The sequence below is a fragment of the Bidens hawaiensis genome, unplaced genomic scaffold, assembly GCF_021521415.1.
Source record: "Bidens hawaiensis isolate Kalapana, Puna unplaced genomic scaffold, B.hawaiensis_p1.1 tig00029282_1, whole genome shotgun sequence".
NCBI classification, from domain to species: domain Eukaryota; kingdom Viridiplantae; phylum Streptophyta; class Magnoliopsida; order Asterales; family Asteraceae; genus Bidens; species Bidens hawaiensis.
The window spans coordinates 181,150-303,534 of NW_027494824.1; the positions used below are offsets into that span (position 1 = coordinate 181,150).

The 122,385-nt window shown below is 36.9% G+C and overlaps 8 protein-coding genes, 1 non-coding gene and 2 pseudogenes across 14 annotated transcripts; 5 read left to right on the forward strand and 6 right to left on the reverse strand.

The window, feature by feature from the left end:
- Positions 1–11,438: 11,438 nt before the first annotated feature.
- On the reverse strand, positions 11,439–12,275 carry LOC143578505 (uncharacterized). The gene is made up of 2 exons (XM_077062071.1): positions 11,991–12,275; positions 11,439–11,879 (listed from the first exon to the last, which is right to left on the reverse strand). The coding sequence occupies exons 1-2, from the start codon at positions 12,273–12,275 to the stop codon at positions 11,439–11,441; spliced, it is 726 nt and encodes a 241-aa protein (XP_076918186.1).
- A 36,833-nt stretch (positions 12,276–49,108) lies between these two features.
- Positions 49,109–51,336, reverse strand: LOC143578497 (protein-S-isoprenylcysteine O-methyltransferase B-like). 3 transcript variants are annotated; one of them, XM_077062064.1, is made up of 3 exons: positions 51,200–51,336; positions 50,092–50,172; positions 49,110–50,021 (listed from the first exon to the last, which is right to left on the reverse strand). In XM_077062064.1, exons 2-3 carry the CDS (start codon positions 50,168–50,170, stop codon positions 49,426–49,428), a joined length of 675 nt encoding a protein of 224 aa, XP_076918179.1. In that variant the 5' UTR covers positions 50,171–50,172; positions 51,200–51,336; the 3' UTR covers positions 49,110–49,425. The 3 variants fall into 3 exon arrangements, with proteins under 3 accessions (XP_076918181.1, XP_076918179.1, XP_076918180.1); XM_077062066.1 differs by lacking the exon at positions 50,092–50,172 and having other exon boundaries at positions 49,109–50,021; positions 51,200–51,307; XM_077062065.1 differs by lacking the exon at positions 50,092–50,172 and having other exon boundaries at positions 49,112–50,091; positions 51,200–51,316.
- A 4,804-nt stretch (positions 51,337–56,140) lies between these two features.
- Positions 56,141–58,138, forward strand: LOC143578498 (uncharacterized). The gene is made up of 3 exons (XM_077062067.1): positions 56,141–56,434; positions 56,989–57,129; positions 57,864–58,138. Exons 1-3 carry the CDS (start codon positions 56,237–56,239, stop codon positions 58,005–58,007), a joined length of 483 nt encoding a protein of 160 aa, XP_076918182.1. The 5' UTR covers positions 56,141–56,236; the 3' UTR covers positions 58,008–58,138.
- A 2,411-nt stretch (positions 58,139–60,549) lies between these two features.
- Positions 60,550–65,480, forward strand: LOC143578494 (putative anion transporter 4, chloroplastic). 2 transcript variants are annotated; one of them, XM_077062060.1, is made up of 8 exons: positions 60,550–61,103; positions 62,042–62,268; positions 63,200–63,551; positions 63,635–63,679; positions 63,766–63,912; positions 64,007–64,144; positions 64,964–64,997; positions 65,132–65,480. In XM_077062060.1, exons 1-8 carry the CDS (start codon positions 60,675–60,677, stop codon positions 65,314–65,316), a joined length of 1,557 nt encoding a protein of 518 aa, XP_076918175.1. In that variant the 5' UTR covers positions 60,550–60,674; the 3' UTR covers positions 65,317–65,480. The 2 variants fall into 2 exon arrangements, with proteins under 2 accessions (XP_076918175.1, XP_076918176.1); XM_077062061.1 differs by lacking the exon at positions 64,964–64,997.
- Positions 65,481–68,827: 3,347 nt separating this feature from the next.
- On the forward strand, positions 68,828–74,328 carry LOC143578495 (calmodulin-binding receptor-like cytoplasmic kinase 2). The gene is made up of 6 exons (XM_077062062.1): positions 68,828–69,092; positions 70,631–70,863; positions 71,744–71,912; positions 71,991–72,080; positions 72,705–73,003; positions 73,913–74,328. Exons 1-6 carry the CDS (start codon positions 68,828–68,830, stop codon positions 74,231–74,233), a joined length of 1,377 nt encoding a protein of 458 aa, XP_076918177.1. The 3' UTR covers positions 74,234–74,328.
- Positions 74,329–76,954: 2,626 nt separating this feature from the next.
- Positions 76,955–78,327, reverse strand: LOC143578506 (uncharacterized; the record flags this gene model as incomplete). Its single annotated transcript, XM_077062072.1, has 3 exons — positions 76,955–77,643; positions 77,742–77,805; positions 78,175–78,327. Coding segments are annotated over 3 exons (729 nt in total), but the record flags the coding sequence as incomplete, so codon positions are not given.
- A 4,619-nt stretch (positions 78,328–82,946) lies between these two features.
- Positions 82,947–83,031, reverse strand: LOC143578513 (small nucleolar RNA R44/J54/Z268 family). Its single transcript, XR_013143283.1, has one exon. It is a non-coding gene; the product is annotated as a small nucleolar RNA R44/J54/Z268 family (small nucleolar RNA).
- A 3,046-nt stretch (positions 83,032–86,077) lies between these two features.
- Positions 86,078–93,023, reverse strand: LOC143578502 (mitochondrial uncoupling protein 2-like; annotated as a pseudogene). The gene is made up of 9 exons (XR_013143279.1): positions 92,870–93,023; positions 91,622–91,840; positions 91,475–91,553; positions 90,657–90,790; positions 90,496–90,594; positions 90,292–90,396; positions 86,514–86,588; positions 86,350–86,436; positions 86,078–86,269 (listed from the first exon to the last, which is right to left on the reverse strand). The product of XR_013143279.1 is annotated as a mitochondrial uncoupling protein 2-like (transcript).
- A 1,541-nt stretch (positions 93,024–94,564) lies between these two features.
- Positions 94,565–96,249, reverse strand: LOC143578511 (cytochrome P450 77A2-like). The gene has a single exon (XM_077062078.1). The coding sequence runs from the start codon at positions 96,072–96,074 to the stop codon at positions 94,569–94,571; it is 1,506 nt and encodes a 501-aa protein (XP_076918193.1). The 5' UTR covers positions 96,075–96,249; the 3' UTR covers positions 94,565–94,568.
- Positions 96,250–100,356: 4,107 nt separating this feature from the next.
- LOC143578512 (cytochrome P450 77A2-like) lies at positions 100,357–102,041 on the forward strand. The gene has a single exon (XM_077062079.1). It carries the CDS (start codon positions 100,532–100,534, stop codon positions 102,035–102,037), a length of 1,506 nt encoding a protein of 501 aa, XP_076918194.1. The 5' UTR covers positions 100,357–100,531; the 3' UTR covers positions 102,038–102,041.
- A 1,547-nt stretch (positions 102,042–103,588) lies between these two features.
- On the forward strand, positions 103,589–110,274 carry LOC143578508 (mitochondrial uncoupling protein 2-like; annotated as a pseudogene). Its single transcript, XR_013143281.1, has 8 exons — positions 103,589–103,736; positions 104,766–104,984; positions 105,053–105,131; positions 105,816–105,949; positions 106,012–106,110; positions 106,210–106,314; positions 110,018–110,092; positions 110,170–110,274. The product of XR_013143281.1 is annotated as a mitochondrial uncoupling protein 2-like (transcript).
- The last annotated feature ends 12,111 nt before the right edge of the window (positions 110,275–122,385 follow it).

The window sequence follows — 122,385 nt, forward strand, 5'->3', positions numbered from 1 at the left end:
GCCTCCATTTAAAAATCAAGCAAATCTGGTGACTCCAAAAAAGGGGGAGCGACCACATCACGACACGTAGGATTTTTATGTCTTCGTTTATATATATTATAGATAATATCTCTCTAAATTAATAAAATATCTCGGGTCCGAACATTATTAATTTATAAAGGTTCTACTGTATTTAGGGTATGTTTGGTATGTGGTAACTAAATGGATAAAAGAACGGATCCGACAAAATAACGGAATAGATGAGTGAACAAAATAGATCATTATTATTCCATTGTCATGTTTGGTTAACTAATGAGAATGGAATAATTCGTTATCTTATCATGTTTGGTAAGCATGAATGCAATACAAAAAAAAAAAACATTGCCTCAAAACAAGAACATTTATCAAAATAAAAAATAATAATGGCAGTGGTGGTGATCAAGTGGCGGTGTTTGCAACAATGGTGGTGTTGGCGGCTACAATACGGTGGTGGTTTTGATTGCAATCGCGGTGGTGGCGGAAGCAGTGGCGACAAAAGTGGTGGTGGCAGCGGTGTGGGAGGTTAGGCTGATGGTCGTGGTGGTGCGTAGGTGGTTTCGTATACAACGGTTGTGACGTCAACGATAGTACTGGTGGCGGCAGCAATGGCGATGATGGCGACGACCTGGAAGAGGTGGTCAAGTGATGGTATCGAGAAAGTAGGGTAAAAGAGATAATGGAATGAAAAAAAAAGTAGATGATGCAGAGAGATGCGTTTGATGTGACTAGAGGGAACAAGGGGACACCTTATGCAATCGGTTATTTCATTCCATTGACCAATCAAACACCTTTTTTTATTCATTCACTAGCTAACTTTATCCTGCTATCAAATCTATGTGCACCAAACGCTACCTTAGGATTTAGAAAATTACTATACAAAGGTGCATGTAGGTTATCTTACAAAATTATACTATACATATTAAGGGTGTGTTTGGAATTCTTTATTAAAACTTCTTATAACTTTTTAATAAGTTAATAGCTTATAAAAGTGTAACTTATTAACTTTTCGTCCTTACATCAAAATCAATCTCAAATGTCAAGTTAATAAATTATAGAGTTAATGGCCATTTTCGTCCCTGTGGTTTGCTACTTTCGTCACTTCGGTCCAAAATTTGTATTTTTGTCAATTTAGTCCTCACAGTTTTAATATTAGCCAATTACGTCCTATCCGTTTAACGGCATCCAGCTATGCCGTTAGTTCAAGGGTATTTTTGTCTTTCTCCTTTTTATTTTGAGTTATTGGTCATTTTCGTCCATACTTTTGCCAATTCAGTCCAAAGTTTGAAATTTTGTCAATTTAAGTCAATTTTTTTTTCTATAACCCTAGAGAGCATTATCCAATCCCAAAACAAGTCTGCATTTACTCTGTCGACAACAGTAATCATACCCCCTCCTCTCGTATTTAGTTTCTAGACGGTTCCTAAACTCTCCCCCATGGTGGAATTCAATGGTAAAGTGGTCAAAACAATTCTGTGAAACCGAATTGTACGGAAAAAACTAAAAATCGTTTCTTTGATGAATGCATAATATTTAGGGTTTAAAGATTAACATATCATAACGAAAATCTGGGTCTTAATCAGCTATTATACATTAATCAACAAAACAATTTTTAGTTTTTTCTGTCTAATTCGGTTTCAGGGAATTACCTTGACCACTTTACCATTGAATTCCATCATGGAGAAGATTTTAGGAAATGTCTGAGAAGAAGGAGCCGAGAAGAGGGTATCAGCAACAACTGGTTTTATTACGGGACAGCTCATAATGTTCATATCGATCTATTATGCGCCTCTGCATCTAGCACTGGGTAGACCTCATACAATAAATGTCCTAGCTCTACCGTATCTTTTGTTTCATTTCTTCTGCAATAATCACAAAAACTTCTTTTATTATGGATCTACTACCAGAAATTCAATGCGTAATCTCAGCATTCAATGTGTATTCCTGAATAATCTCATTTTTCAATTATTGAATCATTTCATTTTACCAAGTTCAATGTTAGCGAGATTAGTCAACATTTTTATGTTTCGATGCAACAGCAAGATTTTATTTTTAACAAGTAGTTTTGTTGGTTGGATACCTTTCAATTGGCTAGAATCCCTTACTTGAACGAAACTAGATCTTGTGGAATCATATTGAATATTTGACGATACATTCCGTATCTTCGGATCATCCTATAATATACAAAGACAAACTCGGAAACTAAATATAAGGGGGGGGGGTATGATTACTGTTGTCAACAGAATAAATGCATACCATTATTTGAGGTTGCTCGATGGTTTTGGGCTTGAATTATGCTCTTCAGGGTTATAAATAAAAAACATAAAAAATAAAAAAAACTGAATTAAACTGAACATTAAATTGACAAATTTTCAAACTTTGGACTGAATTGGCAAATATATCAAACCACAGGGACTAAAATGACCATTAACTAAAATTAAAAGGAGAAAGACAAAAATACCCATAAACTAACGGCATAGCTGGATGCCGTTAGACGGATGGGACGTAATTGGCTAATATTTAAAACTATGAGGACTAAATTGACAAAATAAAAAATTTTGGACTGAAGTGACAAAAATAGCAAACCACAGGGACGAAAATGACCATTAACACTAAATTATAAGTCAGTAAAAATAAATAATCCCAACCAACCATAAATATAAGTGTTGGTAGAGTGGCGCACACCACCTTTTCATTTTCAATTCATTAACTTTGATTAAGTTACACAATCGACCCCTAACACAGCTTTAATATGCAACCCTCAACTTTCATCCAGGCACACAATCAACCCCCTCCCCTTTTTGGGTATGTTACCCTCAAGTTTGATCAAGGTACACAATCAACTACCTAACCCCTTTTTAATACTTCCATTATTCATATGCTAACCCTCAAGTTTCATTAAGCAACAAAATCAACCCCATTATTTTTTAAATTACATATGGTAACCCTTGATTTTCATTAAATTACACAAACAAACCCACAAGTTTTAACATGGTAACCCAAGTTTTTATTTTGTAAGTTGTGTTTGTTAATACTTTTGCACTACTACATAACGTTTCTTAAATGTATGTTGCATCTAGTTTCTACTTATAATTAGCTGGATAGATACAGTGAGTGATAGTCTTTCTACATGTCTATAATGTACAAAGAAATGATGAATTTGATTGTTGTTTGCAAATCTAAGTTGAATGATATCTATAATAATTTACAAAGAAATGATGAATTTGTTTGTTGTTTGCAAATCATGTCAAATCATATTGGTGTACAAGAAGTTTGTGTTCATTGTTATGTTAACACAAGTAAGCAAGAAAATGTGGCAATGTTTTTTCATCTGTGACAATCCACAATTATAAGGTTGTCACCTTTCTCTGTGTGTGATTTAAATTATATGTAATATTATCTTTTATTAAAAAAGAGTATGACATCTTAACTAAAAAGACTAACATGCCCTCATATGTAGTGCACATGATGTAAAAAATGAATTCATTAGAGCTTTTCAAACAAAGTAATGAAAGTCAATTTAAAGGATCCAATCTATAATTTGGTAAACTATAAAAGGAAAAAAGTTGTAATTTAGTATATTGATAAACAATGAAGATAAAATACACAACTTTTGGGAAAAGAATGACCAAAAATGAAAAGCATACATGCTACAAGACCATTCATGCAATTAATATGAAAAAGTTGTGTAAATTACATAATCGTCTCTTTTTCTGTCTTTAGGCATAAAAAATTAAAGCTTTAGTCCCTATAGTTGATGGTCGGGTAAAAGTAGTGTTTAATATTATATTAATTGTTTAATTTTAGTTTAAATATTATGTGAACTTTGGTACTTCAAGTGTATTTATATGTTTCAGGGTACAAGACGCTAAGGATGCTTATTGGGGTGATTTACGCGCTTAGAACGAAGATGTAGAAGAGTCATAATGGTCGGCACGTTTCTCTATGCAGTAGATAAAAAGAAAACAAAAAGCATGTGTTAGGTCTCCCTTCGTGCGACGCGAAGGGAGTCTGTATAAGATCTTCGCGCGACGCGAAGCAAAGAAAGCAAAGGGCCGACTATTTGTCTTTCGCGCGACGCGAAGGACTTAGGCCACCTGTTCGAGCGACGCGAACAGGCTTCAGACGTGAAAAACAAACCTAATTTTAATATAATCAGTTTTCAGCCCGCATTCGACCCATCTTTCATTCCAGCAGTTAAAGAGAAGCCCTAGGACGATTTTCCAACATCCCGAAGCTTCCGGTTCGTCTTATTATCACATGCTTTCATCCTTTCATCAGATAAATGAGTAAATTTAATATGCCGATGTTAGGCTAAAACCATTGTATTCACTTTAGGCTAGGGTTTCGTGTAAACTAACTTTGATTAGATTCTATGTTTTGAATGAGTATGAACTTGATTGAATGTTCTTTAATCTTGTTTTACATTATGAGTTGATTGTTTAAACAGTCCGTGTTTTTTTATTATCAAACTTTGCGTCACTTTTCTGGTTGTGTTAGTCACATGTATGGTTAGCTCTTATGTCATTGAACCGGTAGTCGTTAGTCATTGCTTATAATTGATTTTCATACATTAAACTGGTAATAGGGTAAAATGGGGTTTAGTTGTGTCAACAATTCTGTTAGGGTATCGTTTGTCATCACAACCCAACTATTAGGTTTAGTGATTACTGTGTAATTAATTTCTATGAATATGTGATTTGTCAGTCATCATATTACATGAACCTGAAAGGAATCGTTTTCTCATTATTGTTTATAGTTCACTTAAAGTAATTGTGTATAATTAAACCATCTTTTACAAATCGCTTGACATCGCTTGTCCGTCCAATATAATAACTAATAATTATGAATTTTACTTGCACTTTACATTGATTCCCTGTGAAGACGACCTTACTTACCCGTACTAGTTATAGGTATAATACTTAATAAAATACTTGTTTATGATTAGGGCACGACATCTACATCAATTGTTCATTCCACATGCATAATTTCGTCGATGCCCATTAAACTATATAGTTAAATACATATAAAATTACCCTGCTACTCGTAATCTTAACGACCAATATTATCAAAATAATAACCCTACCCCACCCCATTTTGTCTATGTCGTGTATTCTGCTTCTCTAACCAACATCAATCATAAAAAAAACACTGTCAATAGTCCTGACGATTCACAACCTTCTTGTAATCCGACATTTAAAAGACGTGCACCCTTAAATCAATCAATGACTGTGATTGAGAGACTGGAACGAAACAGAAGCAACCATAACCAGAAACCGATGTCCCTCTACCTCTAAAGAACCCTCTGAATCGCTCAGTTACTCTTAAGTGTCGCCGTCTACTCCGTTTCCCAACGAAGGCCGAAACCACATCAAGGCATCAAAATCTAATTACTAAAACCCAAAAAAACTAACACACATCCATTTCAAGGACACAAAGTGTCCACGTTAAACAAACAGTAAGGACTATAGCCGTAATTTCTTATACGTAAGAACAAAAGCTAAAATTTCATCATATCACATATACGAAAACCGAAATTCCAAAAAAATTAAATAGTGGAGAGACTTGAAATAATATTTGTTCCAATTTTAACCCTAATAATTGTCTTCTTCTTCCTCCCCAAATTTTCATATCAATGAAAAAATGTTAATTCTTTTTCCTCCATAGTAATTTGTAAAAAAAAAAAGTGAAAATGAAGATCAAATACCTAAATTTTTAATCGCAGATTGTAGAATCAATTTGCATTGCATCAGAGGAAAGTTGAGAGCTGATTTGGAGAATTTGCCGCAAATTTGGTTGTTATTATTGTAAGGTGATTTACTCATTTAGATCTTCTTATACTAATTAATAATAATAATAATAATAGTTTTGTTATCTTTAATGTATCATCGGCGAAATAATCGGCGCTAATTGCATTTTTATTATTAATTTTGACGGAAACTGAAAATGAAATATGTGAAGGTGATGTTTTTGTACTTGTCAATGTTAGGTTTAGGTGAGTAAAATTATTTTTATTAATAATAGTTTTGTTATCTTTTATATGTTTATACTTTTTTAATAATAATAATAATAATAATAATAATAATAATAATAATTGACCTTTCTTTGAATGTACATGTTCTCTCTCACACAATATACTTTTCTTTTTTTTAGTAAATTGCGGTTTTCGTGTCTGTGTGGTTTGTTAAAAAAAATGCTATTTCAGATGTTATGTTTTATTATTCACACATGGAATGAAACTATTTATGGTTTAGGTGAGTAAAAGTAGACAGAGATGCCATGGTGGTTTAACACACTCAGAAAAAATGGCTACTTTTGTGATTTTCTCATTATCTTTTAACTGTCACAAATACATTTCTACTTTGGTTAAATAGTGGCTTCTAATATATGATGGTTCAATTTTATTTGTTACTTTGATACTATCTATTTTTAGATTATTGTTGAAATTTATGACAAAAATTCCCTGTTTTTTTTTTCCCTGTCAATGTGTGTGTGAGAATTGTATATCTGGTATGCTGCAACTCTGCAAGTTAATTTTTTTTCACCAAAAAAAAAATCGATTAAATTGGCGATTATAAAACAGTTTGAGAAAACAGTATCAACCTTCTTTTTAGACTCAACGTAAATTGATAGTTGACGAGGAGCTGATCCAAGAGTTGACAGACTCTTATTTGGATCGGTTACACAAAACGGCGCAGAAAAGGCCCACACTTCAAAAGGGCATAGCTTGGGTTGTGCTTGGAGTCATATAATGTGGCAAACAACCGTAGCCCCCGTAGGTGGTTTGGACCAACTGAAATTCTTTGAGCCCGATTTCGTCAATCTTTAATACTTTCCCTTTTTACCCTAAAACGCATAAATCATTTGGTAGCATAATTTATGGTTTTAGTTTCAAGTTTTGATTGTCAATTCGTAATTTCGAAAATTTGTCAAGTTTAGAAAATCCTATAAAAGGGCACCTTATTGTTTTGTTAAACTATTATGCTTTATCTAAAATTTTATTAAGAAATTATCTCCATGTTATTCTTGTTTTCGCTCTTCGTCACACGATTTCACACTTTTGGGCCTCTGTCCCTCTTTTTGCAGGAGTTTGTAGTCTGCATGTGCAGAATCATCCAAAACCGCACCCGAATCTCCTACCTGTAAGCAACTCTTAATGTTTCTTATTCATATTTATGCTGACATGATAGATTCCTAGTTTCATCTTGTTGTGAGGTATCTACTAACATTAATGCTTGCTTTGCATAACTATAATTTCTTTGCTTGCATGTTTGACAAAACCTTTATGCCTACTTCCGTTTTTTTATACTTCGTGTCATGCCATGTGTCGCATGACGTCTCACTTTCAAGTTGGCACAATTCTTGACCATGAGCATTATTACCTTTTAGTTGGTATGTGTCATCATCAGATTACCTAACTAGTTAGTTTAGTGTATCGTGAGGTTATCTCTCATCTCTTTCACGATTGGATGTAAATTTGCCAACATTGTTGGTTGATAATTTGCGCGTTCGTATGAATATGTTCTTCCTGTTTCTTTGAGATGACCAAAAACCGAAGATGGATAGAGGAAGAATCCACAAGTATTTTTGTTCATTCAGATTGCCAAAAATGAAGATTAATATAGAGAGGCTCAACATTTATTTAGAACTAGCTTGTCTTATTTTGCAAATTATTACTGCCATCCTCTAATCATAATTCTTCTGCTGTAAATATTTATATCTACTCATCTAACTCAATGTTCATTGTTGTCTATGCACCCTTCTGTTTTTATATTCAAGCTCTATATTATTTTGTTTCTACATTTATTTCATCTATTCAATTTCTAAAACTGATAAATAGGTGAAATTATTAACACAATCATGAAGAAGCCGAAACAGGTTGAGAAGATAGACCACTTAAGTTATGAACAGAAATATGCAGTCCCTGTAGGACCGCGGTTTCAAGCTGACGTGGCAGAGTGGAAGGGCCCACCTCAAAGGAAATACCCTCACAAAACTCTCAACTCTTCAAAATGGTTAGGGACTGTAATCTGGTCAAACAATGACATAGCCACCCGAGAGACCGAAAGGGGTGCGATTGGGCGAGGGAGACCTGATCATTGTAATTGCCACATCGCTGGATCGGTCCTATGTGTAAAGCGCCACATCAGCGAGAAAACCTTTTTTCTCGAAAAAGATCTGGGACCCCGCTTTCCGGATTTGGAAGTTTGACGAGATGGGAGAAGTTGTTGCAAACGTATGGAAGCAGTCAGAGCAGCAGAAGTTAGCACGCGTTTTGAAAAATATTTCAAAACCGAAATACAAAGGTAATAGTTTTATAAAACTTGCACTGGAGTGTTTTCCATCAAAGTCGGTTAAAGCCATAGCCGGTTATTACTTTAACGTATACGTTCCTAGAAAAATAAGCGTGAAAACCAGGTCCGGACGTACGTCAGTAAACACGGACGATGAAGAGGAGGAAACGGGCCCTTGTTCCAAAGGGCCACGAAAGAGGGCTCGGGTTGATGGTGTGGGGCCCGCTTCTAAAAGTTTGAACATAGGATACCTAACGGGACGAAGATGACCTGGCATCAGAGTCTTTTTAAGTTCAGTTCTTACTGGTTATCTTTTCCTTCTCTTGTTTTCTTAATGTCAGTATCTATCCCCCAACTAAAGTCATATATAGGGGAATCCATATGGAAGCAGTTTTCCCTTAGAACCACAAATCCAGCTTCATATCATAGTCTTGAATCTTGCTTGTTATGCCCAATAATAATGGGACTAGATTTGTTTTATAACTTCATAGGTGAGGTTGCTCATGCCTGGTGTTTTGGCTAACTATGCAGTCTATGCCCCATAATGTGACTAGAGGTGCACATTTTTTTTATTCCCAAAACCGAGCTTGTTTCGGTTTTAGTCAATAATGGTCAAACCCGATTAGGGTGAAATTGATTCGGTTTAAAACCGGTCTGGTTTGAAACCAGATTGTGAAGTGGAAAACCCTGACATATTAGAACTGGTTTCGATCGGTTTGGAATTAATTTTTAATATAAAATTTTAATTAAAGAATTTAAACATGATGCAAAGTTTTAAAACATCATCAATGTCGTTTTTATAAATTTGGAAATTAAGAGCATGTTTGTGATTGAGTTTGAAAACAACTTGTTGACTTATTGGCTTTAAAAAATAAACATTTTAAAAAGAGGGCAATTGCATATTTCCCACTTTAAAACTTTTAAAATGCATATATACCCATTTTGCATATTTCCCCTCCTTAATTTCAAAATTGGCAATTTTACCCATTTTGATTTATTTTAATTAAAAATAGTTTATGTAATGACTATTTTCCTTTGTTTTAGTATGCTTTCAACAAAAACCTAATCCCCCACCCTCAGACTAAAAAAACTTAACCCCATCCACCGGCTAAAAAAACCAAACCCCTAAAAATCTAACCCTAAAAGCTAAACTAAACCCAAAAGCTAAACATGAATGTTACACCAAGATTTTATTTATCTTTTGCAACAAGGGATGCTAGGTAAACATTTTGTGTTTTATACTTTTTTAAGTTTACGTTTATTTTTGTTTTATGATTTTTTTAATTATTTTTTTTTGTGATTTTTTGGAGTGGTTCAAAATCAGAGAAGTTAGGAAAGGGTAGTTTTGTCAATATAATTTTTTTATTAAAGGATGGTGAAATATGCAAATTGAATGTTTTGGTTGGGTAAATATGTAATGAGGCGGGATCCGGTACAAATAAAATTAACATACTAAACTACAAATGGGTAATTACAGTTTTGAACTAGAGTAATTATGTTACATGTTATAAAAAATAATACAAAATAATAATAATTACTTTAGTACAAAAGTTATAGTGTAATAATAATTATTAATAGTGTTACATTAATTACTCTAGTTATTTGTACATTTATCACATAAGTTGGTTGTGGCTCAATGATAGAGCACTCACTTTACAAGTGAGAGGTAGGGGGATCAAACCTCACTACCACCAACTTATATGGGAGATATGAGGGATGACCCTGGCTTGCCAGGGTTCGAGTCCTGATCTCACCCGATTTTATCGGCTCCTCGCTGTCGTGCCGTTTGGCGAGCGTGGGGGTCGGGTTTTATCCGGTGAATCCCTCAACAGGTGGACCGCTAGGGGCTCCGTCCGTCCGGAGTAGTGGCTGGCTCGGGCTACCTTTAGCCAATGGGGGCTACGTACGGGGTACTCGGCGTTACTTAGTTGGCCGTTCAAAAAAAATTGTACACTTATCACGATAAAAGTCATTTGTATTTAATCCAAACTCATATGCAATTAAACATGGTTTAGAGGTGGAAATATGCAATTGATCCTTTTAAAAAAGTTAAGATTTATGGCTTTTAGAAAAACATCTTTTTAACCTTATCAAATAACGATAATAAAAGGTATTTTTGTAATTGCTAAACATTTTTTTAACTTATTGGTTTTTTTAAACACATTACATTAATAAGCTTGAGTTTTTTATTTGTCACTAGCTTTATAACCCGCGTGATTCACGCAAAGCTCAAAAGAAATACAATTAAAATATAGATATTAAATGGTTAAATTAAAAAAACCTATATTTTATCAAATTAAATGTTTAAAAAGTTCAAATTATGTTTTCTAATGGAACATTCATACGAATACGTGGTGTATTCCTGCACAATTTCTTCATTCGTTCATTAATTTTTACCAGATTCATCTCTTACACTGAAAAGTGTTTATAAATTGATTTAATAAAAAAAGGTAGATATGATTTCATTAAAGATATAAATATTTTTATTATACTGACAAATATACCTGCATATTTTTAATCTCTAAAATTTAGGTAGTTATTTGATTAAGTGATGAATTGATATGTTTTAATTATTGTGACATAAATAAGTTTTAATTAAAAACAGAGATATAGTTTGAGCGGGAAATTTTGGCAAATAATGAATCTCTAAGGTGATATGTGTCCACATTTGTTTTATTTTATTAGAGTAAGCATATGATTGCTATATGTTGACTCTTTGCCAGGGTTGTTTTGTAATTCTATTTCGATTCCAAACACATTCCTGGTTTCCATCCTTATCCCTAAAATTTAAGGAAATTATCCATAAAAACATTTCTAGCCCCTCTCTAATCCTCATCTTTATAATTACACTAAGGTGTTGTTTGTTTTTTTTAGAGGTAAAATGTTTGCAGTCTGCGGACTACATCTGTAGCAAAAGAGGTGGACCAAACCTCTGTAGCCTGCAACAAGAAGACTGTTTGTTTTTTAATGTATGCAGACTGCTAAAATCAACTAAAATTTAAATAAACTGAAACTTAAATAAAAAAAGGTCTTCAACATCAAAATTTTAATAATAGTCAACAACATTGATATAATATTCATAATACCACAAACATTTTTTTAAATCATTAGTTCCGTACTTTGCATTAACTACTCAGCAATTTCATCTCGTAACTGAGTCATATATTCCCGATCTGATGCAGTGTCAAGTGCTTTAAACTCGTCTTCATCAGCATCAATGTGTCCACGACTATTTCCAAGCGACACATCGGGTTGATCGTATTGTGTAAACAACTCATCGTCCAAACCCTGTTTCCTAATAAAATTATGTAGCGCGAAACATGCAACGGTAACGTTCCTTTGTGTTTCCAATGGAAATGGTGCCATCCTCTTCAATTTAGGGAATCTTGCTTTCAAAACACCAAAAGCACGCTCAATGACGTTTCGAAGTTTTGCATGTGCATGATTAAATTTTTCTTTATTGGTTAACGCACGTCTCCGACGAAAATCTCCAAGCCAATACCTCACATTATGATATGGAGCCATAAATCCTCGTATGTGCATACGCGGCATCACAAAGATAGTATTTCTCTATAAATATTTACAATTAATTACAATATTAAACTAACATAAAAATAATTAACAAACAATAAACATACATGATGGTGGAAATGGGAATTGTAAATGTGGATCTGATAATGCCTCTGATAATATTCTAGAATCATGTGCTACCATCTCCCACCCGGCCACATGGAACATGAAAATCATGTTAAAATCACAAATTGCTAATACGTTTTGGTAACAGTCACCCTTTACCCTTCCTCTACATAAATCTTGTTGCCTATTAGGAACAACATCATTTATCAAGGTCCCATCTAGTGCACCAACCCCACCTTTAAAAATCTTTCGTAGCCTCTTGTTATGTCCCGGAATGTTTGGATTCGGATTGTAAGAAGTTGGTACTATCATATCTTTGGCGAAAAGCATAATTTTATCCAACAATTCATAAAAAAATTTATGAATTGTTTAAATTTATGAATTGTTTGCTTTGAGTGTTGAAATCTACGCTTGATAACCACATAACATTGATTATGGTCAATTATCATAAAAAAACATAGCCATCTTCTCCTCAACCGAAACATGTTTACTATCCTTTAACGAATAATTTGTTCTAAAATGTGCACATAGTCGGACTAATGATTCACGGGACATACATAGCAATTCAATGCATTGTTTGGGATTTCCTTGCAATAGCTATAACGTGTATTTATGTCTCGTCATTTCCAAATAATTGTCTCGCTTTCGTTTCAAACCCATCTTCCAAAAAAAAGGGGACATACAAGTACATAACAACTGCTAGAAGTATTTTCTCGTCATTATTCATTATGAACATTTTAATAAAACATAAACAATCATTAAACATAGCCATAAAAAAACCATTATCATAGAAAAAAAACATACAATGTGTTCAATATAACCAAAAAGCATACACTGTTTTCAACATAACCAAAAAAGCACACAATGTTTTCAACATAACTAAAACAAATAATGTTTTCAACAAAAAAAAACATACACCAAAAGCAAATAATGTTTTCAACAAAACCCATGTTCTTCACTACTTCATAAGTCTTAAATTTTTAGTCGTCATCTCGATCCACTCTTTTAACACGTCGGGAATACTTGGCAATGCCATCCACGCCTCTCTCATGTTTGAGGACACTTCAAAAATATTAAAAGCAATTAAAAATAGAGGGTCTCTCGGCTCTAACCCAACCAAATTTAACTTCTCAGAATATTCAATAACTGTTGTAACTGTTGGGCGTTTTTTTGGAGGTTTTTCTCTAGCCAAATGTCGCAAAGCATTTTGCATTTCAAGTGCTAAATCCTCAAGAGTGACAGATGATAATGATTTTGAGGTTTTAGCCCTTTTGGGGGTAGGCTCGGGAGTATGCTCGGTAGTAGGCCCGATGGTAGGATTAGTGTCGGCATCATCTTCTGTGTCGCGAAAAATGTTGTCCATAATCATAAGTGGTTGGACCGGTTGGAGCCGATGACAAGAGGATGATCCAACAACTGATGTTTGGGTTAAGGTCCACTTGTGATTCCCAGTGGCAGTATTACCATCAAACAGTTGTGCACAAAGTTCGGGAAATGCTAATGGAGTTGTTTTTAATGATGCAGCTTTCGGGTGCCCCTAAAAAATAATGGTAGATCTTAAAAAATAAACTAGGGGTGGACCTTAAGGTAGAGGTAGATGTTAAAAAATAAAAATATATGAACATACATTCTTAAATTCTTCCCATTCTTCGTTCGTTAATGTAAAGGTATTTGTTTGAGGATTGTATATGTTGCCAATTTTGTTTTTCAAATACACCCATCCTACGTATTTGGCTTTAAGATTATCATAAGCGTTTTTCGCTTGTTTTTGAGTCAAATCCAACCCAAACTTTTCCTTAAGAACACTTCTTAACTTAACCCATGAGTCTTTGTGTAAACTCAACCCTTTTCTACACACTGTGTTTATCTCTTCAATGCAAGTTTCTAATAAACATTTTAGATGCTCAGTCGACCATTGTTGTTTCACTCCCATTTTTATAATCAACTAACAAGAAACAACAATTCTATTAAAACAACAATTCATCGAACCTAAACTTTCTACAAACTTTATTCAACAACAAACTAATAACAATATTCATCAAACCTAAACTTTTTACAAACTAACAAAATTAACAAAAAACTTTAACAATTAACAAAAAACTACAAACTTTATTCAACAATAAACTAATAATTATAATAATATTCATCGAACCTAAACTTTCTACAAACTTTATTCAACAACAAACTAATAACAATATTCATCAAACCTAAACTTTCTACAAACTAATAACAATCTAACAAAAATCTTTAACAATTAACAAAAAACTACAAACTTTATTCAACAACAAACTAATAACAATATTTATGAATAAGCCCAATAGTATCTATTGATGTGGTCTAAATTATACATTTAATTTATAAATATTTCCTACACTTTTGGGTTCATTTTGTTTAATATTACTCCTAAGTGATTTATATGTGGGTTATAATGATTTGAAGAGACAACGAGCTAATAGGGAGTACTTATTCTAAACTTTTGACCAAATGAATACTCGTATAGATTTAATATAATATTATACATTGGGTTTCAAAAATATCATGTGCTTAATATTAATTATACTGTTGATAGATTGATTCAAATATGTTACGGGTTTTAAAATGTATGATTAGTATCTCTTAAAGTGAAATTAAATGGCAAACTAAATGAGATATTAATTCAATTTTATATCATGTTACGTAGGTGCAAAGAAAGAAGATTATGCCATGCATCAGATTCTTTTTTCACATGGGCTCCAGTAAATAAATTTTAAATGAAAATAAAAACATGATGGCCCTGTGATGGAACCCTACAAAGTAGAGGTGCACAAATCGGTTTTTTTGAAAAAACCGGTTCGGTTTTTAACCGGACCGGTTTTTTTTATCCAGAAAAAAACCGGTTCGGTTAATAACCGGACCGGTTATTAACCGGTTATTATTGCTGAAAACTCAAACCGGCCAAACCGGTTTGGACCGGTTTAGAAACCGGTTAGAACCGGTTATTAAACCGGTTTTTTTATAACCGGTTTTTAAAAACCGGTCTAACCGGTTAACCGGTTTTTTTTTTTTTTTTTTTTTTTTTTTTGCTTTAGGGTTTAGGGTTTCGTTGTTAGCATTCTTTGCTTGGAAGATTAAAAACACATAACTTTCATTTATAGCTTTTACATTAAAAATACAAACATTAAATCGTTATCGCATATTCGTAACTCAAAAATACAAACATTAAAGAATGCTTAGACACGATTACATTAACAAGTTGATGTTTGTTACTCATTTTCTTCGCTACCCGATCCCGAGCTATTCCTTAGGTAATCGTCGTACGCGGCTTCTTCATCGGTCATTGGTTGAGTGTGTCCTTGATTGACCTCGTCTTCATACAAGGCCGCCTCATAGTCCATTTCCCCCTCGAGTGAGCGTTGATGTTGTGCCCTGTCTAAAGAGTCCAAGTAATCCTTGTAGCAAATCGACATCTCTACAGCTGGTGGAGTGAGTCGAGTCCTCCTAATCGATATAACCCTGCCAGAAACAGAAAAAGCAGACTCCGAAGCTACCGTGGAAGCTTGGACCGTTAGTAAATCTTTGGCCATGGCGGCGAGGATCGGAAACTCATCCTCCTTACCTCTCCACCAAGCCAGCAAATCAAGACTTCTAAATTCATCCGGAGTCATGTGTTTCACAAAGTTGGTACCACCATACCTTCCAAGTTCACTGCTTGGGGTGTTTACCCTTTGACGTTTACCGGCGTCTTCCCAAATCATGTAGTACATCCCCATTTCAAGGTCGGTTTGGGATTGGGATTGGGCAACAGCTCTTAACGAGTCATGAATTTGGGAAGACGACCCGTATCTTGTAAGGTAAACATCATACATGTTTGCCAAGGTGGTGTTGAAATCATTCTTTAAAGTTTGGCTATAATAGGGGTTTTGATCGTCGTTTAACCCTAGCTCATCACAAATTTTTTCTATTAAAGCTTCAACACCACCAACATTGATGCAAGGGTTTAACGCAGCAGCACAGGTCAAAACAGCGGGTAGTTCTTGAAAATATTTTTTAAATTTTTCTTTCATTTTTACACCCATATCAAAATAAGGTGCACCCCTACAATGAAGGTCACTCAACTTTGTGCACATGACAGCAATTTTTGGTAAAGCAATGGGGCTTGTTGGATAGTAAACCCCGGATAAACTACTTGTGCAAGATTTAAAAATTTGAAGAACCTCCGTAACGATCTCAATCAATAACCAGTTTCTAGGATCGTACGGTGCACATTTACCCCTATTTGACAAAATTTGATGAAACGCAATTAACGATTGTTTTTGTTGGATGGCTTTCTCAAACATTTCACAAGTCGAGTTCCATCTTGTTGGACAATCCCAATTAGGCCCCAACCATTGACAGTTAGCTTCTTCACAAAATTTTTTGTATCTTGAAAATGTTGAATTGTTGCTAAAAACATCTCGTAACATTCTTTTAAAATTGTTTCTTTGCGTTTCGATCACGTTTAACCCATCTTGCACGGCCAAGTTGATAATATGTGCAATGCATCGGCTATGAAAAAACGCTCCATCACAGATAGGTTTATACTTTAATTTTAAATGGCCAACCGCGGCCGTATTGTTGGACGCGTTATCAAACGATATTGAAAAGATTTTATCTTCAATCTTGTATTGTCGAATGACTTTATCCAAGAGTTTAAAAATATTTCTACCCGTGTGCGGGTAATCAAACAATTGAAACGCAACGGTTCGTTTCATCATTTGCCACGACCGGGGGTCAACCCAATGAGCCGTCACACAAATGTATGAGTCGGGCGAACCATTAGGTACCGACCACACATCCGTGGTTAAGTTCACACCAGTTTGTAAGTTTGAAAAGTATGAAATTAGTTCGGATTTAGCGTTTTTCCATGCTTTAAGCATATCTCTTCTAAGGGTCGAACGACTTACGTGTTGGTAGCGTGGTTGAACATACGTTTGCATCATCTGCGTGAATTGAGGGTTGTCGAAGTGGTTGAAAGGAAGTGATTGTTGAATCACAAAGTTGCCAAACTGTTGACGTACCGCTTCAAGGTCGTACGTAAACACCGTTCCTTGATTCGTCATCTCCGGCTGCGAACTACTTCCGGATTCGTCCTTCAAGACCTTGCAAGAGGGCTTTTCTACATGAGCTCTTAAACTGGAGTTTGCTTCTTTGTTATAAAACTTCAAACAATGTTTGCATCTAGCTTTTTGGGTTCCGTTAGACATTTCGCATAGGTCGAAATGTTGCCAAATATCTTGGTTTCGTTTCGTGGGGATGACCCGAACGACGGTTTCTCCCGTGTTCGAGGCACCCATGTTGACCGATGAAGCAGCACTTTGGGAGGCCATGATAATCGACTACGAATTAAGAGTGGTATACTCGAGTATGAAATAAACGACTACGAAAGAAGAGCGTTTGGAGTTGTATAATCGCGTATGAAATAAACGTTTAGAGCTTTTGGAGTTGTATAATCAAGTGTGATCTAACCAATACCCAACCTAAACTATATATAGATGTTTGTGGGGGTAAAATGGTAAAAAAACCAAAAAAAAACGGCTAAAAAACGGTCAAAAACACAAAAAAAACGGCTATAAGGCCGTTTGGTAACGTTCGAAAACCGGTTAAACCGGTTAACCGGTTATTAAAAAACCGGTTAACCGGTTTTTTTTATAACGGTAATAACCGGTTATTTTAAAAACCGGTTAACCGGTTTTTTAATAACCGGTTATTAAAAAAAACCGGTTTTTTTTATAACCGGTTATAAAACCGGTTTTTGGTCCAAAACTTATAACCGATACGTAAACCGGTTACGTAAACCGGTCAAACCGGTTTTTAAAAAAACCGGTTTTTAAAAAACCGGTTTTCGGTTAAACCGGCCAAACCGGTTCCGTAACCGGTTTTTTTGACCACCTCTACTACAAAGAAAAGAATATAAGAAAGATTATTATTATTATTGTTATATGTGTGGTTAGGCCCTACGCGAGAGTTGAGACAAAGTCAGAGAGAGAGCAGCCGCCACTTTGGTGATTGAATTGAAACAGGAGAGAGAGCCGTAAGTTGCAACAACACATTATTGGTGTTGTTATTACCACGTGAGCAGGAGGCAACCACAAGGCACAACATTATTATTATTCTTTTGGAGTTTTACGTGAGAAGTGCACAGAAGCAATAAGCAACAAGAATATTATTATTTTGAAGCTAGTGTTTATCTGAGCAAGAGGAAAAAAGAAGCGGTTTTGTGTTCGGGTTCACGTCTACTTCAAAATTGGTTTGATTTTATTATCTTTATTATGAACTCCATTATTGAATTTATTTATTTTATTGTTTTGAACATGGTTATTGGCTAAACACTTTTAGTTATCTAGGCTTGTGATGATGTTTTGTTGATTTTTTTGGACTTGTCGGTTTCGGGTTTTGTTTACGGGATTTTGATTAATAAAAAGTTTTGATTAGTTTTATTGGATGTGTCTCATGCGTATTTACTTTTGATTTGTGTCTAAATGAATGTTTCACATGTTACTTGATTGAATGTCTTTCGATTATATGTTGCATGTTAGGTTGTTGACTGTGTGTTTCCAACTTGTTTATGGTTTATTGAGCTCATTCGCCATAGAAACTGATTTTTGGCATTTAATTAGAAGTTTATATTTTTACCTACTTAAATATCCGACGGGTGATAAGTTGTCTGGTTTGTCCGCGTTGTTAGGGTTTTAGGTTAAATTATCTGACAGGAGGTTTGCCTATTTTTGCCTTAATTCCACTGTTTACACGTGTCTTTTAGACTGTTCATAAACCACCCCGTGTACTTAGGTGCATTGAGATAGCGAAACTGACGGGTTAGCTATTTTCTAGGGTAATTAATCATAGTTGGTGAACTGACAGGTGAACCAATAATCTAGTGTTTTTACATGATCTCTAGGATTTCCTTTTAAGTGACATCTTGAGAGTGGTTAGGGATTCATTAGGTTTCTTAGAGCTTCATATCTTTAGATTCCCGATTCCCATAGCATTTTCCCGTAACCGATAAAAGCCTGAGTCGTCACAATTCGGATTCCTTGCCTAGGTAACTCTTGCTCTCATTTGAATTTGTTAAAGTTTTATTCGGTTATTTAATTTTCTGGTTTACTTTAATCTAATTAAGTAATTAGTTTAATTAATTATTTTTTATAAAATAAAATAAATAAAAATCCAAAAATAATATTTTCTTAATTATTACTTTAAATTAGCTTTTAGAACTAGTCTCGTTAATTTAATAAGTGTCTCTAGGGTTCGATATTCCCGGTCTTCCCATAGCTATTCTACACCCGATAGGTTCACTTTCCTGTTGCTAGTGGTTTGGTTTAGGGTATTCTAGGTTTTTATTATTCGTTCTGCTTGGTCATTATTTGCTAAATTTTTATATACCACTTTACGCACATCATCTATCACCTCCAAACCCAGCTAGAATATAAGCAATCCAGTTAGCATTTTAGATATAACCAAACAACCAAACTGTTTCATGTATAACCAAACTTCCTTATACTCTGCCAACCAACTTTGATTAAAATCACATAACCACCCAACTCAGCCCTATTAAAATCACTTATGAAATTAAAACAAAAGGTAATTAGATTATAGCAATGGTGGGTTGATTTCAAACTGATTCAAATCACACAAGTAAAAAATAAAAAAGGAAACTATAACCATTAGAGGGAGAAGCAAACCTGTAGGGGCGATTCAAATTTTGAGACCGACGGAGGCTGTTTGTTGGAGAGAGAGAGAGGCCGACGACGGTTCAGGTGGAGGAGTAGAGGCCGTCAACGGCGGCGACGATTCTAGAGGAGGAGAGCTAGGGTTGGAGAGGAGAAGAAGAAAGCTAGGGTTGGAGAGGAGAGAACATTTTTTTTGTTATGTCTGATGAATGAAAAAATAAGAAAAGAGGATAATAGGTTAGAAGTCATAGGTGCAAGTCTTCTAGGAGAAGAGGACGCGTAGACTTTTTTAAATGAAATGTCTTCTAAAAAACAAACACACTGTAGAGCACAACGTCCGCTCGGCGCAGACAAAAGAGGTGGGGTAGCGCTTTTAATGAAAAACAAACCACCTAAGTGGGTGTTTGAGTGAGCTTCTTAAATTTGTTTAATTTGCTTTTTGAAAAGCAAAAACGCTTTTGAAAAACTTCAACTTGAAGCTTTTGAATGAGTTTTGTCAAATACCTTTTGCTTTTCAAAAAGCAAATAAGTAAATAAGCAAGATTTATAAGCTCACTCAAACATCCCCTAAAACAATGCATTTCTCTCATTTTCAATTAAATAATATTTTTTGTACATTTATTGTCACAGCCCCCGACCCCTATATCCTGGGAGGGAAGCCGTGAACATTGATTGGTGGTATTGGTGTTTATTAAATTATTTTGCAGCGGAATATTTCATCAGAATCGTAGTTAGAAAAAAAATGACCAGAGTTATAAAAACACCATGTTTATTTTTATTATAAACTGGGAATTTAACCCATTTTGATACAAACATAAACTTTATAGGGATAAACCCTAATTTACAAAACACGTTTCTTTATTCTGGTAACAAGCCACTTATTTAAGCTGGAAGCCCGTAGACATCATTCCTTTGTCTCTAACAAGTCACCTGAAACATGTTTAAAATATTTGATCAGCAAGAAATACTTGTGAGTACATTCATTTGTAACTGACACATTTTACATTTACAGCATTAAGATGTTTTTTCACCTGCCTGCTTACAAATTACCGAAAGGTACTTGTCACTCGTCTGTATCTATGACTGTGTTCATATTACTTATTGGCTAACATTTGTCCAATAAGTAACGTGTAATAGCCCAGTAGGCAAGCATTGCATACAAAACCCCACAATACCAGTAGTAACTATCCCGTAAGTCTACATAGACTTAATCACTGTAATGTATTTAAAATACTTTAAAAATATATTTGAAACAATTTAGACCATCTGTCATGAGTTTTATAGGTTTTGAAATCATCATGACAGTGTAGGAAAAACAGTTGTCTCACGCAAATGTGAGTTGTACTAAAACTCGAATGTCTCACCTTACAGGTTTACAATTAAAGAAAACGTCTCTTGGTATCAAGCACCTAGGATAAACAAAATTAGTATAAAACCAATAATCATAACGATAATCACGAGAGTAGAAACTTTACACGATGGCACAATGTATTACCTTAATAGGCAGAGCTTTCGGATTCGTGTATATTTCTTTCGATCGGATAGGATATCGTTACCATAACTCGGGTATTATACTCTTAATATATAATTATATGTGTGTGAATTCATAGAGAAAAGAAAATTTTGTGCGAGATTGAATGTCCCGTTCTCAATCTATTTATAGCTGATTTTGGACCCCATCGCGATACGCAATGGCCATACACAACGGGCGTCGCGTATCGCGAAGAATCTCGTAGCTTGGCGTAGTCCGCCCTAGGCATGCTACGTGGCACGCCACGTGGCATGCAACGTGTCACGTCTGCGTAACTTCCATGTCGCGATACGCGATGTGTTACTTTGGGAATCCATCGCGTATCGCTATGCCGCCAAGTTTCTGGATAATATTACACGTCATCGCGCTACGCGATGATGCTAACCCAAAACCATCGCGTATCGCGATGGAAGGATTATTAAAAAACTTAATTTTCCACAAAATTACTAAGGCGGCCCTTAAGCGGCTCGCGGCGATGCAAGCGTGAAGTGCAAAGTGCACCATTAAAGCGCCACATTGCGCCCATCGCACTTCGCCTGACCCGTGCCCGTGCCGTGCGCGTTTGGGTGCTTCGCACCCTCCGCTAGGACCACTGGGTGTGATATGTCTTATAAGAACATTAACATATGAGTTTTCCTTCTTATAAAGAGCTCACTAGTTTTGTAATTTAGCGATGTGGGACAAGGACTTACAATCCTATTTATACCATGGTGGATGCTTCTCATTTTCTTTTCTCCACCAATGTGGGATGGAATTTTCTCTCCTTTCATTTTTTCTTTAATTTATTTTTGTGGTTTGTTATATTTATCTATATCTATACTATATATAAAGCATAACTCATGGGCAAATTAAGACACTTAGATTTTAAGTAATTTACAACTTAATTAACAAATTGTACAACTTACATAGCATATGGAAGAAGGGCAAAATAGTAAAATTTAATTATTTAAACAGTGTTACAATATTGTCCCTTCAACTTTAATTAACTTTTGTAAAAATTTAAGTAATAGTTACAACTTTGGTCCTTTAGCTTTTAAATATATATTCTTTTTAATTTCACATTTAACCAACTTCCACCCACGACTTTTAAACGGTCATACTTTTTTCGTAGGCTAATATTTAAAAAAAAAACCGGCACCATAAAAACGAAAATTTTATTCTCTTTAATTTGAGTATGATATCTCCTTAGTTTTTTTAGTTAAAAAAATAACATTTACACAGCGGTGTTTGCGGCCTGGTTTTGATGATTTTTAAATAAACAATTAGTAGTAGTTTATGATCATGTAAACCGAAACATAACCGCTAAATATTGAAACCAAACATTATCAACTGTCTGTGTTCCCGCTGCATCGCGCGGGCACCCGTCTAGTCATTACAGTTTATATCTCCTCTACTCATAACCAATTTCAACAAGTATTAAAAATAAATTGGGGCAAACGAACTCTCTTTAAATTTACAAAAAAATCACTATATTTTCTCTCTCATCTATTCACAGTCACTCAGAGCATTCTCATCTCCTCTCTTCCCCTATCTTCAAATCCAAAATTATATTAAAAGTCATTACATTTTCTCTCTCATTCTCAATTAGATAATAATTTTTTAGATTTTTATCATTCAATTTTCTTTCTCATTCACTCACAACCACTTTTAAAATATATTAAAAAAATGACAAAATGGCAAATGTAACATCCTAAAATTTATAATGTTGAATAAAGAAAGTTACGTTTAGTGATTTCCGCGTTATTAATTAATTAATATCGAGTAAAGAACGGATCATGGATTTAGATTAATTGAGATGGGTTAAATGAGAATGGGCTTTAGGTCCATGGGCTTTAAGGGATATAAATATCCCCTAAACCAACCTAAAACCCTAAACCCTCATTTCATTTCCATCATAATCTCTACACACTCCAAAACACACACACACCACACACCGCCATATACGGCCGGCGGCCGAGGGAGAGAAACGAGCAAGATCCGAGAGAGAGTAAACGATTAGTTGTGATTAAACAAGTTAAACGAGATCCAAACGAGCACAAAAGGTATGTTCTTGACCTTTAAAGTTTATGTTTTATTGAATGTCCTTAAGCTTAAAGATCCAAGCTTTATAGTATATACGGGATATATATACGAACGAAATGGTTAGGGAACGTTAGTGGGTGATGTCGAACCATAACAAGGGTATTAAAATCGCCAAAATGCTTGATAAAAACCAAACCCGTAGCTGAACTGGGCAACTTCGCCTACGACCTGGGCAACTTTGCCTGCAAACTGGTAACTTCGCCTTCAAAGCTTAACTTCGCCTTCAAAGCTTAACTTCGCCTTCAAAGCTTAACTTCGCCTTCAAAGCTTAACTTCGCCTACGGCCAAGTTCGCCTAGCTGGTAACTTCGCCTAAAGCTAAGTTCGCCTAGCTGGTAACTTCGCCTAAAGCTAAGTTCGCCTAAGGTTGAACTTCGCCTAAAGCTAAGTTCGCCTAAGGTTTAACTTCGCCTAAAGCTAAGTTCGCCAAAGGTTTAACTTCGCCTAAAGCTAAGTTCGCCTAAGGTTTAACTTCGCCTAAAGCTAAGTTCGCCTAAGGTTTAACTTCGCCTAAAGCTAAGTTCGCCTAAGGTTTAACTTCGCCTAAAGCTAAGTTCTCCTAAGGTTTAACTTCGCCTAAAGTCAAGTTCGATTAGAAAATAAATTAAAAATCTAATGGAAAATGTGTTAAGACAGTTAATGTAAATAAAATTTTTCCAAGCTGACCTGGCAGCTCGACCCCAGCCAGGGGCTCTGCCCCTTGGACTCTGCTAGGGGCTGCCGCCCCTAGACCCCGCTGCCAGGGGCGCTGCCCCCGGACCCCCGTTCGTTGTGGGTTGTATAAAGATAGAAATACAACATGAGTAGTAGTTAATTGATACATGTAAATATTATACAGTTAGCCGTGCACAGCTCAAGAAGGGAATAACGATTAACGGAGAGCGTAACAGGATTCAGGTGAGTTTCTAGCCCCATTTATGTGTTATGTTTTCGGGGCTGTGTGCATACTCGATGTGTTGTTAATACATTTATCCTAAGTGATAAGTGTATGCCATATGTGATATATGTGATGGATATGAATGATTGTTTGTCGGTACGCGAACGATCTTCGGATATTGCGCGTACTGTCAGGTCAAAAATAAAGGTACGAATATTATATATCGAAGATGTATGAACATTACAAATGAATACTTGTCGGGGCGTGAACGATCTTCGGATATTGCACGTATCGACAAGAGGTATGGTTGTTAAAATGAATGATGTAAAGAACGCCTAGAGTGTTCTTATGCTATAATGAAATTATTGTATATGTGAAGTATGTGTATACAGGTACACGAATGGTATGTGAGTTCTACGTTCGACATAGTAAGTTAGGATGGCAAATCCCTCTAGCTTTTGTCGGACATAGACTAGGCTGGTGATGGCGTAGTTAAGGACTGCGGGCCTTATACGTAATGTAGATGATAGATGTAAATGTAGATAGGGACGGTGGGCCTTATACGTGTTACAGATAATAGACGACAACGTAGTTAAGGACTGCGGGCCTTATACGTAAAGTAGATGATATATGTAAACGTAGATAGGGACGGTGGGCCTTATACGTGTTACAGATAATAGACGACAACGTAGTTAAGGACTGCGGACCTTATACGTATTATAGATAGGCATCAGCATAGGAAAGGACTGTGGACCTTATACGTGCTGTATTTGTATTGTGGTAGCATAGGGGAGGACTGCGGACCTCGTACGTGCTATGGTTTAGGTTGCAACATAGGGAAGGACTGTGGACCTTGTACGTGTTGTGGATGTAGGATGGTATAGGGAAGGACTGCGGACCTTGCACGTACCATAAATGGTGAACATAGGTAAGGACTGCGGACATTTTACGTGTTCACGACCTTGAGTACAGGTATAGACGGCGGACTATGAACGTACTCTCGGTAGACTGAGGTTAGTGATTGTAGATATGTATGTATGTATGGTAGTAAGTATGTATGTAGAACAGAAGGGTAACTAGTTAGGTATGGATATGTATCTTCGGATATGTATGTATGTGTATGTATTGTATGGCGTCCGATTAACTAGAACTCACTCAGCGTAGCTAACTTTTAGTATGCACGCAGGTGAGTAGAATGAGACAACTAGCTTGAGCGGGCACATGGTGGGCGAATAGGAGACTGGCATTTGAAGACTCAAGATGTTTTAATGTAATTGACGTTTATTTTGAAAGACAAGAATGTTTTCCCCCCTGATCGCATCGTAGATAGCAGTCAGAGTCAGTACGCTTTCCATTTAGAAAATGCGTTCTCTGATATAGGCGGGGCCATCCCTTTTGAGCCCTTGCCTCACCAGAGCTAAAAACTCTAGTTCCAACTGGTCTCGCTGGTATACGTCCAACTGGAGTCGGTCCAGTTGGTCGCCATGCTCGTCCAAGAAGTCTTGAAAAACTTCTTGCGGGCTGTACGGGGCCTGTGTAACATCTGCCCGAATCCGACCCGACCCAGATACCCGTTTTCTGATCCGATTCTTTTTATGATTTAAAAATTAATTATAATCTTTATAAATCTAACCTTTAATAAATCTTTATGTATATATATATTTTTTAAAATGTTTCTTCCACCTCTCCTTCCTCTTCTTCTCTTTTCTTTCCGCCGTCCCGCCTTCTTTTCTCTTGTCGCCATCCCCCCCCCCCCCTTTTTGTTTAACCCTTGAGCCTTGAACCCCTTTTTCTCTTAACTCCTTGCTTGTCTTTTGGCTCTTCCCGCCTAAGGATGTCTGCGCAGCTCCACGCGCTAACTCCTTACAAGGAAGCCTGCGTGAAGATTGACTGTTCCTGCGCTACGCGCTAGGAACTATAGTTCTTCCCGCGGCGCGCTAAGAATGATACTTCTCCGCGCAACGCGCTAAGAATTGTAGATCCTCCCGCGACGCGCTAAGGATTTGTAGTTCTTCTCGCAGCGCGCTAAGAATTGTAATTCTTCCCGCGACGCGCTAAGGATTTATGTTCTTCCCGCGACGCGCTAAGGATTTCAGTTCGTTCCGCGACGCGCTAAGGATTTATGTTCTTCCCGCGACGCGCTAAGGAACAGTTCGTTCCGCGACGCGCTAAGGATTTCAGTTCGTCCCGCGACGCGCTAAGGATTTCAGTTCGTTCCGCGACGCGCTAAGGATTTGTGGTTCTTCCCGCAGCACGCTAAGGTTTGTCTGTGACAGCCTTCTGTGTGTGCCTTCGCGCTCACGCACTCAGCTTTCTCGCGCTAAGTCGTGTCTTTTATCTTGATTTATCCAGCCGTTTACCTTTGGTGATATCTTATCTTTTGTGCTGTTGACCTAACTTGCTTTGTCTGAAAAGTTACTTTCGGCGCAGCATGCGCGTCAATCCTATTGGTTGACAGAAAAAGGTGACTGACAATATCTTTTGAGATCTTCTTTTCCTTATCTTGAGCAGTGTTTGCCTGACATATCCCATGTGCTGTGAACAGTAACCTGACAGCTTTTTCCCCTTTTCCTGCTGCCATATCTTTTGCTTAGATTTGGTGAGATATTTTCCCCTTTTTCCAGGATTGTGTTCCCTAGGGTTTGCCTATTTATACCCAGCCATTTTCTTTAACATTTCACACACAGACACTTAATCTCTTCTCCTTCTCCCTGCTGAAGACCTTCGCAGCGTAGCCGTCAACATAACTCCAGCTCTCCTTGCCTCTGTTTTTCTTTCTCTTCTTTTCTGCCCAGATCTCGGTTAGTAAATGTTTATAATTTGTTTAAGTAAATCGATGCTTATTACCTATGGTTAGTTATAATCAAGACACTAAAACCAATCGTTAAACCGATAATCTTATTTATAGGTTAACTTTGCTTGTTTGGTTCTTGCTTTATTTATCTTCATCGCACCGTTTATCATGTGAGTTATCTCGTACCTAATCCCTTTTTATTTTTAATGTTTTGGGATGTTCATGTGTTCATACAAACTTAGAGTCTTAAACTGTTTATGAACTTTAGTCGCGCAGTGTCCCATGTGTTGAGGATGTTTACTTGGCTGTTATTTGTATGTGTGTATCATTAACCGCTTTGTTCGGCCTATTCCGAAGTTTTCATGGATCCATTGGATGAACACGGGAGACCAATCGTTTACGGTTTTCTTTATTTACACTTGCACAGTATGTTTTCTCGTTTTTGTGCTCAATTGGGAGCACGGATTGAACTATGAGCTATGATCTATCTTAGGCTTGATCACAATCTGATTACACCCTTGCTAAACTCTAGACATACACGTGTTGTGCGCAGATTTACTGTATTGCATTAAACTTGATTTCTCACCAACACGCAAGTGTTTGACGTTTATTTTAACACATGTTCAGGTTTGCAGTAGCTGCTTTGGAGCTTGTGGACACGTAGGAAGTTTTCTTTTATTTTGGACCTAGATTAAAATGTATCAAGACAAGTTTATGTTGATCGAATACTTTGCTTTATTATATAATGATTTTTGTTGATTTATGTTATCTTGTGTTGCGCTGCGCGCGCGCGATAAATGTGTATTAATAAATATTGACACCCAATAGTGTCACGGGTAATGAAACAAAATGTGGCGCCCCGATGTATAATCCGCCTTTGGTCGGGGTGTGACAGATTGGTATCAGAGCTCGTTGACTTTAGGATAGGTGGTTAGACAACGACCTAGAAAACTTAAGTCCCCTCTCGCGCATGAGAGAAATCTCGTGTTTGCGCGCTTATTGTTAATTACTCGTTATTTATAAATATGCTCGCGCAGTATATGATTTTATGTTTTATTCCGCGATCTTTCGATTTTTATTTATGTTCGTTTGTTGGAGTTGAAAATCCGAGAAGTCATGGTGATACATGAATAGTTGACTTTCAATTCCCATTTACTTTATATTTTTAAGTTGAAGATTGAAAAGTCATGGTGATACATGAATTGTCAATCTCCAATGCTTATTTACTTGTATATTTTATATTGAGGATTGAAAAGTCATGGTGATACATGAATCGTCAATCTCCAATACCCGTTTGCTCGTATATTTTTTTTTTTAAATTGAGAATTCGGAAGGTCATGGTGATACATGAATTGTCGATTCTCGATTCGAATTTGTTACCTTTATTAAGTCTGCATATAAAGTCATTTACTTTACCTTAACTTTTGTTAGCAACTAACTTCGCGAAACAAGCTTTAACAAGGTTATACTTTGCGCTAAAACGGTTTCTCATAACATGATATTAACTAAAACTAGAACTTTTATAGAATGCCTCCACTATCAGCTCGTCATCAGAGGAGAGAAGCCGCGCGCAGACGTAGGCAGCAACGTTCCCAGGAAATGGCCGCCGCGATAGCCCAAGCCTTAAACCAAAACAATATCAACCACTCTGGTTACAATATTAAATCCTTTAATGCGGGTAACCCTCCGAAATTCAAAGGACTTGAAGGAGCCACCGTAATGCTCCAGTGGCTCGAGAAAATTGAAAACACTTTTCTCCATACCCATTGCCCTCCAAACCAACGAACCTTATACGCCTCAAGTGTCCTGGAATCTAGAGCGCTTACTTGGTGGAACGGAGTAGCTCATGCGCGTGGCGCAGAGGTTGCTTCTAGCATGCTCTGGGAGGAATTCAAGGAACTTCTGACGCGAGAATTCTGCCCTCCCAACGAAGTCAAGCGCCTTGAAGAGGAATTCTGGAACTTGAAGCAGTACAGTGGCGAAGCGCGCGAGTACGCGACGCGCTTCCACGAACTAAGTTTGCTTGTCCCTCACCTTGTTACCCCTTCCCGCCGAGCCATCGAAAAATTTCTTGGGGGTCTTCCCATGGTGTCACACCCTCAAAATCCACTAACGGAGTTTTACCGTCAGAGGGTGTGAACTGGCAGGATCGGAATCATTAGTTATAACCAAACCAAAGAAAAACGTTTAAATGAAAGTAAGTGCGGAAGCGTAAAACCTTAATTCAAAAGTTGCGTCACGCAGAACGACTTAAAACCAAATGTAACTGTTAAAATTAAGTTTGCAGAATAAAAGTGTTTTCATTAATGCATGCTCCTAAACCGCGCGCCCGCCTCGGCTACCTGAGAATAACATACTAAAAGGGTCAACACAAGGTTGGTGAGTTCACAAGTAAAATAAGATAAATCGTTTAGCGTTTTGCGTAACCTCGTTACGACGTTTAAATGTTGCGTAACCCCGTTACGACATTTGAGTGTGTAACCACGTTACAGCGTTTGAGTGTGTAACCACGTTACAGCGTTTGAGTGTGTAACCACGTTACAGCGTTTGAGTGTGTAACCACGTTACAGCGTTTAAGTGTTTTGCATTACCAGATAGTGTTATGTCAAATTATATATCGATAGGTAGCTAATCTATACAACAAGTATCGCTAAGTGGTTCGCGACCGAAGCTGACTGTTTATCAAGTGCCCGTCACCAGGTCCTCCAGACCATGGTAAGTGTTAGCCAAAATTTACACCCACTCAACCTCCAGTTGAGCTTAGCGTCGGGTGGGGTTTGTCAAACCCAGTAGTACTACCCAAAAGTGACTCGCTATTCCAAATATTAACCGGTCCGATGTGTGGGACTTCAAATGTTATGTATGCCGCTTAGCCTTTACAAGTGATATATAATTTATAACAAAATCTTTCATATGCGTTTATCTCAGAAAATATGTTTATCGGAGTATGTTATCTCCCCCAAGTGAAAAACGTTTGAAAACAGTTTAAGAGTGGGGTAAGTGAACTCACTGTTTGCGAAGAATATCCGATCTAGATCACCAAGTGATGCGCGTCGTAGAAAACTCTCTAGCGTTCTAAAATAACAAAGAGATTTTCTAAGTAGCGGAACATTTAACGAGTCTCTAGACTCGGCACATAATACCTATGCACGTAACATGTTTCGTGTTTCGTTTGTGAATCGTGTGTGACTTGAACAAGTACAATTGTGATACGATACATGAGTGAGCAATTACTTTCGTGTCACGTATTAATAACATACTTATTAGCAATTATTCCCGTAAGGGCATTTTGGTCAACAAACAAAGACTAACTAACCATTATTCCCCATAAGGGCAATTTGGTCAATTCATGGCAATCAACTAGCAACTATTCCCCGCAAGGGTATTTTTGGTCAAAATACAACAATTATATAAAAACTATCATATTTCATGCATTCCTATACAACTCAGCAGCTAGTTTCGTTATGACAGAATTTCTACTTGAAAGATTGCACTAGTTTACCCATTATAACGTCTCAATTAATTCACCAAAAATTACCACAGGAGCATACATATCTTAGGTTTCCAGAACATCTTTTATCTTATTTTTATTCCATATAGATTGTTCATAATGATCAAAACATTACAGCTAACTTATATCAGTCAGATTCATGCACATCAGAATGTTATTTGCAATTCCCGTTAAACGAAAAATCCAATAAATGCAAGACCACTTGGGTTTGGTTCCTAACTCAGTGAGTCAACCTCCAGAAGTGGAACCAACCCAATTGGTCTCGTAGTTCATGAGATATAACATTTACAACATAACCTAACAGCAGGTCTAACAGCTCAGCTTTGCATCACGTTTTTGTAAAATCATAAAAGTATACTTCCACTTATCCAAAAATTACGAATTTATACTTCATAGAAACTAGACTCAACCTAGTTTACTGCAGTACCCACAATCTCAATCAATTTTCACGTTTACACTTCGTTACAGTCAGTTAAACATCGTATATACGTTCTGTCCAGAATCTGTTCACATCAAAACTCATCATAATAACAATCTATGAACTATCATGCATCCATATAACACTCTATACTCCATAAACAATATCCATGCACATCAATTACACCTTACATACATGATTAGGGTTTTTGTTTGAACTCAAATCAAAGACACAACAATAATCATGCAACAATATCAATCTAGTTATCAATCATCATCAAATCAATTCAAGAATCACATGAATACCATAACCCTAGAAATCGGCCATTAAGGCTTATAATTCACCCAATAAAACTAACAATTAAACATAGAGAATGCATAGAATAGTTGTTTATACCTTCCTAGCACCTTAATCTTCAATCAAACTTGAAAGATCTTGAGTGTGTGTGTATGTATATGGATCGATCTCAAGGAACAAGGGAAGTTAGGGTTTGGACCGATTTTTCTAGAGGAATGGGAATGGAAGTTAGGGTTTAGGTTTATCATGTATTTATAGACTAAGATGTTACACTTTGGCCCCTCAACTCCTAAGTATTACTTTTTCTAGAACATTCTATCATAACTTGCACATTAAGTTAACATTAAGTATTACTTTTTCTAGAACCTTCTATCATAACTTGCACATTAAATTAACATGACAATAATATTATCACATAAAACATAATCCTAACACATAATTATCACATAATTAGTGTTTTAGTGTTTTTCGTTTATTCCTCAATCGTTTGCGTTTCGGTGCAAATCCCGAAAGACTACTACACATGTAGTAAGTGTTAAGCGTCATTTAAACCCTAGTTTAAATGTAATGAAGTATGCGTTATAGATTCAACGATCTTAAAGTTTGAATTAACGGAGTTGAGTTAACGAGGTTAACCTAAAATTGACGATTGTCACATCATTCCCATGTTAAAGAATTTTCGTCCCGAAAATTTGAGTCTAGTCGTGATGAGTGTCTGAAAAAGTAAGAAAAATTCTCAGTTTGTCATATCATCCCCTAGTAGAAAGAAATTTCGTCCCGAAATTTAGTTCATACCTCCGGTGATGTTTGACGGTTTGCCGGGTTTCGCGGTTTTCGGTGTTTGGTTAGCCCTTCAAAAAGGTGAGGATACTTTTTCATCATGTGATCCTCGCGTTCCCATGTGAACTCCGGTCCACGTCTCGAGTTCCAACGAACCTTAACAATTGGAATTTTGCTGTGTTTGAGCGTTTTGGTTTCCCAATCCAAAACCTCGACTGGTTCCTCAATGAACCGTAACTGTTCATCAACTTGTAGTTCCTCCAAAGGGACTACTTGGGTTTCATCAGATAGGCATTTCTTCAAATTTGATACGTGGAATACATCGTGTACGCCACTGAGTTCTGTTGGTAGGTCCAGTCGGTACGCCACCGGACCAATGCGCTCAGTTATCCGGTACGGACCAACATATCGTGGGTTGAGTTTGTTTCGCTTACCAAAGCGAACCACACCTTTCCAGGGTGAGACTTTGAGTAACACTCGATCGTTTACTTGAAATTCGAGAGGTTTTCGGCGCTTGTCGGCGTAACTCTTTTGGCGATCTCGTGCTGCTGCCATGCGATTTCGGATTTGAACAATCTTTTCCGAGGTTTCGAGTACCAGTTCCGGACCAGTGATTTGGCTATCACCCACCTCTGCCCAGCAAAGTGGTGATCGACACTTCCGTCCGTACAGCGCTTCAAATGGCGCTGCCTTAATACTTGCGTGGTAGCTGTTATTATACGAAAACTCTACCAAGGGTAAGTGGGGTTCCCAACTTTTTCCGAAATCTAAGACGCATGCACGCAACATATCCTCCAGGGTCTGGATAGTCCGTTCACTTTGCCCATCCGTCTGAGGATGGTATGCGGTACTCATATCAAGACGTGTGCCCAGTGCGCTTTGCAGCGACTTCCAAAAGTGTGAGGTAAAACGAGAATCTCGATCGGAAATGATCGAGACAGGCACTCCGTGTCTCGACACTACTTCCTTCATGTAGACACGAGTCAGTCTTTCCATTTTGTCTGTTTCTTTAATTGCTAAGAAGTGTGCCGATTTAGTCAATCGGTCAACGATCACCCAGATGGTATCGCATCCCGTCGGTGTCTTAGGCAAACCCGTAATAAAGTCCATTGAGATTTGTTCCCATTTCCACATTGGGAGTTCCGGTTGTTGTAGTAGACCAGATGGTTTCTGGTATTCTATCTTGACTCTGGCACAAGTCAAGCATTTGCTCACGTAGGTGGCAATGTCGGCTTTCATGTTCGGCCACCAGTAAAGTTCCTTTAAATCATGATACATTTTATCTGAGCCAGGGTGGATAGAATATCGGGACTTGTGAGCTTCGTCCATCACTAGAGTTCTCAACTCTCCGTATCGTGGAACCCAAATCCGGTTCTCAAAATATCGGACCCCGTCCGATCTGGTTTCAAGTTGCTTGCTCATGCCCCGCATGAGTTCCGATGGAAGATTATCATCTTTCAACGCTTCCAGTTGCGCATCGCGAATCTGATCGGGTAAGCTGGCATGAATCGTAAGTTGCAATGCTCTCACCCGTCTGGGTTTATCTGTTTCTTTTCTGCTGAGGGCGTCGGCCACCACATTGGCCTTGCCAGGGTGGTACTTGATGGCACAATCGTAATCTTTAAGCAGCTCGACCCAACGACGCTGTCGCATGTTCAGCTCCTTCTGATCGTAGATATGTTGGAGACTCTTGTGGTCGGTGTAAATGGTAAACTTGGTACCGTACAAGTAATGCCTCCATATCTTTAGAGCAAACACTACAGCTCCGAGTTCCAAATCGTGGGTCGTGTAGTTCTTCTCGTGAACCCGTAGTTGTCTAGAGGCGTAGGCTATAACCTTCTCGAGTTGCATCAGCACACAACCGAGACCTTGTATAGATGCGTCACAGTGTACCTCAAAGTTTTCCGTTCCCTCGGGGAGAGCTAAAATAGGGGCGCTACAAAGCTTGGTTTTCAACAGTTGAAAAGCGGTTTCTTGCGCGTCACCCCAGTTGTACTTAGTGCCCTTGTGAGTCAAAGCGGTGAGGGGTTGAGCAATCTTTGAAAATCCCTCGATGAAACGCCGATAGTAGCCGGCCAGTCCTAGGAATTGTCGCACCTCAGTCGGAGTCTTAGGTGCTTCCCAGTTTTTGATGGCCTCTACCTTACCGGGATTGACATGGATACCATTTTCGCTGATCACATGCCCTAAAAAGTGAACCTCGCGAAGCCAAAATTCGCATTTCGAGAGTTTAGCATACAGTTGTTCCTTCTTCAATAAGTCCAGAATTACCCTTAAGTGTTCCTCATGGTCAACCTTGTTCTTGGAGTAAATCAGGATATCGTCAATAAATACAATCACAAACTTGTCGAGGTACGCCTTGCACACTCGATTCATAAGATCCATAAATACGGCTGGTGCGTTAGTTAGACCAAAAGGCATAACCGAAAACTCGTAGTGACCATACCGTGTTCGGAAAGCCGTCTTTGAGATATCTTCTTCGCGCACTCTCAGCTGGTGATAACCGGATCGTAGATCGATCTTCGAGTAGTAACTCGATCCCTGAAGCTGGTCAAACAAATCATCAATTCGGGGTAAAGGATAACGGGTCTTGACCGTCATCTTGTTCAACTCCCGGTAGTCGATGCACATTCGGAAAGTCCCGTCTTTCTTTCGGACAAACAAGACAGGGGCTCCCCATGGCGATGAGCTAGGTCGGATAAAACCTTTATCCAACAAATCTTGCAACTGGGTGGACAACTCCTGAAGTTCCGCCGGTGCGAGCCGATACGGGGCTCGTGCTATGGGTGCTGCACCGGGTGTCAACTCGATCTGAAATTCGACTTGACGAATAGGAGGGAGTCCAGGTAAATCCTCCGGGAAAACTTCCGGAAAGTCTCGCACAACCGGTATGTCTTCAATTCGTTTCTCCTCCGCGGGTTTCTCAACAATCTGCGCCAAAACTGCCGGATGACCCTTTCGTAAATACTTCTGTGCCTTCATAAGGGTAATGACGCTGGTGGTCATGCCGCTTCTCTCGCCTCGGACCGAAATGATCTCGCCGGAAGGGGTGGTAATATGGACTATCTTATCATGGCATATAATCTCCGCTCGGTTCTCGGATAACCAGTCCATGCCGACAACGACATCGAAACTACTAAGCGTAAAAGGAATAAGGTCGATGTCAAAGACATGACCTGACAGTTTCAACTTACATCCCGCAAGTATATGAGTTGTTATTACAGTTTTACCGTTAGCTAATTCAACAGGAAACTTAGCGTCTAACGGGGTTAGAGTTAGGTCTAAGAGTTGGCTAAAGGCTTTCGACACAAAACTCCTATCAGCTCCAGTATCAAACAACACAGAAGCAAAACAATCGTTCACAGGGAACTTACCAGTCACCACGTACGGATCATTGCGGGCTTGACCTGACCCAATCACAAAAGCTCTTCCTTTCCCATTGTTTCCACCACTACTGCCATTTCCATTACCTCCATTGTTGTTATTCTGTTTTAGCTTAGGGCAATCTTTCTTAAAATGTCCCTCTTGACCACATTCATAACATCCCTTAGTCGTCGCAGGTGGTTTAGGAGCATCCTTTGCCGCAAGGTCTCCTCTACATTCCTTTGCTTGGTGACCCATCTTTCCGCATTTTAGACACTTGACTCGGTCACACGGGCCAACATGATGATAGTTGCACTTGTTGCACTTCGGGTGCTTCCCAGCATAGCCGTTCGAACCCTGCCCGCTACCGTTATTATTGTTGTTGTGACCTTGATTGTTGAAGCTCCGGGTGAAATCGGGCTTTCGGTAGTGTTGCTGCTGTGGGGGGGTTCGAGAATGAGGGTCTGATGTTGTCGAACTTTCTCTTTCCGCTGCTCGGGTTGCTGTTGTTGTTGCTGTCAGTACTCGGGTTGTCACGGGCTTTAGTGGTTGAACCCCTAGGTGGTAACGCACCTTGGGCCACTGCTTGATCCGTCAGTTTGTGAGCTAACCGGATCGCTTGCTGTATCGTGGCTGGTCTGGAAGACGTCATCATGCCCTGAATCTGTGGTACTAACCCATCAATGTACATTTCAATCCTCTTACTCGGCGGATCTACCATCCGTGGACACATCACCGCTAACTCGTGAGAACGGGTAGTGTAAGCTTCGATTTCCGAACCCACCATCTTCAATGACCAAAATTCCGACTCCAACTTTGAAATCTCCTCCCTCGGACAATACTCTTCTCGCATCATGTTCTTGAACTCCTCCCAGCCCATCGCGTTAGCCAGTTCCATCCTCCGGTTCTTCTTCAGGTTCCTCCTCGGGATCTTCCTCGGGATCCTCCTCAGGTTCCTCTTCGGGATCTTCTTCAGGTTCCTCTTCAGGCTCTGCCTCAGGCTCGGCCTCAGGCTCTGCCTCGGGTTCGGCTGCGTTCTGAGCAATCTGCATTTGCAAGACATCGCAGCGCTCTAAAGCTATCTCGGTTCGGGTCCTTGCTACTTGGAGTTGCTCTTGCAAGTCTATCATCTCTGCTTGCATCTTCCTCATAATCTTCATCTGTTGGTCACTAGCCTCTTGCATCTCCTTCATGGTCGCTTGCCATGCGGGCAATTTCCTCCTTAGTTTCCGTTCCGTCCTTCAATAGTCTGGAAACGTAGCTCTCGTATAGCGCATGTAACCCACGTCACGCTCCAAGCATGTAACAACAGCTGCGAGAACTCGCTCTACAGGTTCGGTTATGGGTGGTAGGGTGTTGGGGTAAGCAGGATGGTTCGGGGGTGGTAATGGGGGAACTTGCTCACGATAGATCATACGTCGGATCATGTTGGGGTACCATTCCCAGCTAACGTCGTTGTCATACAAGCCTCCGGATAGGCGGTACCTCTTCGGTGCGGGAACTTCGAGTTCCGGGACTACTCGGGGTGGCGATGCGGTAGGTAACTGCGGTTCCTTCCCGTGAGTATGAGTCATCGGATCGGACGATGATGAGGATGGCGTCGACATCTCTACAGGTAAGCCGTGTATGCGCGCGTATGAGTGAAAGAGGTAAAGGGATAAGATTTCAAGACTACACAAACCTATGCAGTGCGTATCATTATAACTAATGGGTCGTCGCGGTTATAGTCTAGTATGCATGCAGTTTCTAGTTCGCTATAACCAATGGCTCTGATACCAATCTGTCACACCCTCAAAATCCACTAACGGAGTTTTACCGTCAGAGGGTGTGAACTGGCAGGATCGGAATCATTAGTTATAACCAAACCAAAGAAAAACGTTTAAATGAAAGTAAGTGCGGAAGCGTAAAACCTTAATTCAAAAGTTGCGTCACGCAGAACGACTTAAAACCAAATGTAACTGTTAAAATTAAGTTTGCAGAATAAAAGTGTTTTCATTAATGCATGCTCCTAAACCGCGCGCCCGCCTCGGCTACCTGAGAATAACATACTAAAAGGGTCAACACAAGGTTGGTGAGTTCACAAGTAAAATAAGATAAATCGTTTAGCGTTTTGCGTAACCTCGTTACGACGTTTAAATGTTGCGTAACCCCGTTACGACATTTGAGTGTGTAACCACGTTACAGCGTTTGAGTGTGTAACCACGTTACAGCGTTTGAGTGTGTAACCACGTTACAGCGTTTGAGTGTGTAACCACGTTACAGCGTTTAAGTGTTTTGCATTACCAGATAGTGTTATGTCAAATTATATATCGATAGGTAGCTAATCTATACAACAAGTATCGCTAAGTGGTTCGCGACCGAAGCTGACTGTTTATCAAGTGCCCGTCACCAGGTCCTCCAGACCATGGTAAGTGTTAGCCAAAATTTACACCCACTCAACCTCCAGTTGAGCTTAGCGTCGGGTGGGGTTTGTCAAACCCAGTAGTACTACCCAAAAGTGACTCGCTATTCCAAATATTAACCGGTCCGATGTGTGGGACTTCAAATGTTATGTATGCCGCTTAGCCTTTACAAGTGATATATAATTTATAACAAAATCTTTCATATGCGTTTATCTCAGAAAATATGTTTATCGGAGTATGTTATCTCCCCCAAGTGAAAAACGTTTGAAAACAGTTTAAGAGTGGGGTAAGTGAACTCACTGTTTGCGAAGAATATCCGATCTAGATCACCAAGTGATGCGCGTCGTAGAAAACTCTCTAGCGTTCTAAAATAACAAAGAGATTTTCTAAGTAGCGGAACATTTAACGAGTCTCTAGACTCGGCACATAATACCTATGCACGTAACATGTTTCGTGTTTCGTTTGTGAATCGTGTGTGACTTGAACAAGTACAATTGTGATACGATACATGAGTGAGCAATTACTTTCGTGTCACGTATTAATAACATACTTATTAGCAATTATTCCCGTAAGGGCATTTTGGTCAACAAACAAAGACTAACTAACCATTATTCCCCATAAGGGCAATTTGGTCAATTCATGGCAATCAACTAGCAACTATTCCCCGCAAGGGTATTTTTGGTCAAAATACAACAATTATATAAAAACTATCATATTTCATGCATTCCTATACAACTCAGCAGCTAGTTTCGTTATGACAGAATTTCTACTTGAAAGATTGCACTAGTTTACCCATTATAACGTCTCAATTAATTCACCAAAAATTACCACAGGAGCATACATATCTTAGGTTTCCAGAACATCTTTTATCTTATTTTTATTCCATATAGATTGTTCATAATGATCAAAACATTACAGCTAACTTATATCAGTCAGATTCATGCACATCAGAATGTTATTTGCAATTCCCGTTAAACGAAAAATCCAATAAATGCAAGACCACTTGGGTTTGGTTCCTAACTCAGTGAGTCAACCTCCAGAAGTGGAACCAACCCAATTGGTCTCGTAGTTCATGAGATATAACATTTACAACATAACCTAACAGCAGGTCTAACAGCTCAGCTTTGCATCACGTTTTTGTAAAATCATAAAAGTATACTTCCACTTATCCAAAAATTACGAATTTATACTTCATAGAAACTAGACTCAACCTAGTTTACTGCAGTACCCACAATCTCAATCAATTTTCACGTTTACACTTCGTTACAGTCAGTTAAACATCGTATATACGTTCTGTCCAGAATCTGTTCACATCAAAACTCATCATAATAACAATCTATGAACTATCATGCATCCATATAACACTCTATACTCCATAAACAATATCCATGCACATCAATTACACCTTACATACATGATTAGGGTTTTTGTTTGAACTCAAATCAAAGACACAACAATAATCATGCAACAATATCAATCTAGTTATCAATCATCATCAAATCAATTCAAGAATCACATGAATACCATAACCCTAGAAATCGGCCATTAAGGCTTATAATTCACCCAATAAAACTAACAATTAAACATAGAGAATGCATAGAATAGTTGTTTATACCTTCCTAGCACCTTAATCTTCAATCAAACTTGAAAGATCTTGAGTGTGTGTGTATGTATATGGATCGATCTCAAGGAACAAGGGAAGTTAGGGTTTGGACCGATTTTTCTAGAGGAATGGGAATGGAAGTTAGGGTTTAGGTTTATCATGTATTTATAGACTAAGATGTTACACTTTGGCCCCTCAACTCCTAAGTATTACTTTTTCTAGAACATTCTATCATAACTTGCACATTAAGTTAACATTAAGTATTACTTTTTCTAGAACCTTCTATCATAACTTGCACATTAAATTAACATGACAATAATATTATCACATAAAACATAATCCTAACACATAATTATCACATAATTAGTGTTTTAGTGTTTTTCGTTTATTCCTCAATCGTTTGCGTTTCGGTGCAAATCCCGAAAGACTACTACACATGTAGTAAGTGTTAAGCGTCATTTAAACCCTAGTTTAAATGTAATGAAGTATGCGTTATAGATTCAACGATCTTAAAGTTTGAATTAACGGAGTTGAGTTAACGAGGTTAACCTAAAATTGACGATTGTCACACATGGAAATTCAAGATTCTGTATGGGCGAGAAACCCAGTAACCCTCTCTGACGCCATCGAGTTGGCCGCTGTGCTCAGCGACAACCATGTCAGAGCAGGAACCCTGTTCCTGCGGGGAACTGAAAAGACCAAACCCACCAAGACTGACCCAGAACCAACAGAAACCAAGCCAGAACCCTCAAACCATAAACGAAGGCGCAAAACCAATCATCAAGCTTACGCGCTTACTAACCCACTCGTTGTCCAGCAACCCCTTTACCAACCTTTAGTTTACGCGCCTAACCCACTGTCTACCTACCCAACTCCCCCTGTAGTCCATAACTATGCCTTAACTAATCCTGCACTCCCTACCCCGCCAACTAAGAAACCCTACACAGGAAATCAGCCCTTCTGCCCAACCTGTAAATTTCATCACCCAACCCAAGCCTCGTGTAGGCAATGTAACCAATGTGGCCGCGCTGGTCACTCTGCTGAGTACTGTAGAGTCCCTCCCGCCAACCCAATTGTGCAAACACCACCAACCTACCCGCTGAACCCACAACCAACATACCAGAATCCCCAACCAAGATCGTGCTTTAACTGCGGTGATCCCAGTCATTTCCGGAACGCGTGCCCGAGGCTACAAGTACAGATTACGCAAGCGAATCCGGTGAACCAAATTTCGAACCAAGTGACGCGATGACAAACTTTTAATATAACCGCGCACCAAGCGCAAGCGATTAATGACGTAGTTAATGGTACATTTTTTTTAACGGGCATTATGCATCTATACTTTTTGTTACTGGTGCCAATAGTTTATTTCTCGCGCGTTTGAGCAGAAGCTCGCGCGACCGCGCATTAACTTAAGGAAAACTTGTTGAATTGGCTAATGGCGAAACTATTTTAATAAACTTTATAATCATGGATTGCACGCTTAACCTTAATGAAAACGATTTTTTTGATCGACCTTATCCCCGTACCTTTTCTTTGCGCATCCTACTTCGAGAGAAATTTCGGGACGAAATTTCTTAAAGTAGGGGAGACTGTAACATCTGCCCGAATCCGACCCGACCCAGATACCCGTTTTCTGATCCGATTCTTTTTATGATTTAAAAATTAATTATAATCTTTATAAATCTAACCTTTAATAAATCTTTATGTATATATATATTTTTTAAAATGTTTCTTCCACCTCTCCTTCCTCTTCTTCTCTTTTCTTTCCGCCGTCCCGCCTTCTTTTCTCTTGTCGCCATCCCCCCCCCCTTTTTGTTTAACCCTTGAGCCTTGAACCCCTTTTTCTCTTAACTCCTTGCTTGTCTTTTGGCTCTTCCCGCCTAAGGATGTCTGCGCAGCTCCACGCGCTAACTCCTTACAAGGAAGCCTGCGTGAAGATTGACTGTTCCTGCGCTACGCGCTAGGAACTATAGTTCTTCCCGCGGCGCGCTAAGAATGATACTTCTCCGCGCAACGCGCTAAGAATTGTAGATCCTCCCGCGACGCGCTAAGGATTTGTAGTTCTTCTCGCAGCGCGCTAAGAATTGTAATTCTTCCCGCGACGCGCTAAGGATTTATGTTCTTCCCGCGACGCGCTAAGGATTTCAGTTCGTTCCGCGACGCGCTAAGGATTTATGTTCTTCCCGCGACGCGCTAAGGAACAGTTCGTTCCGCGACGCGCTAAGGATTTCAGTTCGTCCCGCGACGCACTAAGGATTTCAGTTCGTTCCGCGACGCGCTAAGGATTTGTGGTTCTTCCCGCAGCACGCTAAGGTTTGTCTGTGACAGCCTTCTGTTTGTGCCTTCGCGCTCACGCACTCAGCTTTCTCGCGCTAAGTCTTGTGTCTTTTATCTTGATTTATCCAGCCGTTTACCTTTGGTGATATCTTATCTTTTGTGCTGTTGACCTAACTTGCTTTGTCTGAAAAGTTACTTTCGGCGCAGCATGCGCGTCAATCCTATTGGTTGACAGAAAAAGGTGACTGACAATATCTTTTGAGATCTTCTTTTCCTTATCTTGAGCAGTGTTTGCCTGACATATCCCATGTGCTGTGAACAGTAACCTGACAGCTTTTTCCCCTTTTCCTGCTGCCATATCTTTTGCTTAGATTTGGTGAGATATTTTCCCCTTTTTCCAGGATTGTGTTCCCTAGGGTTTGCCTATTTATACCCAGCCATTTTCTTTAACATTTCACACACAGACACTTAATCTCTTCTCCTTCTCCCTGCTGAAGACCTTCGCAGCGTAGCCGTCAACATAACTCCAGCTCTCCTTGCCTCTGTTTTTCTTTCTCTTCTTTTCTGCCCAGATCTCGGTTAGTAAATGTTTATAATTTGTTTAAGTAAATCGATGCTTATTACCTATGGTTAGTTATAATCAAGACACTAAAACCAATCGTTAAACCGATAATCTTATTTATAGGTTAACTTTGCTTGTTTGGTTCTTGCTTTATTTATCTTCATCGCACCGTTTATCATGTGAGTTATCTCGTACCTAATCCCTTTTTATTTTTAATGTTTTGGGATGTTCATGTGTTCATACAAACTTAGAGTCTTAAACTGTTTATGAACTTTAGTCGCGCAGTGTCCCATGTGTTGAGGATGTTTACTTGGCTGTTATTTGTATGTGTGTATCATTAACCGCTTTGTTCGGCCTATTCCGAAGTTTTCATGGATCCATTGGATGAACACGGGAGACCAATCGTTTACGGTTTTCTTTGTTTACACTTGCACAGTATGTTTTCTCGTTTTTGTGCTCAATTGGGAGCACGGATTGAACTATGAGCTATGATCTATCTTAGGCTTGATCACAATCTGATTACACCCTTGCTAAACTCTAGACATACACGTGTTGTGCGCAGATTTACTGTATTGCATTAAACTTGATTTCTCACCAACACGCAAGTGTTTGACGTTTATTTTAACACATGTTCAGGTTTGCAGTAGCTGCTTTGGAGCTTGTGGACACGTAGGAAGTTTTCTTTTATTTTGGACCTAGATTAAAATGTATCAAGACAAGTTTATGTTGATCGAATACTTTGCTTTATTATATAATGATTTTTGTTGATTTATGTTATCTTGTGTTGCGCTGCGCGCGCGCGATAAATGTGTATTAATAAATATTGACACCCAATAGTGTCACGGGTAATGAAACAAAATGTGGCGCCCCGATGTATAATCCGCCTTTGGTCGGGGTGTGACAGCCTGGTCGGCCAAGGGAGGATTCTGCTCCAAGACTCTTTGAAAAAGGCGTAAATCCTCATGCTTGAGTTCTCGGAGCAGGAGGTCCCTGTTCTCAAAAGAGACTAACCGGTTATACTCCCCCTGAGAGGGGGCATGATCCAGCTCCCTTTTTATGTCCGACCAGTAGGCCCCCTTGCCCTTATCTAGTAGATAAGGGCTATTGTCCTGCTCGAGTCGTACAATGCGATTTCGCATTGACGACCCCAAGCTCGCATTTCGGACAACGTGGGGCGGCCCTGCATCAGCAGAAGCGGTTGAGGCGCCCTCCGTTGATGTTTCGGGAAATGGCTCCATCAACACTCCTATCGAGAACGAATCTTCCGTCCAGGAGTTCGAGTGTGATGGTCCCCCGGAACCTGAATTGGAAGGGATTATTTCCCCACCCGACGGATTCATCATATTGGCTCCGACCCCCGCAGTGACGAGCGCTCGAAAAGCACAGCCTATCACTGAGGCCAGAGCCGAGGAGCACCCCCTTTTTTTCAAACAGCTAGATAGGCCCTTCGCCGCTATGAAGCCTGCCACTTTTGACATAATAGAAATGAAAAAGGAGATTCCCCCTAGTACATGACAAAGAAGAGAGAACAGCATCATCAGAGCGACGAATAAAAGAACCGGAAAGAATGCGTGAAAGCAAGTCATTCTCACCTTAGATTCAACCTTATGCAAGAGTTTTCCCATAGTAAACATTTTTTTTGCTTTATGATTTTTTATTTTATTTATGATTTTTCCCAGTAATTAAGGCAAGTTTTGGATTGTTGTAACGTTTCATGAAAGTTTTTATATTCCGCGAAAGTTTTAATGAACTCTGATTTGTAAGAACTGTGTTTATGAGTAAATCCGACGCTAAAGTAAGGCTACCGGGTTCGGGGCCTTACAGCAAAAGACGTCCTTTATGTTTGATCTGATTTTCAGTAGACGTCCTTTATCGAAACAAATAGTAGAAGACATAATTCATGTATCAAATCTCTTTCACGTTAAGTCCTTTGGGCCTAATCCAGTTAAATTTTTCCGTTAAGACTTATCATGTGCAATACACATGAGGTATTTTAGTCATTTTACTCCTACTAATAAATAAAATTTAATATTTAATAATTAAAACTAAGAAATATAAATATCTCTCTCTCTCTCTCTCTTTCATCTCTCTTCACTCTCTCTCTCTCTCTCTCTCTCTTTCTTTGCATATCATCATCTTCTAAAGAAATCCTAATCTTCATCCTACCATCAACCCACAACCTCACAAACTACATCCCTAATCCCGCCATTAACACCACCACCGCAGCCATTGCACCCCACCACCACTGTCGGTCACTATCGTCATCTCCATCATTGTCACCGAGCCGTACTCTCCTCAAAAACAACCCCCACCCACATCAGTTCACCTCATCATCTTCCCCAAATCCAGGAAGTTCGACTAGGGCCTTCTCGTCTTAACCTTTCTGATGAACCAACACATTTATTATTGAAGCCTTAGATCTACTGGAAAGGGTCGAAACCCTAGATCTTAGATGAACAAACTTTGGTCATCACTCCTTTAGCCCATCACCTTAAATCAATTTTTAGGTTCATAGGAGAGAGAAGAAACAATTGATGTTGCAGCTAGCCATGGTGCTGTTCGATTCCTTTTTTGAAAAGATTGCCGAAAAAATGTGTTTTTAGAGTTTCCCCTTTGAATAGATCTGCAAAAAACATGATTTTTTTTCATATTCGTTTTTTCATCTGTTGATGTTGATGACGATGGTGTGGTATGATGGTGGTAACTGGTGCGATTCTAGGTCGCAGGAACCAGAGCTGCTCGGAGAAGATGAAGTGGGTGAGAGAGAGAGGGGGGATTATGTTTTTATATATAATTTTTTAGTTATTAAATAAATGACGCGTAAAGTTACAAAACTAACTTCATGTACCTTGCACATGATCAAATTTAACAAAAAAATTTAGCTGGGTTAGTGTCAAAGGACTTAACGTGAAAGGGATTTCAAACATAAAATATGTTTTCTGTCTTTTCTTTTGCTAAAGGACGCTCATTGAAAATACATGCCCTAGTTGCCGTGGCGCATATAATGTATATATGAGTGGGCCCTCGGGTGGGCAAAAGTGAAATTGCACTAACTTTGACGTTTTTACTAATTTCGTGAAAATAACGTCAAAGGTGGCGGAAGGTTAATCAGACATCATGTGGTGGCGTTGATGGCCGAAAGACAAAGGTACATGCACCAATCAGTGGGTGTCCCAATGGTTGAATGTTATGTGTCTTATGTCCAAGGCTTGATGCAAAACTACTATCGAGCCGGGGGTCTCACTAAAAGCAGTCTCTCTATTCCTACGAGGTAGAGGTAAGACTGTCTACATCTTACCCTCCTCAAACCCTACCATAGCTTTGCTATTGGTGGGATTTACTGAGTACGATGATAATGATGATGATGATGATGATGATGATGATGACGCCCATTGAAAATACGTTCAAACATAAAGGACATCTTTGCCATTTTATCTAAAAAAAATTAGGGTGCTACAAAAACTTTTTAAATATACAGAAAAATCACTGCATTTCTTCTCTCATCCGCTCACAACACCCTAAAACTCTCTCTATATTATAAAAATCTCACTCACTAAATTTGATAGACAGATTGTGAATGCTCTCACAACCCCACCCTATAATTTACAAACTCCCGTTACATACATTTTGAGGATGAGCCAAGAATGCTCTAAAAGCAGCAAATTTAGGGAAAACATTCATAAAAGCACCACTTAGCATTCTCATATCTTCCTCTATATTCAAATCCAAAATTACAATAAAAATCATTACATTTCTCTCTCTCTCAATTAAATAATATTTTTTATGCATTTATCATTACATTTTCTTTCTTTAACTCACAATTGTCTTCGTCATCGACACCATCGCTGATTCCAATTCCCACGTAAGATTTGAATTAGAAATTGATAAATAAACTGATTAGGAATTCGAATGTAACTGAATTTGGAATTCATATCAATTGATGTCAGTTCATAACAATTCATATAAACTGATTAGGAATTCGAATGTAACCAAATTGACTAAAATTTCAATTGAATTTAATTTGGGTTTTGTTTAGAATCCAAGATTATGTATAAGATCCTTTGGATTATGGTCGATGAATTAGTTGATTTGTAAGATGAATTAGATCTCAAAGTTAGATTTAGGTTATTTACAAAAATGCCACCACGTGATTTTGAAATCGACGCTTAATCGATTAATGTACATTTTTTTACGATAAGGATTATTGTATGATAACTTAACTATGTGTGTGTGTGGGTGGGTGTGGGTGTGTGTGGGTGTGTGGGTGTAAATTGAGGTGGACAAATAGGGTGGCCACAATCAGTGAAACTTAGGCATTGGTAAACCCGAGTGTTGTCAGTCACAAGTGTTGAGTGGGTGACTATACACGACTTTGGGCGGTTTTCATTACATACCAGAACTTAAAAAAAACAAATTAGTGTAACCTAATAAAGAACCACGATTTGGCCAAATAGAAAGATCGCGACACAAACCTTCTCTTTTAGTATATGGGTCGCGGCATGACTTGTTGCTCGTTTGTCTGTCACTTTATTGTAATCATTTTTTATTTTAATGAGAAAGCAAAATTTTAACACTTGCAATGTTATGTAAAATTCATATATTTTATAAAAGAAATGTTGTAGAAAAATTAAGTCAAGATCATTATAGTTAATTTTCTTAATGAAGCTTTTGTAAATTGAAAGAGAGAGGAAACGAGTTTTGTAAGAGAACATGCTTAGCATATGTCACGATGATCCTTCCAAGTTGAACATGAAAGAGAAGTACATGTTACGCTTACCTTGAAAGAAAGAAGTGAATGGTGGTCATTACACATGTTAGTGAGACGTTTGTAACGTTGATCTCTCTTAATCGGAATCAATGGGTGGGCATACGGTATAGTAGATAATTTTCATCCAAACCACTATACATCATGATGTTTGTGGTTGATTTGCTAACTATTGCACTTTCTTTCCAAAAGATACCAATCTTTTAATCAGTTAGAACCTATACACCCCTTCTAGGTTTTAACAAGCACCATCAGTGCACATTGATGTCGATTGAGGTCTTATTACTTCGTGCATTCTTGATATATTCGGTATATTTTCTTGTTGACATATATTTTTGAGCAAAATTTTTGGATCCTAGGTATGTTTAAGGTTACAGTAAAGTAGAGAAGATGAAATTAAAGGAACCTAGGCGGCTTATATTGATAAAGGGTAGATTAAGGTACGCATACTAACCAAAGGGCCTATGGATTGAGGGCCTATGGACTGATTGTATTAAGATGTGATGGAAATGTATTCAGCTCGTGTGGTTGAGAGTTCTTATTTAAAGACAAAAAAGGAGGAAAAAGGCTTTACATAATGTTCACACTCACAAGATCAAAGAACAGGTGGACTGGTGGTCCATGGTCAATGCAGATCAGCCGCGGGGATCAATCATCGGGTTAGCAGATGACACACAACTTATCCTCACATGTTAGGCTATAAATAGAAGACTTGAGTAACTTTATTCCTCACCACTTTGCTCTACACAATATACATACACATTCATTGAAGATCTATCTTTATTACAAAATCAAATTGAAGAGGAGAGACCAAGATTAAACTAAGAGCAAAAGAAGAGCACAAGCTACATTCTTTATTCATTACTGTATTATATTGAGGGGCACTAGATGTTTTAATGATTGTATTGATGATATAGAAGTGTAACACTATCTTGATATAATGTTATCATTGTAATTGGGCTCAGAACTCTATCTTGATATAAAGTTATATTTATTTGAGAGAATGCATTGTCTTGACATAGTGTGTTGAAGAAGGTGATCATTTCCTTGGAATAGTGAAGCGTGTGTTTGGTGACACCTATTAGTTAGGGAGACGTCTATTGAAGAAAACTCTCAATCAGATTATCGGAGAGAGGACTAGAGTGGATTAGATGACATTCATTTAAACCTTTATAAATCAGTTGTGTCATTTCTGTCCCTTAAATTATCTACTTATCGCATTTACTATTATTGTGTTGTGAACAGAGTTTAACAAAGTCATTAGCATTTATTAAATAATCTAAAACATAAGAAAACCTACATTTTCTATTTTCTATTCAACTAAATAATATTTTTTTTTATATTTATATAATTTTTTTTCTTCTCTACTCATAACCACTTTCTAAAATATTAAAAACTTACAGAGAGTAAAAAATGTTTCTCCAAATTTACACATGAACAGTAACTTTTTCTTTTTTTCCACTCATAACCATATACCCACTCACATAAATATGGATGAGTTGTCAATGCTCTAAAATAAGTTAAAAGATTTTGTAAAAGTTTTTTAAATTTTTAATAATTTTGATATTTGTAAAACTTTTTGCATTTATTTGTAATAATTTGTATAGAAAAGTGAAATGTGAACTTCTATAAAGATTCATAAAGCTTGTTAAAAAAAAGAGAACTGAGTAGTTTACTTTATAAATCTTTTAACTTTTAATTATGTGTTAAATTAAACAAAATGAAATTAGAAAATAAATACTTTGTTACAAAAATATGCATCTAAGGTAAGAGATGGTTGAGATGGTTATGATGTGAAAATGTATGAATATTCGTAAAGTATTATAGATTCGAGAGGAAATAGTGGCTCCAAATGATAAGGCTGTGTGTAGTGGGCATCAACATCGGGCGATTTCCGGCGTGAATGGGCGACAACACCGCTCCTACGGTGATTTTGGGGGCGACGGGGGGGGGGGGGTGCGCCAACTATTTGTCGCTCTTCTCTTCTGCTTCTCTTTCTGATTTTTATTATTATTATTATAATAATAATAATAATAATTGATTTTGTATATGATATATATATATTAGGCTATAACACCATTACACCCTAAAAACAAAACCTACTCTTTACTGACTAGACGTCACATGCGTAAAACGCCCTATTTTGTAGTCCCTCCACTACATATAGCTTAAGAGAATTGTTTATATCAAAGTTGATTAGGATGCCTTAATTAATCTACTAGGCTCTTCTTAGCGAGTGAGTGAGTTGAGCCACCTTGACTCATCTCGTTTATTCTTAACGAGTTGAGCCAACTCGTTTAAACTAACAAGCATCACCAAAAAAAACTAATAATTAATCATTGCAAAACAAGCAATTTGATATACATATCGAATGATAATCTTAAAAGTGTCATACATTACCTAAACAACAAAAATAACTTACATGTCAAAAGCAACCATGAAACTAAATCCAAAGCTTCAAGCAAACTTTACGCTTTGCAACAAATTAATCAAAACACAGATGGCAATATTTCACTTTCAATCTTTCATCACTCCACAAACGGAATCCCAGAAGGAACCCGTTTAGCAAACTCCTCATACTCCCCGAAAAACTGTCTCAAAAAGTACTCTTCATACGGTATTCTTCTATGAAAAAAGTTCCAAACGACTAGAGTAAATGCAACGGTTGAAACAGGGTTACACAACATTATTTGGGTACCAACTGACCAAATCAAGAAACCTGTGTACCCTGGATGACGAACAATACTATAAACTCCATGAGTTATTAACTTATGATGCTCTTCATGATACCTTTGAATAAGATGAGTAAAAGCCCGTCCAGCGGTTATAATAGCAAGTTTTCTTATTATTTCCCCAATAATAACCATTAAAAGCCCAAAATTGCTAATCCACCATTTTTCCTTTAACCCGGGGAAAAAGTAAAGCTCGAGTAAATATTCAAGAATCGACAGGATCATGGCCAAGATGTATTGTTGGCTGATTAATAATGATTTAAGTGTCACGTTTGATTTCCTGTGAAATATGATTGCTAAAAGATATTCAGAACCGTGAAAGAAGATTACTGCAATAAACATTTGGGATAACTGTCTGGAAGCAGTATGGTTGAATAACTCTGTCATTTTCCCTGGTTAGTAGAATATTACGGATTTAGGGTTTACGTTTGATTAAGTGATAAGGTGTGTTTTACTTCAGACCTGAAAACGAAAAGCTGCTCAGAAGTTTGATTGCAACCTCCGTATTTATATCACCCAGAAATTGCTTCAAAAAAATCATTTCTGCAAACAAAACAAAACGTTACAGTGTTACACGTAGTTGTCAATAGTCAATAGCAGTCAATAGCGAGAAGCTACATATATGCTACGTAGCGATGGCGACGAAATAGTGCCCGATATTTCATGTTTTAGTGTAAAGTAGAAGAAAACTTAAGACATGTTTTGCATTGGAGTAGTCAACTATTGTAGCAATTATAATCAATAAATAAACATTCACACCACCTAAATAACTAAAATAAAGGTGAAAAAAAAGAAAATTTACAGAACCCTCGCTAAACGGCCTATGGCGACATATGAACTGTACGCTACGTAGCGCGTTATAGCTAGCGCTAGTGTCGCTGTTGACAACTATGTGCATGATTCGGTCAAAAAGAGCTTGGAAACACTTAATCATAAAAAACCGAAAATCAAAACGACAACCAAACCGTATGCATAACCAGGAAAAAAAAACAAACCAAATTGTGAATTCAGTTTTCGGTTCCATTATCGGCTCCAAAAATCTTGGTTATTGGGATAACCAAACGGAATTCAATCGACACAGAATAATAACCAGTTCAATTCGGTTCGGCGAGACACATTTCTAATTCGGATCGGTTCTGTGTGCAATGTGTTTAATCTTTCTTTACTCAATTCTAGGGCTTTGTTCCAGCAAATTAGTCAAATACTCGAACCTACAATTCGCGATAGAGCTAAAAAATAACAAATTGAGGCTTCAATTCATCACTCAGATTGGCTGAATGTCTTTATTACATAAACAGTGACTAAAAATAAATCAAACTAAAGTAAGTCTTAATCGTAAATTCCTAATTTTATAAACCCTAAACCAGTAAACAAGTAACAAAAACAAAATTGAAACATTTAGACAACAAATTCGGATATAAAATTGGAAACGAAAGCTTGAATTGCACAGAAAAAAGGAATAAATTGAAAATCATGAACAGTTTTACGAATTTTACTGTGAAATAAACGGTCAACAAAACCACGTTTGACTGTGTTATAGTAGTAATTGAAAAGAAAGAAGGAAGCTTACACAATATTAGGTCAAAGTTAGTAGAGCTGATCGGAGAACACGGTGAACAGTTTGATGGCGCCGCCGATGCCGAACGGAGTACGTTGGATCTGAGCTTACGTACACTCTTAAGATGCTTCTGTTAGAGCTTCAACAACACCACTGGTTTAAGGTTTTTAATAAAAGATAAAAGAGAAATCTGCATTTTGTCTCCCTGCTATATGGACCAATTCGACAGGTTAAACACTGAAAAAGATTTTGCAAACTTTGGACCATCGTGATGTTTGGGCGGGTCAATCTGACACCTTCCGTTAAATATTTTTGTTAAAGTCCGTTGATTTGAAGAGTATTTAAGACTTTTTACAAACGTAATTTTGGCCGGTCACATCTGTGCCCCTCTGTTAGCTATATTTTTTAAAAGCTTGAAAAAACCAGCTTGCCGGGAAAAATGACAGTCTGACCACCGGATATTATCGTCTTCCTCCTTCCTCCATACTCTTCCCCAGGAAAAAACGATCCGTTTCGTCGATTTTAAGCTAAAATTACAATAAAAAAACGACCCGTTTCGTCGATTTTGAGATAAAATTACAATAAAAAACGACCCGTTTCGTCGATTTAGAGATAAAATTACAATAAAAAACGACCCGTTTCGTCGATTTTGAGATAAAATTATAATAAAAAACGATCCGCTTCGTCGTTTTTTAGTGAAAAGTTTACTAAAAAACGATCTGTTTCGTCGTTTTGAACGAAAAGTTTGTTAAAAAACGGGCCGTTTCGTCGTTTTTTAGTGAAAAGTTTACTAAAAAACGAGCCGTTTCGTCGTTTTTGAACGAAAAGTTTACTAAAAAACGGTCCGTTTCGTCGTTTTTGAACGAAAATTTTTTTAGAAAACGGGTCGTTTCTTCGTTTTTTAGTGAAAAGTTTACTAAAAAACGATCCGTTTCGTCGTTTTTTAGTGAAAAGTTTACTAAAAAACGAGCCGTTTCGTCGATTTTGAACGAAAAGTTTGTTAAAAAACGAGCCGTTTCTTCATTTTTAGTGAAAAATTTACTAAAAAACGAGCCGTTTCTTCGTTTTTAGTGACAAGTTTACTAAAAAACGAGTCGTTTCTTCATTTTTTAGTGACAAGTTTACTAAAAAACGAGCCGTTTCTTCGTTTTTTAGTGACAAGTTTACTAAAAACGAGCAACTTCTTCGTTTTTTAGTGAAAAGTTTACTAAAAAACGAGCCGTTTCTTCGTTTTTTAGTGACAAGTTAACTAAAAAAACGAGTCGTTTCTTCGTTTTTTTAGTGAAAAGTTTACTAAAAAACGGTCCGTTTCGTCGTTTTTGAACGAAAATTGTACTAAAAAACGGCCCGTTTCGTCGTTTTTGAACGAAAAGTTTACTAAAAAACGGTCCGTTTCGTCGTTTTCGGACGAAAAGTTTACTAAAAAACGAGCCGTTTCTAAGTTTAAAAAAACGTGCATATATATATACGGACTATATATATACGGAATATATATATACAGACTATATATATACGGAATATATATATACAGACTATATATATACGGAATATATATATATACAGAGTATATATACACGGACTATATATACGGAATATATATATATATATATATACAGACTATATATATACGGAATATTTATATACAACAAACATGCATATATATAGTTTCAATTCAAAAGCTTAATATATATTACATATTGTGTAGTCTTATCAAATGTTAGTTCAGCTCAATTGATTGGTGTTGTGTGCTATTAAACTAGGGTCAGGGGTTCGAACCTCACCCTTTACACGAATTCTTGGTATTTAGTTCTAGGATTAATGATAGGCTCAGGGGTAAAACGGTAAATTCAACGTTTTTTGGTCAGTCAACTGACGGCAATGAGTCAGATTGACCCGCCCAAATATCACAATGGTCCAGAGTTCGCAAAATCTTTTTCAATGGTTAACCCGTCGAACGTCGATATAAACCAGGGAGACAAAATGCAGATTTCTCAAAGATAAAATCAGCCTTACATTATGGATGACCCGGATGTACAGGTTCGAATCCTGATTCCGACCGGATTTTACGAGAGCATTAAAACTTGTCGTGTTTTTGGGTGGTGTGAGCCAACTGGGTTTTACCGGGATCGCCAAGCCAAACTCAGATGCCAGCGTGGATCCCGATTACGTCAACATAGTTGGCCTGAGTGGGGTGGTGGGGCGCGACGTGTTCGCGCAGTGAGATAACTTAACTGTGAAAGTCACCGTAAAAAAAAGATTGTTAATAATCACTTGATTGGTTAAGTGACAAAAGATGTATGACCGACGTGTTAGGTAAAATGATGAGAAATATGTAGTTCTTACTTGAGACATGATGGATAAAATAGGTAAAAAAAAGTAGTTCAAAGCAAAAAAACTTGTAGATTGTAGAAAAAGGAAAATAGAAAATGTGGTTCATATATGTAACGATTTCATACATATCTTTCTTTCCACATTGGACTAGCTTCACTACAAGGTTAACTTGTCTCTCTAAGTATACGCTGATAATACTACTTTATGTTAATAACGGTCAAACGTTATCGCCTTTGTTAAGTTGGGAGTGTTCAAAAGTTGGTATCGCTTAATAGTTTAGCGACAAACTATAACAAAATAATATGATGTTGATAGTATAATAGAACATGAATGTATTTAATGATTTTTTTAGAAATAGGGCATTCGATGAGAGAAAACCCTAAGTTTGCAGTATACCGAACGTGCATGTAACCTATTTTGACAAGATGCAAGGTGCTATTAAAGTAATTGTTTATGATATTTTCCCCCAAACGTCTCGCTCTATACAGGAAACGTGTATGACAAACAAATAGTTTATGTTACCGATGTTGATGTTATTAAACCTCCGTCATTAAATTAAGTGAGAAAAACTTTTAAGGATCAAATGTTGAAAGTTAAAAAAGTTTTAAACCGTTAAAAATGTATGGTGGCTAGATTGGAATGTTTTCATCATGACAACAAAGTGCAATATAGGTACAAAGTTTGGCCACTATTCCCCGGCGTCTGTGCTCTCTTTGTATGATATACATTTTTTGTCACTAGCGTGTATAATTTAAATAATGAACATCATAGTACAAAGATGATCCAAAATTAAATAACTGAGAGGCTTAAACGGACATTAAACTAACGTAAACCCATTCCTTTGTCTCGGTGTCATGAACGCATGTAGCTCTGACGCAACAATAGTCGTACTCTTAACAAGTTAAGAACTTTACACAATAATCCTACTTTAGATAATTTCATTTTAAGTATCCTAGTTTAGCATTGATGTCACATGCAAATTATATCACCTATAACCATGCAATCATTATATTCTATTATAGGCTATAGATGTTAGGTAGGCGAATATATGACTCGTGCTAAGAAAAGTTATAGGAATAAATTCGCTTGTGAACGTTGAAACCTTGAGGCTTCGAAGGGCTCATGATAGGAGTGCAAACGAGCCGAGCTGCTTGTGAGCCACTCGGGATCGGTTCGCTAAAAAGCTTGAACGAGCCGAGCTTAATCGAGCCCGAGCCCGAGCTCAAGCCTAAAAGTAAGCTCGTTTAATAAACGAGCCCGAGCCCGAGCTTCACCTATCGAGCTCGAGCCGGCTCGCGAGCCTAAACGAGCTTGCCATTTATATAATTTTTTAAAATATATATTTAATAGTTATTAATTAATATATATAGTGTTATAAAAAATAAATATAAATAACTAAATAATATATATATATATATATAAAATTTTATTTATACAAAAAATTATAATAGAAAATAATATATAAAAATAATTATATTATTAAAAAAATAACTAATAAATGGTAAACGAGCTTAGCTCGAGCTTGAAAATCTACTCACGAGCTGAGCTCGAGCTTTGGAAATAGAGCTCGAAACGAGCCGAGTTCGACCTCGAACTCTGTGTAAGTTAAACGAGCCGAGCTCGAGCCTGGTCGAGCTCAGGCTCAGCTCGGCTCGTTTGCACCCCTAGCTCATGGTCAACATCACACACCAATTCATTTATGTTTACTTAAAAAGAAGTACGTCTTGTTATTAGTCTAACTAAAAACCAAATTAACATATTATAATTAGTCGTATTTATTTACGCTAACTTCTTATTCCTTGTTTTTCTTAGAAAGTTTTTTCAGTATATCATATTTGCCTTCCATAGTGTTATTAACTTATGGGCGTGGGTCCCACGGCCCAATATTTATTTGTTTAGTAGTGTGAATTTACTCGTTAACATCTGAAATTTTATATACGTAGTGTAAGTTTACCCGTTTTTTATTAGAAAATTTGAGCCCAACCCCCTCGTTTACACACACTTTTATGTATTAAGTCGGACCTTCTCCACGTTTTCTTCCAAACTTCGCACGTGATGCCTGTGTCGCCTCCATAGGGTTTTTCACCAAAACAATACAATGACCTTGTTGGCACAAGAATACTACAAAACAATTAATTTCATATGAAGTACATTACTTCAGCACAAATGTCACATGCATTGTTGCAAAAATCCCGACTAGACACCTACTAATCCACGATTAATCGCTAGTTCTCACTTCAATGATTACTTTTGGGCTCGTCGGCTAATTAATCGGTCGAGGGTTTTATCCGGCCATAATAGGCGGTTCAGGGTGAGATTCCAACCAAAATCAGCGGTTTCCAGCGAGATCCAGCAAAAGCCAGCGGTTTCCAACGAGATTTCAGCCATCTTCTGGCCAAAATATATGTGTGTGTATAAAACTAAAAATTATATAAAAATATGTGCATGTATATATATAAAAGTGAAAAACATACATTAAAGTTTGATTCAATTAATCACGGTTAATTGTTTGTTCTCACCCCATTGCCTGACTACCCACTAATGATTTTATAGCATTGGTCACATGTAAACTATCTCTTTGACCTTTACTTATTCGTGAAACTATCACCAATAAGTCCAAAAAAGTGCACAACACCATAACCACTTATATATGTACTCACGTATGATTATTTTGTTTTAACGTTTGACATCCAAATCGAAACACAACAACTTGCACCCATGGCGAAGAAGAGCCCTCGAGACCATCTCCGAGTAACCGATGAAGATTCCGACCGAGTCACCAGACTCACCATCCCTCCGCAACCACCCGAAGCCTTCCACAGCTTCTACGAAGACTTCACTCTCAGAGGCATCCGAGTTCACCGATTCCAACCCGGTTCCATCTCTTGCTCCTTCACAGTCCCACCTCGTCTTACCGTAATAACATCCACTTATTATTAGTTTCTTATTCACTGATTGCGTTCATTTTATTATTTACACGTTTGTAACTTTTTCGAGTCCAACCGGTCATAAATAAATAATGTTTTGCTATTCAAAAAGGGGCTAGCTAGTAGGGGTGAGCAACGTTAACTGAAACTGAACCGAAATAACTGAGCCACACCTAACTCTTCAGTTTTTTCATATTTTCAAGCCTCTTTTCCTCTGTTTCATGTATTATATGTATTAATACTTTTATACTGTCATTTTCCTGTATTTATATCTCCCTTTCATTTCACTAATATCTCAATTTCATATATTTATACCTTCGTTTCATGTAGTTATACCTTCATTTTTATGTATTATTAAGCAAAGGTTTAGCACAAGTTTGATATTGGTTATTAACTGAACTGAACCGTTAACCGATCGGTTCGGTTCGGTTAATGCTAATAACCAAACCGAAGCGTGCACACCCCAAAATGCGTAGCCCGTTGTCTGTTTGCATTCTGTATGGATGTGAATTTGTGAACGGTACTCTCTTTTTATATGATCAGGATAGGAATGGAGATCTGGCGGCGGGTGCGATTGCGAATTTAGTAGATGAGATTGGCGCGACGATGGTGTATGAGAAGGATGTGCCGATGAATGTTTCGGTGGATATGTCGATTTCCTATCTTTCTACGGCCAAGGTTAATGTAAGTTTTGTTGCATCTTTAGCATTTGTTATTTATGCAAATGGTTTAAGATTTTCCCCAAAAGACATTCATTTTTTTTATAATCATGAACTCTAGAAATTGGAATTGAGTTGAAATCAGAGATCTTTTAGTTAATATTAATTTCATCGCTGTTTTTGCTAATTTGAAAGTTGAAACTAGGGGTGTGCATGAAACAAGATTAACCAACCTGTAACTGAATTAACCCAACCCAACCACATAACCGAAGGTTTGGTCTTGTGTTATTTCCAAAAACCGAATTTACAATTCGGTTTTGGTTTTGAATGTACCGAAAACCTAACCTGATCATGAAAACTGACTCTGTTATTGGATTTATGGATTATAATTTTAATTTTTTAATGCCGAGTAATTTATCGGAGAAATAATAAAAAGGGGTGGTCCAACAATTTTAGGTATAAATACTTAATAACTAATTTGTCATAATTTAACAAAAATATTTAGGCACAAATTTTTTATTTTGGGCCGTTTCCGTTTGGGCCCAAAAGTTTCAAGTCCAAATGACGAAACCGAATCAGTGTGAAAACCGAAAAAACAGAAACTTAACGGTTTTCAAAAACCCAAAAACCGAATTTGTCCTTAGAAATTGTTGCTCCTGGCTTTTGGGTATTATAGTTATGATGATCTTATATATAAGCTGATTATGTGACGGGTTCTTTGTTTAGATGTTTGTGTTTTAAAATGTGGGTTGTTGGCAGGATGAGTTGGAGATTAGTGCAAAGCTTCTTGGCGGGAAAGGGGCAGTGAAAGGAACTCTTGTTGTTTTGAAAAACAAAATTACCGGGGAGATTATTGCGGAAGGACGACATTCGTTGTTTTCCATAACAAGAAGCAAACTTTGAATGGGTAAAGGTTGGTGTTCTGGTTGGATGAGGCTGAAGCATGTTGTTTACAGTGCCTGCTCTTTGTATAGAATAAAGCTACATCGTTGTCGGTTTTGGACATGGCTATGAAAGTTGCTATGGGTTATAACGATCCGGCTATGAAAGTTGCTGTGGGTATCGCTTACATATAGTTCATGTTTCTCGTATATGTTTTACATTCAGTTATTTTCATGTTTCTCATACTTGTTTACATTTCTGAGGCATGAATCTTTACAGCAATGAAACCACTTGGAAAGGAGTGGTCCGTTTTTGTAAGAAGAAAGTTGATTTTTAAGATCTATTGTGCTATTCGAAGTTCTGGCTCGGGTTTGAAAAGTGGCTTATGTATGCGCTGCAATACCATGAAAACAGAAGAAAATTGAACTGCTTCACTAGAAAAATAAGCATCAGGTTTTAGGTATAACTTACGGTTCAAATTTAATATCACGAAAAACTGACTACTTAAACGGACATGATTAAATCTGAAGGTGGTTGAACTGCCTTAAACGGCGGTTGACTCACCGAGGTCATGTATAACAAAAATGTAGCTAAAATAAAAGAGAAACGGGTCAAATAGTTTCAAAATCACTGAAAGTGTATTCAAGTGGATGAACAAAAGGAATAGCCATAACTAACAATCTGCTTTCATCAATAATCATGGTTTCTTTGACCATAGGGTTAAGAGTAGCCATGTTCAATAGACCCTGACCAATACTTCAAAATCTTGAAAAAGACGCAAGGACACAATAAAAGTTATTAAAGAAATGACAAACCTAGTGCACGAGGCTTTCGCATGAATATGATCTAGGAGGGCATTGCACCAATTTGAGCCTAATGTAAGCATCACATTTATACAAGAGATTTTTTTCACGACTCAAACCCATGATCACCAGATCACATGGTAGCAACTTACAAGAATTTAATAAATAGTGTAACCCATATATTTTTACCCAAAATGTATAATAACCAATTAGTCATTAGTTAACAAAATAATTAGATCCAAATTTTATTATTTTTCCCCCCCCCCCCCCCCACCACAAAAAAAAAAAGAGTAAAGTGCCATTTTCGTCCTCGTGGTTTAGCAAATAATGCGAATTTAATCCAAAAAGTTTATTTTTTGCATATGGACCCTCCACGTTTCCCAGTTCTTGCCAATTACATCCAAATCACTAACTTCGTTAAATTTAATCGTTAAGTCAGGGGTAGACATGTCTTTTCACTATTTCTTTATTATAATACTTATTTTAGTGAACTGTGGTTTTCATCCCTCTAGTTTGTCCAAATCTGCAGTTTTAGTCCAGTAGTTTCAAATTTGCAATTTTCTTCCCTATGGTTTCATTTCACTTGCAATTAAACCCGAATTTCCTAATATCGTTAAGTCTGGTAGTTAAACCCATCAGTGTGCCCTTCAAGTGAGGGGCAATTTTGTTCCTTGTTTTTTTCCTTTCCCCCAAATACACCCAACCCCTCACATGAGGGTGCTTGCGAATTAGGACTGAAGTTTATTTAGGGAGAGAAACGACAAAACTAGTCGTCACGTGAGGGGCACGCAAATGGATAAACAACCAAAATTAACGAGGTTAATAACTTCGGGTTTGATTGCAAGTGAAATGAAACTACAAGTACGAAAATTGCAAACTTGAAACTGTTGGACTAATACCACAGATTTGGACAAACCACAAGGACGAAAACCGCAGTTCACTAAAATAAGTATTATAATAAAGAAATAGTGAAAAGACATGTCAACCCCTGACTTAACGATTAAATTTAATGAAGTTAGTGATTTGGATGTAATTGGCAAGAACTGGGAAACGTGGAGGGTCCATATGCAAAAAATAAACTTTTTGGACTAAATTCACATTATTTGCCTAACCACAAGGACGAAAATGGCACTTTACTCAAAAAAAAGAAGGGCAATTTCAAATAAATAATCTCACATTTTGTGTATTGCCCGATAATAATCTCACATTTAAATATTTCTGCAAACGGTCCAACATTTGGACTATTTTCTTCTCTCAACGGGCCTCCGTTAAAAAAAACTTTACGTCATTAAGTCTGTTTCCGAATTTCAAACCGATGTTTTAGGGCTTTTGATCGGAAAAATGATACGAGTCGAATGATGTAAAGCTTATCTCGAAACGGTGATTCAGATGAATTGATTTTTGTTAAATGGAAATTCGAACACCCGAATTGAAACATTGTTTCGTCGTTTGGATCACCGCTTCGAGATAAGTTTTACATCATTCGACTTATATCCTTATTCCGATCAGAATATCTAAAACATCAGTTTGAAATTCGAGAAAAAAAACTTGACGATGTTAAGTGTTTGTTAACGGAGGCCCGTTAAGTGAAAAATAGTCAAAAGGTTAAAGCGTTGGTAAAGAGTTTTAAATGTGAGATTATTATCGGTCAAGATTATTATTTTCAATTTGCCAAAATAAAAAGTTCTGTCCAAAATATTTAAGCTCAAGTGACAAAACCAAAACCAATCAAAATCTAAACAAAAATTGTAAAGAAAAACCGAAACAAAAGGATTTTAAAATATTGGTTATTGTTAATTTTAGACGCTCATGATAAAAAAAAGCGAGAAGATGGAATCAACACGGATTAGAGCACACTCCACATCACCGAACACCACCTCACCAAATGTTTTCTCCGGCGGCGGTCAATCCACCGTCCCGTTTTCCTCCGGCAGCCATCCGTCAAAACCCTAGACAAACCAAACCAATCCAACCGCTTCAAATACTCTCCCAATCATCATCCGATTCAACCTCCAAACGAATCCAATTCCATCACGAACCATGCAGACTTCGAAACTCCTCTCGTTTGGTTCAAATACACATACCTAGGGTTTCATCCGACGATTCTCAGCCTATTGTTTCGGTTAGTGGAGATGAAGGTGAAGCTTCGGAGCCGAGTTTTCTCGAGTTTATTACTTCCGAGAGAGTTAAAGTTGTTGCGATGGTGGCGTTGGCGTTGGCGCTGTGTAATGCGGATCGTGTCGTGATGTCGGTGGCGATCGTTCCGTTGTCGCAGTCTCGCGGTTGGAGTCAAGCGTTTGCTGGTGTTGTTCAGGTTGATTTTATTGCTTAATTTGTGGTTTTGATTGTAATTGTGGTTATAGTTTTGTTACATTGTTGTTCTAGGTCACTGGTTAAACATAAAATATGTTATTAATTAGTCAACTGCATAGTAATTGATAAGCTGTAGCCTGTAGGTTGGATCATTGGATTAGTGATTTAATAGATGTGTGTATAATTGATTGATGCGTTTATGAAAATGTCGAAACGGTTGAATTTCGTTAGTGTATTGTACTTCAAATATTTAGCACTTTCAGTTGATTTGAGTAAGTACAAGTTCTGTGAGTTTTGACGCTATTAACGACATTGTGTTCATATGTATTCATGAGTGTGTCAAAGCAAGTGCAAACTTCTTGCTAACGTCACACTCTGATGTGTAGTTCTTTATAATGACAGTTATAACACGCATACCGTTCATTTTTGACATATATATATATACTTATATATATATATATATATAGTGTTAGGATCAAAAAGAAACAGGCAAAAAGCTTTTAACGTGAGAAGTGTAAGAAGCGTTAGAGTAATTGTGCTCATTACCATTATGCTATAGTTTTGAACTAGAGTAATAATAATTAGTCTACTCATTTTGTTATTATTATACTCTATTGTCAGCATGTTTACTCTAATGCTTCTTACACTTTTCACGTTAAAGGTGTTTGTACGAGACCCCACCCCTATCAATATATGTGTTATAATTGTTTGATTGAAGTTACATCAGACCTGAACATCCGTGCAGTCTTTGTAAGGGTTATAAGCGTATAAGCTTTAACAAGGTAGTAAATATCGACTATGATTAATTTGTAACTACCGTATGTATAGATAATATTTATTGTGAAATATCTAAACTTATGGATGTAAAGTAGAGACGTCTTTTATTAAAGATGTTGTACCTTTTTTTGTTTTCCAATTGATTAGCTGCATTGATGACAGTCATCTTTTCTTTGGGGTTACATGGTATCACCAATTGCTGGAGGAACTTTAGTGGACTATTATGGTGGTAAAATAGTTATGGCGTGTGGTGTAGCTTTATGGTCAATGGCTACATTTCTTACCCCATGGGCGGCCGAAAATTCTCTTTGGGCCTTACTTGGCATGCGTGCTTTGCTTGGAATTGCGGAAGGCGTTGCACTTCCGTGTATGAACAACATGATAGCCCGGTAATAACTCCCTACCCTCTTTGTCAGGCATATACTTATGAAAGAGTCAATTCAGATTATGTTTTATCTCTAACGGGTCAAATAGTCAAATGGGTCAGAATTAACTGCAAAGGGGGGGGGGGGGTATTGTTATTGCATAAAACCGTTTAAATCATTTTACTTCAAATGTATGTTATAGATGAAACAATATATATCAATATATGTAATATTATTTGACGCGTTGAATGTTTAAAAGTTCATTTTTTTTGTGCAAATTGTGTTTTGGGTTAGCCAACCTGTTTCAACGTGTGCCAAAAATTTCCATTTTGACCCTTTACTAACGAATACGAACGGGACATATTCGTATTCGCTTGTTTGACTTTAACCGAAGAAGTGATTGAACGCAGACAATAAACGAGCGGGGTTTGCTTGTCCTTGTTTGTTCGTTAAGATAATGAGTGTGTTCATGGTTGTTATGTTCATTCATTAAGAGTATAGCCGAATGAATTGATGATTATAACTAAGTTAACACCAATTAAAAGTAAACCTGAAAATCAATCTGATGGGCCTAAAAATTAAATAAAATAAGACTAAATTGCAATGTGATGTTTTAATTTTATAAAATAATGTAAACTGACAAACATAAATAAATTTGACTGAACGAAAATTCATGAACATAAATGAATGAACAAGACATGTGTTCATGTTCATTCGTTTAACTAAATGCACAACAAGTTTTGTTCATGTTCGTCCGTCTAAATAGACGAGCGCATTTAAACTTCCAGCTCCCGCCAAATGGTTCACTGAATGTTCGTTTCCTTTACAGGCCTGCCCTTTACCAACTCGTTTGACTCGCCCATTTTGCTACCTACTTACATGTTCATATCATTACACCAAATGATTGTTATTCAGTCAAAACTGAAACAGCGTTAATTTGTTTGACCTTTTTTAGATGGTTTCCACAAACTGAACGATCGAGGGCGGTTGCGCTTGCAATGGCAGGGTTTCAGCTCGGAAGTGCTATCGGGCTCACACTTTCTCCAATCCTCATGTCACAAGGCGGTGTCGGAGGTCCGTTTATAATATTTGGATTATCCGGATTCCTATGGGTTTTGGTATGGGTATCTGCAACATCTAGCACTCCAGAAAGAAGCCCTCAAATAACTAAATATGAGTTAGAATATATACAAAGCAAGAGGAAAAAAAGCCAAACGAAAACAGTAAAAATAATCCCACCGTTCAAACGTTTACTTTCAAAATTACCAACTTGGTCCCTCATTGTTGCCAATTCCATGCATAGCTGGGTATTTCATTTTCTCTTTATGTTTTACCATATGCAATAAAATATTATATTCTGGTACATGAACTTAAAACAATTTTTTGACAGGGATTCTTTGTTATTCTTTCATGGATGCCGATTTACTTTAAAACAGTAAGTCTTAGTGGCGTATTATGTTTCTCTATGGATATATAAATAATAGTCTATTGAAATAACCATATCATTATTGTTTTGTACAGATATATCATGTTGACCTTCGACAAGCAGCGTGGTTTAGTGCTGTTCCGTGGAGTATGATGGCATTAGTAGGCTACTTTGCTGGTGTTTTTTCTGACAAGTTGATTCAAAATGGTGTGACTGTAACTTTGACCCGCAAAATTATGCAGGTACGTTAATATTAATTAATATCTGATCTTTGTTTAGTTTGGTTTTAGGAGAAAAATGCTGTCTAAATTCTTCTTGCTTGAACTCTTCTTTCAGTCAATTGGTTTTATGGGACCTGGTACTGCTCTTATTGGTTTGATTATGGCAAAAAGCCCAGTAGTAGCATCTGCTTGGCTTACTTTAGCCGTCGGGTTGAAATCATTCAGTCACTGTGGCTTCCTTGTTAACCTACAGGTACTGTCTATTCTCTTGTGTCATGACTCATGACTAGATGTAGGCCTGCAAACGAACACGAATGAAGTATTTTCATGTCCGTTCGTTTAACTTTAACCGAACAGACGATCACGAATGAAGTATTTTCATGTCCATTCGTTTAACTTTAACCAAACAGACAATCAAACACGAATAATTAGACTAAAGGGTTTTCTTGTTCATATCCGTTCGTTAATAGTATAAACAAACATAATTTAGCAACTGCCAATTAAAAGTAAACGTGAACATTAATATGTTGGACCTAAAATATTAAAAAAGCTAGACTATATTGTAATGAGCCTAAAAATGAATGAATATATAAACGAACGACCTCAAACAAATGTAAACTAACAAACATAAACTAACTTAATGAGCGAATGTTAACAAACATTCATTAACATAAATGAGCAAACAAAACATGTGCTCATGTCCGTTCATTAATTAAATAAACGAACATAAACAAACTTGTTGTCGAACAGTTCACCTACGGTTCATTGAGCACTTGGTTCGTTTACACGTCTAACTAGAGATGACAAAATAGGCGAGTAGGGAATGTTTGGTTAGGTGCCAAAGTAGGTTTGAGCCAAAGCATGTAATTCTCATGTGCATTCCAACGTCCAAACAGATTGGGGCGGGTTCATCCACTGTGAAAGATACTAAAAAATATCTGATTAGAATACTGTACTTACAATGGAGGGGCAAAACTCAATATATAGGAAAGAAACCCTAATAACAAACTAGTACTGATTATAGTTGTCATTTTCCAACTGAGACTTACGTATTCAATTTACATTTGAGCAGGAGATTGCTCCACAGTATTCGGGTGTTCTACATGGTAAGAGTCTAAGAGACACTCTATTATTCACTTATATATGTCAGATTTTGACTAGAACTCGCACAACGGTGGACTTTAGTCTTCTACATTATGATTAAGTCTTTTCTTATAATCGTGTTATTGTTGTTGTATAGGTATATCAAATACTGCAGGCACATTAGCTGCCATACTGGGGACCGTTGGAGCGGGTTTCTTTGTGGAATTGGTGGGTTCCTTTCAGGGATTCTTATTGCTGACATCACTTCTCTATTTCTCAGCAGCAATGTTCTGGAACATATTCTCGACAGGCGAACGGGTAAATTTTGATGAAGGTAATTAGCTAGCTCTTTCGTGTACTCATTTCTGTAGATTTGTCAAAAAAATAAATGAATCATGTACATGTAAAGTGAGATGTATATGACGTTATTGCGTTACAATATGATATGGTCTATATCTTTTTATAGACTCTAATACACTGGTATGGAAGGTTTACTAGAGAACTACAAATAAATTCTCTCTTCTCTTCCACTCGATAAATCTTGACTGTCCATCTTTCTCATTCAATCCTTGATCAAAGTGATTGGATACTTCCATATCGTTCCTTTTGTTCTCTTGTTGAGAAGTGAGATCTTTGCCATATCGAAAGGGTCAAAAGTGGATTATTTTGTTCTCTAGTTATTCGAGGTTGTCTATGAACCACCATCTACACTAGTAAATATAAGTAATTATGTGATTATATACAAAAGCGTGATAAGAGAGTTTTGCAAGGAATTCAATGGTAGAATCAAAGAGAGAACAGAGAGAAGATTTGATCAAATCAAGTGTGTCTCATCCGTTCATTCATACTGGTGTATAACGGCAGCTAACTAAACTATTCCATCATTTGTTCTTGATGTGGGATATTAATACGATGCTGTGTAACGATACTTTATTCGTAACCAACTAAACTTTTTTACATGTAGTTCAAAAATTAAATCGAATTAATGTAAATGAGCTTGTGTGACATTTGATTGTAGTTGAAGAACCATTTAATGATGACAAGGTTTAGACTTGATAATGAATGAATATAATAATCTTCACGTGTTGAAAAAATTGTCCACGAACTATATAAATATTTTTAGCACTAATAACATAATGAAATTATTCTTAAAAGTAGAATAATTTTCAATGATTTGTGTAAGAAGAGTCATCAAAAGTTTAGCGTGTGAGGATTGAGGATGAAACAATCAAATTTTATCAATTTCAAGTTATGGTGGACCTAAAGCTCCAGGGACTAAGTTGCTGATTCGCTCTTAATCTCGGGTCTACCATGTTATAACAATACTCATTTTCTTTAGTTCAGGTTGGTCCTAGGTTAGTCCGAGTAGATACAAGTGCTCACCCCTAGTTGAGGATGTTGGTTTCCCTATGTAAATTCTTCGGCTCCACCCAATGGAACTAATACAAGGGAGAACGGTTTGAATTACGGTCATAGAAACTATTGGGGATCACATTTGATGATCTTCATGAGAAATAGGTACCGGGAAAGACTAAATGTGAATCAAAAGAATACACAAGATGTGGCGTCATGTATTACCTTGTCATTATTAATGGGATGATATTGATAGAGTTGGGTGTCTTATGCTAAATGAGTGATTTGTCTTTAACGTATGACAAAACTAGAAAATTATTTTCATGATTTCAAAAAACACTCTTTGGGTAAAAAAAAATTACTATACATATTTGGTAAATTGTTTCCCAACTACACTATTAAAAAACTAGAGTTTAGACTGTTTATGTTAAAGTTGACAAGTGAATATTAGTTTGGCCGTTGATTGATTACACTCTTATTTTAAATAGAAATTATGTTCGAAAGCATTTGTTGAAAATTACAAGGAAATACGTTGTCATATAAAGAACCATATAATAAAACAATTGTGCTATCAAACTAGTTGTTCTGTTGGTTGATATTTCCCTTTCGAATTTAATTCATCACCATATGCATTTTAAGACGTGGACCTCGTGGTGACTAATAAATAATCATCATAATAGATTATCAATATAATAACTAAACAAAAGGGTAAATATATTTCTATTATCTAATAAGAATAGTGATTTGACTTTTCAACTAAATATTCAAATCTTATCACAACAATTGCATAATTTTTTATGTTTCATAAATATTCTCACAATTATAAACAAAGGGCCAAATAATGTTTTAAAGATGAGACTTACTTGAAGAGAGACACTTAATACATATCTTTTTATGAACACCAACTAATTTTTTAGTAAAGTAACATAATAATCAATAAACACGTATATATATTATTTTAAATGTGATATATAAGATGATTATGGATTTATGGTGTTTATAATTCTCATAATTTTCTTACCTTAAAATTGATTTTGTATCAACGGGACTTAAATTTGGAGTAGACACTAGTTGATTTTATAATGTTAAGAAAGTTAAATTAGAAGTTGGAGGTGGGAATCCACTATTGGAATATGAAGGTTTGACTTAGATAATTAATCATGAAATCCTAGGATATTGCTTAAAAGGTATTTCTTTATTATGTCGACAATTTTATTTTAAATTATTGGTTCAACATATAAATATGTATTCAAGTGCAAAGGGTCTCAAATAACCCATCTAATAAAGTGAATCACTTAATTTTCAAGCTGATGTCATTTTCTTGAAACATATTCATTTGGGGTATAAAATGTACCATAAACACTTTTGGTGTTGAAAATGAATATAAAAGCATATTAAATTCACTATAGGAAAAGAATATATATTAATTGAAAGTGTAAAACCCAAACCTTCCATGAAATTAACAAAAATCCATGTTCCTTGTGTGAAATCAACTTTTAGGGCCTTTTGCCAATTATAAATATTTACAACAAATCAAATCACAACCATATTATAAAATAAGTATATTGATTTCTATTAATCCTAACTGTCAGTTTTTAGTCGTTGTCGGTCCCAACTAACCAATTGACTGCTGATGGTCCCATCTTTCAACGCATTTGTTCTCAATAGCCTACGACTAACAAAATCATAATGTCGTTACTTACATGTCGCCAGAAAAATCACATTTTTTGCTGGGAAATGTGAGTTTCCGATCAAAAATGTTTTTCCGGCGACAAACAACTAACATCGCTAGGATTCCTTTAGCCGCAGATCGTTTGGAACAAATACGTTATAAGTTAAAACCGTCAACAACCAATTCATTAGTTAGGACAAAAAACGAGTTGAAACCGACACCGACCAAAAAATTATAGTTAAGATTAATAAAACCAATAAACCTATAAGAGCATTCCCAGTCCATCTCACATCTCAATCTCTATAATTACACTACAAAACATTACATTTTTCTCTCATGTTCTCTTTAATCTAATCACAACCAATTCAACTAATATTAAAAAATAGATATAAACAAACAAAGTTTCCCCAAATTTATAAAAAAATCACTACATTTTTTTTATCTATCCTATAATTTATACTCACAACTGCTCAAAACCTTACACTATAATTTACAAACCGTCAGATGACACCATATTAAGTCTTTCCGAAATGAAGAGCCACCATATGTGACACGGTGATTAGTCCACGAGCAGTTGGTCAATTTGTTGTATACTTATTATTATTATTATTATTATTATTATTATTATTATTATGTTTTGATTTAGTCTTGTTTTAATAATTTAATCCCAAAGAATTATTCATAAACACACAGACATTCGGTTAGACCAATATCTTCCGGTAAACGATTGAATCCCACATATATCATCACTTATCATATTATTATTATTATTCTCTTTATTATTTACAATCCAAACAAACACAAAACAACAACAATAACAATTTACATATGAATCAAACGCGAAGATCACCGGTGACTGGCTCCGGCCAAGTTTGGAGTCATCAGAGTTCAAGCCCCACTTCTAATTCTAATTCTAAATCATCTAAATCAAGTTCCGGTTCAGTTATATACGGGTTACCCAAGATTCAAGAACCAAAACCCAAGAAAGATGTCTCATTTTTCAGCCGTATGGTCAGGGTTTTTACATGTAGTGGTGATATTGCTTCTAATGATGATGATAAAGAAGATCATGCTCAATCTGCTGCAATTCAATGTAAGTTTTACTAATTAACTTAGATATTTTATTAACTTAATTCATGTAATGATTCATAATTCAGCTTCTTGTGTACTTAATTTGGGGATTTTGAATTTAGGGTTTACAGTTTTAAGGTAAAATCATGTAGATTTTGGTATTTGTAAAGGTTAAGGTTTGGAAGTTAAATTTAGGAATTAGTTGTAGATATGTTGCATTTTTTCGGTCGGTAGATGGCATACTAATTGTGTCGAGTTGGAGGGTTGAATTGTTAGACTCGGGCATGAACTGTATCATTATTTGTGTCAAAGATATCAACCGTTAGCTGAGCGGAGTAGTGTAAACAAGCCGGGCACGACTCACGAGCTCAGTTCGTTTATTATTTACTAATTGATTTGCTGCATGTTTACCTGACACCAGTGGCGGATCTAGAACAAAATCTCAGGGGTAACGTTTCATACAATGTAAACGAAACAAAAAGAGAAACACGATAATAAATAAATCTAAACACATGGGTTGCAGATTTATCCTCTTAGGTTTTCGAAATCTAGAAATCGAGCCATTGCATCGGGTTTTTTTTTTCACTTTATCAAATGTTTCTATTTTGACCGAACAAATTCAAACACTGTTCAAATACTCATTACCCATTTGATTGTGCGAATTCGTCTTGATAAGCTTCAATTTACAAAAAACATCCGGTTGCGGCTGTAACCGGTAAAACCAACGCTATCTTCATTACCTGGCAAACCAGAAAGGATGCCACTTTTCCTTTGGTTTATCAAATATTGGAGCTAGCGTCGGCAATCGTGGTTGCAACCGCAATCGCTGAAAGGTGTTTTTCTTAAATGAAGCTTATCAAGTCATATTTGCGCAGTCGCATGAGTGATGAGTTTTTGAACAATGCTCTGATTTGTGCAGTCGAAAGAATAACGTTTAATAAAGTAAAAGAAGAGGCTGTAATGACTCAATTTCAAGTTTTCAAAAACCGAATACAAGCAATATGAACCTTATGTATTTAAATTTATTTATTATCGTGTTTTTATTTTTGTTTTGTTTACATTGTATGAAATACGGTAAAAAAAATAAATAAATTTTAAACTTCAAACTAAACAGCAAACATAAACCAAGTATGGTTAATGGGTCATTGGGTTTTAATTAGTTTGGGCTTTAAACTTTGGTTGAGGTTTAATTGGTTTGAACTTTAAACAAATATGGGTAACATATTTTTTCAGGGGTAGTGAAGGCTACCCCTGCTAAGCCTGTATATCCGCCACTGGCTGCCACTTTATTGTAATTAGTTTGTTTAAATAATGAAAAGTTTCATTGCAAGTATAAATATATGTTTTTTTTGGATTTTTATATAATGATAATAATATATGCATATTGTAATACAAACACGACCCGTCTAACCCATTTATAGAAACGAGTCAAAAAGGTTGACATTGAGGCTGGTTGAAACGGGCCAAACAAAATTGGATGGTTGTAATAACATTTGTTCAACATTCGGTTTGATTTACATTGAATTTCCAGAAAGTGTTAAAAAGTGTGTTTTTATGCAGCTTTCACAAATACAAGCAACAACAAGCTGGAGCACTCGGCTTCTACTACGTCTTCTGTGGCTTCTATGGCGTCTAGTGGACAACAGGCCCCGGATGAGTTAACTTTTCAAGATCTTTGTAAAGCAACTGGAAATTTCTCGGCTGCAAATATTATCGGGGAAGGAGGTTTTGGGACTGTTTACAAGGGAAAGTTGAAGAACGGAACCGTCATTGCTATAAAGCGTGCCAAAAAGGTTCTTTATGTTTTTGGATCTCTTTCTTGTTGGACTAATAGTTTAGTAATTGTGACGGGTTGAATTGGTGAATCTGAACACAGGCCCATATAGTTTTTGTCAGTGATATCAACCTTAACATGGACACAAATAAAGTCGTGTAAGCGTGTAACCCGGGCGCAACCCATTTATTGCTACGAATCAAACGGGTTGACCGTTAGGGGTCGGTTTGGGCTCAAACTGTACCAAAAATCCAACATATGGTTTTTGAATGTTTGAAAACTGTTCAGTTTTTTCGATTTGGGTTCTGTTCGGTTTTGTCATTTGGGCTCAAAAATTTTCAGCCGAAAAGAAATAAAAAATCCAAAAATATGGTATGGTTCGGTTTTTTCGGTTATAATTACATGCAAAACCAAAGCGAAAATTTCAGTTTTTACGAAATCATAAACCAAACCGTCAGTTTTTATTTGGTTTCGATTTATTCGGTTTCATGCACCCGTATATTGATAGTTGTAAACTTGTAATCAAGTGGTAAACGGGTCATAAGCGGACTGGCAGGTTGTAATATACATGTTTATCTGGTACTCTTTTTAACCTTATCAAATATATATCTATTATAATTTTAAGCTGTTTGACGGGTCAACCATGCCAAACTTGAGCACGATTGACTTCTATTACCGTGTTAAACATGTCAATCCGAACATGACTTTTTATCAAACGAGTTAGATTTTACAACCCAAAACCTGCTTATTTCTGTGTCATCTTTTGTATCGTGTCAGACTGTCAGTTGATACCTCCCCTAACTAATAACCGTGAAAACAAAGATTTAAAATTGAAAACTTTTTAAGCACTCACATGTTTTATATGATTTTAATTGTTTATTTTCATTTTGTTATTGCAGGATAATTATGACAAAGAGACACCAGTGGAGTTCAATAATGAGATACTAACATTATCAAAGATCGAGCATCTAAATCTCGTTCGATTCTATGGATTTGTAGAACATGGAAACGAACGTTTAATTTTAGTAGAATACGTTCCAAACGGAACTGTTCGTGAACATTTAGACGGTAAGCCAACGCTTTTCTGAAAGGGACAGTTTCGTTCTTTCATGTAGATGAATACTATTATTAAGTTTTCCTTTTCAGGTAAACGTGGAAATGGGCTTGAAATTGGAGAACGTTTGGATATCATGATCGATGTAGCTCACGCAGTTACATATTTACACACATATACAGGTAGTTTTTCATGATTATAACATTCTTGAAATTTTCATAAATTTCTAGAATCATAAGATAACCATTTTCTTTAGTTAAAACTTAAAATACCATATTTCCCCTTACAAAGTAGTTAGAATACCAAATATACCCAATTCATTATAAACAATTTAATGAATGACCATTTTACCCTTATTTTTCTTAAACTTTAAAATTTCATATAACCATCTTTAACTTCATTTTTTTATTAGTTTCCCATTTTTAGCTTAACATGTTTTTATCATGTGATTATCTTGTTCGAGTTAGATTGCTTATCGTTCGATTATCATGCGATTATACCTGCTAGATTATCTTATTTGAGTTCGATTTCTAATTAGGACATTCAAATTCGATTGTTCTATTATCTGCCGTCGAGAGATCAAAAGAGGTGAGACAATGGTTTGGTTCGCTTGCTAATCGTCAATGTAGATCAAAACCAAAATAAGAAATAGGGTTTAAACAAATATAATGGGAAGAGGTAGAATGTAAAAGTTCATTAAAATTGGGTATATATGATATTTATAGTTTTGGTTGGGTATATATGAAAGTTTTCAAGTGTTTTAAAGAGTATATATGAAATTAATCATTTTCTTTATTGTTTCGCAGATCAACCGATAATTCACAGAGATATAAAATCATCAAACATACTGTTAACCGATAAACTGCGTGCGAAAGTGGCTGATTTTGGCTTCGCGCGTATAAAAGTTGAAGATGCGGATGCCACTCATATTTCAACTCAAGTTAAAGGAACTGCAGGCTATATGGATCCTGAATATATTACTACATACCAACTTACTGATAGAAGTGATGTTTATTCATTTGGGGTTTTGCTTATCGAACTTGTGACCGGAAGATTACCGATTGAATTAAGTAAGCCGAATAATGAGAAGCTTACAATAAAGTGGGTAAGTGAAAAATAATTTACTAAAAGATTTCAACACAGACCAAATTGGCCCATTGTCATTTTTAGGGGGTGTAAACGAGCCGAGATAGGCTCGGTTTAAGCTCTATCTTTACAGTTCAAGCTTGGCTCATGAGTAGTTCTTCAAGCTTGAGCTCGGGTCGTTTATTATTTAATCTATATACATTTATGATTGTTTTTATATATTTTTAAATTATATTTTAATATTACACGATATATACTTATGCGCTATTTGACATATATAATTTGTACTATTTATTATTTTTATAATTATTATTATACACACACACACACACACACACATACGTACGCACATAAATAATGTATTAAATAAAAAAGTATATAAATAATAGGCTCGTTTAGGCTCCCGGGCTGGCTTGAGCTCGATAAGTGAAGTTTGGGCTCGGGATTGGCCTCAGTTTTAAACAGGCTTATTACTAGGCTTGAGCTCGGCTCAGTTCGAGCTCTATTTATGAAACTTAAGCTTGGCTCGTTAGTTATCTATTAAATAGCTTGTATACATTCATAATGTGGTTTTTATCATAATTTAGTACATAACAGTTATTGTTATATAAATATATATTTAAGATATTTAAAATATTAAATAAAAGTTACAATAAGTGGCTCATTTAAGCTTGAGCTCATTTAAGCCCAGCCCGTTTCAAGCTTTTAGCGAGCCATAAATATATATTAAATATATTACATAAAAACTCTATAAATAGGCTCATTTATGCTATCAAGGCGAGTGAAGTTTGGGCTTGGGCTTGTTTGTTAAACAATCGTATTTTAAGCTCGAGCTCGTTAAAGCTCGTCTCAATTCATACTTTTAGCATGCTACTTCGAGTACCTTACGAACGACTCGGCTCGTTTACATTTTACAATCATTTTGCAGGCATTGCAAAGATTAAAAGGAGGGGAGGTGGTGCTGGCAATGGATCCAAAGCTAAGGCGGAGCCCGGCCTCGTTGATGGTGGTTGAGAAGGTTTTGAGATTAGCAAGACAATGTGTGGCCCCAACGAGGCAACATAGACCGTCCATGAAGAAGTGTGCAGAGATCTTGTGGAGAATTAGAAAAGATTACCATGAACATGCTGAGGTCATGGCGGCTGCAAACCATTCTGTACAGGTACCGGAAATTGATGCTAGAAAGAACCGGCGTGAGTTTTTTGGTATTGAAGATAGTAGCGACAACCAAAGGTTTCAGTCTGCGTAGAGGGTGAATAGAAAAGGTTTTGTATGTAGAAGATTATTATTCAATTGTGTATTTGTATTTCGCATTTGTATGTTTTCTGTAATTGTTTACACATACATACACATATTTTTTGGTGATTGATATTTTGGTAGATAATAGTAGTTTGAAGTTTTGTATTTTGGTTGATTGCAACAATTGTATTAATATTAATATAGGTTTGTTGCTATGGGAGTGATAGACATGAATAATTGAGTATGTTTTTATATTCTAGCTAATCCAATGTTTAAGAAGCTGCATGACACCTCAAAGCAAATTTAAAGTGTTAACATAACTTTATTTAAAAGAGATCTTTCCAAATCTTTTCATGATCGCAAAAGATAAAGGTTGTTTAGTTCGTTCTTGTTGTAAGGTGGTTGATGGAAACTTAAACTTGAAGTGGAGATGGAAACGATCGAATATGAATCAGTTGGAGAAGTTTGAGCTCTTGGCATGTTTAAACATCCGACAGACAATCACGTTAAGTAGTATACCAGATCGTTGGGTTTGGCAAAAAGATTCGTCAGGCATATTCTCGGTGGCTGCAATGAAGCATGTTCTATTCAAGAAGTCTAACCCCTCTGTCCCGTTTATAATGAAGTGGAATAGTTGGGTTCCGTTAAAAGTCAATATTCATGCTTGGAAGGCGGAAATGGATAGGCTCGCGACTCGTACGGCGCTCTCAAAAAGAAATATTCAGGTGAATTCGGTGGAGTGTTGTCTATGTGGGGATTACGACGAGTCTAGTGACCATCTTCTCACCTCATGTTACTTTGCCACGTTAGTTTGGCAGTTCGTTAGTAACTGGTGCCACATCCCCCCTATTTTTGCTTTCTCGGTCCGAGACTTGCTTAAAATTCATGAGTATAGCAACTTGGATCGGAAGATAAATAAGGTGTTATATGGGATCATTCTCACGGCTTGTTGGTGTATTTGGAAGACAAGGAACGAAGTCATTTTTCAAGGCACTTCGGCGAGCGTCTCAAAAACGGTGGCGGACATAAAATCGTTAGGATTCCTTTGGATAAAAAATCGATCTTCTTTTAAAAATTTGCTTTGGAAAGATTTGTGTAATTTTTCCTTTTAATTTCCTTTTGTATCTGGCTTCCTAGCGCCTTGCTAGTGGTTTTAAAGAAAATCGCCGTTCGAAAAAAAAACATAACTTATTATTGTTTTTGTTTATCTACTGCTATTTATATGAATAATTTATGGCTTCCACGTAGATATATAACACAACATTAAATCAGGTTGAAATTATCAATCTATAAACATGAGCATCTAGATATAAAAAGACAACAATCACCATTTAATAAAGCAATAATAATAGTTATGTTATTTTTCTCAAATTCAATACATATATAAGTGTGATTTTTCAATTCAAGAATTATAAAATATGTTTGGATACAATAATATAGCCCCACCAGTTACAGCACAAAATTCAATTTAAAATTATATACGACTCGAGTAACCCGATTAACCAGACCCGACAAACCACCCGAAACTCGATTAACCCGACCCACAGGACCCAAACCTTAATAGGGTCGGGTTGCGGATTAATTTATTCTTTTATAACCTAAGCCGATAGCGGATTATTAACATTTTTTTTTCTTAATAACCTAAGCCGCTATTGGTAATAGCGGATTAGGAACAAATTTTTTTTTATATAACCTAAGCCGCTATTGGTAATAATGGATTAGGAACAAATTAAAAAAAAATTATTCTCATCGTCTTCATCAGTTGAACTACTGGTTGAATTAAACCACAAAACACCAACCAAGCCATCTAAAAAAAATTATCAAATTGATTGAATCAAACAAAACTTGTAAGGTATTGATGTTGCATTCAAATCCTTTGTAATAATCCTTTGTCATATTATGCATGTGATAATGGTGCTTGTGAAGAAGCTATGGAGACTACAAAACTTGTAAGGTAAAGTGATTGATATTGCATTCTAACCCTTTATAATAATGGTCTTGTAGAAACTTTGTCATATTATGCATGTGATAATGGATGGGCTTGCTGGAAAATAATGAAGCCAGCATGTGTAGCTTGTGCAGAAGCTTTGAAGTATTTGTCATTATACAGGAGAATCCAAAATTAACTTGGTTAAGGTACACAAATTAAATGGGTTAGTTTGGTTTGTTAAAACTAACTAGGTTAACTTGTTTTTGTTAAAAGTAACGTTTGGTTAACGGGGTTAAATGAAATTCAATGGTATACTCCTAATCCTCTATTGGCAATAGAGGATTAGCATATGTGTCAAGTAATCCGCTATTGAGAATAACTGATCCATATTTCCTTCCTCATAATCCACTGGTAGCTATGAAGGATACACCACAATCCTTTGTTTTTTTTTACCCCACCATTTTAAAAAAAAAATGTCTTGACTAGGCGTTGCCGAGAATCGAAAGCTCTAACACCATTGATACAATCCAACTTCAGCTGTTAACTAATGGCACAGTCCTTATGCTAACTCGAACTCATTATTATGTAACATGTTATCTACCTTCTACAACCCAACTCTAAAGCATTTTCATCTCCACTGTTAGCTGATGAGTCCTGCCGGAACCATTTGCTAATAGTCCGGTTTTCAGGCTTTCGGCTATCACTCATTGCTCATAATTGACATAAACAAGATACGCCTCAACATGTTTAATAGATTAACACTAAGGGGCGGTAACTGCATAACAGATAAGTATGCAAAACCAAAAAAAAAAAACTAGTATACCAGGCATTTGTTTGTCATAGAAAGCATAATCAAACACATTCAGCAAAACAGGTCTAAAGTAAAGACTTGCAACCAGTCAACCACACACCTTACATCCAATACAGGAATCTATAACTGACCGAAACAACATGCATGAAGAACGATGCATTCATATTTTAACGACTAGGCGAACCAGACCTACTCCTCACACTGCAACTTGAACAACTCCTTGAGCGAGATCTGGGGGACGCACTTGGAGAATACCTCCTCGACCTAACAGGCGACCTGCTAGAAGAACAACTCCTGTAGTGCCTCCTTGGAGAAGACGATACGCTTCTAGAAACCCCCCGATAGCGCCTGCTCCTACTCCTACTCCGCCTGTAGTCAGGTGAATAATCCCTACTTGAACTTCTGTAGTCCGGGGAATAATCCCTAGAGTAGTGTCGACCACGCCTCCTGTAGTAACGGTCTTCTGGAGTGTAAGATCTGGAATGGTGGCGGTTCCTCCTCAAGTAGGACCCACGTCTACCGTATGGAGAGGTGGAACGAGAGTATGATCGTCCGCGGCGCCGCCTACTGTAATATGGTGAGTATGACCTTGACCGTGACCTGCTCCTATCTCTTTCAGATGAGTAACAAGGAGAACGGCTTCTTGAATAAGGAGAATATGTCGGGGACCGACGACGAACTGCTTTAACCAACCACAAACCAACAGTTAGCCAAATGTCATGTTTACCCTTTGTGATGCATAACAATATTAATGCATGTATTTGTTTCAAAACATACCATGGGCAGACCTCAGACCAAGGTATCTTCCTGGAGTCGGGGTGCGTCCTCTTCGCCTCCTGGCCTGTAAATTAACAAAAAAAAAAACCATGAGTTCAAGAAGCAGAAATACAAATCATTGTCATTTTCATAAGCATGAAAACACAAATATTTGTAAGAGGCTCTGGTATCAAACAAAATAGCAAATAAATAAAATGAAGGAAATGGGAAATGGTAATATACAAAGTCTGATATTTGCTTTTGATGTGATTTGTTAATTTGGGAGTCTGATGAAGAGCTACAACATACAGCAACCTCTGTCAAAACAAACACTTCATCCAAGAAAGCAAACAACTTGATAACTTGATAACAAAACTATAATTATAAACATAATTTTTCAGATACGCATTGCAAATAATGCAACAAACACGAGGTTATAATAAGATAAAATTACCTTCTCCACAGTAATGACACGACCGTCAAGAACAGAACCGTCTAAGTACTTAATGCACCGATCGGCATCCTTGATACTCGACATGGATACAAAGCCGAATCCACGAGATTCCCGTGTCCAAGGATCAATCACAAGGCGAGCATCTTCCACCTGTCACAATACATTTCATCATTGTTATTACATGAAACCCTGATTTCAAAGTTGATTGTTGGCATTCATGATACAAAATTCGTTATTAATAACACAAAATGAAAATCCAATTGCTATGATTGACTTTTTCATTATATCTTTACTATCTCTTTATAAACTTTATTTATTTATTTTTTTAAATACTTTGAAAAATAATGTTTTTTAATAATTAAATACTTTGAAAAATAAGGTTTTTTAAATATTGATGTACACTATAATGGCACGTCTATATTAATACAACAATTATTTACAACTGTTTATATAGAGATGACAATGAGTCGATTATATGGGCCCATACCCATCTCTCATATCGAATTATAAAACTGTCCATACCTAGTCGCTTACTCGCCCGGCACCTATTTAATACCCCACGAGGCGTGTGTACACACATGTGATGGGTATTCTCTTTTATGTTATAACGTGGTTAAAATTACCTATTGAGATGTTCATTAACTGAAATTCATTCTTAAGCACTGACTAAAGATACAAAATATTTAATTATATTTGTTAGAATTATATCATTGTAAACGTTTCAAGTTTCTAACAGCTTTAAAATAACATTTATGATATCGTTTTAAAATTATTTAGAATAATTCAGTTTAGATATGGATAATGTTCAGGTAGGCGGCTGAGTTTCACCTAATACCATATCCGCCACACATATGCAAATTCTTTGGAAAATAGTCTCATATCCGTCTCAAACGTTTCATGTCCAGGTTCTTTGAGAATACCCATTCCAAAATTGATTTGTGCGACTAAAAGTAAAAAAGACCAAAATCCAAAAGGAGTTTTGTCACATGCCTTGTTTCTTCCTTAGTTCCTTATTATAATGGGAAAGGAAATGAGAAGTACAAACATCACTAGTGTTGTTTATGTATGAGAAACGTACAATTAACTAATTATGCATTTTTTTTAATTTGAGATTTTCGAGTTTTCTCACATGCCTTGTTTCCTTGTTATAATGAGAAAGGAAATGAAAAGTACAAACATCACCAGTGATGTTTATTTATTGATGTCACGTGTCATGTTGGCAGACTTTTTATGGATCCATTGATGTGAATATGGTAATTTCCTATCCTCCCTAAATGTTATATAAAGGAACCATTCGCCCCTTCTACAACATATACCCATTTTTTGTGGAACTTTTTTTTCCAATGGATTTGGTGGATGAGATCTTGTAAATGGATCTGCCTTCCAAGAGCATACCCAGTGCTTGACTTAGCCCCCGATATTGCGCAGAGTCTGGAAAGGGGCCGGATCTCTTCGCGATACTAATATACACAGCCTTACCGTACACTTTGTGCACAAGACTGTATTCCACAGCTTAAACCCATGGGATCTACCTCCCAAGATATTATAATTTCGGTCGTGATTTCTCTGTTTAAATTAAAATGTATCAATCGTTTATAAGTTGGTTTTACAACAGATCATGCAATGAACTCAACGCAGAATAACTATGACTGTTGTCAAAATCAAATTTTAAAGATTCATACATTTTTCAAAGTCAAAGCTCACGTGGAGGGCTTGGAAGGTCCACCTCGGGGGCTTAATAATGTGGGCGGTCGATTGCTTATAATAAACAATCTTTATCTTTATGGTGTTTGTGTCCCTCTTTTTTTTTCGATTTTTGTAGTATATAAATATACAAGGATTATTGGATTAAAATAATCTCACCTTTAATGAGTTCGCCAATAATAATCCCATCTGAGTTATTTCCGTCTGGCAGTCCACCTTTTCCGTGTTTTTTGTTTTATGATCCCCCGTTAAAAAAAATTTAACGGGGTTAACTTTTTGCTGATGTGGCTAGATGAGTTGGCACACACCCCAAAACACATGGCTGCTACGACGTCGTTTTGCACCTCACCATTTCACACCGGAATATCCTCTAACCACCATCGGACAACTCTACCGTCTTCAACCTCTATCCTAACCTTCACCAGCCGCTCACCTACCCCTCTCCGGTTATCAATACACAGTCCAACGGTGGTTGCGGCAGCTTCCAACGCCGTAGAAGTCGAGAAACCGGCGGTTTCGAATTAGGGTTTAGATGACATCAAATCGTCTTCTTCGAATTAGGATTCAGATGACATCAATTTGTTGATCATCTTCTTTTAATTACGGTTTAAAAGATACCGTCTTCAACCTCTATCCTGACTTTCACCGGCCACTCACCTACCTCTCTCCGATCGTCAATACACTGTCCGGCGGTGGTTGCGTTAGCTTCCAACGCCGTAGAAGTCGAGAAACCAGCGGTTTCGAATTGTGGGTTAATAAAATCAAAGAAAGAAAGAAAAAAAACCATGTAGGATTTTTAATGACTGGTATTTGGAGTTAATTTTATATCTGCTTGTTTGTAGTAAGTGAAATATCTTATTTATGATCCATGGGATTTGTGATCCGCGATCACGTGGTGAGAGGTTAGTTTAGATAAAAAGATGACCATTGCTTTTTTTTACAAATTACATATACCAATTAATAATATCGTGCTTTTAATTTTTGTGCCAAAATTATTTTCTTTGATTTTTTGTTCTTTTCTTGCTTTGTTTTTCTATCCTTATTATTGTAATGAAACATATTAATAATAACACATATATGCATTTTATCATTCTATCAAAAGTAGATGATTTGTGGAATGTGGATCATGGTGATTCTTTAGCCTAAAATTCTTCAGTGTATAAATAAATATATATAGAAGATAAAATATAGCTATCTGAAACAGTGAAACTTACCGATCCAGCCAAGGTTAAACGAGCCCGAGCTCGAGCCGCCTAAGAGTGCTCGAGCTTCACTTATCGAGCTCGAGCCGGTTAGTGAGCCTAAAAGGCTAAATAACCAGATGATAGGATTAATAATAATTCAAGAAATTCGAGAATCCGTAACAGAATTAACACGAATTTGATCATTGAAACAATTTGCAAATAAATAGTAAGTTTTACAAAACGATACGAATTGCAATCAGATCTATAAATGATTAATCATTTAATAACGTAATTCAATTCGTAAATTTAATGAAAATTAACTTTTACAGATTCATGAAAGGATATAGAGGAATAGATTACTCACCTCAACAAGTTGTAATGAAAACCTGTGGATCAACAACAAGGATGAATGAAGAGATGAGATAGATTTTTGATGGATGAATGTGATGTAACGTATATTAATATGTGCTGCTGAAGGAATATGAATATGAAAACTTTACGGAAACGGAGGTTATGCCATGCACGTGGATGTTGGAACTCTCCCGAATACAACAGAAGCTTCTGGATTCGGACGCCAAATACACCTTTCAATCGGCTTTACGTTTTTCACCATAGATACACTCGTCTTTTCATCCGGAACTCACTCACCTAAGGCCAACGTCAATGGACACTCACTAGAAGACACATTTAGACACGGCAGTGCGGTGAGATAAAACTCGTTCAGTTTAATGATTACATCATCATCAGGCCCGGCTCTTGTATAAGCCTACTTCGGGCCTCTTTAAAAAAAGGCCTCATTTTTATTAAAAGATGCTATACATGAAATGTATATGTTAAATTGAGCAATCTAGTTTCTTTACTTTACACTATCTAGTCGAAATCCATAAAGTTAAAGTGTTTATCTTCTTGCCCATCGTAAATAATATCATTGAACAAGCCAATATTAACTTACATTTTTTTGCTAACTAAGGATTTTAGTTGATTGTTGTCACTTCTAAATTCAAATAAACAAAGAGAGATTACAATATTGAAATTTTTAAAAGGCCTCAATTTTAAGTTTTGCTTTAGGACTCCACTGCGGTTGAGCCGGCCCTGATCATCACCACATTGGTGCTGCTGAAACTATATGATGGGTGCAGGATTTGAACCTAAGTCACATAAATATGTTACGACAGGATTTGAACCTAAGTCACATAAATATGTTAGGACTTGTGACCAATTTTTTTAAGTTAAGAATCTATACGTCCCATTAAAAGTGTCATGGTTTGAAAAACACAATGTTCAAGGTATATTGAATGTTACTTTTTTTGCTTACCAAATGACAATAATGCCCATGGAAATTCGGTCTATCAATTTTGTTTATTAATATCACTTGTGTGTGTTTAAGGGTACACTTAGAAGTTGACTAATAAATTTTGAAAGTTGACATTTATAATGTGACAAATAAAAAGGGAAATATTAACACTTTTAATGGGACAGAAAGTTTACAATTATGATGACAACTGTTTCAAGATCAATTAGATTATGTTGACCCGTTCCGACCCTAACCCGTTCCAACCCATGACCCGTTTCGACCCAACCCAACCCATTTACCACCCCTATCTAAATGTAAATAATACTTCGAATAAATCGAACACGTTTTATTGTCCTAGCTTAAGATGAGAATTCGTTTGTTGTAGATGTTCTTGTAGGTAATATGACCTGCTAGATTTTACAACTGCGGTAAATAAAAACACAGCATCAGCTGCGATGATTCATTTTATTTGATTTATAATCATCCTAAATTATCATAAAGAAATTTATGCATCATCGGCTATTTAAAAATGTCATAGAAATAAAGATAATAAAAAAGTCAAGTACCAAGAACAAAACAATTATAAAAACATCGCATCAGAGAGATTCCCACAAACAAATCATCATACTCCAATGAATTGCAGATGTCCCTGTCCGGTATATCATCATTTGCAATTTAACCAACAAAACAAAATCAATTTAACAAGTGGAAAACTTAAAATTTAACTAGTGTTATCCTGTTATCAGTTATTAGGCGAAATCGAAATTGAAGTCATCGGATTTTTGAATATACAAATTGTTCGATTTTCGGTTATAGTCGGGGGGGGGGGGGTCCAATTATGTGTAGACATTGCGGAAAAAAATTAAAAATGAAGATGATGATTTTAAGTTTGTAAGAGCGTATTAGAGTACCATAAATATATTAGATGCAAAAAAAAAAAAAAAAAAAAATAGGTGTGTGTTGCGTGAAACCATACGAATACAAAGTTGTTAGACTAGTAGATTTTAAAATTCAAACAGTTTTTAATAACAAAAAAAACTAAAGTTTAGTCACAGTCTTCATTCATCATCTTGTTCATCTTCAAAGTTTCCCGGTCTTCATCACCATCAACCAATTTGGTTCGTTTTTTAAATGGAAAACCAAACCGAAACTCAAAATTCAGCTTTTAAATAAAACAAAAAATTAACCCTCGGTTAATGTTTCATTTTGATTTTTCGATTAATCGGTTTTCCGCTCACCTCGTGCAGGGTACCTAGGCATTATATGTTTGTTGACCGTTCAAAAAAAAAAAGATAAAGTGATCATTGAATTTCATGTGTATCGTACGTATTACCTAGGCATTCTGTGTTTGTTGACCGTTAAAAAAATAAATAAAGTGATCACTGAATTTCATGACTCAAACCAATTATTAAATTTTACTAAATTCATTTTTGCTTATACCTTATTAAAATCATCTATGTTCATTCATACAGATTTGTTAAGTTTTATTGTGTGGTATTTGATAAAGGCCCCTTATAACAGTATAACACTAGTTAAAAACTAAATCATTAGACTTATTGGATGATACTAATCTACTATATAATATTTATATATCGTGTGTGTGTATGATTTTACAAAAACATGTGTCAAAGCTTATACGGGGAGTCATATTCCGGTATGTCTTCCCAACATCATAACTCTTTATTGGAAAGTTAAAATGGATTGGTTCCAGTTCTGGAACTTATAATTATGATTCTAGAAGACAACCCAATTGGACTTGTACAATTTGGATAAATGAGTTGAGAGAACCATGAAACAACTTTTTTTTGCGCAAGATGCTGAATTGTTGGTACCTATATGCAATGATTGAATTATTGTGCGTTTTGTTTACATGATAAAAATATAACAAAAATTGTTTGAGAAACCTAATTAGTATATTCTACTGTGATAAATTTTGTATAATTTATCTTTTAGGTTTTGAATAGTGAACAAAATCAGTTTGTACATGCTAGAATCTGTCTTGTGAAATGAATGATCATAAGTTAAGTTGTATGATGAATGTTTGGTTTATTTGTCATGATATGGTGTGTGGATACATGTTAAGACTTTTTGGTACAATTGACATTACTTATTATCACCAAAGAGTTATTGTGTCAAGTTTGTGTTTGTGTGTGAGCTCGTACTCGGGTTTTAGAGTGATTTGTTGTTAAACACATTCGCATAACTTAAACACTTGTACTAGGTAACGATTAGCGAGTCAAGTGCATCCTTTTGGTTTTGAGAAAAGTCTATTACACGCGACACTAGGTGAGTTCATTCATTTTCCTTGTAATCTGGATTGAAAACACAAAACTATTTTAGTATACTTGTTTTATGGATTGAAAACACAAAACACTTCTCATTGTTTTCTGGATTGAAAACACAACTATTTTCATATACTTGTTTTCTGGATTGAAAACACAAAACATTTTCCTTACTTGTTTTCTGGATTGAAAACACCACATTTGTCTATACTTGTTTTCGGGGAGAAAACATGGATATACTTACATACTGTTTTCTAGAGGAAAACGCAGCGACTTGTTTTGGATTTATGTAGTTTCTTATATATCACAAGTTTATACTAGATGCCCTTATATCACTTAAAGTCCTCACGTTACCTTGAACCGATAGGATGGGATCGCAGGGTTATATGGAGTAGTACTACTGGGTTTGACAAACCCCACCCGGGCTAGTCGCGCTAGCACGGCTATGATGTCGTAATTGAAATTGAAGTCATTGGATTTTTGAATATACAAATTGTTCGATTTTCGGTTATAATCGGGGGGGGGGGTCCAATTATGTGTAGACATTGCGGAAAAAAATTAAAAATGAAGATGATTATTTTAAGTTTGTAAGAGCGTATTAGAGTACCATAAATATATTAGATACAAAAAAAATAAAAAAAATAGGTGTGTGTGGCGTGAAACCATACGAATACAAATTTGTTAGACTAGTAGAGTTTAAAATTCAAACAGTTTTTAATAATAAAAAAAACTAAAGTTTAGTCACAGTCTTCATTCATCGTCTTGTTCATCTTCAAAGTTTCCCGGTCTTCATCACCATCAACCAATTTGGTTCGTTTTTTAAATGGAAAACCAAACCGAAACTCAAAATTCAGCTTTTAAATAAAACAAAAAATTAACCCTCGGTTAATGTTTCATTTCGATTTTTCGATTAATCGGTTTTCCGCTCACCTCGTGCACGGTACCTAGGCATTATATGTTTGTTAACCGTTCAAAAAAAAAGATAAAGTGATCATTGAATTTCATGTGTATCGTACGTATTACCTAGGCATTCTGTGTTTGTTGACCGTTAAAAAAAATAAATAAAGTGATCACTGAATTTCATGACTCAAACCAATTATTAAATTTTACTAAATTCATTTTTGCTTATACCTTATTAAAATCATCTATGTTCATTCATACAAATTTGTTAAGTTTTATTGTGTGGTATTTGATAAAGGCCCCTTATAACAGTATAACACTAGTTAAAAACTAAATCATTAGACTTATTGGATGATACTAATCTACTATATAATATTTATATATCGTGTGTGTGTGTGTGTGTGTTGGATCATATTAAATTTCAATTTAAATGAATGATCTCTTATGAAACCATTGTTTGCTAACCAACCACACAATAATCATATATTATATAAAAAACGTAAATACATTTAGAATGTAAATACACGGTGTATATATTGCGTAAAGCAAATGATAGTTCATATGTAAATTTATATCTCACTTGAATCCATATGAATGTAAAAATCGAACTACACGTCCATGACAGGAGGCAACATGAACTATAGCATTACCTGAACCGTCACCAAAGAATGCAATAATGGAACGAACAACACGAGGACTTAGGGATTCTATACTGAAAATATTTTTTTTGCCTGTAATGCAATTGAAAAAAAATCAATGTTGATAAATAAATCTTAATTTTGGAACAAATTACTTGTTAAAGAGATCTTACTTGCTCAAGTGTCAAAAACATTATAACATTCCATGATCCTAACCTACCGAAATTTGGTAAGAATCCTTTGTAAAATGCAAGGACTCCCTGCAAAACAGGAACTCAAATAATCACGACATGACAACAGAATATGGTTATTCAAAACATGACAAATATAACTTTACCTCGACTCGTAAGGTTTTATCAATACAATCAACTGTACTTTTGTAAACCGATTCTCCCATCATTCTAGACTTCACCTGCCAAAACATAAATTGCATGTGACAAGAGATCAGACAGATTAGAAAAAAGAACCAGTTAGATATTGCTTTAAATGTATGGATCTTGTAGTCATATTTACTGCATTCATTATTTTTAGGGAGAATTTCATATACCCTTAAAAATATTTGAAACATCATATATGTTATATATACCGAATACAAACTTCCAATATCATGTATCCCCATAAAAACTAGTTAAAATATCAAATTTATCCATTTGATCAAAAACGATTCAATAAAGGACCATTTTACTCTTATTCTTATAAAGCTTTTAAATCTATATACCCATGAGAATTTCTGAAAATAGTATAAACTTAAAGGACGGAAAGTGTTATTTACATACTTCATAAAAATCAAGTGTGCTTAACCTTTCTCATATTTTTATAAACTTGATGGAAAATATTTTAAAAGATGAAACATACCCATCCCAAATGTTTTTTATTTTGAATTTCCTCATCAGGTGTGAGTTGTTTTGTCTACATGCTTAATATTGTACTGGTAACAAACTTTAACAAAAATAATTCTATTTATTATAACTAGTGAAAAATTCTAAGTATAAGTACGAGTAGAAATCATAACAGGATATTGACTTAATTATTGATATAAAATGTCAAGGCCATGGTCACATAAATCGCAGTATGCTCCGGTACGGGTTCGTGGAAGAAATTCCTTGTGACCTTTTAGTACAAATCAAGAGGCTGAATCTAATCTTGCCTTTTTCCTCTCCCAATTTCAACCCCTTCGTTATCAAGATCATCCCACATCATTTCCTCCAATCTAGCACTTGAGCTTTCTATGTAAGCGCTTTCCGGTTCATATCCCACTTTTTGTGTGGGCCAGATTTATAAGATTTCGTAGAACGCGATTGAAGCCTAATGTTCGAGTGAATAAACAACACAAGTTTATCCGCTCTCTTGGAATTTAAACGATTCCGCTTCACACTATGGATATAGAAGTATGTACTCCAATTTCTCTCGGCCGAAGAACCACTAATTGGTTGGGAAAGAACTTTTTTTGCTACTTCGGGTGTCTCGATCCGTGCGTACTACTCCAATCAATTGCATCCATAGTGACAGCATTGGCTTGCTTTGCGGCTCTTATATATATTTCTTTCTTCATATGAAAAGTTGCAAATTGTTGTTGCAACAGTTGTCGTTCAGCCTCATTTTTAGATATTCTTTTAAACGCCTCCATAACACCAAGTGTAACTTCCTTGTCATTGTTAGGAGCCTTTCTAGGCTCTCCACCGGGTGCCAACTTCTCTAAGTAGTATTTATCATAAAATTTAGGACTTAGAGCAAAGCCTAAGCAATGAAGAGGGATTGCCATTTTCTCCCACCGAGCCACAACAATCTTATTAATTTCAGGGAAATATCCCGAGAACTTGTTTTCCATCATAATATCTTTAATTTCACCAACCATGTTGTCCATTTTCTCATAAATTCCTCCCATTCTAGGACTTTCACATAATTTAATTAGCAAATAATTTGGTTTGTGATGGCTAATATGTTCTCAACACCTTCCCAAAACAAGTCATCGTTAGTGGTCTTAGCCACATTTTCCCCGGCTGTTCGACTATTTCCGTGCCCACTGCTCATCATTTCCCTCCTAGAATTGAGGACAGTTACTGTTGCTAGTGCCTCCCGACATTTCAATAACTTTCTCAAGAGAATATAATGTGATACAAAACGAGTCTTTGCAACTTTCAATAATTCAAACTTTGAGTATCTGTTGCTAGTGCCTCCCGACATTTCAATAACCTTCTCAAGAGAATATAATGTGATGCAAAAAGTGAATATGCAACTTTCAATAATTCGAACTTTGAGTTTTCTTTGAAAATTGTATCGGTTGTGACGGCTAACGCGGCGAATTTGAAGGCGGCCGAAAGAGAGATCGAGAAGGTATATCCACATATATGTTGGCTCCCTTGTTGCGTACACACGTTAAGTCTTATTTTTAAAGACAATGCAAATGCAATTTTTTGGATATTTGACACTTACAAAAGAGGTAAGGTTGTTGTTAAGTATTTCCTTAATCACACTCATGCGTTAGCAATTTTCAAAGAAAACTCAAAGTTTGAATTATTGAAAGTTGCAAAGACTCGTTTTGTGTCACATTATATTCTCTTGAGAAAGTTATTGAAATGTCGGGAGGCACTAGCAACAGTAACTGTCCTCAATTCTAGGAGGGAAATGATGAGCAGTGGGCACGAAAATAGTCGAACAGCCGGGGAAAATGTGGCTAAGACCACTAACGATGACTTGTTTTGGGAAGGTGTTGAGAACATATTAGCCATCACAAACCAAATTATTTGCTAATTAAATTTTGTGAAGGTCCTAGAATGGGAGGAATTTATGAGAAAATGGACAACATGGTTGGTGAAATCAAAGATATTATGATGGAAAACAAGTTCTCGAGTTATTTCCCTGAAGTTAATAAGATTGTCGTGGCTCGGTGGGAGAAAATGGCAATCCCTCTTCATTGCTTAGGCTTTGCTCTAAGTCCTAAATTTTATGATAAATACTACTTAGAGAAGTTGGCACCCGGTGGAGAGCCTAGAAAAGCTCCTAACAATGACAAGGAAGTTACACTTGGTGTTATGGAGGCGTTTAAAAGAACATCTAAAAATGAGGCTGAACAACTGTTGCAACAACAATTTGCAACTTTTCATACGAAGAAAGGAATATATATAAGAGCTGCAACGCAAGCCGGTGTTGTCACTATGGATGCAATTGATTGGTGGAGTGCGTACGGATCCGAGACACACGAACTAGCCGAAGTAGCAAAAAAAGCTTTTTCCCAACCAATTAGTAGTTCTTCGGCCGAGAGAAATTGGAGTACATACTCCTATATCCATAGTGTGAAGCGGAATCGTTTAAATTCCAAGAGAGCGGATAAACTTCTGTTTATTCACTCGAACATTAGGCTTCAATCGCGTTTTACAGAATCTTATAAATCTGGCCCACACAAAAAGTGGGATATGAACCGGAAAGCGCTTACATAGAAAGCTCAAGTGCTAGATTGGAGGAAATGATGTGGGATGATCTTGATGACGAAGCCACGAAGGGGTTGAAAATGGGAGAGGAAAAAGGCAAGATTAGATTCAGCCTCTTGATTTGTACCAAAAGGTCACAAGGAATTTCTTCCACTTGATTTGTAGCATCTGTTTTGATTTGCAGATTCTGTTTTCATTAGATTCAGCCTCTTGACTTGCAGAATCTGTTTTGAAAGTTTTTCTTATTATGTTTTGATTTTGAACTTATTTTCTACCTTGTAACTTTGTTCTTGTATGGTAGTACCTTCACTATATTAGTAATGGAGATTTTGTTTTGAAGTTTGAACCTTTTCCAGATTTTGTTTGTATTAGTGTATTACAATAGGCATAAGAATATTAAGACATATATCGACCCGGACTATGTGATACACCGTACCGGTTTGTAACGAAATGAACCTGCCCCCCTTCGTATCGAATTCGTCTAGCCTAGCGAACCACGTACCCGAACCGGAGCGCACCGTGATTTATGTGACTATGTTTGGGTTGGGTGTATATATATGATGTTTCATCAAGTTTCTACTGGTATATATGATATATTATCAAGTTTAAGGGGTATATATGACATTCTCCCTTATTAATAACTTTGAAAAAAGAACAATCCATATAAACACTAAACAGTGACTTTACCACATCAACAGGTGAACCGATCAATACTGCAAAAAACCCCGCACCTAAACCGGCGAGTAGATGTGTGAATATACTGTCCGTGAACCCCGGAATTTTCAAAACGAACTACAAAAGTTGAACCAAAAACAATAATACAAACGAGTAAGCAAGTAGATACAACACCATATTCAGACACATAAGTAAAATAGTTAACACAATTCAAACCTGTTTCACGTGATCATAACTCGCGAGTTCTGCAGCATTAACAGTAGCATTTCTAGCAATATTTGGGCCCAAACCAGTCCAAAGTGCCATTAACCCTTCCTGTTTTGGCATCTCAAATTTGTTAACTTATATAACGGGCCAAAAGTAGCCCAAACTGTTACCTCTTTAAGTATGGTGTAATACGCGTTTAAAGCACCAGTGTACCGCCGTGGTGCGCCAGGTGGTAGTTTACCTTCAGCTTGAAGGCGTACTTTCACTAAATCGGTTGGATTAGCCAATGTAATTGCTATAGCACCTGTTTGATGAGAAACAATGGTCTTTATCAACATTAGTAGGCTTGTAAACAAACCGAACAACAAACATGGACTAAACATGTTCGTGTTCATTCGTTTAACTTTAACCAAACAAATGATCACACACGAACAAATAAACAACCACTCAACCAGGATTTCCTTGTTAATGCTCATTTATGTTTGTTAACAGTATAAATGAACATAACTGAGTTAAAACCAAGTTAATCATCCTAGACCAAGTTGTAATGGGCCTAAAAGTTTAATTGAGTATATTAACAAACGTAAATGAATGAGCTTAAACAAACATAAACTAATGAACATAAACAAACTTAGATGAACGAATGTTCACAAACATAAATGAACGAACAAGACATGTGTTCATGTTTGCTCGTTTAACGAAATGTAAAAAAAACTTGTTCATTTTCGTTTGTTTATTAAATAAACGAACTTTTCACCGAAAGATTCACTACATGTTTGGTTCGTTTACAGGCCTAAAGACCAGGGAGAAGATTGTATAAGGTGATATAACCAAGATTAGAGAGAAGTAATGAAGACAAAAGGTAAAAGTTAATTTGTATAAACTTTATAAATGGATTGATCTGGATAGTGTTTTATCTAGAACAAGTCAAAGGAGTAAATTAAATACAAGTGCCACCTCAAAAGAAAAACATCATAAAATCACTCGCCTGTAATCAAAGCAGCAAGTATTTTCTGAAATAATGAAACTTCAGCAAGCATATTACCACCAACACAAAAAGCCTTCACCTGCATAACAATAATAATATTATATTAAATGAATCACCAAACAGATAACCTGGATACTTGATACTTACAGGCTCATACAAACTGATTCTTAAGCCTCCATATATAAACTGGCGATGTAATCCAGGTATGATACCTTTCCAAAGTGCAATTAAACCTTCTTCTTGTGCTATAGTAGCAACAGTACCTAAAAGGCCCTTGTACTTTTATGTACCACATTCATCTTCTAATGTTGCTCGTTTTTGGAGTTGAAGTCGAACTTTAGCAGTGTCGAGAGGGATTGTACATAGCTGCACAAAATTAGGAAATCCAAAATAAATGCTAACATTTTTTTCTAACTAAGTACTGAAAAACTATAAATATTGCTTTTCCAAGTGAAGAATGCAATCTTTTAAAGATTATGATTACAATATACTATCAAATTACAATAAGAATCTAACTTCTTTTAAATAAGCAATACACTTTGGGTGGCTTTCAACTGTTTTGACATCTTATACATAAACCAAAAACCAAATCGACTCGTCAAAATTTGCACCTATAGTTTCACCTTCTTGTGTATATCTTCCAGTCTTTTTTTAAAACAAGCTCAGTAATAAAGCCTAACACACATAGCTAAGAGTGTCAGTTTATGATTTCCAATAACATCATTCATTACAAGTTACAACAACATAAAAAATTCTTAGATGCCCTAGAATAAGAATATTACAATTAATTTTGTTAGGTATATCAACAAATTTGCATGCATAAACATCATAACAATAAACACAAATTGCATATGCAGGTTATAAAATGATACACACATTCAACAATTAAATTACTCTGCCCTAGAATAACAACATTTCATTTAAACTTTTATACGTATACCAGCATAATTAAATGCATAAACATCATAACAATAAACAAAATTTGCAGATGCAGATTACGAAATGATACACGCATTCGACGATTACATCACTCTTCCCTAGAATAACAAATTTTCATTTAATTATTCTACGTATATCAACATACATACATACATTGACACATTCATAAACATCATAACAGTAAACACAAATTACAGATGCAGGTTACGAAATGATACACACATTCAACAATTAAATTACTCTTCCCTATAATAACAACATTTCATTTAAGTATTTAACCGTTTTAGGCGTATCAACACACTTAAATACATTAACATCATAACAGTTAACACAGCAGATGCAGAATATGATATAATGCACACATTCAACGATTAAATTATTCCTGCTAACATTACGAGCTTCAAATCTAACACTCTGCCAATAATAATAATAATAATATATGGAATGGAGATAAACCTCAGCAAAACAGGCGGCGAATGCGCTGCAGAAGAAGGTTCCGGCGAAGGAGATCTGGCTGAGATCCGCCATAACCGGAGGAGATGTGGAGGTGAGGTAGAGCTAGGGTTTTGGTGTCGTTAGATCGAAGGAAAGTGATTGTCATTTATTGTGGACTCAACTGGGAGCGGTGACGCTGGCTGGTTATCCTATTCCTCGTTCATCAACTGTACAACTCTACGAAGGTTGGTTTAAGTATTATTATTTATTTAATTCACTGTATTTCCTGGAATTTTTATACTTATCTACTTTATGAATAAAATGTGTGTTTCTTTAAATATGTTATTATTTATTGAAGTTTTCTAGCCGGATTATGTTGTATTAATCGGGTTTAGGGACGGACAAAAACTTTTTGTAGTGTTATTTGTATGTGAAAATCCTGATCGCCCCCCTTAAGATTAGTGTTAAGTCCCGATGTCACCCCCAAGAGAATAATTCTTGGGTCCGCCACTGATCGGGTTCACACTGGTTTGACTTTGGCGTTTCCTTGGGAAACCAAACCGCTGGCTGTCACTTGACAGTCGTTATGCTACCAAAGATCAGAACTCGCTAGCGTAACACACGATGGAACAAAAACCCGAGTGTGCTTTGGATTCGAACTGACAACCTTGCACAAGACCTGTATGGTTATATCAAGTCTTTCATTGTCATAATTCTTCAAAAGTACACACAAATGAAGAGCAAACTAACTAAAGAATTATATGTATTTGGAACTTTTATACTTATGTCTGCTTTTCCACTATGAATGTATATGAATTTGGAAAGGTTATTTGTTAAATAAATATATAAGATAAAATTGTTTTTATAATAACAATTTTATAAAATTGTTTTAAACAAAACTCAAAAATAAATGTATCATGATGTAGTGAATTTAATTAATAGTCTGTTTAAAAATTTAAAAACCTTGTTTGTTGTTAAAAATAAATAAAAGCATGCTTTTAAACAAACGCTGGATTCAGGTTTTGAGTTCAAATTTATTAATCTTTAAATTAGATGCATTCATGTATTGTTGCTGATTCTTTTAGGATATAAAATCGTGTGGTTGATATGCCTATCAACTTATATTAAAATATATGCACATATAAAAATGACTTTTAAACATATGCCACGAACATCTGGTGTTGAATTTAGCATCGTCCTTAACGCCAAAACTCAACTGAAACATATTCTTTTTTTTGTCAGTGATCTTTTAAATGCATATTTCATTAATTTTCCACGTTTATTAAAACATATTAACTGTGAAAATTTATTTGTCTCAAATAAATGTACTATTCGTCAACAGTACTTGTCATTAAGATTTTGTACCACACAATGAATTATAATTTAAAAATGTGGGGTCTTTGTGTGCTCGTATTACATCTTATGTGTAACCAATAGAAGATGACAATCACATTTTGTATACTAATTTATATATGATTACTCATAATTAACCGATAATAGCTATCACTGCAACTGGCTTCTAGTGTCACTTAGTAAAATTTTCTTATTAACGCATTAGTACAAAAACTAGTTATCACTAATTTAGGTTATGGTCATTGATTTCCCTAATCCGAGTATAGTAAAATACTAAAATGGACTTCTCAATTCAACTTAACCAACAACAAGATAACACAAAACAACATACTCATGCTAAAGTGCTAAACCACAATTGTCATCAAACTCAAACTCTAGGAATGATCATAGCTCTTAGACTATTCTTCATCACCACCATAAACTCCAACTTCTCACTAAAATCCACCTTACTATCTTCCGGACACACCCTCCATTCAAACTCTTGAACCATCCGAGCAATCATCAAACTCACAACCATCATTCCCATCCCCAAACCCGGGCATATCCTTCGCCCCGCCCCGAACGGGATCATCTTCATTCCACACACACCCGTTACATCCACATTTTCACAACCTGAAACAAACCTATCCGGATCAAATTTATCCGGGTTGGTCCACAGTTTCGGGTCCTCTCCAATCCCGGGAATGTATATCTCAATGTGACTACCCATCGGTATATCATATCCCGCGAGTTTTACATCTTCGGTAACCGAATGCGTCAAAGTGATGTAACTCGGAGGGTGTTTTCGTAACAATTCCTTTACAAACGCGTTTAGATACGACATATTTTCAACGTCTTTCTCGTTAATTTTTCGTCCGCTTGTACCCACTACCGATTTTATCTCGTCGTAGATGCGCGATTGGATGGAAGGCCTTTCGATTAGCCTCGCAATGGCCCATTCGATTAAAGTGGAGGTCGAGTCGGCCCCACCATTGAGAAACTCTGAACAAAGAGTAACAATCTCTGGATCTGTCAGTGGGTGGTCCCGCCCCTCCACCGACAAATCAAACAGAGTGTCCACATAACATAACTCCAGCGATGCAGGGTCTCTCATCGCCAGAGTTCTTCGTCTCTGTTCTATAAGCGGGGCCAGCATCTCGAGCTGTAGTTCTCTCACTCGCGATGCTCGCTTCCACTGCCTATAAAACAGAGGCCTCAAGAGTGGCAAAAAGTCATCTAACCTCGGATGGATAGTCATCAAAACCTTTTTCAACATTTCGTCTATTTCCAGTATCGATATCTCATCCATCTCAACTCCAAAACACATAGTTAAAAGTATATAAAACACTGTAAACCGCGCATTCTTCAAAACCCAAACCGCGCCTCCGTTCTCCTTCGCCTCAGATTTCAACTTATTTATAAGCTTATCCATAGCCATTATTCTAACATTCCTAAACATACGCAATCTACTAGCACTAAGCACATTCTGCACCATATTCCTACGTAACGACCTCCAAACCGGACCGTACAATGCCGAATTAACACTAAGCTTGTTGGAACTGAATAACACTCGTGTCGGATTCTCGGGAGGCCTGGTAGCAAAGACATGGCCTTGTTCAATTAACGCTTGATGAATAATATCGGCTCGGGAGAGTATGATCATGGTTCTTGCTCCCATTTGGAGAGTCATGATGGGACCGTATTCGGGCAACAGTTCTCGGACATATTGGAAGAACGGTTTGCCCGAAGCGGCGATTTGGAGTAGGTTGCCAAAGATGGGCCAACCGGGTGGTCCGGGTGGGAGGTTAAGGCGCGGTTTAGCGCGAATGAGGGTGAAGATGATGGATACGAAGAAGGTGAGTGTGGTTAAGATGATGGTGTTAGTGAACTCCATTGATGAATGGATGAAGTGATGGTGGTGTGTAGGGTTTAAGAGTGTGTGTGTGTGTGTGTGTGTGTGTTTTCACAGGTGTCGAATCTGTTTGAGGTATTTTTGTAAGTACGTGAACATCTGTCAAGGTTATATAGCATGAGAATCATGGAATGTGTGTTTAGTGAAAGGTAAAAATTTTGTTTTAACTATGATAAAATAAAACAAAATTTCTTATTTTTTTTAATTACTGAAATTAATTATGTATTAATCGTGTTGATACTATGGGGTGTTTGGGATTCCTTATTTTAGTTTATTATAGCTTATAACTTATGGGTTATAAGTTATAAGATGTTTGGGAAAGTTTGGTTTTGTGAGTGTATAATGTATAAGTTAACACTACTAGAAAACAAGTCATTTTTCAACAAAAGTTTCTTACAAATTTCCTACAAGGAATTCTAACAGATTTCAAACGAATCATCAACAAAATAGTGACAATATGTTTTTTTTTGTTGGAAAACTGTTGCAACTTCCTATGAAAATTTCCTACAAATTTCTTACAAGTAATTCCAACGTATTTCAAACAAATTATCAACAAAATAGTGATAATATGTTTTTTTGTTGGAAAATTGTTGCAACTTTCCAACAAGATTCCAACAAAAAAAATATATTTATTAATTATATTTATTACTTTTGATGAAAATTGTTGGAAAACATTATCTGATTTTGACAATTGGTTTACCTAACATCGTTGTCTATTAATGAGATTGAATTGCTCGTTGTGATGAGACAGGTCAACATGTCTTGTTTTTATAAAGTAAGTCATTACTTTAATATTGGCAAGTTTACGTATCTTAAAAGGTGGTTGAAAGTTGAAACTTTTATCCGGATTGAAGATCATTTTTGTGAAAAAAAAAGGCATGGATTATAATAAATCCAAGGGTTCCAGGGGGTTTTACATGTTTATATGATTATAATTTAGGTTTCGTATAAATTTGAACACAAAACATGTGTAATAGACTAACACTGAGCCTTTATGGACATTGCACATCACATCATCCTCAGTGGATGAATCGACGTTTTTTATGTGTGAAGAAGTGTGCAAGGGTGTGGGCGTGTGGCAAAGCACAAGCCTTGGGCAGTAGGTAGACAATTTGTTATTAAATAACTAGGTAGTGTGTCCAGCGCGTTACAACGGGGCTATATTCTATCTATGCTTGACTTGTAGTCAAGCAAATTAAATATGCGTAGCGGCGGAACGCAAACCTGTTTAGTACCGGGTTAAAGTACCAAAACTAAACAAAACAAATAATAATAAGTTAGTCAACACTCATCTACAATAAATTAACATATATTTAAAATAATAGGGAAAAAATGTGTGTTGGGGAGGCAAACTAACCACAAATGGACGATACTGACGACGACAAATAAATAACCTGCGCCTTGCAGCGTCAAACCGACGCGAGTTCGGTCAACATTGATGACATTGACTCTTAATCGTAAATATAGAATTCGGTCGTTCTCGATGGTACCAACAACATATATCTATAAGGTCAAATTTTTTAATGAAGTTGCTAATAAGAAACAAAAACATTAAAATAAAATAAATTATGGATGACAACACAAGATTAGTCCACGTGAATCAATTAAAAATGTCGCGACACCAACCCATGCTAATTAATATATATTAATATATTATAGTACAATTATATCGGGCAATAATATTGCTTCAACTTACATTAAATTTATTTTATCTTTTGCTTTTCTTTATTTAATTTCATGAGAACCCATTACATACCTTGATGGTTCGTGTTTCTAGAAGCTCTTCTATTTACATGTGTCACACTCCGACTTAGGGTTTAGGCATGTGACCAATATGTGGTAAATGTTTTGTAAATATATCCGAGTTGCGAGTTTGTTTTAACGGAAGTCTTTAATATATAAAATATTTAGTTATAAAATATCGGGTTAAAATACCCATTTAATGTTTACAAAGCTTATTTAATAAAATATATTCTTTTTAGCGGAAGTCTTGAATAAAATATTATAATATTGAAAAATCGGATTTAACTACCCTTTTGATAATTCAAATACCTGTCTTTAGAAAACATAATCCTTTATAATATTTTAATATAAAGTATCTGAGCTACCAGATAGCATCATATAACTATATCTCCAATCTTCTATAATATCTTGCTTGTCTGTTCTAACCTTTCTGATTTCCTGTAAAATGGGTTAGAAAATACGTCAGCACACAGTTGGTAAATGACGATGACGCTTTGTAAAAATCTTTTCAATACCTTTGTGAAACCAACAATAATACCTTTGTGAAACCAACAATAACACCTTTGTTATACTCCAAACATAAGCAATGCAAACCCGATCCTTAGCACATCTAGCAACCTGGGCAAGTATAAATACTCAAGGGTCAACACGAGGTTGGTGAGTTCATAAGTTGTAGTAAAAAGTAGTATATATAGTATATGTAGCATAAGTAGTATATGTGTAAGTAGATTTAGCAACTCGCAACTCGGATAATAATATTTTATAACTGAATATTTTATATATTAAAGACTTCCGTTAAAACAAACTCGCAACTCGGATATATTTACAAAACATTTACCACCTATTGGTCACATGCCTAAACCCTAAGTCGGAGTGTGACACATGTAAATAGAAGAGCTTCTAGAAACACGAACCATCAAGGTATGTAATGGGTTCTCATGAAATTAAATAAAGAAAAACAAAAGATAAAATAAATTTAATGTAAGTTGAAGCAATATTATTGCCCGATATAATTGTACTATAATATATTAATATATATTAATTAGCATGGGTTGGTGTCGCGACATTTTTAATTGATTCACGTGGACTAATCTTGTGTTGTCATCCATAATTTATTTTATTTTAATGTTTTTGTTTCTTATTAGCAACTTCATTAAAAAATTTGACCTTATAGATATATGTTGTTGGTACCATCGAGAACGACCGAATTCTATATTTACGACTAAGAGTCAATGTCATCAATGTTGACCGAACTCGCGTCGGTTTGACGCTGCAAGGCGCAGGTTATTTATTTGTCGTCGTCAGTATCGTCCATTTGTGGTTAGTTTGCCTCCCCAACACACATTTTTTCCCTATTATTTTAAATATATGTTAATTTATTGTAGATGAGTGTTGACTAACTTATTATTATTTGTTTTGTTTAGTTTTGGTACTTTAACCCGGTACTAAACAGGTTTGCGTTCCGCCGCTACGCATATTTAATTTGCTTGACTACAAGTCAAGCATAGATAGAATATAGCCCCGTTGTAACGCGCTGGACACACTACCTAGTTATTTAATAACAAATTGTCTACCTACTGCCCAAGGCTTGTGCTTTGCCACACGCCCACACCCTTGCACACTTCTTCACACATAAAAAACGTCGATTCATCCACTGAGGATGATGTGATGTGCAATGTCCATAAAGGCTCAGTGTTAGTCTATTACACATGTTTTGTGTTCAAATTTATACGAAACCTAAATTATAATCATATAAACATGTAAAACCCCCTGGAACCCTTGGATTTATTATAATCCATGCCTTTTTTTTTCACAAAAATGATCTTCAATCCGGATAAAAGTTTCAACTTTCAACCACCTTTTAAGATACGTAAACTTGCCAATATTAAAGTAATGACTTACTTTATAAAAACAAGACATGTTGACCTGTCTCATCACAACGAGCAATTCAATCTCATTAATAGACAACGATGTTAGGTAAACCAATTGTCAAAATCAGATAATGTTTTCCAACAATTTTCATCAAAAGTAATAAATATAATTAATAAATATATTTTTTTTGTTGGAATCTTGTTGGAAAGTTGCAACAATTTTCCAACAAAAAAACATATTATCACTATTTTGTTGATAATTTGTTTGAAATACGTTGGAATTACTTGTAAGAAATTTGTAGGAAATTTTCATAGGAAGTTGCAACAGTTTTCCAACAAAAAAAAAACATATTGTCACTATTTTGTTGATGATTCGTTTGAAATCTGTTAGAATTCCTTGTAGGAAATTTGTAAGAAACTTTTGTTGAAAAATGACTTGTTTTCTAGTAGTGTTAACTTATACATTATACACTCACAAAACCAAACTTTCCCAAACATCTTATAACTTATAACCCATAAGTTATAAGCTATAATAAACTAAAATAAGGAATCCCAAACACCCCATAGTATCAACACGATTAATACATAATTAATTTCAGTAATTAAAAAAAATAAGAAATTTTGTTTTATTTTATCATAGTTAAAACAAAATTTTTACCTTTCACTAAACACACATTCCATGATTCTCATGCTATATAACCTTGACAGATGTTCACGTACTTACAAAAATACCTCAAACAGATTCGACACCTGTGAAAACACACACACACACACACACACACACTCTTAAACCCTACACACCACCATCACTTCATCCATTCATCAATGGAGTTCACTAACACCATCATCTTAACCACACTCACCTTCTTCGTATCCATCATCTTCACCCTCATTCGCGCTAAACCGCGCCTTAACCTCCCACCCGGACCACCCGGTTGGCCCATCTTTGGCAACCTACTCCAAATCGCCGCTTCGGGCAAACCGTTCTTCCAATATGTCCGAGAACTGTTGCCCGAATACGGTCCCATCATGACTCTCCAAATGGGAGCAAGAACCATGATCATACTCTCCCGAGCCGATATTATTCATCAAGCGTTAATTGAACAAGGCCATGTCTTTGCTACCAGGCCTCCCGAGAATCCGACACGAGTGTTATTCAGTTCCAACAAGCTTAGTGTTAATTCGGCATTGTACGGTCCGGTTTGGAGGTCGTTACGTAGGAATATGGTGCAGAATGTGCTTAGTGCTAGTAGATTGCGTATGTTTAGGAATGTTAGAATAATGGCTATGGATAAGCTTATAAATAAGTTGAAATCTGAGGCGAAGGAGAACGGAGGCGCGGTTTGGGTTTTGAAGAATGCGCGGTTTACAGTGTTTTATATACTTTTAACTATGTGTTTTGGAGTTGAGATGGATGAGATATCGATACTGGAAATAGACGAAATGTTGAAAAAGGTTTTGATGACTATCCATCCGAGGTTAGATGACTTTTTGCCACTCTTGAGGCCTCTGTTTTATAGGCAGTGGAAGCGAGCATCGCGAGTGAGAGAACTACAGCTCGAGATGCTGGCCCCGCTTATAGAACAGAGACGAAGAACTCTGGCGATGAGAGACCCTGCATCGCTGGAGTTATGTTATGTGGACACTCTGTTTGATTTGTCGGTGGAGGGGCGGGACCACCCACTGACAGATCCAGAGATTGTTACTCTTTGTTCAGAGTTTCTCAATGGTGGGGCCGACTCGACCTCCACTTTAATCGAATGGGCCATTGCGAGGCTAATCGAAAGGCCTTCCATCCAATCGCGCATCTACGACGAGATAAAATCGGTAGTGGGTACAAGCGGACGAAAAATTAACGAGAAAGACGTTGAAAATATGTCGTATCTAAACGCGTTTGTAAAGGAATTGTTACGAAAACACCCTCCGAGTTACATCACTTTGACGCATTCGGTTACCGAAGATGTAAAACTCGCGGGATATGATATACCGATGGGTAGTCACATTGAGATATACATTCCCGGGATTGGAGAGGACCCGAAACTGTGGACCAACCCGGATAAATTTGATCCGGATAGGTTTGTTTCAGGTTGTGAAAATGTGGATGTAACGGGTGTGTGTGGAATGAAGATGATCCCGTTCGGGGCGGGGCGAAGGATATGCCCGGGTTTGGGGATGGGAATGATGGTTGTGAGTTTGATGATTGCTCGGATGGTTCAAGAGTTTGAATGGAGGGTGTGTCCGGAAGATAGTAAGGTGGATTTTAGTGAGAAGTTGGAGTTTATGGTGGTGATGAAGAATAGTCTAAGAGCTATGATCATTCCTAGAGTTTGAGTTTGATGACAATTGTGGTTTAGCACTTTAGCATGAGTATGTTGTTTTGTGTTATCTTGTTGTTGGTTAAGTTGAATTGAGAAGTCCATTTTAGTATTTTACTATACTCGGATTAGGGAAATCAATGACCATAACCTAAATTAGTGATAACTAGTTTTTGTACTAATGCGTTAATAAGAAAATTTTACTAAGTGACACTAGAAGCCAGTTGCAGTGATAGCTATTATCGGTTAATTATGAGTAATCATATATAAATTAGTATACAAAATGTGATTGTCATCTTCTATTGGTTACACATAAGATGTAATACGAGCACACAAAGACCCCACATTTTTAAATTATAATTCATTGTGTGGTACAAAATCTTAATGACAAGTACTGTTGACGAATAGTACATTTATTTGAGACAAATAAATTTTCACAGTTAATATGTTTTAATAAACGAGGAAAATTAATGAAATATGCATTTAAAAGATCACTGACAAAAAAAAGAATATGTTTCAGTTGAGTTTTGGCGTTAAGGACGATGCTAAATTCAACACCAGATGTTCGTGGCATATGTTTAAAAGTCATTTTTATATGTGCATATATTTTAATATAAGTTGATAGGCATATCAACCACACGATTTTATATCCTAAAAGAATCAGCAACAATACATGAATGCATCTAATTTAAAGATTAATAAATTTGAACTCAAAACCTGAATCCAGCGTTTGTTTAAAAGCATGCTTTTATTTATTTTTAACAACAAACAAGGTTTTTAAATTTTTAAACAGACTATTAATTAAATTCACTACATCATGATACATTTATTTTTGAGTTTTGTTTAAAACAATTTTATAAAATTGTTATTATAAAAACAATTTTATCTTATATATTTATTTAACAAATAACCTTTCCAAATTCATATACATTCATAGTGGAAAAGCAGACATAAGTATAAAAGTTCCAAATACATATAATTCTTTAGTTAGTTTGCTCTTCATTTGTGTGTACTTTTGAAGAATTATGACAATGAAAGACTTGATATAACCATACAGGTCTTGTGCAAGGTTGTCAGTTCGAATCCAAAGCACACTCGGGTTTTTGTTCCATCGTGTGTTACGCTAGCGAGTTCTGATCTTTGGTAGCATAACGACTGTCAAGTGACAGCCAGCGGTTTGGTTTCCCAAGGAAACGCCAAAGTCAAACCAGTGTGAACCCGATCAGTGGCGGACCCAAGAATTATTCTCTTGGGGGTGACATCGGGACTTAACACTAATCTTAAGGGGGGCGATCAGGATTTTCACATACAAATAACACTACAAAAAGTTTTTGTCCGTCCCTAAACCCGATTAATACAACATAATCCGGCTAGAAAACTTCAATAAATAATAACATATTTAAAGAAACACACATTTTATTCATAAAGTAGATAAGTATAAAAATTCCAGGAAATACAGTGAATTAAATAAATAATAATACTTAAACCAACCTTCGTAGAGTTGTACAGTTGATGAACGAGGAATAGGATAACCAGCCAGCGTCACCGCTCCCAGTTGAGTCCACAATAAATGACAATCACTTTCCTTCGATCTAACGACACCAAAACCCTAGCTCTACCTCACCTCCACATCTCCTCCGGTTATGGCGGATCTCAGCCAGATCTCCTTCGCCGGAACCTTCTTCTGCAGCGCATTCGCCGCCTGTTTTGCTGAGGTTTATCTCCATTCCATATATTATTATTATTATTATTGGCAGAGTGTTAGATTTGAAGCTCGTAATGTTAGCAGGAATAATTTAATCGTTGAATGTGTGCATTATATCATATTCTGCATCTGCTGTGTTAACTGTTATGATGTTAATGTATTTAAGTGTGTTGATACGCCTAAAACGGTTAAATACTTAAATGAAATGTTGTTATTATAGGGAAGAGTAATTTAATTGTTGAATGTGTGTCTCATTTCGTAACCTGCATCTGTAATTTGTGTTTACTGTTATGATGTTTATGAATGTGTCAATGTATGTATGTATGTTGATATACGTAGAATAATTAAATGAAAATTTGTTATTCTAGGGAAGAGTGATGTAATCGTCGAATGCGTGTATCATTTCGTAATCTGCATCTGCAAATTTTGTTTATTGTTATGATGTTTATGCATTTAATTATGCTGGTATACGTATAAAAGTTTAAATGAAATGTTGTTATTCTAGGGCAGAGTAATTTAATTGTTGAATGTGTGTATCATTTTATAACCTGCATATGCAATTTGTGTTTATTGTTATGATGTTTATGCATGCAAATTTGTTGATATACCTAACAAAATTAATTGTAATATTCTTATTCTAGGGCATCTAAGAATTTTTTATGTTGTTGTAACTTGTAATGAATGATGTTATTGGAAATCATAAACTGACACTCTTAGCTATGTGTGTTAGGCTTTATTACTGAGCTTGTTTTAAAAAAAGACTGGAAGATATACACAAGAAGGTGAAACTATAGGTGCAAATTTTGACGAGTCGATTTGGTTTTTGGTTTATGTATAAGATGTCAAAACAGTTGAAAGCCACCCAAAGTGTATTGTTTATTTAAAAGAAGTTAGATTCTTATTGTAATTTGATAGTATATTGTAATCATAATCTTTAAAAGATTGCATTCTTCACTTGGAAAAGCAATATTTATAGTTTTTCAGTACTTAGTTAGAAAAAAATGTTAGCATTTATTTTGGATTTCCTAATTTTGTGCAGCTATGTACAATCCCTCTCGACACTGCTAAAGTTCGACTTCAACTCCAAAAACGAGCAACATTAGGAGAAGAATATGGTACATAAAAGTACAAGGGCCTTTTAGGTACTGTTGCTACTATAGCACAAGAAGAAGGTTTAATTGCACTTTGGAAAGGTATCATACCTGGATTACATCGCCAGTTTATATATGGAGGCTTAAGAATCAGTTTGTATGAGCCTGTAAGTATCAAGTATCCAGGTTATCTGGTTGGTGATTCATTTAATATAATATTATTATTGTTATGCAGGTGAAGGCTTTTTGTGTTGGTGGTAATATGCTTGCTGAAGTTTCATTATTTCAGAAAATACTTGCTGCTTTGATTACAGGCGAGTGATTTTATGATGTTTTTCTTTTGAGGTGGCACTTGTATTTAATTTACTCCTTTGACTTGTTCTAGATAAAACACTATCCAGATCAATCCATTTATAAAGTTTATACAAATTAACTTTTACCTTTTGTCTTCATTACTTCTCTCTAATCTTGGTTATATCACCTTATACAATCTTCTCCCTGGTCTTTAGGCCTGTAAACGAACCAAACATGTAGTGAATCTTTCGGTGAAAAGTTAGTTTATTTAATAAACAAACGAAAATGAACAAGTTTTCTTTACATTTCGTTAAACGAGCAAACATGAACACATGTCTTGTTCGTTCATTTATGTTTGTGAACATTCGTTCATCTAAGTTTGTTTATGTTCATTAGTTTATGTTTGTTTAAGCTCATTCATTTACGTTTGTTAATATACTCAATTAAACTTTTAGGCCCATTACAACTTGGTCTAGGATGATTAACTTGGTTTTAACTCAGTTATGTTCATTTATACTGTTAACAAACATAAATGAGCATTAACAAGGAAATCCTGGTTGAGTGGTTGTTTATTTGTTCGTGTGTGATCATTTGTTTGGTTAAAGTTAAACGAATGAACACGAACATGTTCAGTCCATGTTTGTTGTTCGGTTTGTTTACAAGCCTACTAATGTTGATAAAGACCATTGTTTCTCATCAAACAGGTGCTATAGCAATTACATTGGCTAATCCAACCGATTTAGTGAAAGTACGCCTTCAAGCTGAAGGTAAACTACCACCTGGCGCACCACGGCGGTACACTGGTGCTTTAAACGCGTATTACACCATACTTAAAGAGGTAACAGTTTGGGCTACTTTTGGCCCGTTATATAAGTTAACAAATTTGAGATGCCAAAACAGGAAGGGTTAATGGCACTTTGGACTGGTTTGGGCCCAAATATTGCTAGAAATGCTACTGTTAATGCTGCAGAACTCGCGAGTTATGATCACGTGAAACAGGTTTGAATTGTGTTAACTATTTTACTTATGTGTCTGAATATGGTGTTGTATCTACTTGCTTACTCGTTTGTATTATTGTTTTTGGTTCAACTTTTGTAGTTCGTTTTGAAAATTCCGGGGTTCACGGACAGTATATTCACACATCTACTCGCCGGTTTAGGTGCGGGGTTTTTTGCAGTATTGATCGGTTCACCTGTTGATGTGGTAAAGTCACTGTTTAGTGTTTATATGGATTGTTCTTTTTTCAAAGTTATTAATAAGGGAGAATGTCATATATACCCCTTAAACTTAATAATATATCATATATACCAGTAGAAACTTGATGAAACATCATATATATACACCCAACCCAAACATAGTCACATAAATCACGGTGCGCTCCGGTTCGGGTACGTGGTTCGCTAGGCTAGACGAATTCGATACGAAGGGGGGCAGGTTCATTTCGTTACAAACCGGTACGGTGTATCACATAGTCCGGGTCGCTATATGTCTTAATATTCTTATGCCTATTGTAATACACTAATACAAACAAAATCTGGAAAAGGTTCAAACTTCAAAACAAAATCTCCATTACTAATATAGTGAAGGTACTACCATACAAGAACAAAGTTACAAGGTAGAAAATAAGTTCAAAATCAAAACATAATAAGAAAAACTTTCAAAACAGATTCTGCAAGTCAAGAGGCTGAATCTAATGAAAACAGAATCTGCAAATCAAAACAGATGCTACAAATCAAGTGGAAGAAATTCCTTGTGACCTTTTGGTACAAATCAAGAGGCTGAATCTAATCTTGCCTTTTTCCTCTCCCACTTTCAACCCCTTCGTGGCTTCGTCATCAAGATCATCTCACATCATTTCCTCCAATCTAGCACTTGAGCTTTCTATGTAAGCGCTTTCCGGTTCATATCCCACTTTTTGTGTGGGCCAGATTTATAAGATTCTGTAAAACGCGATTGAAGCCCAATGTTCGAGTGAATAAACACAAGTTTATCCGCTCTCTTGGAATTTAAACGATTCCGCTTCACACCATGGATATAGGAGTATGTACTCCAATTTCTCTCGGCCGAAGAACTACTAATTGGTTGGGAAAAAGCTTTTTTTGCTACTTCGGCTAGTTCGTGTGTCTCGGATCCGTACGCACTCCACCAATCAATTGCATCCATAGTGACAACACCGGCTTGCGTTGCAGCTCTTATATATATTCCTTTCTTCGTATGAAAAGTTGCAAATTGTTGTTGCAACAGTTGTTCAGCCTCATTTTTAGATGTTCTTTTAAACGCCTCCATAACACCAAGTGTAACTTCCTTGTCATTGTTAGGAGCTTTTCTAGGCTCTCCACCGGGTGCCAACTTCTCTAAGTAGTATTTATCATAAAATTTAGGACTTAGAGCAAAGCCTAAGCAATGAAGAGGGATTGCCATTTTCTCCCACCGAGCCACGACAATCTTATTAACTTCAGGGAAATAACTCGAGAACTTGTTTTCCATCATAATATCTTTGATTTCACCAACCATGTTGTCCATTTTCTCATAAATTCCTCCCATTCTAGGACCTTCACAAAATTTAATTAGCAAATAATTTGGTTTGTGATGGCTAATATGTTCTCAACACCTTCCCAAAACAAGTCATCGTTAGTGGTCTTAGCCACATTTTCCCCGGCTGTTCGACTATTTTCGTGCCCACTGCTCATCATTTCCCTCCTAGAATTGAGGACAGTTACTGTTGCTAGTGCCTCCCGACATTTCAATAACTTTCTCAAGAGAATATAATGTGATACAAAACGAGTCTTTGCAACTTTCAATAATTCAAACTTTGAGTTTTCTTTGAAAATTGCTAACGCATGAGTGTGATTAAGGAAATACTTAACAACAACCTTACCTCTTTTGTAAGTGTCAAATATCCAAAAAATTGCATTTGCATTGTCTTTAAAAATAAGACTTAACGTGTGTACGCAACAAGGGAACCAACATATATGTGGATATACCTTCTCGATCTCTCTTCCGGCCGCCTTCAAATTCGCCGCGTTAGCCGTCACAACCGATACAATTTTCAAAGAAAACTCAAAGTTCGAATTATTGAAAGTTGCATATTCACTTTTTGCATCACATTATATTCTCTTGAGAAGGTTATTGAAATGTCGGGAGGCACTAGCAACAGATACTCAAAGTTTGAATTATTGAAAGCTGCAAAGACTCGTTTTGTATCACATTATATTCTCTTGAGAAAGTTATTGAAATGTCGGGAGGCACTAGCAACAGTAACTGTCCTCAATTCTAGGAGGGAAATGATGAGCAGTGGGCACGGAAATAGTCGAACAGCCGGGGAAAATGTGGCTAAGACCACTAACGATGACTTGTTTTGGGAAGGTGTTGAGAACATATTAGCCATCACAAACCAAATTATTTGCTAATTAAATTATGTGAAAGTCCTAGAATGGGAGGAATTTATGAGAAAATGGACAACATGGTTGGTGAAATTAAAGATATTATGATGGAAAACAAGTTCTCGGGTTATTTCCCTGAAATTAATAAGATTGTTGTGGCTCGGTGGGAGAAAATGGCAATCCCTCTTCATTGCTTAGGCTTTGCTTTAAGTCCTAAATTTTATGATAAATACTACTTAGAGAAGTTGGCACCCGGTGGAGAGCCTAGAAAGGCTCCTAACAATGACAAGGAAGTTACACTTGGTGTTATGGAGGCGTTTAAAAGAATATCTAAAAATGAGGCTGAACGACAACTGTTGCAACAACAATTTGCAACTTTTCATATGAAGAAAGAAATATATATAAGAGCCGCAAAGCAAGCCAATGCTGTCACTATGGATGCAATTGATTGGTGGAGTACTCACGGATCGAGACACCCGAAGTAGCAAAAAAAGTTCTTTCCCAACCAATTAGTGGTTCTTCGGCCAAGAGAAATTGGAGTACATACTTCTATATCCATAGTGTGAAGCGGAATCGTTTAAATTCCAAGAGAGCGGATAAACTTGTGTTGTTTATTCACTCGAACATTAGGCTTCAATCGCGTTCTACGAAATCTTATAAATCTGGCCCACACAAAAAGTGGGATATGAACCGGAAAGCGCTTACATAGAAAGCTCAAGTGCTAGATTGGAGGAAATGATGTGGGATGATCTTGATAACGAAGGGGTTGAAATTGGGAGAGGAAAAAGGCAAGATTAGATTCAGCCTCTTGATTTGTACTAAAAGGTCACAAGGAATTTCTTCCACGAACCCGTACCGGAGCATACTGCGATTTATGTGACCATGGCCTTGACATTTTATATCAATAATTAAGTCAATATCCTGTTATGATTTCTACTCGTACTTATACTTAGAATTTTTCACTAGTTATAATAAATAGAATTATTTTTGTTAAAGTTTGTTACCAGTACAATATTAAGCATGTAGACAAAACAACTCACACCTGATGAGGAAATTCAAAATAAAAAACATTTGGGACGGGTATGTTTCATCTTTTAAAATATTTTCCATCAAGTTTATAAAAATATGAGAAAGGTTAAACACACTTGATTTTTATGAAGTATGTAAATAACACTTTCCGTCCTTTAAGTTTATTCTATTTTCAGAAATTCTCATGGGTATATAGATTTAAAAGCTTTATAAGAATAAGAGTAAAATGGTCCTTTATTGAATCGTTTTTGATCAAATGGATAAATTTGATATTTTAACTAGTTTTTATGGGGATACATGATATTGGAAGTTTGTATTCGGTATATATAACATATATGATGTTTCAAATATTTTTAAGGGTATATGAAATTCTCCCTAAAAATAATGAATGCAGTAAATATGACTACAAGATCCATACATTTAAAGCAATATCTAACTGGTTCTTTTTTCTAATCTGTCTGATCTCTTGTCACATGCAATTTATGTTTTGGCAGGTGAAGTCTAGAATGATGGGAGAATCGGTTTACAAAAGTACAGTTGATTGTATTGATAAAACCTTACGAGTCGAGGTAAAGTTATATTTGTCATGTTTTGAATAACCATATTCTGTTGTCATGTCGTGATTATTTGAGTTCCTGTTTTGCAGGGAGTCCTTGCATTTTACAAAGGATTCTTACCAAATTTCGGTAGGTTAGGATCATGGAATGTTATAATGTTTTTGACACTTGAGCAAGATCTCTTTAACAAATAATTTGTTCCAAAATTAAGATTTATTTATCAACATTGATTTTTTTTCAATTGCATTACAGGCAAAAAAAATATTTTCAGTATAGAATCCCTAAGTCCTCGTGTTGTTCGTTCCATTATTGCATTCTTTTGTGACGGTTCAGGTAATGCTATAGTTCATGTTGCCTCCTGTCATGGACGTGTAGTTCGATTTTTACATTCATATGGATTCAAGTGAGATATAAATTTACATATGAACTATCATTTGCTTTACGCAATATATACACCGTGTATTTACATTCTAAATGTATTTACGTTTTTTATATAATATATGATTATTGTGTGGTTAGTTAGCAAACAATGGTTTCATAAGAGATCATTCATTTAAATTGAAATTTAATATGATCCAACACACACACACACGATATATAAATATTATATAGTAGATTAGTATCATCCAATAAGTCTAATGATTTAGTTTTTAACTAGTGTTATACTGTTATAAGGGGCCTTTATCAAATACCACACAATAAAACTTAACAAATCTGTATGAATGAACATAGATGATTTTAATAAGGTATAAGCAAAAATGAATTTAGTAAAATTTAATAATTGGTTTGAGTCATGAAATTCAGTGATCACTTTATTTATTTTTTTTAACGGTCAACAAACACAGAATGCCTAGGTAATACGTACGATACACATGAAATTCAATGATCACTTTATCTTTTTTTTTTGAACGGTTAACAAACATATAATGCCTAGGTACCGTGCACGAGGTGAGCGGAAAACCGATTAATCGAAAAATCGAAATGAAACATTAACCGAGGGTTAATTTTTTGTTTTATTTAAAAGCTGAATTTTGAGTTTCGGTTTGGTTTTCCATTTAAAAAACGAACCAAATTGGTTGATGGTGATGAAGACCGGGAAACTTTGAAGATGAACAAGACGATGAATGAAGACTGTGACTAAACTTTAGTTTTTTTTATTATTAAAAACTGTTTGAATTTTAAACTCTACTAGTCTAACAAATTTGTATTCGTATGGTTTCACGCCACACACACCTATTTTTTTTATTTTTTTTGTATCTAATATATTTATGGTACTCTAATACGCTCTTACAAACTTAAAATAATCATCTTCATTTTTAATTTTTTTTCCGCAATGTCTACACATAATTGGACCCCCCCCCCCCCCCGACTATAACCGAAAATCGAACAATTTGTATATTCAAAAATCCGATGACTTCAATTTCAATTACGACATCATAGCCGTGCTAGCGCGACTAGCCCGGGTGGGGTTTGTCAAACCCAGTAGTACTACTCCATATAACCCCGCGATCCCATCCTATCGGTTCAAGGTAACGTGAGGACTTTAAGTGATATAAGGGCATCTAGTATAAACTTGTGATATATAAGAAACTACATAAATCCAAAACAAGTCGCTGCGTTTTCCTCTAGAAAACAGTATGTAAGTATATCCATGTTTTCTCCCCGAAAACAAGTATAGACAAATGTGGTGTTTTCAATCCAGAAAACAAGTAAGGAAAATGTTTTGTGTTTTCAATCCAGAAAACAAGTATATGAAAATAGTTGAGTTTTCAATCCAGAAAACAATGAGAAGTGTTTTGTGTTTTCAATCCATAAAACAAGTATACTAAAATAGTTTTGTGTTTTCAATCCAGATTACAAGGAAAATGAATGAACTCACCTAGTGTCGCGTGTAATAGACTTTTCTCAAAACCAAAAGGATGCACTTGACTCGCTAATCGTTACCTAGTACAAGTGTTTAAGTTATGCGAATGTGTTTAACAACAAATCACTCTAAAACCCGAGTACGAGCTCACACACAAACACAAACTTGACACAATAACTCTTTGGTGATAATAAGTAATGTCAATTGTACCAAAAAGTCTTAACATGTATCCACACACCATATCATGACAAATACACCAAACATTCATCATACAACTTAACTTATGATCATTCATTTCACAAGACAGATTCTAGCATGTACAAACTGATTTTGTTCACTATTCAAAACCTAAAAGATAAATTATACAAAATTTATCACAGTAGAATATACTAATTAGGTTTCTCAAACAATTTTTGTTATATTTTTATCATGTAAACAAAACGCACAATAATTCAATCATTGCATATAGGTACCAACAATTCAGCATCTTGCGCAAAAAAAAGTTGTTTCATGGTTCTCTCAACTCATTTATCCAAATTGTACAAGTCCAATTGGGTTGTCTTCTAGAATCATAATTATAAGTTCCAGAACTGGAACCAATCCATTTTAACTTTCCAATAAAGAGTTATGATGTTGGGAAGACATACCGGAATATGACTCCCCGTATAAGCTTTGACACATGTTTTTGTAAAATCATATAAACTATTCAAATCTTGTCCAAAAATTATAAAATTTACCTTTCAAGAAATTAGACTCAGAATACTATATCCTAGAACAAGAATCGATCAATAATAATCGTTTAACATCAAGTTACAAACCAATAAATAAACGAGAACGAATTTGTCAGCAAACAGTTATCATCAAAACTCAAACCCTAACATGTTTATGTCATCCCTAGGGTTCTAAATCATCAATTAACATTATAATCATCAAAGTTATAGAGATTGAACATCTAGGGTTTCATAATAACTCATCAAAACATAAAAATTGATACATAAAACTTACCAATTAACGTTAGGAATCGTGTGAATCACTCAAAGACACCTCTAATTGCAAGATTAAGATTGAATTAAAGGTGATTAGGGTTTGTTGGGTGTTTGACATCGTGAAAAAGAGAGAGCAAAGATGTGTTGATGGTTTTGGGATGGGAGTTAGGGTTTTGTTATTTTATTAATATTATATTTAATCATATTTACAAGAATGACTTTTTTTGAATGAGTTTTGGCTTTAAAAGAACCTTTTAACACCAAAATGAATTATAATCGAATCATTACGACCAAAACACTATCCGGATTTTATAAAAGTAAGGCCTCATTGTTACTTTATAAATTCTACTTTATAAAAGTTGAAAACGTATAAGTGACCAGATCAAAGTTTCACACAACAAGCTACAAACTAAACACATAATCATTTTGCATTTAATTTCACATAGATAATATTATCAACATATGATTGAGGTATTTTTTTATATAATAACTAATAACATGTTAAAAGGGATTACTGTACTAAATCGTGTAACACATAAAATCATCCAACACGTAACAATTATATTTGAATTATTTAAATATATATGATTCGACATTAATCACCAACGTTACCGACGGACTCATGTGTGTGACTCATTATTGGCTTGTGTAAATGTTATGCATGATGTTTAAGACAAAAAAGTTCATGTTAACGTGAAAGTGCGGGGTGTCACAATGGTGACTCGTCCCTAACGTCTGCCACGTGTCACCCGGATGCGACACGTGTCGCTGAGTCATAACGGACCATCGCGTATCGCGATGGCCTTATTCCTGGACTTATCGCGTATCGCGATGGGTTCCCGTATACAATTTTTCATTCTTGGTCCATCAAAGCGCCACATTGTGACTTTCGCCGTCGCCATCGTCCTCGCCTGTGTGTGTGTGTGCGTTGGGTGCTCCGCACCCTCCGCTAGGACCACTAGGTGCATGTTTGGCATGTGGGATGGAATTTATTTACCTTATTTATACCCTGTGAAATGCTTCCAGCTGTTTTCATCTTTCCATATGGGATGAATTCTTTCTTTTCTCTTTTCCTTAATATCAGGGGTGACTTATCGTATGAAATCTATTTATTCCTTGTTTTCTTAACATATAATGATTTTATTTCCTTATCTTATTTTCTTATTTATTTATCTAAACAAATATTTTTGGTCATTTATCATTATTAACTTGTCAAATTTTGGATCGAAATTTTGGGGATGTTACAACATGGTAGTGATGTGGCAAAACATTTTTCACTTTTTAGTAAAACCTTTATGCATGCCTAAACGATCTCACAAAGATTTTTTTCAATGAAGACCATATGTAGTCAAAACACCCCACCCTTAGGCATTTTGCGCCATGTGGCATCCCCGTCATCAAATGAGAGTTTTGTAAAAAATGGCGTAGTGGTCAAAACGCCATAACTCTCCTACAATAATTAAATTTATTCCTCTCTCTCTCTCATCTCCCTACACACAACTTTATTAAAACTCGTGTCAACTTCGCATTTTGTAGAAAACGCCACCCCAAAACGCCTAGGAGGCGGTGCTCCCCGGCGTTATAGAGGAAAACGCTTGGGATACCGCCACCGCTACAGGTGGCCTAAGAGGAAATGAAGGTATAAAAGGTGTTAGTGGTCATCAACAATGGTGGGTGATCGAATATGGTTATGTTTATTTGATGGGTGGGTAAAATCAGTGAAATAGATTAGTTTATAATGTTTTGGTTATTTTACTTAGTTGTGTAATCACAAGTATAGTATAAGCAAACGTATGTCGCTCATGCCTTGTCACCTAGTAGTGTGTGTCACTTGTGCTTTGGGGTTTGCGTTAAACCAAATCGAACTAAACGAACATAAACAATAACCAAATGTTTGATTTTATGTTTTCATAAAACAAAATTTCGGTTGGGTTTCAATTTTTTTTAACTAAAATTGAAAAACTGAATCAAACCAAGATTATGGACAAAATATTTTAGTGTTGAAGCGACTCAAATATTTTAATTTCATATGTTTAATGATTAGTCAAACACTAAAACTAATGTTAACAAATAACTTATGGCATATATTCATTGTTTGGAGTTTTGACCAAGTTTTCATTTAGCCTAAAAATCTTAAACTTGTTGGAAATATCTACATCACTTGATAATCCCTTGCTTCGTATTATCAACAGCTTGGGTATAAATCAACATCAAAACTATCATAGATGTGAAAAGTAATTTTCTAAATATATATGAAGGGGTCAAAAGTGCCAAGATGGGTATTTTCATCAGGTATGACGGGGTGTTCAGAAAAATCCGAATCCGAAATATCCGAAAATCCGAATCCGAAATTTCGGATATCCGAAAATTTGGATATCCGAATCCGGATATCCGAAAATTCAGATTCGGATTTGGGTAGCATTTCTGATAGATTTCGGATAGTTCGGATATCCGAACTATCCGAAATATTAGGTTTAATATTTTTTATTTAATATACAAACTATTAAGAGTTAAGACTCTTAACTCTTATTCTTTCTTATCTCACGCCACTCCTAGCCTACCTCTCATTTCTTCTCTTTCTTTCACTTCCAGTGGAGTAGATCAAACAACCAACATGCAATAGTTTTGCCTCCATGATATCTCACCGTCAGTCCGTAAGCATCCACCACCTCTAGCCCTCGTCTCACCTTCGTCACCATAGGCCTCGTCAGGTGTCACCACAAGCCTCGTCAGTTCGTCAATCATCACCACGACCCTCATCTTTGTTCTCTGAAGATGTTTGTTTAAGAAATTGTTTATTTTGAACAGTGATTGTGTGTTAGTTTGTATTTTGAACAAGTGAAGAAACACTAGGTGACCCCGAGTAGATTATGGATAATCTGGGGGTTAAGTAATGTTTCCCACGAGGGTTAGGTCCGGCAGAGATGGTTATTCCGATGACCTGCAAAACAGACACCGTGAGCTCGTCACTGAGAAGGGGGGGGGGGGTTCCTCCTTGTGACCACCCTCCGGCGTGAGAATCAGACTAGATTGCTCTGAATATAAGTGTATATAAAGAGATATTGCTAGAGAAGATAAGATACAAGATAATGATACCGTTCCAAGGTGTTGGAGTATTTATAGCCGAAGGTAGGTTTCCAAGCAGGTACAGCCAGCTGTATAATATTCCTTTTCCACCAACTGTGGGCTACGCACGTGCCATGCTGGTAGTTGGTGGGTAGGCAGCGGCTGATAGTGACATGGCCGGCTGTGTACTGTTCCTTTTCCACCAACTGCAGGCTATGTACGTGCCACGCAAGGGTTGGTGAGTAGGCAGCGGCTGATAGTGACATTTTGTACTAGAGCGTGCTCCTCGTACTGTTGTCGGTGAGCTGTCACCCTGTGATTGGTTCATGGGCCGCTCTGGTCAGATCTTGTCTATTTTGTCCATACCTTGGCAGGTATAGTACAAAAGACCTTCCAGAAGCGTACGGACTGGCTCATTTGGGCGGGAGTGTTCTCGCCTTGCTCATTCCTTCAGGTGACATTACTGAATTATTGAGTTAGTGCCTTATGCGTATAGCCTTGCTGTTAGTGCGGATAGCCTTCCCTGATGGCTTGTACCCGCAGCTGCGGGAACAGGCGGGGTACTTCACCATTGGGAGGCTTTTCCTGCGGGAACAGCTGGCGTACTGCGCGTAAGGTCTTCATCTCTGAGCATGGTTGGTCCTTGCGCAGACGTCCCTCTTTAAGGTGAGTCTTGCGGGTCCAACTGGGCTCTGCTGGGACCTACCTCTTCAAGTCCCCCCAGTCCAATGTTCTTCTCATGAATTGTTAATAAGTGAGGTGAACTTTTGGACTTAAGCAAGGGGTTTTGAAAAGGGTTTTTAGTTTTAAGGTTTTCCGTGGGGATTCTTCCCGCGGTTTTCCTAATGTCACTCGCAGAAATTCCCGACTTTTCTGCCTGATCTTTGGTTGTGATGCGGGTAGGTGTTTAACCCCTTCGCACATCGGGAGCGTTGAGTTTCACTTGCATAGATTCTTCACGAGATTTTGGTAGTTTCGGACATAGTGATCAGTTATGTTAAACCACCAATTCCGCCTTGAAGTTTCAAACAAGGTAGTTCTCAACGTTCCCGCTATGCGGAGGTGCTATTTCTCTTTCCGCAAGCACGGTCCAGAAGATCCTTCTTGGTTTCAATTCCCTGCAAGTGCTAAGTATGTGAAGGGTTTCGCCTTGACACTGTACCCGCACTCGTCTTATAGTTTCTTTACTTCCAAGGTATTCTTGGCTTCAATTCCCTGCAGGTGCTAGGTATGTGAAGGGTTTCGCCTTGACACTGTACCCGCACTTGTCTTACGGTTTCTTGGATACCAAGGTAAGGGGGTATATTCCCTCTTATTTTTGAATCTTTGAATCTTTTTGAATTTCTTTGAAATTCGAAGAGTTGGTGAAAGGATAAGAACAGTCCAAACTATTGAAGGGACGTTAGCGTCCGACGGTTTCTTCTGACAGTTTCAGGACGTGCAGGAAGTTATGACGACGTGACAGTATGTGGTCATTCCAGACGCTTTTTCAGGCGCGTGGGCGCGAGTTTTCGGGCGCGTGGGTGCGGATTTTACGGCGCGCGTCCTGTCAACAGCTGTTGCCAGCTTGCTTTTTCCACGTGTCATAGTTTCATTGCACCAGCGCTTTTCTCTCTCCTCCGCATTAAATTCATCGCATTCATTGCGATGAGTATATAAAGGGGGAGAGGGTTCATCTTAATCCACACTTTTACTTCTCTCTTCTTCTTCTAAACGATTTCCGGCGAATACTCTAAGCTTTGTCGAGCATTCTCCTGAAATCGTTCCTTCTTTACTTCTAAAACATGTCTTCTGCTCACGATCTTGAAGCTACCACCGAAGAGTTTGACGTGTACGTCGAGAACCCGACGTCTACGTCTGATAATTACGATAAGAGCACTGCTGGCGAATGCCAGTGTGCTCTTCCCATCGAGCTTTACCAGTATATCATCAGGAAGTTCATGCTCGAGCCATTCGAGCCTGAGTTTTCTGAGCCTCACCAGACCGTGTATGATGCCCCCAAGGGCAAAATAGGGGTATATGCCGCCTTCTTCGTCTATGGGAATCTCAGGTTCCCATTGACGAAGTTTGTATACCGTGTCTTGGAGAGACACGGTGTACACCTGACGGAGGTACATCCAATGGCGATCGCCAAGATCCGCCATTTTGAGTGGGTGTGCCTCATTCTTGGCATGGAGCCCCATGTTGACCGCCTGATGACCTTTTACTCCTGGAGGTGCATCCAAGGCTGGTACACCCTGGTCACCCGGATCAAGGGTTTGAAGATCTGCGCTACCGAGCGCAGTCTTCGGTCTTGGAAGCGGGAGTTCTTTTACATCTCTGCCCGTGTCGTCCCTATTGCGATGACATTCAAGAACGGGAGAGCACTCCCCAGCCTTCACGCCTCCAACTACCAGGAGGCGGAATGGTTTGCCAAGATTTCCCGGATCTAGTCTCCGGTTTACCGCTTTGCGGAGTCCGGGATGGTGATGCTCGGTATGAGCCGGGTGTAGAAGGATGCTGGGGCGGAGGCACCACAGATTCCCATCGTCCTTGAATACGGTTTGAACTTTATCCCTTACGGTATGCTCCGTCTTCTTTATTGATTTAGGGTTTTATTCTAACTCTTTTTATTTCAGAGGGGAATGACTTGCAGTCGCTCTTGCATCCGCGGGAAGCTGATGGTCCCGCTCGGCTGGGTACTCGTGCTCTTGACGAGAACGAGTTGCCCATCCTCGAACAGACGGCGGATCGGTTTGTGGAGGCCTACCCGCCAGGCCACGAGATACTGAGTGCCACGCGGCCAGGTAAAAGACTATTTAACCCTCGCCCACTCAATGCTCAAACCTCTGCTGGAATTCCTCTAATCTTGTCATCTTCTGATGAGGAATCCGCAGATGGTCATTTCCTTGCGCGGAAGAAGAAGGCTGTCGGCGGGAAGGGTAAGGCGAAGGTTGCCTCCACTGCCGATCAGGGGAACCGGTCTGAGTCGGAGACCGAGAGTGAAGAAGCGGCGGGGAACCCAGGTGGTGTTGAGACCACTGCTCCGGAGGTTGAAACGGCTGTCACATCCGAGCAGCCCAGGACGACGACGGTGACCGGTACGAAGAGACCGGCTCCATCGGGTTCGTCCCCGCCTGTTCGCACCTTCAAGCTCAAAAGGACCCGTAAGTGTACATAACTTTAACTTCATATCTTTCCGCTATTATACTTATATATCTTGTCTTCGTGCAGGCGTGGATGCTACGGCATTCCAGAGTGGAGCGGGAGGGAGCAGCTCTGGACCCATGAAGGTAGGTTTGGTCAACCTACCCGAGGCGATGACCCAGGCGGCTACGCCTGCTTGCAGTACTGGTTCAGTTGCTCATCCCGTTGAGCCAACTGTTCCAGCTGTAACATTATCCCCGCCGGCTGTCAGTGCCATTTTCACAGAATCCATCACTGAGCCAGCGGTGATTTCTCTTGCGGGTTCTTCCGCAGCCGCGGCCACGGTTGTGAGTTCACCTCCGGTGAGTTCACCTCCGTTGGTTTCCACCGCGGCAGCCTCCACCATGCCTCCTCCGGCGCCTGCGACTACGGCCAGTCCTTCAGGTACGTTTGGGGTTGGGGCGTCTAGCCAATCCTTGCCTCCTTCCCGTCTCCTTGACCTTTTGGATGGATATCCCTTAGGTTCAGGTGATGGGTTTGGTGGCTATCGGCCTGTTGTCGACCCTACAGGTGCGTAGGGTTATTTTGGCCTATATCCCTTTCATCATTTCTCTCTCTTAACTGTTTTTTGTTTTATTGCAGTTCGTGATTCCAACGAGGTGTACGCTCCTCGGTGGAATATCCGACGGGGAACGACCCTCCGGACTGCTGAGGAGTGCGTCGAATGGGCGCGTCACGCCGCCCCAAGTGGTGCGCTGGGGGAGGCCATGGCCAGCTACCAGGAAGGTAGGCTGTCCAACGAGCTCCGAATCTTCCTCGCCCGGATGCAGCCGCGCGTCGAGCTACTTTGTCGTGAAAACGACAAGTTAAAGACGGCGCGTAGCCTTGAAGTGGCTCAGGCGCGGGCTATCCGGGAGGAGAATGCGAAGCTTGCCGCCGTTGCTGCGGAAAAGGAGAAGGCCTTCAAGGCCCTCGAGGTTGAAGTTCAGGCCCGGCTCGAGGCCCGTTCCAAGGCTGCCCAAGTTGTTAACGAACAGCTTCGGCTGGCCAAGGAAACTGCACGGAACGCAACCGAGAGGGCCACCAAGGCTGAAGCTGTTGCTGAGCCTCTACGCATCGAGAATGAGGAACTTAAAGCCAAATTAGAGAGGCTCCAGCAGGCTCATGATGCCTTGGCCATGGAAGATGCCAAGAAGCTCCAAGAAATCTTGGACCAGAGGGGGGTGCTTGACCACACTGAGCGTAAGCTAAAGGGCGTCGAAGAGGCTGCAGCCAAAGATGTGTTGCTTGCCAACCTTACAAAGAACGAAGCCGAACACGCCCGTAATGAAGCTCAAGCTGCCCTCCAGGAGGCTCTGGTTACCAAAGAATGGCTTATTCGAGAAGCGCTGTCACAGGTATGCGCAGTTTCACAATTTCTTTACGCTTTTCCTTACACTTAGAAGAGTTTTTGATATACTTCTGTTTTATAGGTTGTGCATCGGGTCTTCACGAACACATCATATGACGATGCGATGAGCGCAGCCCTCAACGCTTCTCATGAGGATGGGGAAAAGGCTGGCTTCCTGCTTGGTCTAGGGTTTGTTGAACAAGGCATCCCGCCTTCCAACTTCCCTCTTTACGATGTGGATACTGAAGCTGCTTATGACCAAACAGTGAATCAGTATGCTGCCTTCCCGCATCCGGTGGGGGAGAAGGTGAACGAGATTAGTGCTGCTGATGATGGGCTAACTCTTCTCAGGCTTTCCTTGAACCGCCACGCTCTACTGATTGTGCGGGTCCAAGTGGGAGTAGTCCTGAAGCTTGATCCTTTAGATCCCTTTCTACCATTAGAGTAGATTTTCATTTTTGTATAGATTTTTATTCTTGTACGCGGGTATGTGCCCAGCAATTCTTGTAATATTTGAATTTTGATGGAATACAAATCTTTTGTTAAGGCTTTGCCTTGTAAACCTTATATGTTTTGCTCATGCATATTCTAGTTTAACTTGGCAATTTCCTAAGTACTTTGGATAAGTTAACCTTTCCACGTGGTAGATAATAGGTTAAAGTTCTGCTTCCTCTTTCGTGATTGTGCGGGTAAGACCGTCACTTTCACTTAGTGGGATGGCTAAACTTTACCTATGTCTGATCTGCGTGGAGGTTTTCCTTATCTTTTCCTTAGAAATTTACTAAGTGTTTTGAATAAGTTAACCTTTCGACGCTGCGGTTATTAATAGGTTAATGTTCAGTTTCCTCTATCATGATTGTGCGGGTAGGACCGTCACTTGCATTTAGTAGGATGACCAAACTTCACCTATAACTGACCTGCGTGAAGGTTTTCCTTATCTTTCCCTTAGAAATTTTTACCGTTTTATGTGTTTATGCGGGTTTTGCCGCCTTCCACACGCAACGACTTACTTCTTCCCATATTTATGCGGTGAATACCGGCACATCAGAGTGGAAAGTTCATAAGTATAAAGGTAAGGCTATCAACACAATGTGATAAAGGAGAATCATTTCCATTAGAAGTGGCTCTAGGCCTTTTCTTTACAAGTTTGGAATTGATCTACATGTAACATTTGCGTAATTGAGCTCCATTCCATGTTCTTGGGATGGGAGTGCCATCGAGCCTTTCAAGCCGGTATGCGCCCTTTCCCAAAACTTCTTTGATAATGTATGGTCCTTCCCAGACCGGACCAGCTTTCCTGGGCGCTCTTGGTTTGAAGTCTCGTTGTTACGCAATATGTAGTCTCCTACACTGAAGTTGTCGAGTTTTACCCGCGTGTTGTGGTACTTTTGCATTTGTCGCTTGTAGTTCTCTTCACGCACTGCGGCTAAGTCTTTGCGTTCTTCGGTTAGCATAAGGTCTAACCGTCTTTCCGCATCATTGTCTTCTGGCTGAATCAAGACCCTTGGTGAGGGTAAACCAATTTCGACCGGGACCATGGCTTCAGTGCCATAAGTGAGGCTGAAAGGGTTTTCTCCCGTACTGGCCTTTTTCAGCGTTCTGTTTGCCCAAAGGACGTGTGGGACTTCGTCCACCCAGCCGGATCTGTGTTCCAAGAGTCTTTTCTTTATGCGTCGACGATGCTTTTATTTGCTCTTTCCACCTCACCATTACCCTGCGGGTGCGCCACTGAGGTAAAGGTGTGGGTGATTTGAAGTTCTTCCAGCCACTCTTGTAGCTTCTTGTCAGCAAAGTTGGTGCCGTTGTCGCTCACCAAAGTCTGTGGAAGTCCAAAACGACAAATAATAATTCCCAAATAAATTTTTTGATATGT

Coding starts and splice junctions, on each gene's coding strand:
- LOC143578505 (XM_077062071.1), bottom strand. CDS start 12,275: ATGCTTTTCGCCAAAGATATGATAGTACCAACTTCTTACAATCCGAAT. Junction 11,880..11,990: donor ATTCTAGAATATTATCAGAG/GCATTATCAGAT, acceptor AAATATTTATAG/AGAAATACTATCTTTGTGAT.
- LOC143578497 (XM_077062064.1), bottom strand. CDS start 50,170: ATGATTTTTTTGAAGCAATTTCTGGGTGATATAAATACGGAGGTTGCA. Junction 50,022..50,091: donor GAGCAGCTTTTCGTTTTCAG/GTCTGAAGTAAA, acceptor TCTACTAACCAG/GGAAAATGACAGAGTTATTC.
- LOC143578498 (XM_077062067.1), top strand. CDS start 56,237: ATGGCGAAGAAGAGCCCTCGAGACCATCTCCGAGTAACCGATGAAGAT. Junction 56,435..56,988: donor CAGTCCCACCTCGTCTTACC/GTAATAACATCC, acceptor TTATATGATCAG/GATAGGAATGGAGATCTGGC. Junction 57,130..57,863: donor TTTCTACGGCCAAGGTTAAT/GTAAGTTTTGTT, acceptor GGTTGTTGGCAG/GATGAGTTGGAGATTAGTGC.
- LOC143578494 (XM_077062060.1), top strand. CDS start 60,675: ATGTTTTCTCCGGCGGCGGTCAATCCACCGTCCCGTTTTCCTCCGGCA. Junction 61,104..62,041: donor CGTTTGCTGGTGTTGTTCAG/GTTGATTTTATT, acceptor CATTGATGACAG/TCATCTTTTCTTTGGGGTTA. Junction 64,145..64,963: donor GCTTCCTTGTTAACCTACAG/GTACTGTCTATT, acceptor ACATTTGAGCAG/GAGATTGCTCCACAGTATTC.
- LOC143578495 (XM_077062062.1), top strand. CDS start 68,828: ATGAATCAAACGCGAAGATCACCGGTGACTGGCTCCGGCCAAGTTTGG. Junction 70,864..71,743: donor CTATAAAGCGTGCCAAAAAG/GTTCTTTATGTT, acceptor TTGTTATTGCAG/GATAATTATGACAAAGAGAC. Junction 71,913..71,990: donor TGTTCGTGAACATTTAGACG/GTAAGCCAACGC, acceptor TTTCCTTTTCAG/GTAAACGTGGAAATGGGCTT.
- LOC143578511 (XM_077062078.1), bottom strand. CDS start 96,074: ATGGAGTTCACTAACACCATCATCTTAACCACACTCACCTTCTTCGTA.
- LOC143578512 (XM_077062079.1), top strand. CDS start 100,532: ATGGAGTTCACTAACACCATCATCTTAACCACACTCACCTTCTTCGTA.